This window comes from Trachypithecus francoisi, unplaced genomic scaffold, assembly GCF_009764315.1.
Source record: "Trachypithecus francoisi isolate TF-2019V2 unplaced genomic scaffold, Tfra_2.0 Lachesis_group3, whole genome shotgun sequence".
Lineage (NCBI taxonomy): Eukaryota > Metazoa > Chordata > Mammalia > Primates > Cercopithecidae > Trachypithecus > Trachypithecus francoisi.
This window is the reverse complement of record NW_022681468.1, coordinates 66,457,815-66,601,993: the sequence shown is the minus strand read 5'-3', so window position 1 is coordinate 66,601,993 and position 144,179 is coordinate 66,457,815. Positions and strand designations below refer to the sequence as shown.

At 39.8% G+C, this 144,179-nt stretch overlaps 1 protein-coding gene across 3 annotated transcripts; it reads right to left on the bottom strand.

Moving 5' to 3' along the window:
• Window positions 1–58,158: 58,158 nt before the first annotated feature.
• Window positions 58,159–134,034, bottom strand: SEC23A (Sec23 homolog A, COPII coat complex component). Of its 3 annotated transcripts, none has more exons than XM_033188217.1 (20): window positions 133,528–134,034; window positions 125,594–125,835; window positions 123,097–123,154; window positions 122,488–122,574; window positions 121,419–121,655; window positions 116,636–116,715; window positions 115,461–115,605; window positions 103,163–103,321; window positions 101,612–101,727; window positions 94,448–94,571; window positions 92,245–92,325; window positions 90,326–90,415; window positions 88,466–88,572; window positions 81,871–82,024; window positions 75,683–75,760; window positions 71,899–72,060; window positions 69,546–69,632; window positions 67,475–67,630; window positions 65,458–65,523; window positions 58,159–59,568 (listed from the first exon to the last, which is right to left on the bottom strand). In XM_033188217.1, exons 2-20 carry the CDS (start codon window positions 125,812–125,814, stop codon window positions 59,479–59,481), a joined length of 2,298 nt encoding a protein of 765 aa, XP_033044108.1. In that variant the 5' UTR covers window positions 125,815–125,835; window positions 133,528–134,034; the 3' UTR covers window positions 58,159–59,478. The 3 variants fall into 3 exon arrangements, with proteins under 3 accessions (XP_033044108.1, XP_033044107.1, XP_033044109.1); XM_033188216.1 differs by having other exon boundaries at window positions 133,566–133,914; XM_033188218.1 differs by lacking the exon at window positions 133,528–134,034 and having other exon boundaries at window positions 125,594–125,838.
• Window positions 134,035–144,179: the final 10,145 nt, after the last annotated feature.

Below are 144,179 nucleotides of genomic sequence, written 5' to 3'. Positions count from 1 at the left end.
ACCTTATACTTACTTGTGATTGTCATGTCATCCTTACAGAGTGACCTTTTCAACACTACAAAGTCTACTTTATCTCTTATAATATCATTTATCTCAAAACCTGTTTTATCTGATATTGATACAGTTTACTCAACATTCTTATTTATGCTTTACATGGTATAACTTTCCATCCATTTATTTTCAATTTTTTTTCTTTTTTTTTTTTGAGATGGAGACTTGCTCTGTCACCCAGGCTGGAGTGCAGTGGTACGATCTCAGCTCACTGCAATCTCTGCCTCCCAGGTTCAAGTGATTCTCCTGCCTCAGCCTCCCAAGTAGCTGGGATTACAAGCACCTGCCACCACACATGGCTAATTTTTGTATTTTTGATAGACTACTAGGTTTCACCATGTTGGTCAGACTTGTCTCAAACTCCTGACCTCATGATTCACCCGCCTTGGCCTCCCAAAGTGCTGGGATTACAGGCGTGAGCCACTGCACCGGGCCAATTTTCAATCTATTTTAATATTGCCCTACAGGTTGCTGAGACGCTGTTTATTTTTTCCAATCTTTGGAAATCTCCGCCCTTCAGCCTGGGTGATTTCATTTTTTAAAAATTTTGCATTAGGTAATAATAAAAATAATGTTAATAATAATAAAATAATAATAAAATAATAACAAATTATATACTTATATGTAGTAAAATATATAATAAAGTAAATAAAATAAATAATAAAATAAAATTATTAATAATAATAATGTTAGTCTAAGTAACAAATCCAAAGCAGTCACCAACTAAGAAGAGTTAAAGTTCTAATCTCTGTACCCATACACACAGCCTTTATGCAATCTATCGCACACATTTTTATCCAGAACTGTCTGCTAAAAATTCTTTTTGTTATTTTATTTTGTATATATTTTATTTAAGTCTTTTTATTTGTTACTCTTATCAAAATTACTTGGTGAGTTTTTTTGTTTTTTCATAAATAGTTTTTTCCAAAATGCTGCTAAACAAACACATCAACCTTTAAACAATGAATTAAAATTAAAATCTAATATCTGAATCATTTTTACGAAAGCAGAAATAGCTAAAAATTGAGTCTCAGGTTAAGTGAGAGGTGGAGGAGGGTTATTAATCTGTATAGAATAATTTGTAATCTGATCAGCACAGTGACTGAACTTTGAAAGATGGTTCTGCCTGATAAGAACTCATGTTTAAAAAAAATAAAAATAAAATAAATTTTTATTTTTTCATTTGAAAGTAAAAAAAAAAAAAAAGAACTCATGTTGACACAAACATTCTCTTTGTCCTAAAATCTTTTCTCAAAGGTATGTATAAGTGCACTAAAAAAGAATCACCAAGAGAAAGAAAAGTAAGAGCTGAGTTCCAGCCATGAGTTAGAGTACTGACCAGAGGCAGTCAAAGCAGCCCCCAGCCTCTATAAACTCAGCAAAGGATGCACCGTGTCCTGGCTTGGCTGTCCTCAAAAAAGCACGGGGGACAGGACCCGGAGCAGGGCTCAGGAGGAGACAGCCCCTGTGGAGCTGGCATGGGAGAGAGAGGCATGAGAGAGTGAATGAGGGGCACTCCCTGCCCCTTGAGGAGTCACCACAGGGGAGTTGGTCCTCCACACAGAGGCCACCCCTTCTTTCAGGTTGCCATCCTCAGTTTATGATCCTGTCTCTGCCCTTTCCCCCAGGCCATTTTCCTCCAGACCTTCCACCTCCTGGGACAGAAAATGGAAGGGCTGGTTTCTTCCTCTTGCTCTTCATCATCTGAATCAGACTCACCGTTATAGAATTAAATCAGGGCTTGCACTGGAAAACTGACCAGCACTTTTTCCCCAGAACACTGCAAATATTCTTGACATTTCAAAAAGGGAAAGTAAAGTCTTATAGGATGCTGAAGCCTGAAGACTCCCTTTAATCCAAAAGTATCTTGATCTCCTCCAGGTTTAAACTGGCTTCCAATTCTGGTCAGCTCAGCATCTGCAGGTGTCAGGATCATAGGTCTCCACGCTGTGAGACTCCGTGCTGGAGATGGTCCCCAGGACAGTGACAGACATGTCCCCATGCCTCCCCAGCTCTGACCTATACTCCAGGTTGCCCCTGCACCCTGATCCACTAGGCCCAGTGCGCTCACGGAGATTGGGTGATTTCCATCCATCTATCTTAAATTTCTAACTATGACTTCTATCATCTTCAATCTACTGGTTTTTTGTTGTCGTTGTTGGTTTTGTTTTTTTATATATATTTTTAAGTTTTTTGGGTACATAGTAGGTATATATATTTATGGGATACATGATATGTCTTAATACTGGTATGCAATGTGAAATAATCACCATGGAGAATGGAGTATTCATCCCCTCATTATACTCTTTAAGTTATTTTAAAATGTACAATTAAGTTATTATTGACTATTGTCACCCTGTTGTGCTATCAAATAGTAGGTCTTATTCATTCTTTCTAGCTATTTTTTGTACTTATTAACCATCCCCATCTCCCCCTCAGTCCATCGTCTATGCTCTCGATGTCCATCCTCTATTCTCTGTGTCCATGAGTTCAATTGATCTTTAGTTCCCACGAATAAGTGAGAACATGTGATGTTTGTCTTTCTGTGCCTGGCTTATTTCAGTTAACATAATAAACTCCAGTTCCATTCGTGTTGTGGCAAATGACAGAATCTCATTCTTTTTTATGACTGAATAGTACTCCATTGTATATATGTACTACATTTTCTTTATCCATTCATCTGTTGATGGACACTTAGGTTGCTTCCAAATCCTAGCTATTGTGGACAGTGCAATCTACTTTTAAACCCACTCAGTAGATTTTTATTTTAGGTATTGTATTTGTCAGTTCTAAAATTTTAATTTCACTGCATGTTCTCACTTATAAGTAGGAGCTAAACAATGTATACACATTAACATACAGACAGGAATAATAAGTATTGGAGACTCCAAAAGGCAGGACAAGAGAAGGATAAGGAATGAAAAATTACCTATTGGGTGCAATGTACAGTATTCTGGTGATAGGTACACTAAAAGCCCAGACTTCACTGCTAGACAATATGTCCGTGTAACAAAACTGCGCTTGTACTCTCTAAATCTACAAACATTAAAAATAAATAAATAAAATTTTCATTTTGTTCCTTTTTATAATTTCAGTTTATTTGCTATTATACCTTAGCTACTGGTTCATTGTAAAATATTTTTCTTTTATATCTTTGAATGTAGTTATTACTGCTACTTTGAAATTTTTTATTATTATTATACTTTAAGTTATGGGATACATGTGCCAAACGTACAGGTTTGTTACATACGTATACATGTGCCATGGTGGTTTGCTGCATCCATCAACCCTTCATCTACATTAGGTATTTCTCCTAATGCTATCCCTCCCCTTGCCCCAGCACCCCCAACAAGCCCCTGCAGGTAATGTTCCCTTCCCTGTGCCCGTATGTTCTCATTGTTCAACTCCCACTTATAAGCGAGTACATGCAGTGTTTTGTTTTCTGTTCCTGTGTTAGTTTGCTGAGAATGATGGATTCTACCTTCATCCATGTCCCTGCAAAGGACATGAACTCATTCTTTTTTATGGCTGCATAGTATTCCATGGTGTATATGTGCCACATTTTCTTTATCCAGTCTAACAATGATGGGCATTTGGGTTGGTTCCAAGTCTTTTCTATTGTGAATAATGCTGCAATAAACATACATGTGCATGTGTATTTATAGCAGAATGATTTATAATCCTTTGGGTATATACCCAGCAATGGGATTGCTGAGTCAAATGGTATTTCTAGTTCTAGATCCTTGAGGAATTGCCACACTGTCTTCCACAATGTTTGAGCTAACTTACACTCCCACCAATAGTGTAAAAGCATTCCTACTTCTCCACATCCTCTCCAGCATCTGTTGTTTCCTGACTTTGTAATGATCACCATTCTAACTGGCATGAGATGGTATCTCATTGTGGCTTTGATTTGCATTTCTCTAATGAACAGTGATGAGCTTTTCATCATATGTTTGCTAGCTACATAAATGTCTTCTTTTGAGAAGTGTCTGTTCACATCCTTCACCCACTTTTTGATGGGGTTTTTTTTTCTTGTAAATTTGTTTAAGTTCTTCGTAGATTCTGGATATTAGCCCTTTGTCAGATAGACAGGTTGCAAAAATTTTCTCCCATTCTGTAGGCTGCCTGTTCACTCTGATGATAGTTTCTTTTGCTGTGCAGAAGCTCTTTAGTTTAATTAGATCCCATTTGTCAATTATGGCTTTTGTTACCATTGCTTTTGGTGATTTAGTCATGAAGTCTTTCCTATGCCTATGCCCTGAATGGTATTGCCTAGGTTTTCTTCTAGGGTTTTTATGGTTTTAGGTCTTATCTTTAAATCTTCAATGCATCTTGAGTTGATTTTTGTGTAAGGAGTAGGGAAGGGGTCCAGTGTCAGTTTTCTGCATATGGCCAGCCAGTTTTCCCAACACTACTTATTAAATAGGGAATCCTTTCCCCATTGCTTGTTTTTGTCAGATTTGTCAAAGATCAGATGGTTGTAGGTGTATGGTGTTATTTCTGAGGTCTCTGTTCTGTTCCATTGGTCTATACATCTATTTTGGTACCAGTACCATGCTCTTTTGGTTACTGTAGCCTTGTAGTATAGTTTGAAGTCAGGTAGTGTGATACCTCCAGCTTTGTTATTTTTGCTTAGGACTCTCTTGGCTATATGGGCTCCTTTTTGGTTCCATATGAAATTTAAAGTAGTTTTTTCTAATTCTGTGAAGAAAGTCAATGGTAGTTTGATGGGAATAGCACTGAACCTATAAATTACTCTGGGCAGTATGGCCATTTTCATAATATTGACTCTTCCTATCCATGAGCATGGAATGTTTTTTCATTTGTTTGTATCCTCTCTTATTTCCTTGAGCAGTGGTTTGTAGTTCTCCTTGAAGAGGTCCTTCACATCCCTTATAAGGGGATGGTCTGAGAGACTGTTTGTTATGATTTCCATTCTTTTGCATTTGCTGAGGAGTGTTTTACTTTCAATTATGTGGTCAATTTTAGAATAAGTGCTATGATATGCTGAGAAGAATGTATATTCTGTTCATTTGGGTGGAGAGTTCTATAAATGTCTATTAGGTCCACTTGGTCCAGAGCTGACTTCAATATCCTTGTTAATTTTCTGTCTCATTGATCTGTCTAATATTGACAGTGGGGTGTTAAAGCTTCCCACTATTATTGTGTGGAAGTCTAAGTCTCTTTGTAGGTCTCTAAGAACTTGCTTTATGAATCTAGGTGCTCCTGTATTGGGTGCATATATATTTAGGATCGTTAGCTCTTCTTCTTGCATTGATCCCTTTACCATTATGTAATGCCCTTCTTTGTCTTTTTTTTATCTTTGTTGGTTTAAAGTCTGTTTTATCAGGGATTAGGATTGCAACCCCTGCTTTTTTTTTTTTTTTTTTTCTTTCCATTTGCTTGGTAAATCTTCCTCCATCCCTTTATTTTGAGCCTATGTGTGTCTTCGCATGTGAGATGGGTCTCCTGAATATAGCGCACTGATGGGTCTTGACTCTTTACCCAATTTGCCAGTTTGTGTTTTTTAATTGGGTCATTTAGCCTGTTTACATTTAAGGTTAATATTATTATGTGTGAATTTGATCTTGTCATTATGATGCCAGCTGGTTATTTTGCCCATTAGTTAATGCAGTTTCTTCATAGTGCCAATGGTCTTTACATTTTTGGTTGTTTTTGCAGTGGTTACTACCGGTTTTTCCTTTCCATATTTAGTGCTTCCTTCAGGAGCTCTTGTAAGGCAGGCCTGGTGGTGACAAAATCCATCAGCATTTGCTTGTCTATAAAAGATTTTATTTCTCCTTCACTTATGAAGCTTAGTTTGGCTAGATGTGAAATTCTGGGTTGAAAATTTTTTTCTTTAAGAATGTTGAATATTGGTCCCCACTCTCTTCTGGCTTGTAGGGTTTCTGCAGAGAGATCTGCTGTTAGTCTGATGGGCTTCCCTTTGTGGGTAACCCAACCTTTCTCTCTGGCTGCCCTTAACATTTTTTCCTTCATTTCACCTTGATGAATCTGATGATTATGTGTCTTGGGGTTGCTCTTCTCAAGGAGTATCTTTGTGGTGTTCTCTGTATTTCCTGAATTTGAATGCTGGCCTGCCTTGCTAGGTTGGGGAAGTTCTCCTGGGTAATATCTGGAAGTGTGTTTTCCAAATTGGTTCGATTCTCCCCATCATTTCAAGTACACCAATCAAACATAGGTTTGGTCTTTTCACGTAGTCCCATATTTCTTGAAGGCTTTGTTCATTCCTTCATATTCTTTTTTCTCTTATCTTATCTTCACACTATTTTATTAAGTTGATCTTCAATTTCTGATACTCTTTCTTCCACTTGATCAATTCAGCTATTGACACTTGTGTTTGCTTCATGTAGTTCTCGTGCTGTGTTTTTCAGCTCCATCAGGTCATTTATGTTCTTCTCTAAATTGGTTATTCTAGTTAGCAATTCCTCTAACCTCTTTTCAAGGTTCTTAGCTTCCTTGCATTGGGTTAGAACATGCTCCTTTAGCTCAGAGGAGTTTGTTATTACCCACCTTCTGAAGTCTACTTCTGCCAATTCATCAAACTCATTCTCTGTTCAGTTTTGTTTCCTTGCTGGTGAGGAGTTGTGATCCTTTGGAAGAGAAGAGGCATTCTGGTTTTTGGAATTTTCAGTGTTTTTGCACTGGTTTTTCCTCATCTTCGTGGATTTATCTACCTTTGGTCTTTGATGCTGGTGACTTTTGGATGGAGTTTTAGCATGGTCATCCTTTTTGTTGATGTTGATGTTATTGCTTTCTGTTTGTTAGTTTTCCTTCTAACAGTCAGGCCCCTCTGTTGCAGATCTACTGTAGTTTGCTGGGGGTCCACTCCAGACCCTGTTTGCCTGGGTATCACCAGCAGAGGCTGCAGAACAGCAAAGATTGCTGCATGCTCCTTCCTTTGGAAACTTCACCCCAGAGGGACACCAGCCTAATGCCAGCCGGAGCTTTTCTGTATGAGGTGTCTGTCAACCGCTACTGGAAGATATCTCCCCATCAGGAGACATGGGGGTCAGGGACCCACTTAAGGAGTCAGTCTGTCCCTTAGCAGAGCTCAAGCACTGTGCTGGGAGATCTGCTTCTCTCTTCAGAGCTGGCAAGCAGGAACGTTTAAGTCTGCTGAAGTTGCGTCCACAGTCACCCCCTCCCCCAGGTGATCTGTCCCAGGGAGATGGGAGTTTCATCTATAAGCCCCTGACTAGGGCTGCTGCCTTTCTTTCAGTGATGCCCTGCACAGAGAGGAGGACTCTAGAGAGGCAATCTGGCTACAGCAACTTTGCAATGCTGTGGTGGGCTCTGCCCAGTGCAAACTTCCTGGTGACTTTGTTTACACTGTGAGGGGAAAACCACCTACTCAAGCCTTAGTAATGGCGATCTCCCCTCCCCCACCAAGTTCAAGCATCCCAGGCCAACTTCAGACTGCTGTGCTGGCGAGAATTTCAAGCCAGTGGATCTTAGCTTGCTGGGCTCTGTGGGGGTGGGGTCCACTGAGCAAGATCATTTGGCTCCCTGGCCTCATCCCCCTTTTCAGGGGAGTGAATGGTTCTGTCTCATGGTGTTCCAGGTGCCACTGGGGTACAGAAAAAAGCCCCTGCAGCTAGTTCAGTGTCTGCCCAAATGGCCGCCTAGTTTTGTGCTTGAAACCCAGGGCCCTTGTGGTGTAGGCACCCAAGAGAATCTCCTGTCTGTGGGTTGCAAAGGCCGTGGGAAAAGCGTAGTATCTGGGCCAGATAGCACCGTCCCTCACAGCAGGTCTCACAGCTTCCCTTGGCTAGGGGAGGGAGTTCCCTGACCCCTTGCGATTCCCGGGTAAGGCAACATCCCACCCTGCTTCTGCTCGCCCTCTGTGGGCTACACCCACTGTCTAATCAGTCCCAATGAGATGAACTGGGTACCTCATCTGCCTTCTGAGTTGGTCTCTCTGGGAACTACAGACCAGAGCTATTCCTATTCAACCATCTTGCCCAGGAATCTGAAATTCTTTTTTGTTAAATCCAACATCTGGTTATCTTTGGGTCAGTCTTTTCAGCATGGGTCACATTTTCTTCTATCTTCATGTGCAGTAATTTTGGATTATACCTGGATATTGTGAATGATACATTGTGGAAAATCTGGATTCTGTTCTGTTTCTCCAAAGAGGTTCACTATTGTTTGTTTATATTGGCAAAAAGTTAATGAGGCTGTACTCAAACTCCAAACTCTGAAATCTCAGTTCCGTTCTTTTGGCCTTGGCTGGGTAGCTTGGAGTCTTCCTGGACATGTGTAGTTCAGGGGTCAGTCAGATAGTTGAGCAGTTGATATACAGGACTTGGGGCTCCTTCTTTGTGGCTCTCTTTTCCAGGATTCCTTCCTTACCTTCAGCTGCTGGCTGCCTCAAACCCTGTCCTCAGTAAGGATGTGGGTTTTCTATCCATGTTTTGGTTTCTTAGTATACCATCTGAGACTTCTCTTCAGGCTAAAATCTATAAGAAATTGGAAACCCACCTAGTGCCACTCCCTTTCTCCAAATGTCCATCCATAATTCACATGCATGTGTCTGCTTTGGCTTGCTTTCTAATGCCTTCTGATGGTTGTGTTTTTATTTTATGCAGAGTTTGTAGTTATTTGAAAGAAGGTTATTCTGACAGAAGCTACAGTACCATTACCAGAAGCAGAAACCAACACTTTCCATTAAAATCCAGAAATTTTCTGTCTATTGCCTCTGGTGTTTGTCTGATTTTTAATCCAGTTAGAAGCTCAATGAAATCTATCCTTCTCTCTGTGCTTCCTTGTATCCTTCCTTCCCTGGGGCTATAAGATTCAACCTCACTGTCTAATGTTAATGCTGAAAGTGCTAAAGAAAATAAGAAAAAGCATAGATAAATATTTCCAAATATCCTCCTGTAAATGTATGTATATTGTAGAGAAGGTACGACATTAAAACAATAATTTGAACAAATTAGGTGGCCAAAGACGCCCTGAAGAAGGACCCATGAGAAGAGGGAGTGCATAGGCAATAAAAACCCCTAGAGCTAACAACAAAGCAAAACAAAACACACACAAACGCCCACACCCCTAGGGCTGAGTGATAGGCAGATGCAGGTGAAATCCTTTAGTGAGGTTGGAGCAGGGGAGAAGAGGGAGACATCTGGCAGGTGAAGGAGATGTTCCAAAGACAGCATAGAACCCCTCAAAATGAGAAATCCCCAAATTTTAGAATAATCGTGTGATGGTACTTTAAGACTGATACTTAACAAATGACCTAAATCTAAAAGCTTTGTTTTAGAGACAAGGAAACTGAGTCCCACACTTTGCCTGACTCATAATTTAGTCAAGATGTCTACTCCTCCCAACACAGTGTTGGTTCTGTCATATTATTTTAAGCAACAGCCTGGTGCCTGTTCACACCTTTTTTGCTTATCCACCATGATCAAGTGGGCTTCATCCCTGGGATGCAAGGCTGGTTCAACATACGCAAATCAATAAATGTAATCCAGCATATAAACAGAGCCAAAGACAAAAACCACATGATTATCTCAATAGATGCAGAAAAGGCTTTTGACAACATTCAATAGCCTTTCATGCTAAAAAAATCTCTCAATAAATTCGGTATTGATGGAACGTATCTCAAAATAATAAGAGCTATTTATGACAAACCCACAGCCAATATCATACTGAATGGGGAAAAACTGGAAGCATTCCCTTTGAAAACGGGCACAAGACAGGGATGCCCTCTCTCACCACTCCTATTCAACATAGTGTTGGAAGTTCTGGCCAGGGCAATCAGGCATGAGGAAGAAATAAAGGGTATTCAATTAGGAAATGAGGAAATCAAATTGTCCCTGTTTGCAGATGACATGACTATATATTTAGAAAACCTCATCGTCTCAGCCCAAAATCTCCTTAAGCTGATAAGCAACTTCAGCAAAGCCTCAGGATACAAAATCAATGTGCAAAAATCACAAGCATTCCTACACACCAAGAACAGACAAACAGAGAGCCAAATCATGAGTAAACTTCCATTCACAATTGCTTCAAATAGAATAAAATACCTAGGAATCCAACTTACAAGGGATGTGAAGGACCTCTTCAAGGAGAACTACAAACCACTGCTCAACGAAATAAAAGAGGACACAAACAAATGGAAGAACATTCCATGCTCATGGATAGGAAGAATCAATATTTTTTTTTGACTAATCAATGTTGTGTGTGATAGCTTTAGGTCTCAGTCATTCAGGTGATGCTTAAACATGATTGAGAATTCTAATATAGAATTTTTTGTTTTCTTCTAAGTATATCTCAGAGTTTAAATCACAGAAGAGTGAATTACAGCTTGTTTACGATTGTGTAGAATACCTAGGCTGGGAATCTCTTTTCTAATTATGATAAAGCCATGTGGCCTCTCCCGGATTGCTTGGCCTAGTGTCCAGGTATCAGTGGCTCACAGGATTTTACCAAGATTAATTTGGATTAGCTCATATATTTGCTGAAGGAGATATCTATTAGGTGTTCCTGTCTGTCTGTGTGGCTGCTATTGACAATAATAAAATGATATGAATTTCAGACTCCCCTGTCCCATATTGCCTTCAGAATTTGTCAGTCAGAAACTGCATTCTTTTCTAAGGTATTTTTTATCATCTCAAATAAGAATGACAAGTTGAGATCATCGAATTTAAAAATATTTATTTTAAATTCTGCTTCTATTTCCACAGGTTTATCCTCTCCTCTCAATTTTGGTGTTGTAATAAAAGTTAACATCTTCTGGACAAATCAATATACATCAAGATGAATAGAACAGTCCTTTTACTCAAAAGACAGAATGTGCATCTAATGACAGCAGTGGCCAAGTGAAGAGAGTAAACCATTGTTCACAACCCAAGGTCAAGAGTTGCTATAGTTTCTTTTGAAATGATGCAGCATATCCTTCCACCTCCTGCCAAACAATAAGAGCCCGCTCATTCAAACGGTAAGGTAACAAATAACTCCAAAGTGACCAGTGTAATCAAAGAGCAACCTACCTTTAAAGGAAAATAAATACAAGCATTAGGGCTTGTTTTTACTTTTTTTCTTAAACAAAAAATATAAATGTCAATATTCTTTTAGAATCTATAATATTTACCATGTTATTTTTGGATGCATAGCTCAAAGATAATTTAAAAGTTAGCACTTGGAAATAACAAAAATAGCAGACCTCTTTTAGCACAGCAGACATCTTTTAAGCAACCACTATGTGTGCAGTCAAAGAGCAGAAACCACATTGTGTCTAACTCACTGGGGAATTTAGGGCCTCTTCTAATATTTTAAGAATAATTTATCTTTTTTATTTTTATTTTTTTGAGTTTTTCAGTTTTAGTATTAGAATCCTCACTAAGAATATCTTCTCCAGTCCCCAGACTACTGTTAGTTGCAGTGACAAGCCTGGTGACCTCTATACTATATAATCTAAATTCATGTATACTATTAATAAATATTTTCTAAATGCTGATTTCTAATCATTTTTAAACAAAACATAAAATGATTTATTATTTCTAAAACACTACCTATGCAAATATACTACAGAATAAATGATATCTGATTAAACAAATTTACAAAATCACTAACAAACTCCACTAGGCTACGAGATAATATTTGGACACTGCCATCAAAATTCCATGCAAGGACCCTTAACCAATACCAGCAGTCAGCGCCCATGAGCCAGAGCAGGAGGAGAGGTAAGAGACATCTTTTTGACACTTTCACATCCCTTTGACTCTTGGTTAGATTTTTTTTTGCCCTGCCATGTCCCTAGCAGGTATTGGACACTATCCTCCTTAGCCTGGACAAAGTAAATAATCAATACCGGCCCCCTTTAACCTCCAGACAACTTTATCTTATCTGAATATAGTTGGTGTATAATATTAATTGGACACACACCAACTTATTTTTTGTGAGTGTCCTATGGCTAATTTCAAAACCTCTTCTCTAAGTATTGAATGTATTCATTCAATGAACAAATATTTGAGTGCCTGCTAGATGTCAGGCAACACAACAAGACAGACCTAGACAAAGAAGGGGATGGGTGTTCCAGACAAAGGAAGGCCTGTGCATAGTTTTCCTAGTGCCAACCAAGAGCATCTTTGGCTGCTGAGTTGCCCGTCACCACTCAGCACAGTAATCCATCTGGGATCTTGGGTGGTCTTACCTCTGTTAATCTCAATCTATCAGAGACTTTATATCAAGAAAAATAAGATTGTATTGTATAAGTACTTATTTTAGTGGTAGCTTGTGATTCAACCCATCATTGTTAATCTTTGAAAATTAACCCATCAAGCTAATTTTCAAGAAAACATGTGACAACCACATATTATGATAAGTGTCAATCTGATACTATCTGATTTTTACATGATAGTATCAGATTTTTATATGTAAAAAATGCATTTTTGTATATATGCATCAGTGGGGTTAATAGTATAAACAATAAGTCAATAAAGTACAACTGACAGGTAAGAACAGTGGTACCAATATGGTCTATAAGATAAATTATACTTCCTTTCATTTGAAATTTTTCTTTAGATACTCATACCCTCTGACTAAATTGCTTGAACAGATAAATTGTCATCACTAAGATACATGTAATTTGGGCCTTTTGATGCTTCAGTAACAAAACAAAAATCAGTTTTTCATCTATCATAATTCCTTTTAGTCTTTGTTGAACTAATTCATCTTAAAGCAAAATGAAAAACATAACTGAGAACTATAGTTGGTTAGATTGGAAAAGAACACATTTGCTTGTAGTTTGGCACTGTAATTATACGTGTCTGAGGGTTTTACATTAGAAATAATCCCCAGGAATCTACTTTAAGACATGAATGCATACAAGTATATAGAATGTATTATTAACACATAAATGTAATGTTTTAGGTTTTAAACAAATTAATTTTGTCCCTGCTTTAAAAATATCTTTTCTTATGTATGATGTCACAAAATGACATTAGAAGTACAATATTTAATATTAAAGCTGAAAAATAAAAATCAGGCTGTCGGAAGTTAGTGAGTTACCACAATTGATTGTTCATAGTTACAGATTTAACTCTTTGTTCTACTCTTTCCCCCTTCTCACTACTGCACTTGACTAGTCTTTAAATAAATAAATAAGTGCAGAAACTACCTCAAACTCATTCCTTTAAGGGGAAATAAAAAAGAAAAATATATAATATAATTATATAGTATATGTAAAAAAAACTAAGGCCAGCCTGGCCAACGTGGAGAAACCACATCTCTACTAAATATACAAAAATTAGCCTGGCATGATGGTGCATGCCTGTAATCCTAGCTACTCCGGAGGCTGATGAATCCAGAAGGCAGAGGTTGCATGAGACGAGATAGAGCCACTGCACTTCAGCCTGGGCAAAAGAACAAGACTCCATCTCAAAAAAACAAAAACTAGACGAGAGTGGTATCAAGTAAGAATACCAGCATGCTGGTGGAAAAATAAAGAATGTGACCTTATTTCAGATTGAAACAAAAACATATTTCCAGAGTTCAGCTCTTCCTACTACAGTTTTCTAGAAACGATTGAGAAGGACAGGGGAAGAAGGGAACTTTCTGACATCCTGTGCTCTGTGGTAGGCTCAGGGGACTTATTAGGGAACAAAGCAGACATGTTCCCTGCCCTTATAGACTTTACATGAGAGAGACTGACAAGAACTGAGAAAATACAGTCTTACAAACAATGATGAAGCCACCAAGTGCCATGAGAGACAACAATGAAAAACTCTGCTTCAGATGAAGACCTACTCACCACCAGTTCCCAAAGATAAGTACACGAAGCCTTTTTGTTGCTAGTTTTAATGTTTTTGTTGTTAATTACTATGAAGCGTGATAAAAATAAATGAGATTATGAAAGTTTAAGAAACCTTACATAGATCTTATAAACATTGTCCCTGGGCTGTATTAGTTCCTGACTCGTTTTTTCTCAAATCATAATGAAGCCCTAGTGTTTACTTCATATTAAAAAAAAAATTGTGAAGAATAATAATCCATTTCAAGGATGGCTTGTGCATATATTTAACCCCAGCGATGGTACCACACAGAATGTATGGCCCTTGGCCTGGCCAGCATGGAAAATATAAATGAGCATATGTAACACAGTTGCAGTACTCAATCTGGTCTCCTAACCACTAGTTTCAGGCTCCATAAAATCAATTCAACAGAGACAGATATTGATCATGAAGACAGCTAAAGCAAAGAGATCAACTCTGTCCATTTCTTCTCATTTTTCCAGCAGTTCCTCAAGGTCAGGGAACATGTCTACTTCATTCTGTAAATCTTCATTAGGCCTAAGACAGGGCCATTCACAAAAGGAGCCCCTCCACGTACCCTTGAGGGAAGAGAAGGTATTAAAGGATTCAGTGAGTTATGTTCCCTGAAAGTAAACGCAGCCTCTTGAAACAGTGAATACATAAATCTGACTGAGAAAAGATGCATGTGGCTGGGCACAGTGGCTTACACCTGTAATCCCAGCACTTTGGGAAACCCAGGCAGGAAGATAGCTTGAGCTCAGGAGTTTGAGACAGCCTGGGCAGCACAGTGAGGCCCCTGTCTCTACAAAAAATAAACAAAATTAACCAGGCATGGTGGTACACGCCTGTAGTCCCAGCTACTCAGGAGAATGAGGTGAGATGATCGCTTAAGTCTGGGAGAGTGAGGCTGCAGTGAGCCATGATCATGCCACTGCACTCCAGCCTAGGCAATAGAGTGAGACATAGAAAGAAGAGAAAAGAGAAGAGGAAAGGAGAGGACAGGAGAGGAGAGGAGAAAGAAGAGAAGAGAGGAGAAGAGAAGAGAAGAGAAGAAGAGAAGAGAAGAGAAGAGAAGAGAAGAGAAGAGAAGAGAAGAAGAGAAGAGAAGAGAAGAAAAAAAGAAGGGAGAAAGAAAGGAGGGAGGAAGAGAGGGAAGGAGGGAGGGAAAAGAGAGAGGGAGGAAGGAAGGAAAGAAGGAAGGAAGGAAGGAAGGAAGGAAGGAAGGAAGGAAGGAAATGTGAGAACGTGGTGGAGACGAGATAGGATGGTGGGTTGGGGGATGGCCTGAGAAAGGCCTGGACAACCAGGTCAGGGAGCTGGAACTCTGTAGAAAATGAAGTCATTAAAGGGAATTCCAGATGCACTACTTAATGCTGGAAGGAGGCTACAGGGAGCTTGGAAGGAAAGAGAGACAGAATCTACAGAAACTGTCAGGATGTCATTAAGAAAGAAAGTGGAAAGGGATGATGATGGCAGAAGGTATGATGATAACTGAGTCATAGTGACTAATGATAAAGAATATAGAAGAGTAGAGGAAAGTAAAGATGACTGCAAGGCTCCCACTCACTTGTCTGAAAGAAGAGTAAAGCCACTGACAAATGGGATCTCATGGAAATCAGGAGGGGAGTTGGTTTGGAGGGACGATGATAAATTTGGTTTTAACCATGTTGAGTTTCAGGTGACACTGAAGATCTTAAATGGAAATATTCAATTGGCAATTGGTTATTTACTTGGAATTATAATCTGCCTCCTTTTTAAAAAGATTGAATTAGTTTGATTAAATTCAAAACAATACAAGGTACAATTTTTTTTAATGACAGCAATGCAAAAGTCCACTGAAATAATTAGAGGAATAGCCATTACCACATATCAATGACTTAATTAGGAAACAACTGGAAGCTCAGAGCTGGAGCTCAGGAGAAAGGTAGCTTTAGAACTATAAATGCAGGTGTCATCTGCATACAAATATTTTTAAGAATTCTAGGTCAGTCCCTGTGCTCTTTGAGGGATATCCAAGGGAGAGAATACAGTCATGGCTTCTTAGCTTCAGTTTCTGTTTCTGTTTGGGCCAGTAAAGCCCTTTCCTCTTCCCTCTTTTCTGCTTATCACTAGAGATAGAAACTAAAAACCATGGCTTCAACGCTGCTAAAAGCCTAAAACAAAGCAAAACAGAACAACAACAACAACAAAATATGGTGGGTTGGACAAGCTTGATAGGATGTGTAGGAGGAAAAACAGAGGCTCCAGAATGCGATTAAGATGGTTGGGTGCAACGACTCACACCCATAATCCCAGCACTTTGGGAGGCCGAGGTGGGAGGATCTCGTGAAGCCAGTAAGTAGTTTGAGACAAGCCTGGTTAACTAAAGGAAACTTTGTCTCTACAAAAAAAAAGAAAAAAGAAAGCAAAAGAGAAATAACTGGAGCCCAGAGGATTTTTCTTGAGGCCACATTTGCACAAAAAGAGCACTGGGTTTTTTTGTTTGCTTGTTTGTTTTTCAGACTGAAAATTTTTTGGTAACAGGAAGTATAAAGCTTCCTCCCCAAATCACCCCTTGGCTCTAACAATGGTGCTGAACAAAGGAAGCCCTCTGCCCTCAGGGAGCTAACAGACCAGTCTAGAAAATAAATCATTTTGTAATAGAAGGTAAAAGGTAAGTCAAAGAAGAAAAATAAATTATGTAAGAGAATACTTCAGATGAGATGGGGGACATAATTCAGATTATAAAAATCAAGAAAGGCCATCTAAGTGATGGCTGATCTAAAGCCTGAGGAATGAGTTAGAGGGAAGCCAGAGGAGAGAGATGTGCAGACAGAATGGCATGTGCAAAGGCTCTGGGAAAGAAAAGGTCTTGCCATTCTTGAGGAGCAGGGATAAAAGGGCAGGTGACCGGTTCAGAAAGCAAAGAGGACAGGGCACAATATTGGGTTAAATAGGTAGTAGACATTTTACAGATGAGTCCTTTCTGAGGACTCTTAACCTCAGGAAAGTTAAGTAACACACCCAAGCTTACCCAGCTGGAAACTGGAAGCCAGTCCCAGAATCCAGGTCCGTTTGACTCAAAGTCTATACTCCTATCCCCTCCAGCAGACTTCCCAAACCTTCCAGATTTTAAGACTTACTTGAGGTGCTTGTTAATATACAGTTTCCAGGCCCTATCCTAAAACTCTAGAATCAAAATTCCATGAAGAGCAGCATCAGGTAGAGTCCCTCAGGAAAGAGTACATTCAAAGTGGATAATTTGAGAAGAGTTTAATAAAGGGCCTGGGTTAGTCCCTAATACAGGAGGGAAGCCCAATCTCCGAAGTCTTCTGTTTCCCCCACTTAAGAATGTACAAAACATGAACTCACTGAACCAAAGATGATGCCTGTGAGTTCAGTGCCATCATTCTGTCAATTAATTTGGCTTTCACATAAGGGGCTGTTTTGCTAGAATACAGAATTACTACATTATGAAATGCTAATTGTTTTTGTTATCCTGCAAGACTTGTCTGGAATATGAGATGTGAATTAAGATATAATACAATTGTGGCTGCTCTTACCCTATTCAAATGTATTTTTCATCTCCAACAGGCTCAGGTAAATGGCCCTTATTTTTTTAATTTCTAGCATCCTACTCTATCTCCCACCTCTTACAGCCTAGGGACTCTACCCTAATATTAAAATAATAGTGAGACTTCTTGTTTTAAACAAACATATTAGAACTTCTGCATGCAAATAAGTCTTATCTTTCTAAATAATCACCTTGGGAGGCTCACATGGCTGCATTTTTATACCAGTGGGCTCTCATTAAAATACCGTATTAAGATAAACCCTGAAAGAGAAAAGAAGACTCATCAGAAAAGGATGACATATATCAGCTTGGGAGCTATGTGTAAAGGCAGGGCTATGTTCTGCATTAACGGCCATGGAGAGTTTACAGGTAAGCAGAAACCTTGGTTCTTCTTTACCACCAGCTGGTAAACCCTCCTCTTAGCCTCCTTGCCAGCTGCCCACTCTGATTCAGTCCCATTACCTGATCATGACAGAATGAAATACATTACTGATGGAAGCGTTGCTTAAAAAATGAGGTGAAGAGGAAGGAGGGAAGGGGGGAAGGAGGGAGGGAGGGGGGAAGGAAGGAAGGAAGGAAGGAAAGAAGGGAGGGAGGGAGGGAGGGAGGGAATCAAGGGGAAATAAATGCGTTTTGGAGAAGTACCTGAAATTCTGGTGTCAATAAGACATTGTTAAGCACTCATGTTGCAGAGTGTGAGTTGTTTATACTTGTAAATACTTGAAGCTGCTGAAGTGTTCAAGCACAGTGGGTTGGTTCAATAAATAAATTATGGACTATCCATATGAGATGCAGCAGAGGCCCCTCTTAGGGGCCTGAAGGACCCCCAAGCATAGAAATAAAGGGAAGTCTTGAGTTCCTTCAAAGGAAATTCCAAGCGCCAAGGAAGTCCTAAGAAGTAAATAAGTAACTTGATCAGCAAGAAGATAACAGTAGCTTAAAACAATATGCAAGGAAGTTTGAATCACAGGTTGTTTGGTTCCTCTAAAGGAACTGAAGATAACATCTAACATATGTCCCTCAGTTGTTTTTCAGAAACCTGGACCACCACCAAACAGATGCACTGGCACACAGACCTCAGATAAAGTGGAACTGAGAACTGAAGGCTGACCATCATTCTTTGTTCTAAATTTCTTTGTAAGTGGCCTGGAGGAAGTCACACCCACAAGCCAGATCTAATATTCTTTTCTGCTGACCCCAAATTTTTAAAGAAAGCTTCTCTTCCTTAACCAATTGCAAATCAGAAAACCTTTGAATCTACCTATTACCTGTAAGCCCCCACATCAAGATATCCTGCCCTTTTAGGCCAAAACCAATGTGTAATAACCATGTATTGATTTATGATTTTGCCTGTAATTTCTGCTTTCCTGAAATTTATCCCTGCCTTTAAAAATCCTCTCTTGTAAGCCATCAGGGAAGTCAGGACTTAAATGTGAGCTTCCGGATTCTCTTTCCTTGGTGTCCTGCAAATAAATGCCCTCCTTTCTCAAAGAACTAAAAACAGAACTACCATTTGACCCAGCAATCCCATTACTGGATATATACTGAAAGGAAAATAAGTTGTTCTACCAAAAAGACACATGCAGCTGTATGTTCATCACAGCACTATTCACAATAGTAAAAATATGGAATGAGCCTAGATGCCCATCAAGAGTGGACTGGATAAAGAAAATGTGGCGTATATACACCATGGAATACTACACAGCCATAAAAAGGAATAAAATCGTGTCCTTTGCAGCGACATGGATGCAGCTAGAGATCATTATCCTAAGTGAATTAACATAGGAACTGAAAATCAAATACATGTTCTCGCTTATAAGTGGGTAGACACTGAGTACACATGGACATAAAGATAGCAACAATAGACACTGGAGACTACTAGAGAGAGGAGGCAGTGAGGGGGTAACACTTGAAAAACTACCTTTTGGATACTATGCTCACTACCTGGGTAACAGGATCATTCACACACCCCTCAGCGACACGCAGTTTACCCATGTAACAAACTTGCACATATACTCCTTGAATCTAAAGTAAAAGCTGAAAAATAAAAATAATCACACTCCTTTCTCCCACAGCAAATCTCAATGTGGATGTTTGGTCTCACTGTGCTGGGTGAGCGGACCCCAGTTTGGTTTGATAACACATACAATGGAACAGTTTGCCATGATTTAAAGTTATGATTTGGACCTATCTTCATTGGTGTAAAAAATTAAGTGATAAAAGCAAGTTACAGAACTATATATATGTGATCTCATTTTTAAAAGATATATGTGTGTGTGTGTATATATGTGTGTGTGTGTGTGACTGTGTGTGTGTACACAGAGAAAAGGAGAGAGGAGAAAGGGAAAATTCTCGTTAAACATCAAGATGTAAATATATATTTTTGAGAGGGAAAAAATATGGATGATTTCTTTCCTTTTGCTTATTTCTATTTTCTAATTGTTTAACAAGGAATATGACTTACTTGTACAAAAAGTGAAAAAGGCTGCCAAAAAGAATTCAGCTGTGTCTGAAGATTATCATCCAAGTTAGTACTCAACATTTACTGTTCTGTGTCATCTTTTAAAAGCAGGCAATATTATGCCATAGATACAGTGATAAGGTTCATACACAAATCTCTGAAGTCCACATCTAACACTCTTAAAATCATCTGACTTTGCATCTCCAAAATATATTATTTATTAACTGAAAAAAATATATTATTAACTGAAAAATAAATAAATAAATAAAAATGCAGGGAACGTACGGAGTATGAAACCAGTTTTTTGCAACAAATGTTTACTTTTTAATGCAGCATAATTTTTAATTCATCTTTTGTACTTCTCACTAACTTATGTGTTCTATCACGTTTTCCCAGGATTGCACCTCTGTAACTGGCTTAGTGATTTAGTCTTGATTTAACATTAATTATATTCAAATATCCATATGCATTTTTTTTAACATTTCTACTGACCTCTTTTCAAATATTAAAGAAAGATGACCAGGGTAAAAGTGAACAGTATCAGCACCTAACAGCCAAACTGGTGAATATTTTTTCTCCATTCTTGTTAACAGGAGGTTAACCAAGTAAGTCATAAAGAAAATAAGCCACAATTGAGAGTTTGTTGCTAACAGGCATGTAGGAGGCACATATTCTTATTCATTATTCTATTTTGGATTCAATATTAACTTCTCTTGGATCACAATGCTGCCTCTTTTGTTTCTCCATTAACACGGTGCACCCAATGGGAACATCTGCCCAACACTAATGAGCTATTCACAGGAGAAACAAGAACAGGGTACCAGGAGCCAGAGTAAAACAATTAGAAGGGAAGGGAGACAGTTGGCTCCTGACCTACATTGAATTGCTTTTAAGAGTCAGAAACAGATTTTTAATTATGTAATCCCTTTGTTCCTCATTTCCTTTAAAATGGAAAGGTCAAATACTCCTTGCAAATGCTGAGGGCCAGAGCTGATATTTTTGTGTCTGTAATGACTGGCTGGACTGAAACCAAGAGGCACCCTGTTCAACTGGATGGATGCAAAGCATTTTTTCTTCTTTGTTATTACCCAAGGTCCTGTTTGAAATAATTAGTTAATAACTACTGTCTTTCTCCCTTTTTTAGCTCATTTTTCTTTCCAAACACTATTCTAAGAGAAATTTAGTCTGCCTTTGCTAAGAAAGAGAACTGTTCAAAGGCATACAAATTTGGGATAAACAGAAGCCTAGTTAAGTTTTGTTTTGTTTTGTTTTTGGCAAGACTTCACTTTGCTTCGAGGTTGCTTTAACCTACTTTTTCTCATATTTTATTAAGTTTGCACTAAATAATGGAAGAGATTTTTCTTCTCACACATTTTCCCTCTTCCCTTTGTTCCTCAGTGCCCACCCCCATAGGAGCCTATCCTTAAATCCCTCAGAGCCCAGCTAAGTCCACCTCTTCAAAAGCGACTTCCTCCGTTGTATCAGTTCCCTCTAACTTGCTCTTCTCTGATTTCCCGCATATTTCTCTTTATGTTATTCACCCTAGCACTTGAGCCCACATTATCTCATCTTTCATTGGCAAGAAATCTAATAAATGAACTGATTCAGCTCACATGACAGGAAATAAAAGGAATTAAAGCACCTGTGCCCAGATGTTAAGTCAGTGTCATTGAACTCTCTCCTTCCTTCTCCATATCTTGGCTCTGCTTTCCTTCTGTGCAGTCTCTTTCTCAGACAAGCTCTCCCCAAAAGGAACTTACACAATCCTAGCAGCTGGAGACCCCAGGAAAAGAAGTCCTCTTTCTCAAAGTTCTAGGAGAAATCCCAGGAATGATGGTAGAGACCCAGCCCTGAGTTACATGCTCACCTCTGAAACAGGGGTGGAGATCAGCTCCACCCAGAATTCACATTTTGTGAAGAAAAAGAGTGGATCCCAGAAAGAATGGCGGGATTCTGGCACCAGATAGAACAACGCTGGATGGACATACACACACCAAAAAAAAAAACAATTTTTTTTAAGTCCCCTATGACGTAGCACCATTACTGCCCCAGGTTTCTGTGTGTACATCTTTCTTTACCTGCCTAGAGAGTAAGTTCCTGAAGATCAGAAACTTTCACTGCTCTCCAGCATCTGGCCCAATGTGAAGTACATCATTAGTGAATGATGTGTTTCAATATCATTCACTTATGATTATGTATATATAACATTCACTAATGATGGGTATATTATTAAGAGTTCTCTAGAAGGACAGAACTAATAGTATATATGTATATATGAGAGAGAGTTTACTAAGAAGAATTGACTCACACAATCATAAGGTAAAATCCCAAGATAGGCCATCTGCAAATTCAGGAACAAGGAAGCCAGTGGTGGATCAGTCCAAGTCCCAAAACCTCAAAAGTAGGGAGGCCAACAGTGCAGCCTTCAGTCTGTGGTCAAAGGCCCAAGAGCACCTGGAAAACCACTAGTATAAGTCCAAGAGTCCAAAAGCTGAAGAACTTGGAGTCTGATGTTTGATGGCAGGAAGCATCCAGCACAGGAGAAAGATGAAGGTCAGAAGACTCAGCAAGTCAAGTCCTTCCATCTTCTCCTGCTTTATTCTAGCCGTGTTGGCAGCTGATTAGGATGGTGCCTAGCCGGATTGAGTGTGGATCTGTCTCTGCCAGTCCATTGACTCAAATGTTAATCTCCTTGGGCAACACTATCACAGACACACCCAGGAACAATATTTTGTATCCTTTAATCCAATCAAGTTGACATGAAATATTAAGCATCACAATGTGTTTTATACTGGGCCATATATATATATATATATATATATATATATATACACACACACACACACATACATACACACACACACAGCATTCACTAATCGGTGTGTGTGTATATGCATACCTATATATACAATTTTTTTCACTGAATAAGAAAATTCCTCTTGCCAAAAAAAAAAAAAGAAGAGAAGCTCAGTGTGAACCTTAGTCTCTGTAGGGCTAAGAACACTTTTACAAGCACAGCAGAGGAAATTCCCATCTTTGAGGCCAATAGACAGTGTTTTCAAAGGTGAGAAAGGTGACAGGCCCCAGCTGCTCCTGATTCCCTGAAATCTCATATTGTTGGTCACTTCTTGTGCTGTGGGGAAAATTCCAAATGTTCTGCTTCCGTTTTGAAGAGCCTAGAGCAGGAATCCGTGACCCTTTTTCTGTCACGGAGCAGATATGTGAGCCATGTGGTCTGTTGCAGCTATTCTACTCTGCTGTTGTAGTTCAGAAAGAGCAGTAGACAATTCTTAAATAAATGAGCATGGCTGAGTGAGTTCCAATAAAATTTTATTTATGGACACTGAAATTTGAATTTCACATCATTTTCATGTGTCATAAAATATTGCCTTTTTTTATTTTCTTTCAATCATTTCAAACCGAGAAACACATTCTTAGCTTGTAGGCGATACAAAAACAAACAGGGATCCAGAATTGGTTCATAGACCATAGTTTGCCTAGAGTATTTCACTTTTTTCTAGAAGTACCTTCTTATGAGTTTACTGGCATAAGATGGAAACAAAAACCAAATTTGGCAAGTTTACATTTTTCATTTTAGGTTAATGTTTTGATAGCTGATAACCAGTTGAAACCTCAGTGTGTATGGTACTTCAGTGTACTGAAGTCTTTCGAATCAGTTCTTAATCTGAGGGCCTGCAAAAACAAACAAACAAACTTTTTATGTATGTATGTATTTATTTATTTATTTTGGTTTGTTTGTTTTTTGTTTTTTGTTTTTTTGAGGTGGAGTCTAGCTCTGTCGCTCAGGCTGGAGTGCAGTGGTGTGATCTTGGCTCACTGCAAGCTCCGCCTCTTGGGTTCACGCCATTCTCCTGCCTCAGCCTCCCGAGTACCTGGGACTACAGGTGCCCGCCACCTTGCCCGGCTAATTTTTTGTATTTTTAGTAGAGACAGGTTTCACCATGTTAGCCAGGATGGTCTCGATCTCCTGACCTCGTGATCTGCCTGTTTCAGTCTCCCAAAGTGCTGGGATTACAGGTATGAGCCACCGCGCCCGGCCTAAAAACAAACATTTAACCGTGTTCACAGGAGTTTTCTAGAATTGATGCCGTACAAGCTTAATAGCAGGAAAAAAACCTGCAGATTTAAAAGTCTTGTCTCTAACATACTGGTTATTGGATTACCAAGGGATATATGGACAATTTAGCTAACATTTACATTTCCATTTATTCAGCCCCAAATTGATCAAGACACCTAATTCATGGGGAGGAGGGGTTCTAAATTCATATATAAATTCAATCAACATATATTGAATACTTACTATGCTCCAGACATTGGATAGCAGCCACCATGAATATTTTATTTTATTTCACAAAGGAACTGAAGTATCTAAATAACATTTACGTAATGTTTTAAAATTATCAAATTGTTTTGAGAATTATTGTGTCATTTATTTGTCATTATGTCATTTAATTATCTTCCTAACTTGGTGAATCAGCCAGAAACATTTACATTTTCATGTAAACCTATTTTACTACAAAGAAACAGAGACCCAGAGAACTTAAGCAACTTGAAGAATCAGAACTTGAACCTGGGTTCTTTGGCACTAAATGCTTTTTCTTTCAATGTTATCTGCTCACAGAGAGAAACTGTTTCAGGCCCTTTGTGAACATGAAATATCTATAGCATACCTGAAATTTTAAAAACTACACATGAAGACAGATAAAGAGCAGTGAGGCTATCAGTCTCTTTGCAAGAACAGAAGTTTAAATTGAAAATCCTATCTCATGAGGCAAATAGAATTTCCAGAACAGAAAATGGTCCTAATTACTATGACTCTGGAAAACCCCAACGATGGAAATGCAGGCAGCGTTCCTACAGAAGATACAAATACATTTCCCCATAAAGGTAGATCAGAAATGTTAAAAGAAAAATCGTAGACAAATTCAATTGAGGCCTGGTGTGGTGGCTCATGCCTGTAATCTTAGCACTTTGGGAGGCCCAGATGGGCAGATCACTTGAAGTCAGGGGTTTGAGACTGGCCTGGCCAACAAGGCGAAACACTGTACCTACTAAAAATAAAAATAAAAATAAATAGCTGGGCTCGTGGTGCACACCTGTAATCCCAGCTACTTGGGAGGCTGAAGCAGGAGAATCTCTTGAACCCAGGAGGTAGAGATTGCAGGGAGCCGAGATCGTGCCAGTGCACTCTAGCCTGGGTGACAGAGCAAGATTCTGTCTCAAAAAACAAAAAAATGAATCAATTGAAGAAAGTTTAAAATTGAACAAAGTTTAACTGAGCAAAGAGCAATTTGAGAATCTGGCAGCCCCCAAACCAGAGCAGGTTCAGAGGGGCTCCACTGCAGCCACATGGTGAAAGATTTATGGACAAGAAAAGCAAAGTGACAGAGAAAACGGAAGTGAGGTACAGAAACAGCTGGATTGATTACAGTTCTACATTTGCCTTATTTGAACATGGTTTGAACAGTTAATCACCCTTGATTGGCTGAAATTCAGTGATTGGCACAAGAGCAGGTTACAGTCTGTTTATACATCCAGTTAGGTTGCATTTTACTGTGTATGGAGAAATCTTTAGGCTGAACTTAAAGTATGTAAGGAGGCAGCTTTAGTCCAAATGTAATTTAATAGAAATAACAGATGGTCTCATTCTTGCTTCCACTTTGCCAAGCCTTATCCTCTTTGCTCTTGCCACACGCATGCCCACATATCTTTCCCTCCTGAGCTAATGTCTGCCCGATAAATGAGAAGTTATTTAAGCAATGGTGGTGGCCTAAGACTCTAAAACAAAGAAGCTGTTCACAAGGCACATCAATCATCCCAGGTGTGGAACATGAACTATTACAGAGCCCAGTGACCCAGAAGGCACGCAGCAAATCAGCATCCTCCCCAGGAAACTCCTACTCTCAAAAATCACCCTCATTCACCAAGCATCCATGGCCTTGCTGGAGCATTCTATCCCCACACAGAACCCTTCTCTTAGCACAAATTTGGCACTTGAGTAAGGCCTGATGCCTTAATTCAGTGCTATTTAACAGTACCCATATATTCACCACATCACTAACTAGAACATAATCTTCTGACCATCACTTTCACTTTCTTATATCCCCGCCCCTTTGTTAATATCTACCACAGCAGTAGGCATTGTGAGAGTCTATTGTATCAGTGGCTCAATTCATACAAGTATTCACAAACTGTGTGCTTCCCCCGCATTTAGTTGGGGTTCTCTGTGTGACTAGCTTTAATCATAGAATGACAGTGAAAGTGACACTGTGCCAGTTCCCAGCCTAAGACTTGAGATAACCTACAACTTCTGCTTTGAGATCATGGGAATTCTGAGGTACTATGGAACTTGAACTACTCTGCTGGACAGAGAGAGAGGCCCTGCCCTCCCAATGTCCCAATTTAGTCAGTCCCAACTTACCCACAAGAAGTGACCATCAGTAAGATCAGCAGAAGAACTATTCGGCTGAGCCCATATTGCAGAACCGTAAGAAAATTAAGTGGCCGGGCACAGTGGCTCACGCCTGTAATCCCAGCACTTTGGGAGGCTGAGGCGGGTGGATCACAAGGTCAGGAGATTGAGACCATCCTGGCTAATACAGTGAAACTCCATCTCTACTAAAAATACAAAAAATTAGCCGGGTGTGGTGGCGGGCACCTGTAGTCCCAGCTACTCCGGAGGCTAAGGCAGGAGAATGGCGTGAACCCGGGAGGCGGAGCTTGCAGTGAGCCGAGATCGCGCCACTGCAGTCCAGCCTGGGCGACAGAGCGAGATTCTATCTCAAAAAAAAAGAAAGAAAGAAAAAATTAAGTTATATATTTTTAAGACACTAAATTTTGGGTTTGTTATGCAACAATGAATAACTGAAACAGGTAGTTGGAAAATGTTTTTTGACTCAATAAATGAATGAATAAAGTTCGTGATTTATTCATTGCTTTTGCTATGAAACTACCATAGCAAAAAATGTGACATTAAAAACTCATAAAGAGGCTGGGGCAGTCACTCACACCTGTAATCCTAACACTTTGAGGGGCCGAGGCAGGTGGATTACCTGAGGTCAGGAGTTCGAGACCAGCCTGGCCAATATGGCGAAACCCCATCTCTATTAAAACTAAAAAAATTAGCTAGGCGTAGTAGTGGGCGCCTGTAGTCCCAGCTACTTGGGAGGCTGAGACCAGAGAATCACTTGAACCCAGGAGGCAGAGGTTGCAGTGAGCCAAGATCATGCCATTGCACTCCAGCCTGGGTGACAAGAGCGAAACTCCGTCTCAAATAACAAAAAACAAACAAACAAACAAAAAACTCATAGAGTGATTGCAAAAAGGAGAGTGCATGAAAAAAAGAAAAAATAACATTTATTTAGAACTTTCTACGTCCTAGTCACTATACCAAGACATTTTCACATTCACGTTTCATTTTCTCAACAACAACCCAAAGGGGTAGATATTATTTTCCTGTGTTTTCTATTGATGAGAAAACTGAAGTTCTGATCAAATTAATTTGATCAAGGTCAAACAGCTAAAAAGTTTAAGAACTGGATTCAAATACACATATTTGTGTTTACAATAGCCATACTTTTTCTACTCCACTGTACTGCTCACATAGACATTTGGGGTATAACTATCAGCCCAAGGTTCATCATTGGTTTTCTTTTTTTTTTTTTTTTTTTTTTTTAAGACAGAGTTCCACTGTTGCCCAGGCTGGAATGCAATAGCACTATCTAGGCTCACTGCAACCTCTGCCTACCAGGTTCAAGCAGTTCTTCTGCCTCCCGAGTGGCTGAGGCTACAGGCGTGAGCCACCATGCCTGGCTAATTTTTATATTTTTAGTAGATACGGGGTTTCACCATGTTGGCCAGGCTGGTCTCAAACTCCTGCCCTCGGATGATCCACCCACCTTGGCCTCCAAAAGTGCTGGGATTACAGGCATGAGCCACCACCCCCAGTCTCACCATTGGTTTTTCAATGGAATTTTGAGCTTCTTCTCTGACCCCATACACTCAGGTTTTAGCTCCCTATGCATGACATTACGAAGCTGATCCTGCTGCCCCTTTCCTAAAATCCATCCTAACTCCCAGAATGGTTACAAAATTCCAGCAACTTTTCTTGAATGATAGTTGCTTATCTCTTCAGAACAGTCTGGGTGCAAGAAGCCCTTGGAACAAGATCAGACCTGAGACCAGACTCAGTGATCCTTCTGGAAGAGATATACCTGTACCAGTAGTGTCCCAGAAGCTTAGAAAAACAAGAGAAAAAGGGCTGTGCCCCAGTCCAATTGCACCTCTTTAAATGCACTCCCATACTGTGGTATACCCATGATACGCCAGCTCAGTAAGTCTGAGTGTGACAGCAAATAAGTATGCATCTGGAAATGCTCTCCAGTGGATTCTGATGCACAGCCAGGTTTGAAAACCACTATTCTAGTCCATTTAAGAATATAACTAATTAAAGAAAAACTATTAGTCTTTACTCCTCAGACTACATATCACACTGATGGTGTGTGAAAGGTCATGCATTTTTAAATATGTGGATCATCTATCTTGGCATTTTCAATTCACTAGATGTCATCACCTTCTTCTTTAATGTTGACTTGTATAAAAACAGTTTAATATCACAAAAAATGAGTTTTTAAAATCTCAGCAGTAATCCTAATATTGACGTCATTACCCCATATATGACAAGGTAGATTTAGGTTTGGTTCTTTGAACAGATACTATTACACCTTTACTATAACATTTCCAGCTAATATAGTTCAATAGATTTAAGAATATATACCCTGCCTTCATGTTTCTTTACTTTGCTTATTAAATGAAATACATTATGACTTCCAAATCAAAGTGTAATCTGGCTAACATCCTCCCATAAAGTTGCTCCTATGTTTGTACTGGAAGTATCCTTGAGAAATATAAGACAAAACCCACCACTCATGTAGCTACATGATCAATAATCTCCATTCCAGAATCCTAGTAGAATCAACACAAAGCCCAAGGCATTGGGAATTGCACTGAGAAAAAAATTACCGATTGTTTGGCAGATCACATACTCTGGTTTGCTTCATGAAAAAGAAGCCATTTGGAAAAGAAATGCACAAACAAAAAATATATTTCTATTCCCCCACCTCCAATCCCCTGAGTCCAAAAGAAACACAGCAACCAGAGAATAAGGCAGCTGTCCTCTGTTCTCCCTTGGGTTCTCCTTCTCTATGTTGCAAACACAATACTCTCCTTCCCAACCCACTCCTCCAAATCTCTGCATCCAGGCAGAGATTACAAATTCGAGAACACAGTGAAGTGATTACTGTGTGTACAGAGGTAGGAGACACTAGAAGGGACTAGTGGCAGCTGGTGGCTTCTGGCTTCTGCCATGGGAACAATGATTGCTGGGGATTGTGGTTTTTTGTTCATTATGACGGTTCACATATCATAGAATCAAGCATTTGAGATAGGTGTCACATTAAACAAATGCCCACTAAGAACTAGGAAATTTGATTGAAAGCTCAGTGCATTAACCTCCCTTCACATCTCTTAAAAAAAGATACTGCATCAACATATGTTTGTGAAAAACATGGGTAAGGAGGGAATAAGAAAATGTCTATATACATTGTCTGATGACAAACATGGAGTCTGGCTTCGTCTCACCTTATTCAGGAAAAAAAATATCAACACAAGTCTATGGGGAAAAATTACAAGTTAAGGAAAGAGAACAATATTTAAGAGAGCAAGAAAAAGAGCTAACCTTTGAAAATAAACGCTTTTTATAATGCAGAAGAAAATTTCCAAACTCTGATTAATTTCTTAGGCATGGTACAAAAAGGCAGAGTTTTTAATAAAGAGAAGCAGAACAAGGAAATGAGATGGTAAAATGATGAAAGATTTTAAGGAAATTAAAAATATTATAGCATGCAGCACAGTTTTGGTAAATGGTTGGGCAGTATCTAGTAAAGCTGATTATATATATGCTCTATTATCCAGCCAACCCTCTAGCAGGTATATTTACCCTAAGAAACTTTTCAGAGGCATCGAGACATAAATTTCAACAATGCTTATAGCAGCATTGTTTGTAGTAGCCAAAAACCATGGAAAACCCAATTGCTCAACTGTTGAGAGGGTAATATGGTAGTATACACAAATAAAGACATGCTGTACAAAAAATGAGCAATGTATAGCTAGTCTCAACACATACAAGTGTCACAAACATAATGACTTGTGAAAGAAGTCAGACCAAAAATTCAAACTCGTTGATTTTATGTATCTAACGTTTAAAAACTAAGCAACAGTATTTAGGGATGCACCCTTGGGTTGTCAAGCTGCTAAAAACGAAAAGGTCAGGGGGAGGGAGGAGAACACAGAGGTTGGTTGATCACGGGGAGCTCACCTGAGCGCTCCTGGAGCTTGGGCTCTGGTCCCTGCTAATCCTCAGAGCCGGTGAAAACTGGTCATAGGATAAAGAAGCAGCCAAGTCTGCAGCGGGCAGAGAGGGAGACAGGAACTGGAGAGGACGCCAGTGGCGGGCAGCGGGGGCGGTGTGCCGGGTGATGTCCACTCGGCAGAGAAGTTTCCTTGTACCCCGGAGCCGAACACAGAAAAATCAGCTGGAAGCCATTGAAATGAATAAGGAGCTGTTGAAGTTGCCAGCTCCCTTGAGTAACTGTGTAAACCTCAGGTCTTCTATTCTCATGGCCAATAGTGCTTTCAGTGGTCAAAACTCAGGCCTCAAGGTAAAGCATGTACATAGCCTAAGAAAAGCAGTGTTGGTGCCCAGAGGAAAGGAGCCAGTCAGGGCCTTCAGCTACCCAAGGGGACTTGGATTGCATAGAATTTAGCGATCTCACTTTGTAGCGTGTCCTTCAGCAAGTCACTTACTCTCTCTGTGCTCCAACTTTCTCCTCTGAAAAACTAGAGAATCTTAACCGGATCATCTCCAAGATCCTTTCCAATTGAGAAATTCCATCACCTGTGATGCTTTGTCTGCACAATGCAATTTGAGAAGGAAACTAGCATTATGATATGTGCCAGATCTTTCACATGTATTGCTATTTCTATTTTAAGTGTAAGAATAATATCAAGTTCAGAGATGTGAAAGAAGTAGTCCAAGATCAATCATCCAGAACCTGGAGGACTCTAGATTCAAACCCACATTTATCAGACTGTAAAACCATTGCTCTTTTTTTTTTTTTCATACTTTAAGTTCTAGGGTACATGTGCATAACGTGCAGGTTTGTTACATATGTATACTTGTGCCATGTTGGTGTGCTGCACCCATCAACTCGTCAGCACCCATCAATTCATCATTTATATCAGGTATAACTCCCAATGCAATCCCTCCCCCCTCCCCCCTCCCCATGATAGGCCCCGATGTGTGATGTTCCCCTTCCCGAGTCCAAGTGATCTCATTGTTCAGTTCCCACCTATGAGTGAGAACATGCGGTGTTTGGTTTTCTCTTCTTGTGATAGTTTGCTAAGAATGATGGTTTCCAGCTGCATCCATGTCCCTACAAAGGATGCAAACTCATCCTTTTTTATGGCTGCATAATATTCCATGGTGTATATGTGCCACATTTTCTTAATCCAGTCTGTCACTGATGGACATTTGGGTTGATTCCAAGTCTTTGCTATTGTGAATAGTGCCGCAATAAACATATGTGTGCATGTGTCTTTATAGCAGCATGATTTATAATCCTTTGGGTATATACCCAGTAGTGGGATGGCTGGGTCATATGGTACATCTAGTTCTAGATCCTTGAGGAATCGCCATACTGTTTTCCATAATGGTTGAACTAGTTTACAATCCCACCAACAGTGTAAAAGTGTTCCTATTTCTCCACATCCTCTTCAACACCTGTTGTTTCCTGATTTTTAATGATTGCCATTCTAACTGGTGTGAGATGGTATCTCATTGTGGTTTTGATTTGCATCTCTCTGATGGCCAGTGATGATGAGCATTTTTTCATGTGTCTGTTGGCTGTATGAATGTCTTCTTTTGAGAAATGTCTGTTCATATCCTTTGCCCACTTTTTGATGGGGTTGTTTTTTTCTTGTAAATTAGTTTGAGTTCTTTGTAGATTCTGGATATTAGCCCTTTGTCAGATGAGTAGGTTGCAAAAATTTTCTCCCATTCTGTAGGTTGCCTGTTCACTCTGATGGTAGTTTCTTTTGCTGTGCAGAAGCTCTTTAGTTTAATTAGATCCCATTTGTCACTTTTGGCTTTTGCTGCCGTTGCTTTTGGTGTTTTAGACATGAAGTCCTTGCCCATGCCTATGTCCTGAATGGTACTACCTAGGTTTTCTTCTAGGGTTTTTATGGTATTAGGTCTAACATTTAAGTCTCTAATCCATCTTGAATTAATCTTCGTATAAGGAGTAAGGAAAGGATCCAGTTTCAGCTTTCTACTTATGGCTAGCCAATTTTCCCAGCACCATTTATTAAATAGGGAATCCTTTCCCCATTTCTTGTTTCTCTCAGGTTTGTCAAAGATCAGATGGCTGTAGATGTGTGGTATTATTTCTGAGGACTCTGTTCTGTTCCATTGGTCTATATCTCTGTTTTGGTACCAGTACCATGCTGTTTTGGTTACTGTAGCCTTGTAGTATAGTTTGAGGTCAGGTAGCGTGATGCCTCCAGCTTTGTTCTTATGACTTAGGATTGTCTTGGCAATGCGGGCTCTTTTTTGGTTCCATATGAACTTTAAAGCCGTTTTTTCCAATTCTGTGAAGAAACTCATTGGTAGCTTGATAGGGATGGCATTGAATCTATAAATAACCTTGGGCAGTATGGCCATTTTCATGATATTGATTCTTCCTATCCATGGGCATGGTATGTTCTTCCATTTGTTTGTGTCCTCTTTGATTTCACTGAGCAGTGGTTTGTAGTTCTCCTTGAAGAGGTCCTTTACATCCCTTGTAAGTTGGATTCCTAGGTATTTGGTTCTCTTTGAAGCAATTGTGAATGGAAGTTGATTCCTGATTTGGCTCTCTGCTTGTCTGTTACTGGTGTATAAGAATGCTTGTGATTTTTGCACATTAACTGTGTATCCTGAGACTTTGCTGAAGTTGCTTATCAGCTTCAGGAGCTTTTGGGCTGAGACGATGGGGTTTTCTAAATATACAATCATGTCATCTGCAAACGGACAATTTGACTTCTTCTTTTCCTAACTGGATACCCTTGATTTCTTTCTCTTGCCTGATTGCCCTAGCCAGAACTTCCAACACTATGTTGAAGGGGAGTGGTGAGAGAGGGCATCCCGGTCTTGTGCCAGTTTTCAAAGGGAATTTTTCCAGTTTTTGCCCATTCAGCATCATATTGGCTGTGGGTTTGTCATAAATAGCTCTTATTATTTTGAGGTACGTTCCATCAATACCGAATTTATTGAGCGTTTTTAGCATAAAGGGCTGTTGAATTTTGTCAAAAGCCCTTTCTGCATCTATTGAGATAATCATGTGGTTCTTGTCTTTGGTTCTGTTTATATGCTGGATTACGTTTATTGATTTGCGAATGTTGAACCAGCCTTGCATCCCAGGGATGAAGCCCACTTGATCATGGTGGATAAGCTTTTTGATGTGCTGCTGAATCTGGTTTGCCAGTATTTTATTGAGGATTTTTGCATCGATGTTCATCAGGGATATTGGTCTAAAATTCTCTTTTTTTGTTGTGTCTCTGCCAGGCTTTGGTATCAGGATGATGTTGGCCTCATAAAATGAGTTAGGGAGGATTCCCTCTTTTTCATTGATTGGAATAGTTTCAGAAGGAATGGTACCAGCTCCTCCTTGTACCTCTGGTAGAATTCAGCTGTGAATCCATCTGGTCCTGGACTGTTTTTGGTTGGTAGGCTATTAATTAGTGCCTCAATTTCAGAGCCTACTATTGGTCTATTCAGGGATTCAACTTCTTCCTGGTTTAGTCTTGGGAGAGTGTAAGTGTCCAGGAAATTATCCATTTCTTCTAGATTTTCTAGTTGATTTGCGTAGAGGTGTTTATAGCATTCTCTGATAGTAGTTTGTATTTCTGTGGGGTCGTGGTGATATCCCCTTTATAATTTTTTATTGCGTCTATTTGATTCTTCTCTCTTTTCTTCATTAGTCTTGCTAGTGGTCTGTCAATTTTGTTGATTTTTTCAAAAAACCAACTCCTGGATTCATTGATTTTTTGGAGGGTTTTTTGTGTCTCTATCTCCTTCAGTTCTGCTCTGATCTTAGTTATTTCTTGCCTTCTGCTAGCTTTTGAATGTGTTTGCTCTTGCTTCTCCAGTTCTTTTAATTGTGATGTTAGAGTGTCAATTTTAGATCTTTCCAGCTTTCTCTTGTGGGCATTTAGTGCTATAAATTTCCCTCTACACACTGCTTTAAATGTGTCCCAGAGATTCTGGTATGTTGTGTCTTTGTTCTCATTGGTTTCAAAGAACATCTTTATTTCTGCTTCATTTCGTTATGTACCCAGTAGTCATTCAGGAGCAGGTTGTTCAGTTTCCATGTAGTTGAGCGGTTTTGATTGAGTTTCTTAGTCCTGAGTTCTAGTTTGATTGCACTGTGGTCTGAGAGACAGTTTGTTATAATTTCTTTTCTTGTACATTTGCTGAGGAGTGCTTTACTTCCAATTATGTGGTCAATTTTGGAATAAGTGCGATGTGGTGCTGAGAAGAATGTATATTCTGTTGATTTGGGGTGGAGAGTTCTATAGATGTCTATTAGGTCCGCTTGGTGCAGAGATGAGTTCAATTCCTGGATATCCTTGTTAACTTTCTGTCTTGTTGATCTGTCTAATGTTGACAGTGGAGTGTTGAAGTCTCCCATTATTATTGTATGGGAGTCTAAGTCTCTTTGTAAGTCTCTAAGGACTTGCTTTATGAATGTGGGTGCTCCTGTATGGGGTGCATATATATTTAGGATAGTTAGCTCTTCCTGTTGAATTGATCCCTTTACCATTATGTAATGGCCTTCTTTGTCTCTTTTGATCTTTGATGGTTTAAAGTCTATTTTATCAGAGACTAGGATTGCAACCCCTGCTTTTTTTTGTTCTCCATTTGCTTGGTAGATCTTCCTCCATCCCTTTATTTTGAGCCTATGTATGTCTCTGCATGTGAGATGGGTCTCCTGCATACAGCAGACTGATGGGTCTTGACTCTTTATCCAGTTTGCCAGTCTGTGTCTTTTCATTGGAGCATTTAGTCCATTAACATTTAAGGTTAATATGGTTATGTGTGAACTTGATCCTGTCATTATGATATTAACTGGTTATTTTGCTCGTTAGTTGATGCAGTTTCTTCCTAGCCTCGATGGTCTTTACATTTTGACATGTTTTTGCAATGGCTGGTACCGGTTGTTCCTTTCCATGTTTAGGGCTTCCTTCAGGGTCTCTTGTAAGGCAGGCCTGGTGATGACAAAATCTCTAAGCATTTGCTTATCTGTAACGGATTTTATTTCTCTTTCACTTATGAAACTTAGTTTGGCTGGATATGAAATTCTGGGTTTAAAATTCTTTTCTTTAAGAACATTGAATATTGGCCCCCACTCTCTTCTGGCTTGTAGAGTTTCTGCCAAGAGGTCTGCTGTTAGTCTGATGGGCTTCCCTTTGTGGGTAACCCGACCTTTCTCTCTGGCTGCCCTTAAGATTTTTTCCTTCATTTCAACTTTGGTGAATCTGGCAATTATGTGTCTTGGAGTTGCTCTTCTCGAGGAGTATCTTTGTGGTGTTCTCTGTATTTCCTGAATTTGAATGTTGGCCTGCCCTACTAGGTTGGGGAAGTTCTCCTGGATGATATCCTGAAGAGTGTTTTCCAACTTGGTTCCATTTTCCCCCTCACTTTCAGGCACCCCAATCAGACGTAGATTTGGTCTTTTTACATAATCCCATACTTCTTGCAGGCTTTGTTCATTTCTTTTTCTTCTTTTTTCTTTTGGTTTCTCTTCTCGCTTCATTTCATTCATTTGATCCTCAATCGCTGATACTCTTTCTTCCAGTTGATCGAGTCGGTTACTGAAGCTTGTGCATTTGTCACGTATTTCTCGTGTCATGGTTTTCATCTCTGTCATTTCGTTTATGACCTTCTCTGCATTAATTAATCTAGCTATCAATTCTTCCACTCTTTTTTCAAGATTTTTAGTTTCTTTGCTCTGGGTACGTAATTCCTCCTTTAGCTCTGAGAAGTTTGATGGACTGAAGCCTTCTTCTCTCATTTCGTCAAAGTCATTCTCTGACCAGCTTTGATCCGTTGCTGGCGATGAGCTGCGCTCCTTTGCAGGGGGAGATGCGCTCTTATTTTTGAATTTCCAGCTTTTCTGCCCTGCTTCTTCCCCATCTTTGTGGTTTTATCTGTCTCTGGTCTTTGATGATGGTGACGTACTGATGGGGTTTTGGTATAGGTGTTCTTCCTGTTTGATAGTTTTCCTTCTAATAGTCAGGACCCTCTGCTGTAGGTCTGTTGGAGATTGCTTGAGGTCCACTCCAGACCCTGTTTGCCTGGGTATCAGCAGCAGAGGTCGCAGAAGATAGAATATTGCTGAACAGCAAGTGTACCTGTCTGATTCTTACTTTGGAAGCTTCCTCTCAGGGGTGTACTCCACCCTGTGAGGTGTGGGGTGTCAGATTGCCCCTAGTGGGGGATGTCTCCCAGTTAGGCTACTCAAGGGTCAGGGACCCACTTGAGCTGACAGTCTGTCCATTCTCAGATCTCAACCTCCGTGTTGGGAGATCCACTGCTCTCTTCAAAGCTGTCAAACAGAGTCGTTCGCGTCTGCACAGGCCTCTGCTGCTTCCCCTTTTGTTGTTTAGCTGTGCCCTGTCCCCAGAGGTGGAGTCTACAGAGACAGGCAGGTTTCCTTGAGCTGCTGTGAGCTCCACCCAGTTCGAGCTTCCCAGCGGCTTTGTTTACCTACTTAAGCCTCAGCAATGGCGGGCGCCCCTCCCCCAGCCTCGCTGCTGCCGTTTCGGTTAGATCGCAGACTGCTGTGCTAGCAATGAGGGAGGCTCCGTGGCCATGGGACCCTCCCGGCCAGGTGTGGGTATAATCTCCTGGTTGTGCCCGTTTGCTTAAAGCACAGTATTGGGGTAGGAATTATCCGATTTTCCAGGTGTTGTGTGTCTCAGTTCCCCTGGCTAGGAAAAGGGATTCCCTTCCCCCTTGCGCTTCCCAGGTGAGGCAATGCCTCGCCCTGCTTCAGCTCTCACTGGTCGGGCTGCGGCAGCTGACCAGCACCAATTGTCCAGCACTCCCCAGTGAGATGACCCCAGTACCTCAGTTGAAAATGCAGAAATCACCAGTCTTCTGTGTCGCTCGCGCTGGGAGTTGGAGACTGGAGCTGTTCCTATTCGGCCATCTTGCTCCGCCCCCAACCATTGCTCTTTTCATAACGCCATGTTTTTAGGGACTGTCCATCTAATGGTTCCTTACAAGATAGAGCTGCATATAGAGGGGGAAATGTAACCTACTCTATATGCAGCTATAAAAACAAATAATCTGGATTCTAACCACTTAGCTTCTCCAGGGTCATAATGTGTTAGGAAGGAGTGAATGAGAAAGAATTGTATTGCCTCTCTGGTCTCCCATGTGACTAAGAGATTGCCTGAGATGTGTGTGCAGACTCTCAAGGAAAAAGTTGTATAATCGTCAGGCACTGGACTTTGTTGTCATCTGGGTAAACCAAATCCTGGATATGCAATACAGCTGCTATCTCAGCAACTGGTTCTGGCTTGGGATGTGCTTGTGTCCAGCGGAGCCCACAGCAGCCTTATGAAAGCCCTCCTGAGCCTGTTTCTAGAATATCCTCCGAGTCCATAAGAAACCGCCCAGAGCTTAGCCCTTCAGCCCCGCTGACAGGCTGGGCCAGTCTCCACCAAGTCCAGGCTCCACCAAGGCCTGGATTCTGGCTCTTTCACTCAGTTCACTCATCTGCCCCTGAGTCTTCCAGAGAAAGAAGTCTGGGGAGAGTCTGGAGCAGACAGCAAAGCAGGGAATCAATGAAGCTCTTGGCCAGCTTGCCGGCAGCCCAAGTCCTGGCATCCCATGGGAGAGGAGAAGGGCCCCTGCCTTTCCAAGCCAAATGCTCACAAGAGTGAAGGATGGCCTAAAATCCTCAATCTGGAAGCAACTGACCAAGGTCCTCCCACCCAGCCCCAGCCCCATGCACAACTGATAAGACAAATGCTTCCTGTCTTGAGTTCCCCATTTGGGTAGTTGTCCCAGGGGTCTGATCTTCTCCTCAATCTCCCAAGCTTTGAGCAGGTCATTGGGCCCTCATCCCTGAAGTCAGGCACTGGGCTGGATCTATTCTGGCTTTAGGGTTCTGAATGTGTGATGCCTGATCTTCTGCTGAAGAGTTTTTCATGGAGTACTAAAAACTCTTAAAGCAGAACATTTCAGAGCGTGTTCTGTGACTTGCAAATTATTCTGTGAGGAGAATACGATGATGGGGGAGGCATAGAACTAGGTTTCTGTGGTCAGTTAAGTTGTGGAAATACAGTAAGATCCATCTGTCTTTTGGAATTTTGATCTACATGAACATAGGAAAGGTTCTGAGAAGCTCTTCATTCACAGACACACACACACAAATGGACAAATTGAACTTCAACACAATTAAAAACATTTGTGCTTCAAAGGACAATATCAAGAAAGTAAAAAGACAACCCACAGATTAGGAAAAAAAAAATTGCAAATCATATATCTGATAAGGGTCTAGTATCTGGAAAATATAAAGAACTTCTACAATTTAACAATGACAAAAAAATTGATTTTTAAAATAAGCAAATGACTTGAATAGACGTTTCTTCAAAGAATATATATAAATGGACAACAAGCATATGAAAAGATGCTCAACATCACTAATTATTAAGCAATGCAAATCAAAACAAAAGGAGATACTACCTCACACCCAATAGGATGGCTGCTATCAAAAGCACAGAAAGTAACAAGCATTGGCAATGACACGGAGAAACTGGAACAGAATCTGTGTGCAATACTGATAGGAATGTAAATCAGTGCAATAGCTATAGAAAGCAGTATGACAGTCCTTCAAAATATTAAAAATAGAATTGCCATATGATTCAGCAATTCCACTTCTCAGTATACGCCCAAAAGAATTGCAAGCAGAATCTCAAAGAGATATTTGTACACTCATGTTCATGGCAACATTATTCACCATAGCCAAAGGTAGAAGCAACCCATCTATCTGTCGACAGATGAATAGATAAACAAAATGTGATATGCAATGAAATATTATTCAGCCTTACAGAGGAAGGAAATTCTTATACATGTTACAGCATGGATGAACCTTGATGAAATGCTAAATGAAATAAACAAGCCACAGGAAAAAAAAAAGGAAAAGATCACACAGTGATTATCATCAAAGTCAGAAGAGTGTTGCTCTTAAGAAGAGCAAAATATTGCAGTTGAGAAGAGCAAAGTATTGCAGTTAAGAAGAGCATCCTTGGTGTGAGGCATGTGGGGAGCCTATGGGATGCTGTAATGTTCTGGTTTCTTTTTTTGGAGTCTTGTCCTACTATCCAAGCTGGAGTGCAGTGACACAATCATAGCTCACTGCAGCCTTGCACTCCTGGGTTCAAGAAATCCTCCTGCCTCTGCCTCCCAAGTAGCTGGGACTACCATGCCCGGTTAATTTTTTTTATCTTTTGTAGAGATGGAGTTCTCGCTATATTTCCCAAGCTGTCTTGAACGAAGTCCTGAGCAATCCTCCTGACTCAGCTTCCCAAAGCACTGGGATCATGTGTGTGAGCCACCACTCCCAGCCTGCAGTGTTCTGTTTGTTAACCTGAGGTGATAAACACTTTATTCTCATGATTTCTCAAGGTGTATATTTAGGATTTATACCCTTTTCTTCATGGGCATGTGTTTTTATTATTTTTAAAGTTTTATAAACATATTAGCAGAATTAAAATCTAGGTTGAGGAAAAAAACAGGTTTAATAAAGGAAAAAATGAGGATAAACTTGTATACTCATATAAAATATAAAGGAAAAAACTAAAGAGAAAAACAATGAGAAATAAGATGATGGCCACGAAGGAAGGAGAATTAAGAGATAGAAATTTAGGCAACTGATGTTCCCAGAAGAAAAAAGTCCAAAATGAAACAGAAAGGTATAATAGGTACTAAGCTTTATAACTTTATAGAATTAATTCACTTAACCCTTACAATAACCCCATGAGGAATACCATTTTTAGGTTCTTTATACTAGTGGGAAAACTAAGGTCAAAATTTCCCAAGGCCTTATGACTGGTAAGTGAGAAGTAGGTCAGTGGTAGACAGAGGCCTTGAACCCCTCCCTGTCTGTGAGATCCTAAAGTCAGCTCTCTGAGACACTGTATCACACTGTCTTACTATTTCCTGTTCCAGATTAAAATATAGTGTGCTGCAACATTCCATGCCAAAGAATGGCAGTAAAATCTTTTAAAAGACTTTAGGGGAAACTCACATTTTGATCCAAGAATTGTATATGCAGTTGTCTTAGTCCATTCCGGTTGCTATTATACAATACCATAGACTGGATAGATTATAAACAGCATTTATTGCTCACAGTTCTGGAGAATGGAAAGTCTAAGATCAAAGCACCAGAAGATTCGGTGTCTGGTGGGCCCCTGCTTCGTCATAGGCAACCTTCTTCTCACTCTAATCACACATAGCAAAAGGGGCAAAGGGGTCTGTCTTGGGCCACTAATCTCATTCACGAGGGCTCCACCCCCATGACCTATTTACCACCCAAAGGCCCCACCTCCTAATACAATCACTTTGTGGGTGACGATTTCAATATATGAAGTTTAGGGGGACATAAACATTCAGACCATAGTAGCAGCCAAGTTGTCTCACCCTTGTGAAAGCAATAAGACAAACTGAGATATCTTAAAAAATATACCCACTCATGTGTAAATCTTTTTTAAGAAGATGTGTGAAGACAAATTTCAATTGACTGAAAAAAGCCCTAAAAGGAGGTGAAAATGAAGAAGGAATGACATTACTCCCAGACCTCCAAAATGACTGAAACAAAGATACATTACATTGTAGGAACAGGTCTTTTTAAAGAAGAAAACTAGGATGGGCCTGGTGGCTCACGCTTGTAATCCCAGCACTTTGGGAAGCTGAAGCAAGTGGATCACTTGAGGCCAGGAGTTCATGACCAGCCTGGACAACATGGTGAAACCCCATCTCCACCAAAAAAAATAATACAAAAATTACTTGGGAGTGGTTGTGTGCACCTGTAGTCTCAGCTACTCGTGAGGCTGAGGCAGGAGAATCACTTGAACCGGGGAGGCGGAGGTTGCAGTGAGCTGAGATTGCACCACTGTACTCCAGCCTGGGTGACAAGAGGAAAACTCAGTTTCAAAGAAAAAAAAGAAAAACTAAACTAAAGCAATGTCAAAGCATTCTTAATAGATACAATTTTTTATATTTTTATAATAATCTGGATTTTTTTAAATCTAGGTTTTTACAATTAAAAAAAGTTTACAATAATCTAGACTACATTAAGAAAAATGGGTAAATGAGGAACAATGAGCAGCGAGAAGGTGGAAGATAGTGCAAAACATGACTTTACTCTTTAACAATTGGAGAAATGTAAGTTAAAAAGTGCTTTTCGAAACTAAGTACTATAGCAAAATTTAAATGTGTGTTTATCTCCAAAGAAGGACAAATGAGATCCATACTTCAAAACAATAGAAATGCAAAGAACTATCAAAACAAAACTTGAAACAAGATGACAAGTAAGACCAAATGCATTAAAGTCAAAAGGCTGCAGATTGAGTTCAAACTGCTGTTTTTAAGAGACTGATATAACACAAAATGCCATAAATGGGATAAAAGTAAAAGAAAAGGAAAATATATGAAGGATGAAGGCAAACAAAAGAGAAACAGAAAAGAAAACACTAATTTCAAATTAAAATGAATTTAAGGCCAAAAGCTTTACATAGGGCAAATACTATCATTTTATATTAAGCTTCCTTAATATCACAGTAACAGTCCAGTCCTTATATGCTGACTATAATTGTATTGAAACACATACATATTTCTTAAAAATTCAAGGATACATTTTCAGTAACTCAGTCATAATAGGAGATTTTGACACAGTCTCCGCCTTGACAAATCCAGTAAGAAAAAACTAAACATGAGAAAATGTTTTTAAAAATACATAATAAAATTTAATGAATATATATCAAATTATGTATCCCACAAAGCACCACCTTCTAAAAACCTTCTAAGTAAAAGAAAAAAGTCAAAACTACCATTACAATCAATTTGGAAATAATCAAAATGAAAACACTGCAGTACATATAAAATGACGTGATATTACCAATGAGGCACTCAGGGAAAAAAATTATAAGCACTTTAAATATTAAGCAATTTTAAGTGTCAAAATAATGAACTGAGAACTTACAAGAAAATAATGAGGCCACGTACAGTGGTGCATGCCTATAGTCCTAGCTACTCAGGAAGATGACGTGAGCCCAGGAGTTTGAAGCTATAAGACTCCATGACTGTGCCTGTGAATAACCATGGCACTCCAGCCTGGGAAACACTGCAAGATTCTGTTTCTAAAAACAAATAAAAGCAATAAAACCAGTCAAGGGTAAGCACAAGAAAGGAATTAATGAATAGTAAAAGAAGAAAGTAATGAATAAGAAAATAGAAAAATATTAAAACTGATGTATAACCCCCAAAGATGGTTCTTTGAAAGAACTGATAAAAGAGGCAAACTTCTGTTCAATCTAATTAGGAAGCAGACAGAAAGTACTCATAGAAGAGTACTGGATTCACATCAGAAATCCAGATACGAAAACTTTTTTAAATGAAAGATTAAAACTTTTAAAACTCTGGATCAAACAATGAAGTACTGTTTCACATCAGTTAGCCTAGCAAAAATTATAAAACTCTAACAATAACAAAGGCTGTGCATATGTAGTTGAATAGCTAGGCTAGACCACAGCAAACTGCTTTGGTTCTGAGGATAAGCAAGCTTAGAGACGTCAAGTAGTCCAAAGTTGCTTTTATTTTAGTCTACTATGCAAACAGCAAATACACAGTGTGGAGGATGTCTATCTGAGATGCAGGTGGGTGGATGTGGCTCCCTGTTACTTCCCTTGCATTTCATGGTGGCACACTGGAACTTCAGTCCATCAGGTCAGAGGACCATAGAATAGAGGGGTCCCTGATTCTTTATATCCCCAAACACATTAATACCCAGAAATAACTTTTTTTCACTCAAAAAGCCAAAGTGCCCATGCCTAGTGTTCAAACTCCATGACTTGACATCCTTGATGTGGCAGCTCTGGGGTAATGCCCATTGTCTGCACTGCAGGATCCAAGAGTCTTCCATTTGTGTCCTCTCGGAATTTTTAATGCAATGGCTTGGCCATAATATTTCACAAGGTAACCCACTACCCCATCCACTTTTTATTTTTTTAATTCATTTATTCAACAAATATTTGGCAGCCTTTTATGTGCCAAGAAATGTAATAAGTTCTGGGAATACAAAAACTTTGAACAAAAATAACTGCCCTCAGTATGGACAGCACATTCTAGTAGGAAAGACCAATATTGTGAAAAAAAAATGTGTAATATTGACTGTGTACAGATAGCCATGATAGTAAGCCATGGGAATTCAGAGAAGCCTTCACTGGGAAGGTACCTTTAAGATTGAGCTTTCTAGCCAAAGAGAGGTGACTCCAAGTGGAGCAGCCTTCTTCTCTCCAGATCCTATCACTTCCACAGGCCTCCTCGGAACATCATCTCTCTTGTCTAAATGACAGGTATTTCCCAGATACCTCCTTGTTGCTTGCATTCAGCCTGACACTCTTCAGGCTTCTCCATTCTGTACATTTCCCTGCTTTATTCTGCCATGTGATCCTCATTGCCTTCAGGAGAAAATCTAAACTTCTTCACCTTATTGATATGGTTTGGATGTTGTCCCGTCTAAATCCCATGTTGAATTGTAATCCTCAATGTTGGAGGTGGGGACTAGAGGGAGGTGATTCGGTCACAAGAGTGGATCCCTCATGGCTTGGTGCTATCTTCGTGACAGTGAGTGAGTTCTCACGAGATCTGGTTATTTAAAAGTGTTTGGCACTTCCTCCTCCCCGCTTGCTCTGGTTTTCACCATGTGAGGCACTCGCTGCCTCTTTGCCTTCCACCATGAGTACAAGCTCTCTGAGGCCCTCACCAGAAGCCAAACAGATGTCAGTGCCATATTTCCTGCGCAGCCGAAGAACTGCAAGCCAATCAAACCTCTTTTCTTTATAAATTACCCAGCCCCAGGTATTTCCTTAGAGCAACACAAGAATAGCCTAACACATCTGACTTACATGGGTCTTCAAGATCTGGCCTGTGTTTACCTCACCAGTATCATTTACTGAATTTTCCCAGTGTATTTAATTGGGAGATACAGAAATTACTCAACTAAGATCACTTCCTAGACTCTTGCAAGTGAATTGCTTGCTAGATTTTCTTGAAGCTACCAACATTCTCTTTGCAACCCATGCCTGATATAGGACCAGAGCCTGGGAAAGTGCTATACACTTTCAGTGATGGTGATGATGCAGTTGGGAATGAGGTGCTGGAAGTAGACTATAGGTCCATTAAAAATAAATGAATCAGGGGCGAGCGCGGTGGCTCATGCCTATAATCCCAGCACTTTGGGAGGCCGAGATGGGTGGATCACTTGAGGCCAGGAGTCCGAGACCAGCCTGGCCAGCATGACAAAACCCCATCTCTACCAAAAATACAAAAAAAAAAAAAAAATTAGCCTGGCATGGTGGTGCATGCCTGTAATCCCAACTGAGGTACGAGAGGCCGAGGCACGAAAATCACTTGAACACGGGAGACAGAGTTTGCAGTGAGCCAAGATAGCACCACTGCACTCCAGCCTGGGTGACAGAGTAAGACTCTGTCTCAAAAAAAAAAAAGAAAAAAAGAAAAAAAAAAGAAATCAGGAGCTTCAAAAGAGAGAGAGAGGAAAGTAGGAAATAGTTAATAGAAAAAGAGGGAGATTTGGAACATGTCTGAGGCCTTGTGCCTCAACCTAATATCAAAATGCCTGGTGGAGGAAATAAATAGTAGAGATTCCAGTTAAATGAAAATCTCCAACCAAAAGGAGCTTGTATTTTTCTTCCTGCCTGGAGTTCTATTACACCAACAGACAGCTACACAAGTAGATAGTAGCAGGGAGAAGGCCTAAGAGAACACCTGCTCACCCTCACTCACATGTACCAGAGTATGGCTGGGGAAGTGGGAAGAACTTCAAGAGGTTTCAAAACCCTTAGCAAAGGGTCCAGAAGGTGTCTGAAAAGTACAAGACAAAACATTGAGCTTAACCCAATTGAGCAGTGGTGTACAGCACACAGCTAGTGGCCCAAGGGCAGACCAGATGAGTTTTGGAAGACCAGCAGGGTCACTGTGAGCAGATGTGGAACCTAGCCAGCAGGAGGCCATAGCTGGCCTCTCCTGGAGCACCCCAAGAGAAACAGCCCACAAGATACAGGAGTAATAGATAGTGAGGAAAAGGCTGATGGCCAAAGGCCAAATGCAATTGCCTTCCGGCCAAAAGCCAGTGATGACCAAATGCCTCTTCCTTAATCTTAGACCACATGAAAGCTCCACAAGCATTTGATCACTCTCAGGGAAAGGGGCAGAAAAGGGGCACAGATATTAGAGCAAACCACTTGGGTTTACATCTCATGTCTGCCAGTAAGTGCTATGTGACCTTGAGCAAGTTTTTTAAACAATCTGTGCCTTAGTTTCCTCATTGACAAAATGGTAATAACAACGGCACCTATCTCATGGGTTATCCTTTGCACGCAGAACCATGCCTTGTACAGGATAAGCACTCAATTCATGTTGCCAGGTAGTAATAAAAACGTTATTAGACATTATTAGTAAAGACATATTAGTAATAAAGACATTATTAATGCACGTGGTGATGTATTTGTATACAATCTATACAGTGCAATCTGTGGGTGTTACTACTTACCAGTTGTGCAACCTGTCATAAGGTCTTTGAGCCTTAGTTTCCTGGTATGTAAAATGTAGATAATAATGTGGATGTAGGGGTATCAGGGTCAGGCATGGTGGCTCACACCTGTAGTCCCAGTGCTTTGGGAGGCCAAAGCGGGGGGATCACTTGAGCCCAGGAGTTCAAGACCAGCCTGGGCAACAAAGTGAGACCTTGTCTCTGCAAAAATAATAATTATAATGTGGAGTACCTGATAGAAAATGAAGGGTTGGAAAATAATGCCTCTCATTGGAATGATGACAACCAGCACTTACAGGGCATATATTAAGTGCCAAGCAGTGTTCTAAATATACTATAGGTAGTCAATTGTTTAATCTTCATACAACGCTATGAAGTAGGTGCTATGATTTTCCCCATCTTGCAGCTAAAGAAGCAGTCTCAGAGAAGTTAAGAAATGTGCCCAGTGTGACTCGTCTGGGAAATGGTAAAGCTGCGCTTTGAATCTGTGCAGTGTTCCAGAATCTGTGCTCCTATACATTTCACCCTGCCATTCCTCTGTTGTTTGCATTTGTACTTAAAGTCAACATCAGTGGAGTCTTTTCCCCTAAAAGATATGGACTCTATCTGTTTTTCCTTCTTCGCTAGATGAAAATATATTTGATTATACTAAAAAAAGAAAATGTCTGAATCTAAACTCTGCTGGATTACCTCTACTGGAAATAGCAAATACTCAGACATAGATACTTAGAAATAGCTGAGACACCACTATTTCTAACGTTTACCAAGCTGTTTATCCCCACGGAATAAGCTCTCCACTCAGATAAGTAATTCATTCAAGCATGGAAACTGAGTAAAAGAGAATTTTTAACATTTTAGAATCTTCCACTAGATATCACTTTCTGACATAAATTCCTCTGAGTATGGGTCTAGTACTTTTGCTGGATCAAAAGTATTACCATACTTTAAATCTATACTTAGGTTGTGACCAAAATGAAAATGTGGCCAAAATATTAAATATTCTGCAAGAAATAGGTTAAAAATGTGGTCACAGGTGAAGATGCTAGGATGAGGTGACCTCAAAATCCCACCCAACCTTTCTTGTTATGCTATAGAATCCATAATTGCTGCCTTTAAAAAAGTTGATTTACTGACCATATAAAGAATTTCATTTATTTATAATTTTTTATGGAAACTCAGACTTTAGAAGTCTTTCATGCATGGTGTGCAGCTACAGTCATTTTTCAATTTTATATCCTTTCGGCAAACTATGTTTTACTTTTGGGGTCCAATTATTTCAGACATGAGCAAGGATTACCTTTTAAAATCAAGGACTAAAGCATGGGTGTTGATAGAAAAAAAACCACATAAAGAATTATTAATAGAAAAGTTCAGAATTTAAGGTGGAGAAAAATACTAAAAGCCTTGAGTTTCCTATTACTGAAGGAGCTACTGCCTCCCTGCGGTGATGAAGTGTCAGTGCTGTCAAACTACATTTGTCTCTTGATTGAAGTTTAGTTTATCCTTAGCATTTTCTGACATGAAAAGCTTTCCTCTATCTGCTTAGTTTATCCTTCTCGAATTTCTTTCTTTGGTCATTCTCTTATTTCTTCAAAGAAGCTTTAATAATATTTTAAAAAACAGAGTAAATTAAAATGTTCACTCAGTTCAAAAGCTATTTCAGCAATCCTACAAATAAGTAGAAAGTGAAAATAATAGGGAGAAATGTAATATCTCCCAATAGAACAGAAGAGCGCAGAATGATTTGTGCCTCCCAACACAAATTTTCACAACCCTTCTAAAATTTAATAGTAAAGAACACTTGGCTATTGTAATTGTAATATTACAATTGTAATTTTAATTGTAATTGTAATTGTAATTGTAAAATTGTAATATTAATTTTTTTAGATCACAAGATTCAAAAATGAGGGACAATATATGCAATGTATAAGTCATCTAACACATGGAAAAATCTTTCATTGATTATTTGAAATGAAATTACAATTTTCTTTCCAGGGAGTGTTTTGGGAAGATAATTGATTAAATCCCATATGCTTCTCTCCCTGCAGATATCTGAGTGGTAGGTTAGTTCTAACTTTCTAGAATCATGAGCAAGTGCTATTTTTAGTACAAGGTACTACTCCATAAGTCATATTTATCCCTAGTCTATCAGCAGGTATGTAACCTACATACTATTGCATACAACATTATTGAATGATAATATCCCTGAGCTATTTTTTTAGCCGCAACTGCCAAAGAATACTTACTGATGTTATGCAAGATGTTATAAAGTTGTGCAAAGGAGTGTCCATGTTTGACTCAGACTCCAGGCAAGTAGGGAATTTCTTCACTAGAACACCCTTCCTGTGGCTACAGCCCACAAAAAAATCCCCACACTGCAGAGTGGACCCAGCAGGTAGAAAGAACATAAACACACAACACTGCAGAAAGCTGTAGTAGCATCTCATTATTTTTATTGACAAAAATAGTAGACAGATGGCCTCATTCAGCATTTTGGAGACAAGCATAGCCTTTCATCAGAATCCATTGATAAGGATTCAGCTCTTAAGGTCTCTCTCTCTCTCTCTTTCTTCACAGGTTCTCACTCTGCTGCCCAGGCTGGAGTGCAGTGGCATGATCATAGCTCTCTTCAGCTTTAAACACGTGGGCTAAATCGATCTCCCGCCTCAGCCTTCCAAGTAGCTGAGACAACAGGCATGCACCACCATTCCTGGCTCAGCTGCTAAGGTTTATTTGGGGGCGGATTTTAAATAAATCCCGTGAATAAGACTAAAGGTCTGGGTAAGAACTGTATATCCCAGAGCCAACACTGTGGGGCAAGCATTGAGTGGGTGGGGCCTAGGAGAAACTCTCCATGTGCTGGGGAAAGAATACCTCAGAGGACAGAACCATTCCCAAGACATACTGATTAGCAAGTATCCATGAGAGAAGAACCAGAGAATGACAGTGGAATTCTCCATGTGTGTATCATTTATACTTCTCTTGTGGATAAATGTATAACAAGTGGCTTGGCTAAGATGCCAAGATAACAGATAGCAAATTCCAAGTGAGCTATAAGATGACCGTGGAGAAAAGTAGATGAGGTGGTGCACGTTTCCACCTAGCACAGGACCTGGCCATTGTTAAACGGGGTTATGTCTATGGCTTAGAGTGACCTTTAAGTCTATTAGATAAAAGTGACCCAAAATCAGTCTGCTAGAGTCTTTACCAAGTAGTTGGGGAGACTGGAAACTATACACATTGAGCAAGTTTAAAGGGACAGTTGGAGACAAAAATACAATAGTTTTCAGAATTTTAGCCCATGATCCCTGCTCCTTCAATGCATTATTTAAAAGAGTATGGAGTGAGTTACAGGTAACTCCATTACTTATTGATATTAAGGTCTTCTGGCCTCAGAAACCTATACATTAGTAATCTGACTGGATATTATTAGAAAGACACCTAAATCGGGTGAACTTTATCCATCCTGAGTGGACAGATAAGGTAACATAGTGCATCTTCTGGAATCTGTCCCAGTGTGGCACCCATCTCACTTATTATTTGTTTTCTCAATATTTAATCCCTATTCTTTGCAACACAGATCAAAAAGTAAATCCTCATGGTCACTGCGATCTTTCTTTCATAAGTAAGTTTCAGTCATCTCAAATAATGGAAACTTATTATACCAAATGAACACATTTGGAAGTAAGGGTGAAAGGATTCCAAAAATGGCCATGTTTCAAGATGCAGGGCAGTCTAGAAACTACCACCCAGCAGAGTTAATGAACCTTCATCCTAATGTTCCACCATCAGGACACCTCTTCCACCCCTTGTCTGTTCTTAGTCATTTTTTCTCTCATTACAGAATGGCTGCTGCTATCTGAGTCTTTCAACTTTTCAAGGAGGAGAGTATAATTAGTCTAGGTAATTATCATTATTCTTACTAAGGAAACTTTTTCCTATCAAGTCATTTCATAGGTTCAGCAACCAGTCTATGGATTAGGTGCCCTTAGGAAACTTGATCCCACCCCTTTGCTTAAGGAAGAGACGGAGGCTGGCTCCTTAGTCCAGCAGAGAGATGCAAGCAGGAGGATGTGGACATGCTGATTGACATGACTAGTATACTAATGTTAAGGATTAGGGTTTTCTATTCCGTACAGACAACTTTAGACTTTATTGATCAACAGATCTTATCTGCTATGGGAACAGATCCAAATTTAACATATAGCGTAGCTACATTATTATTAAGCACATTTTGTGATCATGTCCTTCTTAATAAATAAAAGTAAGCTCTGAAACATGTTTAGACATGTTTCTATTTGACAATCACAGCTTCAATTATCTATTTAATCATAAGAAATCCCCAAATCACTCCATAGAGCTATTATTTTGTGGAAAGTCTTGCAGAAAGGTGAGGATTTTCAACCCAGTTATCTATCCTTCAACAGATACAGGCAGATTCTTAAGTGTTACAGATAGCTAATGATATCGACTTAAAACGAAAAGGTGCAGATGGGGAAGCAGATGTAGCTGTCACCGTATATATAGGCTGAGTACGCACAGCAGGTGCACTGAATGTTCTTGCCAAAGAACCTGCAATAATAAAACATTAGCTCCCTGAAACCGTGCTGGACTTTAGACTCCAAATGGAAAATAATCATTAGAGTCATTTACAACAAGCCATGTCAGAAGTGTGTATGGTACTCAATAAGTAAATATAATTCAAAAGGCCCAATGTAAATATACAATAAGATAAGAAGAGTCACCACACAACAAACACAAAAATAGAAGTCTGTTGGTCCAAAGTCTGCTCAGAGGCTGTAGCATTTACTTCTCTAACTCCAGGCACAGCGATGTCTACCTACACCATAATAGTTATCTAATCAATTAACAAACATACCTAATTAAGAACATTGCATAACATGCCTTGGCAATGTATTTTATGGTCCTAAAAAGTGGGAGACATCATCCTTAAAATAATTAAAGACTTTTCTTTTTTTTTTGAGATGGAGTCTCACTCTGTCGCCCAGGCTAGAGTGCAGTGGTGTGATCTTGGCTCACTGCAACCTCCACCTCCTGGGTTCAAGCAATTCTTCTGCCTCAGCCTCCTGAGGGGCTAGGACTACAGGCATGTACCACCACACCCAGCCAATTTTTGTATTTTTAGTAGAGACAGGGTTTCACCACGTTGGCCAGACTGGTCTCAAACTCCTGACCTCAAACGATCCAACTGCCTCGGCCTCCCAAAGTGCTAGGATTACACTTTGGGAGTAAACTGAGCCACCACGCCTGGCCGAAAGACAATTATTAATCAAGCCATTTCACAATTTATTACTCAGAATCTTGTTTTCTCAACATTCCTATTAAAATAAAGAACCTAACTCTGGGTTTTCATCAAAATCCTGAATTCAATGACAACATTCTCTTCAGTTACATGATATTGTACTACCATTAATATTTCAGCAACCTGATGGCCTTTTTAATAGAAATACTTCCTTGCTGAAAAAGATATACTTGATAAATCAGTAGGCTTAATGTTCTCATTAAAAATAGAATTTTAGAATTAAAACATTGCAGGAGGCCATACAGGATGGCATAATCTGTGCTCGACAGAGAAGGATTGTGTCTGACTCTGTGCTCCCTAACTACCTTATTAGTATTTAGTAAATAATTAAAGAAGAGCAATTTCATCTATTCTCATAACTTCAACTATTATTCTATGCTTATGGCTCCCAAAACTGAGTCTCCTGAGTCCAAAATGCACATTTCCAACTGACTGCTGGACTTCTTCCTATGGGAGTCACAAAACATAATGCTGCTCTTGGCTGACATTGCCATTTAAACTGTGGCCTGCCACAGCAGCAGCACTGGTATCACCTGAGAGCTTGTTAGAATGCAAAACCTCAGACCTACTGGATGGAAATCTGCATTTTATCATTATTCCATGAGGATTCACGTTCAAGTTTGAGAAGCACTGCTCTATGATTCTTTCATCTCTTCTTTACTAATGTTTTCAAACATGCAGAATACTTAACCTATTAGCATCTCACAAGGATTTGATAAAGATTAATTTTAAAACCTCTGCAGATTAAGTTACTTTTAAATTGGCTTGAAGAAAAGGCTCTAAGCCACTAAATAAAGTGAAATGTGATTCTTCCTTATTGGAGGTTCTTTATTCAGTATACTTATCACTTCAAAGGGACATCTTTGCTACTACTCATAAGTAATCTCCAGATTTGCTATTCTTAGAAAAAGTTCTAATTTCTACAAAAATTGTTGATTTTGTCGATTTTCCTAATTTGCGAAAACAAACAGTGCAGTCCCCAGAACAGGTTAAATGTATACACAGGATCATTCTGTAGATGCTTCACCCTGTACCCTATGAAGGCAGTTGAACAAGATCTCGACCAGAAAAGAAAACAGCAGCTTCCCCAGCACAGCAGGCCACACTTTCCACAGGAAACAGACTCATAACACCAAGCTCTACAATGTACTTTTATCCACTTAAATACATGGTTATTGCAGTTGGAAAATACACAGTTCTGTGGTGAGTGTGTCCACGATGTCCTGCTTGAGAGCATTCTTCTAATCGGCAAACATCTGCTACGTAACTGTCTGCCCACTTTCTTTTAATGACAGTATCAAAGACTGCCAGATGGCCTTTTAGGTGAAAGTTCATAGCCCCTCAGATTGTGTTATCGTGTAAAATGGAGTTAAGTATTTCCTCATAAAATTCTGGTCAAAGTTTACTTTGGTATGTCATATACAAACCCTTCCTAACTCAGCAACATTCTTTTCTCTAAAGGTGTAAGTCACTCATAGCATTCAGCATTTTACAGCTGTTGTTTGACTTGTCACTGAAAGTATTTTACAGAGATCAGGTGACCAACAGTGATATTGTGGAGGGATTCTTGAATGAAATGGGTAAAGAAATAGGACCTAATGATTTCAATTGACCCTTTTAACTCCAAAAGTCCAGTTTCCCAAACTGCATTCACGAGTGGTGAATGTATGACTGTTACATCAAGTCTCAGTTGAAATTCATTAGAGGAAAAGTAGATGAATCTTGATCATTAAATAACTAAGCCATTATGCTTCTTAATTGGCCTGGGCAAAAAACTTTGAATAATTTTTAAGACTTTCATTAAAAAAAAAAAAAACATGTATTTTACACTTATCAGAAGAATTGATATTCAATTTTCTCCTTAGCTTTAGAAATGGATTAATACTTTCAAACTATCACTTTTTTGCTTTTATGAAAGTCTCCATTGATTCGCTTTGTTCATCTCATTAAACATTGTGTTCTACATGGAACTTAATTCAGAGAACCCCCAGTTATACAATGTGGCCTGAACATACATGGATACCCTTACATTTAGAAGGTAAATTAGTAACAATTTTTGAATAATTTCCCCTCTCTTAGAGTTGCAGTTTGTGTCTTGAATACCTATGGCACTACATTTTTTGTAGTGTTTTGAACATTTTGAACTGTTGTTTAAAACTAAAGGATTAACCAAAAAAACCCACAAATCATTCCATCAGTGGTGCAATTTAAGTTTTTCCTGCTGTGAAGTTTTAGATAAGATTAATCGAAGACCAAAATATTTGCAAACAGTACAAATCAGGCTTGAACAATGTAGAGTAAAAACTGAGCTTTAAAATTGCTCCTTGAAAATTAGTACGCAGAAAATGTAGAAAAAGGTAGGCAATAACAAAATGTAAGAAAATAGACACACAGAAAAAAAAAAAAACCAAGTCTCAAAGAAAAGCAGCTGAAGATGCTGGTCAGTATAATCCATAGGTAGGGAAGAAAAAAAAAAATCAAATATATTTAGTAATGTAACTTCACTGTTCCATACCTTAATATTATTCTGTTCACTGGAAAATAATACATTAAGCCTAGAACAGCAGTTGTTTCAATAGATAAACAAAGAGGAAGAATGAACAGAAGAAAGGAGACTTAATTTCATAAACTATTAAAAAGCAAACAAGAAAAATAGAAACATCTGTAGAACAACTTGATAAAATCCTCAAGATGAACGCAAGTCAAGCATATATACAAAAAGTATATATGCATGTATAGTGGATACATGGGAAATGAAAATAAAAATGTAAAGACGGATGTTAGAAAGGAAATAATCCGGCTGGGCAAGGTATCTCATGCCTGTAATCCTAGCACTTTGGAAGGCTAAGGCAGAAGGATTGCTTGAGGCCAAGAGGTCAAAACCAACCTGGCCAACATAGTGAAACCTCATCTCTATTTTTTTTAATTTTATAAAAGATAAAGGAAATAATCCTAATTTGTCTGCAGTTTGAAAATAACTGAAAAAAAATCATGTTCATTTAAAATAAAAGCAAGTGCAATAAGCCTTGGAATTTAATTTGTAACAGCCAGTAGAGAATGCATTTGCTGGGCCAGGCGCGGTGGCTCAAGCCTGTAATCCCAGCACTTTGGGAGGCCGAGAAGGGCGGATCACGAGGTCAGGAGATCGAAACCATCCTGGCGAACACGGTGAAACTCCGTCTCTACTAAAAAAATACAAAAAACTAGCCAGGCGAGGTGGCCGGCGCCTGTAGTCCCAGCTACTCCGGAGGCTGAGGCAGGAGAATGGCGTAAACCCGGGAGGCGGAGCTTGCAGTGAGCTGAGATCCGGCCACTGCACTCCAGCCCGGGCGACAGAGCAAGACTCCGTCTCCCCCCCAAAAAAAAAAGAAAAAAAATGCATTTGCTTTTGACACTAAATAGATACCAAATACAACACCTAAATTTCATGCTTGGGTACAACTAGAATCCCTCTCCAATACACCTTTACACCTTTTCAGTTGTGTCTTTTATACCGTTTTTCTAGCAGAGAACTGGGGTATAATCTGATATATAGTATACAATGTTACAAGGCCAAACTGTTTGGATTTTATTGGGAGGGCAAAAGGAAATGACTGAATCGGACTTATATTCAGAAATAGCACTATTGTTGCAGTGTGGAAAGTGAATTGAAAAGAGGAATAGAGACAAGGAGATTGGAGAAAGTAGGCTAGTTAGGAGGCTATTTCACCAAGCCAGGTGAGATATAATGAAGGCAGAATAACAGTAGGATAGAGAACTGGAAATAGATTACGGAAATACTAGAGAGGTTGAATTTTTACAATGTGGTTACCAAAGATGTTGAGAAGAGTAAGAGTTGAAAATGATTCTTTGGTTTCTGGCCTGAGCTGGACAACTAAGTACACTCATTAGATGCAGTCTCTGAGTCTGGGGATATGAGAGGGAAGTCTATCAAGTGGGGAACTAAACAGAGAAATGTCAGCTCAGTTTCGGAATCTGCCAATAAAAGAATAAATTTATCCTGTTACATCTGTGTACATAGATGATGTCTAAGATCATTTTTAGAGATTATGCCAATAGAAGTAGTAGATTCAAAAATAAATTCCAAAATAGTTCTGGGTAATATACCAAAGCTACTCAGTGCTGCTATTTAGCAAATATTCTTTATCCATCCTACTGTATTAGTCTGTTTTCACACTGCTATAAAGAACTACCTGAGACTGTATAATTTACGGAGAAAAAAGGTTTAATTGACTCACAGTTCCACAGGTTTAACAGGAAGCATGACTGGGAAGCCTCAGGAAACTTAGTCATGGCAGAAGGCAAAGGGGAAGCAAGCACGTCTTACCACGACAGAGCAGGAGAGCGAGCGAGCAAAGGGGGAAGTGCCACACACTTTTAAACGATCAGATCTCACGAGAACCAACTATTATGAAAACAGCAAGGGGAAAATCTGCCCCCGTGATCCAGTCACCTCCCACCAGGCCCCTCCTCCAATTTGACATGAGATTTGGGCAGGGACACAAACCCAAACCATATCATCCACGTTTTTTTTTTTTTTTTTTTTTTTTTTTTTTTTTGAGAGGGAGTCTCGCTCTGTCGCCCAGGCTGGAGTGCAGTGGCCGGATCTCAGCTCACTGCAAGCTCCGCCTCCCGGGTTCCCGCCATTCTCCTGCCTCAGCCTCCGGAGTAACTGGGACTACAGGCGCCCGCCACCGCACCCGGCTAGTTTTTTGTATTTTTTTAGTAGAGACGGGGTTTCACCGTATTAGCCAGGATGGTCTCAATCTCCTGACCTCGTGATCCGCCCGTCTCGGCCTCCCAAAGTGCTGGGATTACAGGCTTGAGCCACCGCGCCCCGCCCATCCACGTTCTTTAAAAGAGTGCTGTGGTCTAAGCGTTTGGGTTCCCTCAAAGTTCCTATGTTGAAACCTAATCTCCAATATGACATTTAAGAGGTGGTGAAACGGGAAAATTTCCCTTAACCCCCTGGCAGGGTGTACGATGAGGGTGTGGCTCGCTTCTTCAGTTCCCCAATGCTCAAACCTCTAGGGGGAGCATGCAGAAAGGCAGGTGTGGGGCTCCCACCCCACAGCAGTGTTTAGGGTTGAATGTTCACAGCTGAAGCCCCACTGGGCATGTGTTACAGTATGCTCTTTCAGTTTAGGCGTCTGTAGGCGGCTTGTGTCAGGTCAATTAGACCACCTGCCTTATCGCAAGGACAGAGGGCTTTCTGTATCCCAGGGTTTCTTGCCTTGGTATACCGGGAGAATCAGATCCCACGTGGGCTTGAAGAATGAGTGCAAGGTTTTATTGAGTGAAAGTTCTCAGCAGATGGATGGGGAGCCAGAAGGGAGATGGAGTGGGAAGGTGGTTTTCCCCTGGAGTCAGGCAGCTCAGCAGCCCGGGGCACTCCTTCGGAGCCCCAGCCCAACTCCGTGTCCTTCCACTGGTTGGCCTGCCGGTGTCCACTGGAGTCTCCAGTTGTGCTCTTCTGCCGACTTGTGCCTCTTGCCGACCTGCGCCTCTTGCCGACCTGCGCCTCTCGACGTCCTGCGCCTCTCGACGTCCTGCGCCTCTCGACGTCCTGCTGTTTTTGTGTTCTTCCGCCAATGTGTTCCTCCTGATGTCCGGCCGCTTGTGTGTGCCCGCTAGGGTCTCCAGGTTGTTAAAAGCACAGGATGGGGGCATGGTGGGCCAGGGTGATCTTGGGAAGTGCAACATTTGGGCAGGAAAACAGAAATGCCTGTCTTCACCCAGGTCTGTGGGCACAGGCCTAGAGGTGAAGCCCTAACCAAGGAACATGTCCTTCCCTTCCTAGCACTTCTCTGCCTCCCTCCCAGATCAGTGGGGCCTTTAGGAAGTGATTAGAGAATGAGGGGTACACCCTCATGAATGGGATTAGTGCTTTTACAAAAGGTGCCTGTGGAAGCTTGTTCATCTCCCTTCCTTCCACCATGTGAGGACACATAGAAGGTGCCATCTAGAAAGCAGAGAGCCATCACCAGACACCAACTCTACTTGATTGTGGACTTCCCAGCCTCCAGAACTGTGAGAAATAAACTTCCATTGATTGTAAAATACCCAGTCTAAGGTATTTTGTTCTAGCAGCCCAAATGAACTAAGACAGGGCTAAACATTCAACAGTCTATGTAAGTAGATAATTTAGAAACAGATAAATTATACACAAAAATGATCCCAGGTGATTGCTTTTAAATGGTAAGCTAAAAGGGTATGATGATATATTTGTTCATCCTTATCCCTAAATTCAGCTGTAATTGATTTAGAAGTAGAGGACAGTTTAGGGCTAAGTACCAAGACAAGAAACAATGGCACAACACCATTCTTAAAGGATATAACTTAAGAGAACAGGCAAATTAAACAGGTGTCATCATTATAATGTCTTTCCTCAATTCAAAATATGTGAACTTGGCTGGGTGCAGTGGCTCACACCTGTAATCCTAGCACTTTGGGAGGCCAAGGCAGGTGGATCGCCTGAGGTCAGGAGTTCAAGACCAGCCTGGCCAATATGGTGAAACCCCATCTCTACTGAAAATACAAAACTTAGCCGGGCGTGGTGGCAGGCGCCTATAATCCCAGTTACTCAGGAAGCTGAGGCAGGAGAATAGCTTGAACCCAGAAGGTGGAGGTTGCAGTAAGCCGAGACTGTGCCACTGCACTCCAGCCTGGGCAACAGAGCAAGACTCTGTCTCGAACAACAACAACAAAAAACTACATGAACTTCTATCTCCCTTTTTAAAAACACACTAGCCTTATGACAAAAATGAGTAACTATTGGGAGTGATAAAAAATACTCTAAGATTGATTGTGGTGATGTGATTACATAACTTCATGAAAATATTCAAAATTATTGAATTGTGTACTTTAAGTAGGTGAAGTGTATGATGTATGAATTATATCTTAAAGTTGTTTTTTTTAAAGGAGTAGCTTTTAAATCTAATGATTTTAAATACTCTAATTTCACATTAGGCTTCTCAGGTTTTACTAGATTTCAAAATAGCCAGAAAAACAGTGAAAAGTATATTTTATTGGCATTTAGGCCTAGCACAGTTCAATTCAAATAAAATATAACAATGCAATTTATTTAAGCTAATTGAATACAACATATAAACAATTTTTTCTTAAGTTTCTGTTTTACCATCCTATGATTGTGTTCATGCAAGTACAATCATTAAAACTGTCCTCCTAAGCATATATCATAGCACCACCTTTTATTTGCAGTACTTGATATGTAAATTTCATTGTCAAAACATATCTGGCTTTATCAATGTAAACATATTTGCTACAAGTAAACTTCAAAGGTAAAAGTGAATACCAATGAATAAATCAAAATAGAACTGAGCATCACATGACATAATTAAGCAAACATTATATAATACTGTTATCAATAAGAACCACAACTTAATAAATTTCACAAAAAGGAAGCAAAAACAAAAAGTAATGTGTAAACTGCCAAAGTAGTGTTAAAATACTGAAGGATATAATATAAAATTTACCTCAGAAAAACAAGGGAAAAACAACAAAACTATGCTGTGAAAACTAAATTTGGTTTAGTAGTTACAAGTCATTTTACTGCAAAGGCTTACTAAAATGCACTCCAACAAAACCATTTATTTTCTATCTCCCTTTTTAAAAAAAACTGTTGTGTTTAGTCACATAGGTTGGATATTTTGTGGAAATTTCACATTTATTGTCAGCTGCGGGATTGTTACCCAAAAAAAACTTTTATCTCTAAACTATCTTTCCAAATAACCAAAAACATTATCATCATGAAAATTACCATTATAAAATCTAATAATTCCTAAACAAATCATAAAAATAAATCTGCCTTACCCTAGTAAGTACAGAAAAAGTGTATAGATAAGTGCTGAAAATTACAGAAAAATATTAAATGAATAAGCAAAAATGTTCACATTTATCATTACTAATGTTTTTTAGTTTTCTGGCTAAAATTAACGAACAAGTTTTTTAAAGGTGAGCAAGGAAATTCAGTGCCACTTTGGGTCTGTCTGCATTATACAAATAAATTACATCTGTAGTACAAGGCAGACTCTATTTTTATTAAACATAATTAAGTTATAAAGACCTCAAATTTCTAGAACCAGTTATAACACTGTGGTAAGCAAAATAAATTTGTTCTTATTGCTCTCATTATATTTCCAGCTTAATCTACAAATGTGAATATTTTCCCTATGTTGTCTCAAACCATACTAATACAAAAAAAAATACAGCAATATCTGTTGGTTTCCACAGATAAATGGAAAAAGGAAAAAATGAAATTTGAATATTATTTCATCTTCTTAAGTGTCTTTAACATGTTTAGCACTTCAAGCAGCACTGGACACAGCAAGTTTCTTCAAGTGATCCATAAACACTTGTAAACTAACATCATCTGTAAGAATAGGTGCTCCAGACTCCTAGAGGAAAAAAAGTATTTGTTATGATTAAAACATAGGGTGATACCATGGAATTTATACACAAATGTTTAAAATAGACAAGGAAATCCTTTGAAATAGAACAATGCCTATGCTCCTATTAAATAGACTAACAATGTAATTAGAGGCTTGGGGCTTTAAAAGAAGCCTGACCTCCAGACCCTTTCTCCCTGGTATTTTAACAGAAATCCCAGCTGGAAGGAAGCAAACTCATAATATCATTTTAAAAATAAACTATGCTTCTCAACTTTTCAGGTCATTTTAATTGATTTCTGTAGGTTCCAAGTAATTAACAAGAGTTAGGGAAAATCCTATTATCCATTTTAATAAAAACTGTGTTGACAGAATGATCCTGGTAACAATCCATTAACAATGAAATTTTACTTCAGCAAGAGAAGGTATTTCTAGAAGATTTTTTATCTGAATTTTATATTTTTCTTCTTATACTCAAGTTCTTATTAATTATAAATATTCAGAGTCTAAAACAGGGAAATTAAGTAATTTCAGCAAATTAATGGCAAATGTGAGACGAGAACTTACAGCTCCTGTGATTCTAGTCTGGCATAGCCACAAACATGCCATAACCTCTCCTGAATAAAGGGAAATCAATTTTATCATGTTTATTCAAAAGAACTTGAAAGATCTGATAATGAAGGGAGGCAATCCCTTACTGGGATTAAGGGCATAGAGTCTGGAGCCGGAATGCCTAGGCTCAAATTCTGGCTCTGCCACTTCCTACCCATATGACTGAAGAAGTTACTTAAACTATGTCTTAGTTTCCCCACGTGTAAGACAAGGATAATAACAGGACCTGTCTTACACAGGTTGTTGTAATGATTAAATGAGTTAAACTCTAGAAAGCAAACAGAACAATACCTATAATATACACAGTAGACATACGTTTTAGCTATTTTTATTGGTCCTTCTGTTGAAAAATCTGCAACAATGAAATACTTTATTCTATATGCATAGCTAACACAGAGAATTACAAGTCTCAAAACTGTAACCTAAACCAATAACAACCTCATGGCTCTTACTTTTTCTTTCTGTTACTATGCCTGATTTTTTCATTTTACAATGTTTTCCATCTCAAGTCACGCAATCTCAGAGCCATTTCTCCAAGTCAAGACAAAATATGTGGATTTCCTAATTTACATACCACAGAGCTCCTACTTGAAATTATAAATACCAATGCTCAATTCAATTTTATAAAAATTAGCAGTTAGCTGATCTCAAATTTTCAAATGGACCCTTTTTCTATTCAAAATATATCCAAGATTAAGCAGAAAGGTACAAGCTTTATATTATTCAGTATACGAAGTACTACAGCAACAGAGGCCTCCAGCACCGTCACAGAAGTGTTGCAGTGGCGCCCTCTTACGGCCGTTCATGGATAATACGTATCATAGGGTCCTTGATTTCTGACCCCCTAAAAATCCTGTGAGCTATTAGAGTCCATTAATTTTTAGTAAAATGCTTGTTTACTAAGTTATTTCCCTTAAATGCAATCAGCAAATTAACTTAATGATTAAAAATTCAGAATCTGGAGTCAGACAGACCTTGGCTAAAATCTAGACCCTTCCACAGTTTAGCTACATGATCTTGCATAAAATACTTAATCTATATGAGTCTCAATTTCCCCTCATGAAATATAGGATTACTAGTATCCACCTTATAAAAGTTAAATGAGTACACTAAAAGCATAGTGACTAAAACGTAGTAGATTCAGTTGATTAGATATCATGATTATTAAAATGTTAACATCATTACTCATAAAAATCTTAAGAAAGACCTGAGCACTCTTATTTATGCCTGTAATGCCCCTACTTCCAGGCAGTAACAATTACACTTCATAGTTTAAAACAGGTTTCCTTTCCCATGTTAAATATAAGAAGTGACTTTTTTTCCATTGATAACAGTGAAAACTAATAGCTAATATTTACTGAGTATTACTGTCCATTTCAAGCACCTTTTATTAAACTCTATAGACAAGGAAGTGAAAACAAAGAGAAGTCAAGTAACTTGCAGAGTCTGCATTTTCCATTACCAGCCTTCCACCCTTCCAAGATTAGTCTCCTTTACTTGTTATAACCTCCCCACCTTTTAGAACTTTTGGACCTTGGATTCCATTTATTTATCTATATTACAAAAACTCCTTAACTCCTAACCACCTCCATAGATTTCCAATATTCTAATCTCTGCTCTCTCCTGTCCAGATCTATTGTATTCAATATATGCTATGTTTAAGGTGCTATGGAAAATCAAAAATGAAAATGACAGTTATTGCCTCAAGTAATGAATAATCTAACAGGAGCAATGCCATAAGAAATGGAGGGGGGAAAAGGGATGACAGGACAGGGATATTACACAAATTCAATCATGCAATTGTAGGATGGTGCTATGGCTTGAATATCCGTCCCTTCCAAAACTCATTTTGAAAATCCCCAATGTGGCAGTATAAAGGCGGGGCCTTTAAGAGGTGACTGGGTCATAAGGCCCTCATGAAACAATTAAAATCTATTCATGGATTTTCCCAGGCACGGTGGCTCAGACCCGTAATCCCAGCACTCTGGGAGGCCAAAGTGGGCAGATCACGAGTTCGGGAGATCGAGACCATCCTGGCCAACACGGTGAAACCCCGTCTCTACTAAAAATACACAAAAAAATTAGCTGGTATTGTGGTGTGCACCTGTTGTCCCAGCTACTCAGGAGGCTGAGGCAGAAGAATCACTTGAACCCAGAAGGGGGAGGTTGCAGTGAGCCAAGATCACGTCACTGCACCCCAGCCTGGCAACAGAGCAAGACTCCGTCTCAGAAAACAAAACAAATCAAAACAAACAAACGAAAAACGTTATGGAAGCATGCTCTAGAAATTTTTAGTAAATAAAATGGGCCCTCACCACTGCTGCAAAAGTCTTTTATTAATCTTCAGTTGATTTTTGTATTCTTTACAACTGTTTTTAATCTTTTCTAGTTTTTTTGGTCCTTAACTCCAGCCTTTTTCACTCCTAAATAATCTCATATTATTGAAAGAAACAGGCAATTATCCAATGTGAGTTTTCACTCCAGCTAATAAACCTTTCTGTCTTCACTCTTCTTACCTGTTGCTTTTGCAGAAATAAGTGTCCTGCCTCCTTACCAATGCTTAACCTCCATATAGTGCTTATGATCATATTCTCTCCTGAAGATCTTAAATATCTGTTCTTTTGTGTCTTTCCTATACTGGCTCTTTATGCTTGGTCTCCAAATAAGTTCTATACCCTTACTGTAATAACAATCATCTGCCTATCCTACTGCTTATCCTCAGGTTAAATCTGCAAAAGAATCATTCATACTTTCAACCTCCGCTTCTTTGCCACCCACTAATTCCTTATAAATTTGTCTTCTTACTCAACCACCATACTAAAGCCGCTTACAGAAGGCCACAAATAACCTATCCATCAAATCCAAGCACGCTTTCTCACTCTGTATCCCCCTTCAACTGTCTGCAGCATGTCTCTTTGTTACCTCCTTCTTCTTCCTTCTATAGAGTCACCTTTTATGACACACTATTCTTTTCATTCTGCCTCTCTGATAATTCACTAAACACTCCCACCACTTGTACTCCCCTGAAGTTTTTTGTCTCATCTCTCCTTTACCTCTTTACTCTCTCTTTAGACAAGCATTTACTGTGATGACTTCAAGTATCACCTTTCTCATCCTTGCCCTGACCATCAAACCCAAATTGCCAACAGCCTACTCAACATGGCCATAATCAGTATGGTCATCTTATTGTGGCTCAATAAGGCCTTCTAGATAGTACCTCAAACTCAGTGTCTAAACCAAACAATTTCTCTCCACTATCTCATTTATTGACACATGTTCTCCTGGTCACTCAGGCTCAAAACCCCAAAATACCCTGTTTCCCCTCACCTATTTTTTAAAAATTCAAGACTACTACATTAAAGTTGAGAGAGAAGTACAATAAACACCCACATAGCATACCTAAATCCTAAATTAACTGTTAACATTTTGCCACATATGCTTTATGTTTCTACACTATTTTTCCTTTTTTCTTCTTTTTGTTGAATAACTTCTGGAAATTGAAGCCATCATGACATTTTATCCCTAAATACTTCAATATGTATCTCCTAAGATCAAGAAGAATCTCCCACATAACCACACCATTATCACTCTCAAGAAATTTAATAATTCTGTACTAGTTATCTGATATATGATCTATATTCAAATCTCACAAATCATCCCAATTATATTCTTTATAGCTATTCTCTCCCTCTAATCCAGGATCCAATCAGAATTCAGATTTTGTGCATAGTTGCCATGCCCTGGAATAATTACTTTCCTGCAACTTCTAATCAAGTCCTATTGAGTCTACTTTTGAAATATCTCCCAAATCTATTCCTTTCACCATCTTGTCTTTATTCCCTCTCACTTGGATTATTTTCATAAATATACTTTCAATCTACAGATTGCTTCCATTTAATCTTAAGATTCAACTATACTATCTAAGACTCAAATCTGCCCCTCTGTCCACCTTCAATGACTCTCCATTACTTACCAAATAAATACTCAGCTTCTCACTCCTCAACCTGACATTCAAGATCCTCCACAATTTAGTTGTACAACACATTTCCGTTTTATGTTCTTCTAGTCAGCTCTACATGTAGTCTTTTATCTTAGCCCATACTATTCTCTACCTAGATTTCCCTTCCTCATGCAATTTCCAATTACCGAAATAACCATTCTTTAAATGAAATGTTTCTTTTTTCTGAGCTCTTTTCTGATTACATACCCTCTTCCTGCTACCACCATGTGACCTCCTTCCATCTTCCTCTTCTAACCTTTTAATACTTGATAGCTTTTTTTTTTTTTTTTTTTTGAGGTGGAGTCTCGCTCTGTCGCCCAGGCTGGAGTGCAGTGGTGCAATCTCAGCTCACTGCAAGCTCCTCCCGGGTTCCCGCCATTCTCCCCCCTCAGCCTCCCGAGTAGCTGGGACTACAGGCGTCTGCCACCACGCCCGGCTAATTTTTTGTATTTTTAGTAGAGACGGGTTTTCACCGTGTTAGCCAGGATGGTCTCGATCTCCTGACCTCGTGATCCGCCCGTCTCGGCCTCCCAAAGTGCTGGGATTACAGGCTTGAGCCACCGCACCCGGCCAATACTTGATAGCTTTCTAAGGACAAATATCCCATTCTGCCTTGTCATTTACATAGCTATGTATCTTATCTCTAATATTAGACTACAAGCTCTTCAAAGGCATGGTTAATAACTGCACCCTAAAGAGCCAATACAAAGTCCTAAACATACTGGACATTCAATAAATGTTGATATATTATACCAAGAGGTTAATACTTTTTTTTTTTTTTAAGAGATGGAGTCTTGCTATGTTGCCCAGGTTGGTCTCAAACTCCTGGCCTCAAGTGATCCTCCTGCCTCAGCTTCTCGAGCAGCTGGGATTACAGGCATAAGCCACCACACCCAGCAGGACTTTTACCAAATTAAACTATACCAATAATGATTTGCAGGGTTCCTGCCCCTCCTGCTCAACTATGATTCCTGGCCTCTCTTGGCTTATTGTGGCCTTTTGTGGTTCACAACCTAGCATTAAACTTGAGTCACCACTTCCTGTCTTATACACTTTATTGCTTTTTGTCTCAAGGGTATAGTGCTAAACTTGGAGTCTATTTGATAGGATCACTTTTTTTCTATGGTGTCACCAAATATTAATTCTGTTTCCTACTCTCATTTTTACATTACTTTTCCAACAGAAATCATTACTAAATACACAGGGAAAAAAATGTAGCTTTCACTAAAATAGCAAACAATAAATACACAAAGAAATAATTTCCAAGACCTGCTATTTAAACTTACCTGCCCCCAGGCATACATATTATTATGAGTCTGTGAAGGGTTGACTTTTGAAAGGAGGAAACGGGCCTTAAAAGCAAAGAAGAAATAACATTATCCACAGAAAATTTCAGTCAATATCAGCTGAATAATTATATCATGCAAAATCAATTTTATTTAGTACGTGTTGGTAAAATTAATTTTATTAAATTAATTTTCAAAAGATTAAACTTTGAAATGTATAGGTCACTGTGTTACAAATAAATAATAAATGCACCTCTTCTCTCCAAATCATACATCCAAAATAACAAATACATTGTTGAATCCAAAACTCAGCATATAAAAATTATGTGTGCAACAATTATGACAAGGTTAGTGTGAAATTACAAAATATTCGGTCAGAAGTTCAAAATCCCAAATAATGATAAAAATAAAAGCCACAAAAATCTGTGTGTTCTTTTGCTTAAAATAATGACCCTTACGCTTTCTTAAACCACAGGTGATTCTATGAGACAAGTGATCCAACATTTCATCCTTCTACCCACTATGGCTTATCATCAAGAAAATAATAACCAGAGTAAAAAAGGAAACATAAGTGAGATGTCAATGAAAGAACCAGTAAGATTTTTAATTCATAATGGAAGCACATAGACAGAAACATCTTTTGAAGTTTAGTATCATACAAAATCTTTTTCTACTCTCTAAGGAATCAGTTTAACCTAACAGTGAAGAGCACTGGCCCTGGAGTACCGGACTCAAATCCCACTCCTTCATTTACTGTGTTTCCTTGGCCATAAGTAAACTAGATCTCAGCTTTATTATCTGTTAAATGAAAATAACACTAGAATTCTTATGAGGATCAAATGAGGTAACGCATGCAGAAGTACTTTGCAAATTCTCAATACAAAATAACTCATGTAAATACAGTAAAACTAATAATTATCATTTCTGAGTAACAGTTATTGATATTTGCTACCTATTTTATAATACCATACTAGGTATTAGGGAATACAAAGCATAGTCCCTGCCTTCAAAGAGCAAGTAAAACAAATGAATAACAACTTACAATTAATTTATTATAACTCTTTTAAGAATTACAAAAGAGAAGTAAGAAGTATTTTATGAGAGTATGTTAAGAAACCTAACTTAGCCTTCTGAAGGTCTCAAAGCAACTGTGTAGGTATGTACATGTATCTAATGTATATGTATCCTCATAATCCTAAAAACCACAAAACCTTTTCATAATACCACAGTGTTTTCCTATTACATAAAATTTTCTTTTCTAGAAAACTGGCATGATAGAATGAAGACAATGGAAAAATGTAAGTTACCACAAATGTCATATCCATAGACTTTAAGAGTAAATAAAGAGCTTTAAGAAAAGTATATTATTTTCCAAGCTGCTCACATCTTCTTGTTCAACCAAAGCTAGTGTATCACCATAATGCCATCCTGGCCCTGTTCAGGAAGTTAGGCTAGAGACAGGAGATGATGGAAATTGCCAAGTTTAGGCAACTAGTCAACAATCTTACTGCTTTGCTCTCAAAAGCTAATGCAAAAAGTAAGCACTAATACCTTCCCCTCCTATCTCCTTACCTTTCTGTCCGCTTTATGAAGCAATCTATTAAAATCAGAAGGAGTCGGCCGGGCGCGGTGGCTCAAGCCTGTAATCCCAGCACTTTGGGAGGCCGAGACGGGCGGATCACGAGGTCAGGAGATCGAGACCATCCTGGCTAATACGGTGAAACCCCGTCTCTACTAAAAAAATACAAAAAACTAGCTGGGCGCGGTGGCGGGCGCCTGTAGTCCCAGCTACTCCGGAGGCTGAGGCAGGAGAATGGCGGGAACCCGGAAGGCGGAGCTTGCAGTGAGCTGAGATCCGGCCACTGCACTCCAGCCTGGGCGACAGGGCGAGACTCCGTCTCAAAAAAAAAAATAAAAATAAAATAAAATAAAATAAAATAAAATCAGAAGGCAAGGAGGTACACCTCACTGCAAATCTAACAACAAACAAACACACAAACAAATTAATACTACTTACCTGGCTGCCTCCATGTTCAGTGTCAATGTATCTTGGCATTGGAAATCTGGAGTGAAGAATTTCCTGTGCGTCATCCACTGGGGCTTGCAGAAGGTGGCGGAAATTTTCATATTCAGGCATGTCCTGGTATCCTGACTTCCGCCACTGTGCTATGGTCTAATTTTAAAATAATTAAAGAAGTTACTTTAAATTTCTTGCCCATCCAAAAATCTTGAGATTTTTCCAAAGACAGTAATCTTTAGAAACTAAGAAAATTATAGACCATTATTCCATTTACCTCAATTTTTTTAAAGTTAAAAACATTAATTTCAGTAGAGAAAATATTCTTAATAAATATAAAATTAGAATACTTCTTCTCCTTTAAAAGTAAAATGAAAGAATACATAGGTAAGTCAGAAATTTTTTAAAACACTATGCTTATCAAATGAATGTTAGTTAAAAGCTATCTACCTAAGCTTATGATGCGTGACAGCAATTGAATCAATCCATTTATTAAGGTAAGTAGCTCTAAAAACCATGTAACTAAATCATCTAAAATCTTATGCCTGGTTTATTTTCTAAGTTAGCTGAATCAGTCAACACATTCTTCTATAGCTTTATACCTCTGTATAAAACAATCATGTGCATTTCTGATTTCTCCTTTAACAAGCTACTTGAAAAAGTAAAAATCACCATAAAACAAACAAAAAGCAAAAAAAAAAAAAGCTCTGTCAGTATTACAGGTTTTTTTATTTTTTAACAGAGGCAACGAAGTTAAAACAGGTATTATTCTTAACAAGTAAAGGGCATTAGAAACTGGTATCAACTAAAAATAATTTACAATAATAAAAATAATTAAATCTTTTAAAAGTCCTGGGTAGGTCAGGCGTGATGGCTCATACCTATAATCCCAGTACTTCGGGAGGCTGAGGCGGGCAGAACACCTGAGGTCAGGAGTTCGAGACCAGCCTGGCCAACATGGTGAAAACTTGTCTCTACTAAAAGTGCAAAAATTATCTGCGCATGGTGGCGTGCGCCTATAATCCCAGCTACCCAGGAAGCTGAGGCAGGAGAATCGCTGGAACCCAGGAGGCAGAGGCTGCAGTGAGCCAAGATAGCGCCACTGCACTCCAGCCTGGGTGAAAGAGCAAGACTCAGTCTCAAAAAAAAAAAAAAAAAAAAAAGTCCTGGGTAGTACTACTTAAAAGAATATTTTGAGCAATGTCTTTATTATTACAGTACAAATCTTTTTTAAAATTTTTTTTGTAGAGAGGGGGTCTCACTATGATGCCCAGGTTAGTCCTAAACTCCTGGGCTCAAGTAATCCTCCTGCCTTGGCCTCCCAAAGGGCTGGAATTAGAGGCATGAGCCACCACACCCAGCCACAGGGCAAATCTAAATTCATTTACAATTAAAGCAACTGAAAAAATTAATCTACAGAAGTTACTAAAATACTAGACTAGAAGTTTGAGAGCAGATCTGTGAAAAAAGAACATCTATATCTTCCAAAGCGTCCAAAGGAAGCACTTAACAATTGGCTGAATGAAAAACTGAAGGAATGAATCAAGGTCTGCTAAATATCTGGATTAAAGCTTAATAGCTACTAAAATCTTCTGCTCTCTGTAATCATTTACCATTCCAATTAAGTGAAGTTACAAATTTTAATTCACATATGCTTTAAGTGAGTTTTCAAGATCATGCAGAACACTTAATAATAACTTATAATGATTGCATAATATAAAAGGAAAGCCTGCCCACTGACGAAGACTGACTTTTCCCCTCTTAATGTGTTCAGGTAAAAGCCAAAAGTGCCCTTTGTCTATGTACAATCAGTGTTCTTACTTTCACAACACTATGCTTTGTGCAAAATCCAATCATGTGTGGATGAATGAATAAAATAATCACATGTGGGTAAATTGCAATTGAAGCCTAAAACCTTATAGTAGGCAGAATAATATTTTATATATACTTCATAAAAATGAAAATCAAAGTTTATCATAGATGAAACACTAGCCATACAATAAGAGTGAAGAAAACTTTTCTAAGTAAAAAGACTTTACATGCATAGCTTTAAATGCTATTGAAATCTTACCTCACCATGATAAATCAAAATCTGGAAGAATGTGTCCATGAGAAGAATACGATCTGCAAGAATGCTACTGCTATCAAGAAGAACCGGCTAACATAAAGAAAACAATGAGAAATGAGGAAAAAGGAAAAATAAACTACTTAACAGTATAAAATAGATGTTTCCAGGTTATTTTCCAAGTTTCCTTTTTCTTTTTTTTTTTTTTTTTGTAGACAGGGTCTTGCTCTGTCACCTAGGCTGGTGTGCAATGGCATGATCTCAGCTCACTGCAGCCTCAAACGCCCAGGCTCCAGCAATCCTCCCACCTCAGACCCCCGAGTAGCTGGGACTACAGGTGTGTAACACCACGTCCAGCTAACTTTTTCATTTTTTTTTGTAGAGACAGGGTCTCACTGTGCTTCCTAGGCTGGTCTCAAATTCCTGGACTCAAGTGATCCTCCTGCCTCAGCCTCCCAAAGGCTGAGATTATAGGCTCAGCACTAAATTTGAAATTTAGGCCACTACACATGGCCTAAATTTCAAATTTATATTTTATTACTTAACATCTCTTGCTATTATGAATTCTTATAGTGTACTTTAATTTTTTAAGGAATCTCTTTAATCTGAGGTAAAAAAGTCAAGAAGAATTCAAGGATAACTCCTAAGCCTAATGGGGAAAGGCCTGGGATAGAGTAAATTTGAAGCACATGGGAAAATAATTCTGCATATGAAATGAAAGGGAGTAGTCTGAACTGATGACATGAATTTAGGTCTCACATGATGTTAATTAAAGCAATGGGATTAGACTACATCACTGAGAGAGAAGGAAGACAGGGAAAGCCAGAAGATTGATCCCTTAAGCATGTCAACACTTAGAAGTCTGAAAGGGAAAAGCTAGGAAAAGACTGAGAAGGAACGGTGAGCGAGTTAAGAGGAAAACCAGGAAGGTATAGTAGGTGTCACAGAAGCCTAGGGCAAAAGGTTTTCAAGGACTGAGTACTAGTGAGGACTAGGTAAATACTGTTGAGAGCTCTGGTGAGATGTAGGGACATTGCTGGTCTTTAAAAGAGCCATTTCAATATAATGTTAGGGACAAAAGTCTTACTTACATAGGTTGAGAAGACAATGTGAGATGAGAAAGTATAAACAACAAATAACTTTTTTGAGTTCAGCTCTCACCAGGAGCAGAGAAATGGGGTGGTAGTTATAGAAAGCATGGGTCATGGTGGGCGGGTTTTGTCCGTTTTTTGTAAACATGAGTGTTGTTATGGTTTCTATGTTATTTAATAAGAATGATCCAGATGGACAGAAAGTAATGATATAGGACAGAAAGAAGATAACTCCAAAAGCAAACCCCTAAGAAAATGAAGCTGATAGGATTCATGGATTAAATGAAAAGGTTGAAATTTAATGGGAGCAGGCACTAGGGATAGTGGGATTCCAATTTTCTTCTAAACACTATTCTGCATTTTTCAGATGTCTACAATGTATGTGTATTGCTCAGAAGAAAATAAAAAAGTTATTTCTAAAACATTCCTGATTCAAAGAATATGAGGCCAAAATACATACAGCCAAACCAACATATTAAAAGTATATATTTTCCTAGAAAAATAGAAACTATTTGACAAATTACAAAAAAAAATTGTAACGAAATAAAACATTTTGCCCATTATTTTACAAAACCGTGAATAATAGTATCATGAGGGATCATTAATCAATAGGTATTTTAAATATTCTCTTTATATTGACCTTACTATTTTCAAATACAGTAACTACATACTTTCAAGTAGTAAAACAGACCATTTTAACTATAGAACGGAAAAATGGCTCATTTGCTAACAGTTTAAAATAAGTGGAACAGTCTGCTAAGAAGGTTAAATGGATAACTTTATCAATCTTCTAAGCATATGTCTTTACAGTCAACTATTTTTTATGTTCTCAAAAAAACAAAGGAAAATGAGATTAAAACAAGAGACTTTGTTTAGACAGAATGTCATAACTGTCATAGACATTAAATTCTGGAATAAGCTACAGTCTACAGAATCATAATCACTTCTGGACATTGTTAAAGATGCAAAGAATAATCATATGCTTTGGAGAATCTGATCAACCAAATGGCTGGACAAAATGATCTAAAAGTCTCTTCCATCTCATTAAAAAAAAAAAAAATTTAAGAATCTTCTAATACAGCCTACGTGGTATCTAGCATATAGTAAATATTCATAAATATTTTAAGTGAATATATAAATAGGTTGAGATGTCCATTCATTTAAATTCTCATATTTAGTAACTATATCTATTTTTTTAGTTGTTTTCACTTTTTTAATGCCACACATTGCAATAACAAGACCAATTTATTTTTTTCTGTCCCTCTTACCTCTGGTGGTCCACTAAAAGAATATGCATACAGGATAGGCTGAATCATAATTAGAGACTGGGTCAGATCCTGACGCATAAAATGGTGACGATAATATGAACTCTCATCAGGACTATTGTTAAAAACTTGCAGGAAAGAAGATCTTCTTAAATGAAACATAAACTGTAAGATAAACATGTGAGATAGTTGTTACTAATTTTAATATTACAACAGGTGTTTACTATTAGCAAAAACATTTGATTACAAACTATTAACAACATAACAAAACATGTTATTACAAGAATTTATATCCCTCAGAAAGGAATCCTATTCACGAAATTTATCAGCAGCCTAAAAATAAAATTCTGGCCGGGAGCAGTGGCTCATGCCTGTAATCCCAGCACTTTGGGAGGCCAAGGCGGGTGGATCACCTGAGATCGGGAGTTCGAGACCAGCCTGACTAACATGGAGAAACCCCATCTCTCCTAAAAATACAAAAAATTAGCCAGGTGTGGTGACGCATGCCTGTAATCCCAGGTACTCAGGAGGCTGAGGCAGGAGAACTGCTTGAACCCAGGAGGTGGAGGCTGCAGTGAGCTGAGATTGCACCATTGCACTCCAGCCTAGGCAACAAGAGCAAAACATCTCAAAAATAAATAAATAAATAAATAAAATTGTACAAGAAAAAAATTAAAGTAAGAAAGAAAAAAAAAATTTTAAGTTAAAGTAAGAAAAGGATGGCTGGGCATGGTGGCTCACACCTGTAATCCCAACACTCTGGGATGGCTTGAGGCCCAGGAGTTGGAGACCAGTTTAGGCAGCATAACAAGACCTTGTCTGTATTTAAAAGAAAAAAAAAAAGACAAAAATGCCTTGCTCAAATCTAAGTTATTCAGAGGCTGGTGCCAGGTTCTTTGTTTTTAATCCTCCCCATTCTGACGATATCTTTGGGCTTTTTTATTACTACTCATTACCAACACCAAAAGATTCTAAGAAGATATAAAAATAAATTACAGCTTTTCTACTTTTTATATGACTGATACGATTTGACTGTGTCACCACCCAAATCTCACCTTGAATTGTCAATTCAAGTTTACTTGTCAAGACAGGGCCAGGTGGAGAGAAGTGAATTATGTCGGGGGGCAGTTTCCCCCATACTGTTCTTGTGGTAATAAGTCTCAGGAGATCTGATGGTTTTATAAATGGGAGTTCCCCTGCACATGCTCTCTTGCCTGCTGCATTGTTAAGATGTGTCTTGCTTCCCCTTAGCTTTCCGCCGTGACTGTGAGTCCTCCCCAGCCATGTGGAACTGTGAGTCAATTAAACCTCTTGGCCAGGCATGGTGGCTCACGCTTGTAATCCTAGCACTCTGGGAGACTGAGGCAGGTGGATCACCTGAGGTTGGGAGTTCAAGACCAGCCTGGCCAACATGGTGAAACCCCATCTCTACTAAAATTACAAAAAAAGATTAGCCAGATGTGGTGGCACGCGCCTGTAACCCAGCTACTCGGGAGGCTGAGGCACAAGAATTCCTTGAACCAGGGAGGCAGAGGCTGCAGTGAGCTGAGATGGCATCACTGCACTCCAGCCTAGGTGACAGAGTGAGACTCTGTCTCAAAAATAAATAAATAAATAAATAAACAAACCTCTTTCCTTTATAAATTACCCAGTCCCAGGTATGTCTATTAGCAGCATGAAAACTAATACAATGACTTAAAAATTGTACTGGGAAGGGTCTACACTGATATAAAACACACACACACACACACACACCCATATAATTTCTTAATATTTAACGTTTTCCCTATACCTAAGAAACATTCTCCAGATTTTGTTTCACTGCTTCTTTCTCCTTTCACTTTCTTCCCCTCCACCTACTCCTTACATGAAAGAAATCAAAAAGAGTCTGAGTTAGACCTGAATAATGGATAGCTACATTGGGTCTTTGATAAAACTGATTAAGATCAGCCAGAAAGTATTCCCATTTGTCTTTAGACACTTCTCTTAAATTCCTCCAACCCTCAGGTCCCAAGTGCCTATATGTTGCTCCTGTCTGGGACTCACTCAACAGTTTTCTCCCAACATGTCACTCACTGAAATTCTCATTCCTATTTTGTTTTCAGGATCCATAATTCATTGAGGCTCTTGCATCCCTTACTACTTCAGTCATTCCTGTTTACTCACAGAAATGACTAATTGGTAAATGTTAGGTAATATTTTGGGGATGAAGACTTCCCTTAAATTTGGTCTATGCCATCTTTTAGAAGACTATCAGACTTTGAAAACCCAAGACAAAAGGTATTCCAGGGTCCTCTGCTTCCTATTTCCAGGAAAGGGAGAAAGATGTAAATGTCCAGATCTCTCTGAAGATCTAAAAGCCCAACAAGAAGGCTTGAGGCAGGGAGAGAAGAGAAAGAAAGGAAAGTGTGGAGATACTTAGTCAAATACTTAGGCTAATGTCCTCAATCATTTTCCTATTAGTTTCTGCTACAAAAATGACAAAACAAAGAATTTTACATGCCTTAAGATAAGCAGACCTTGCCTTTTCCTGGTTCTCCAAAATCTCACCAGAGGTTTTAGGGAAGTCTCCCCTCTATAAGCATGGAGTTTCTGGGTTATAGATTAATCAACAATAAAGGATCCTCAAAACAAAAAAACAAAAAACCAAAAACCAGAGCAGCTCTGAAAAAGAAAGCTGATGCTTTAAACAAAGTTCTCATGGGCAAAAATACGAATTTCCACATCTCAATATTAATCATCCTTCCAAGTTAAGCTAAAAGGCGACCTCCTCCTTCAAAAGATATATAAAATCATCCATTTAGAAGGATTCCTTTAAGTTTCCTTTAAATTCTGTATATCTCTCATAGCATTTCTCAGTTTCTGTTCTGTGCTGTTTATGTGTATTTCACATCTCGCCCTTTAGACTAAAAGCTCCTTGTAAGAGGGATCCATCTCAGTCACCTGTATCCTCCTAAAGTTCCTTGCACATAGTACTGTGAACACAGAGACTTAAAAATATCTATCAAATCAACAGGAAGATGGAGGGAGAGATTCCACTGCTCCAGGCGGAAAATATTCTGTAAGGTAAATCAAATTAGTTTCTTTTCTATTTATCTAGTCTGGCCCCATAAAATTGTTCTCAGGTGATGGTACTATACTGTAAGACTAGCTAACTGGTAAAATAACCTCAGATGAAGTCCTTCTGGTACCACTATAATTAGGTCCCCTTATGTCAAATGGAAAACTAACGAGCCTGACACCTAATTCTGTCCACTGCAGGGTTCCAGTGTAAGTCTCTATTCACCAGAAATAAATGACTATGTGCAAGGCCAATATAAAAATACTATATACTTTTCACCAACTACTCACAGCACAATATTAATTTCTTAGCTATCTCAAACTTACCTAACAAAAAGAATAACCCAATAAAATAGGTACTATGAAAAGAGCAATAAAAAAGGAAAAATGAGGCTCAATGCTACTGGCCACACAAGAAAAGAATATGGGTCTGGCTGGGTGTGGCAATCTTAGCACTCTGGGAAGCCAAAACAGAAGGACTCCTTGAGGCTAAGAGTTCAAGACCAGGCTGAGCAACATAGCAGGAAACCATCCCTACCAAAAAAAATTAGCTGGGCATGGTGGTACACAACTGTAGTCCTGACTACTCAGGTAAGCCCCAGAGTTCCAGGTTACAGTGAGCTATGATGGAGCCACTACACTTCAGCTTGGGTGACACAGTGACAGCCTGTCTCTAAAAAAGAAAAAAAAAAGCAAAGAAAATAACACGAATCTTTTACCTACTTACCTGTGGATAAAGGGAGAAAGTTTCTGAAAATCTGAAGGAACGTGGGTCATCTTTATGATATTCTCCAAATTTCTGACACTAAATAAAATAAAATGTGTTAGTAATTTATTTCCTGGAATAAGAGCTAACACTGTTGCCTATAAATATTCTATTTACAAGAAGTTACCAATCATCAGGAAGCAGATACTTGATAAAGGATAAAATTATAGTATTACTTATAGACTTACCAAGAGACAAAACCAAAGAAAAAACATTAAATTTCAGAAACAAACACCACATTGCCCCAATGTAATTAATAACTCACCTTAAAATATTTGGATATTTTTTAACTAAGTGTCTCTCACAACAAATAAAGAGATAACAACAAAAAAGCTCAACATGTGCCCTGAAACACCAAAAAGGCTGGCACAGTGACTGACGCCTGTAATTCCAGCACTTTGGGAAGCCAAGGCAGGAGGACTGTTTGTGCCTAGGAATCAGCCTGAACAAAATAGCAAGACTTCCATCTCTATTGAAAAAAAAAAAAAAAATTTGGCGAGGCGCAGTGGCTCACACCTGTAATCCCAGCACTTCGGGTGGCCGAGGCAGGCGGATCACAAGGTCAGGAGTCCAAGACCAGCCTGGCCAACATGGTGAAACCCTGTCTCTACTAAAAATACAATAATAAGCCAGGCATGGTGGTGCACGCCTGCAATCCCAGCTACTTGGGAGGCTGAGGCAAGAGAATTGCTTGAATCCGGGAGGCAGAGGTTGTAGTGAGCCAAGATCACGCCACTGGACTCCAGCCTGGGTGGCAGAGCAAGATTCTATCTCAAAAAAAAAAAAAGTTTTGAGCCAGGTGTAGTGACTCATGCCTATAATCTGAGCACTTTGGGAGGCCAACGCAGGAGGATCACTTGAGCCCAGGAGTTTGAGACCATCTTGGGCAACACAATGAGATCCTGTCTCTACAAAAAATTTTAAAAATTAGCCAGGCATGGTTGCATATGACTATAGTCCCAGGTACTCAAGAGGCTGTGGTAGAAGGATTGCTTGAGCCTAGGCGGTTGAGGCTACTCTGTAAGCCATGATCGTGCCAACGCAAGCCAGCCTGGGAGACAGAGCAAGATCCTATCTCGAAAAAGAAAAAAACAGTTTTTTTGAACATCTGTAAAATGCTCTAGTATCAACTACTTGAGTAGTTGTCCTTATTTACAACCCAACCAAAACACTAATACCAATAGGAAATAGACTGAAGCATAAAGAAGGTATATCCAAGACCCACTATTTGAGTTATTCAGAAGTAATAAAACTGGGCAGATAAAACAACAGTAATATGATTTTCTTGAGGAAAATAACATCCCTTACAAAAAGGCTAATTCCTTCTCTAATTCAGTAATTATTTATGCATAAAGGCAGCCACATAAAAGGACCCTAGAGGTCAATGCCTAACCTCTATAAGAAAATGGTCATGACAAAAGTGGCATCTGTAAAAACAGCAAAACTAAAGTGCTTCATCCCATTGGTGCAGCAAGAGAAAACCTGGCTTGCAGGGAAAGTCTCAGTAGTCTTAAGACAGAAGATTTCCTGAGCCAAGTCTGAATAGATGAAATGTTTACCCATGATGGCTAGCAATGCAGCTAAAGGGAGAATACAATTAGTGGTTGAGGGGTAAACCCAAGGTTTCAAAGATGAATCAGCCATTAATTTTAAGTCGTGAAACAGAAAAGGCCAGGAGTCAAAAAGGAAGCCAGGAGCAGTGGCACAGGCCTGTAGTTCCTGCTCCTCGGGAGGCTGAGGTGGGAGGATCACTTGAGCCCAGGAGTTCAAGTCCAGCCTGGGTAAGCAATATGGCAAGACCCTATCTGAAAGGAAGGAAAGGAAGGAAAGGAAGGAAAGGAAGGAAGGAAGGAAGAAAGGAAGGTGAACAGATCCCTGAAGCTGGATGCACAATGGATCTGAACAAGAGACTGAGAATAGAGGCAGTAAATCATGTGTGGATACCAATATGTTATGTGATAAATGACTTAGGTGATAACGCACTTTAGTTTCAGTAGCTATTCTAGGAGACTCATTTTCTTGTACTGATAACTTCACTGCTGAATTTTTAGCTACTACAACAACAGCAACACAAATAGAGAAAAAGTAAATACTGTTTAGGTATTAAAACTTTTATAAGTTTTTTCCTAATAAAAAATCTAGGAAATCATACTAACAAATTTCTTTGCCTCAATTTAGCATAGTAATATAAGTGTTTTCTTTTCCTTGATGACTTACTAGAGTAACTTCAATTAAAAAGAAACATCATTTTTTGTGTACTGTTTTGGAGACAGTGTGCATTAGAGAGCCAAATTGGTGCTGGCACCAGATCTGTTTTGGACATCTTTAACATGACAGAGAAACCCTTGCTTCCTTCAGTCATTATCATAAAATGGGGTCACAAGACTCATCTGGTCTCTAGCCCCAACTGCCCTGCTGCTGTTGTAAATGCTGCAAAATGTAGAATGTGTAAATTAGAAGCAAAGTACGTTGTGAGGTTTATGTAATTTTGTACTTTTTGCAGTCGTCTCGTTTAATTAATTACTAGGCCCCTCTGTTTTACATTAGTGTTTATGTTTTACAAACATGTCAAATAGTGTGGCAATTTTTGAAACTGAGGTGTGAGACAAAGTCATGGAATCAACTTAAATGCCCACCAATAGATTGGATAAAGAAAATGTGGTACATATACACTACGAAATACTCTGCAGACATAATAAGGAACAAGATTAGCTGGGTGTGGTGGTTCATACCTGTAATCCCAGCACTTGGGAGGCCAAGACAGGCAGATCACTCAAGGCCAGGAGTTCAACACCAGCCTGGCCAACATGGTGAAACGCTGTCTCTACTAAAAGTACAAAAAAAAATCACCTGGGTGTGGTGGCGCACACCTGTTATCCCAGCTACTTGGGAGGCTGAGGCAGGAAGATTGCTTGAACCTGGAGGAGGAGGTTGCAGTGAGCCGAGATTGTCCCACTGCACTCCAACCTGGGTGACAGGGCGAGACTACGTCTCAAAAAAAAAAAAAAATGGAACCAGATCATGTCCTTTGCAGGGACACAGATGTTGGAAACCATTATCCTCAGCAAACTAACACAGGAATAGAAAAGCAAACACCACATGCTCTCACTTACAAGTGGGAGCTGACTGATGAGAACACATGGACACATGAGGGGCAACAACACACACTGGGCACCTGTGGGGAGTGAGGGGAGGGAGAGCATTGGGAAGAATAGCTAATAGATGCTGGCCTATAATACCTGGGTGATGGGATATCTATGCAGTAAACCACCATGGCACAGGTTTACCTATATAAAAAACCTGCACATCCTGCACGTGTATGCCTGAACTTAAAAGTTGGAGAAAAAAAAAAAAAAAATCTTGAAGTTGAGGTGTGAGATAAAAGATATAAAAGAAAACAATTCTAGACATAAATCTCCAGAGCATCCTGATACAGAATTACAATCATCTGAGTCATTTCAGTGTACTCATGCAACAAGGGAAACACACAAAAAATCCACCTTAACAAGAAAGTCAGTGGGTTTTACAGGGGACAGTAATCCAAGTTGTACTATTCAATTTTGTGTCATATGTGACAACCTACAAATTCAGCAATGCCTCTGGCAAAATGGAAAAAGCCCTTTACTACAAATCACAGCCATTTGACTAGCAAAAGGTGATAACTACACCAAGCAGCTTTTAGAATCTCTAAACAATAAAGCATTTGTTGAGACAAAGTCACAATTAGTGAAAAAAACTAAGGAAGCAAGCTATTTCAGAGCACAACTTATTATCTAGAAAAGGAAAAGTCACACAGTTGTTGAGAAAAGAATATTGCCAATATGTAAAATCATAGTAAGTGAAAATGCTCGGACAAGATGCTGTCTGAGGCCAGATGCAGTGCCTCATGCCTGTAATCCCAGCACTTTGGGAGGCCAAGGCAGGTGGACCACCTGAGGTCAGGAGTTCAAGACCAGCCTAGCCAACATGGTGAAATCCATCTCTACTAAAAATACAAAAAATTAGCCAGCATGGTGGTGTGCGCCTGTAATCCCAGCAGCTCCAGAGGCTGAGGCAGGAGAATTGCATGAACCTGGGAGGCAGAGGTGGCAGTGAGCCAAGGTTGCACCATTGCACTCCAGCCTACACAACAAGAGCCAAACTCCGTCTCAAAAAAAAAAAAAAAGATGTAGTCTGAGAAATTGAAAAGGTCCCATTTAAACCAGTACAATAAGTCAAAGCACTGATGACATGTCACATGATGCTGGAGACATCTGTGTATAATAAGCTGAAAAAAACAGATTCTCTACAGATTGACAAATTAACAGGTTTCACTGATATCATGTCAGATTTCTAAATAACAGTATAATTCAAGGAAAATTTCTGCTACAAAGAGAAACTTTTCTGCCGTCCTAAATAAGCAAGGGTCAAAATACATTTAGTGTTATATCTATCTGGAAACAAAAGATTCACCTTGAAGGAACTGTGTTGGCATTTGTGCTAATAGTGTCCCATCAATAGTGGACCCTGTGAGAGATTTAATCTCTCTTGTTCTTAAGGTAATATTGTCATAAATCTGCTTTTCTCAAAGAGGTACCAGTATAAAAAAACTCTTGGAGGTGAAATGAAAAAAGTTATGAATGATGCCACAAAAACAGCTAGCTTTTTAAAACAAATCTAGTTCACTCAAGAATTTTTAAAATTACATGAAAACCTACACCAACAACACAAAAAACACCAGACACAGAAATTCGATAGCTTAGCAAATAGAGTTCTCAACAGGGTATTTAAGCTAAAGAGTGCATAAAGAAGTACCTTCAAACAATTAATAAGCCAGAGGTTGCTGACTAAAAATGGAGCATTAAGAACTGGGCTTAGCTGGGTGTGGTGGCTCATGCTCGTAAAATTCCAATACTCTGGGAGACCAAGGTGGTAGGGGTACTTGAGCATAGCAGTTTGAGACTACCTTGAGCAAAATAGTGAGACCCAGTCTCTACAAAATTTTTTTTAAATTAGCCAGGTATGGTGATGGTGGCTCACGCCTGTAATCCCAACACTTTGGGAGAATGAGGTGGGAGAGTCACTTAAACCCAGGAGTTCGAGACCTCTCTTAGGCAACATAAGGAGACTCCATCTCTACAAAAAATTTCTAAATTTGCCACGTGTGGTGGTGTGTGTCTACAGTCCCAGCTACTCAGGAGGCTGAGGTGGGAGGACCACTTGAGCAGGAGAGGTCAAGGCTATGGTGAGCCATGATCATCTCAATGAACTCCAGCCTGGGTGACAAAGTGAGACCCTATCTTGGGGAAAAAAAAAAAAAAAGGAACTAAGCTTAATAAAGTGCTCTATGTTATAATGCAAGTACAGTAATGGTGTTCCGGCATGTTAAAAACCCAAGTAAATCAACGCTACTAATAACTTTATTAGTCTGCGTGTTGGTAATCTAGAACCAGATAATACAGACTTGTCTATATTTTGCATGTTAATAAGTATAATTTTTCTACCCTGGTTCATTTCTTTTTTGACACAAGGTCTCACTCTGTTGCCCAGGTTGGAATGATCACAGCTCACTGCATCCTCAAACCTCCTGGGCTCAAGTGATCCTCCCACCTCAGTCTCTGGAGTAGGTGGGACTATAGGCACACAGCACCACGCCTGGCTGATTTTTTTGTATTTTTTGTAGAGATGGGGGTTTCGCCATGTTGCCCAGGCTGATCTTGAACTCCTGGTCCAAAGTGCTGGGATTACTGCCATTAGCCACCATTTCTGACCTAATTTCTTTTAAAAGATGCATACATAACAGTTCCATTAAAATGAAAGTAAAAAACTAAAGCCACAGCAATGAAGAAATATGTTAAAAAGCAATAAAAATTGTTACAATAATATAGAATTAAATTTGGAACTAACCTCATTCCAGCCAATAAGAATAGAAAAATAATAGGTTACTAAATTGTCACTCTTAGATTTTAAGGAAAAAAGGCAATCTAGTTTACTGGAAGAGATTACTGAATTCTACTATTCATTACTGTGCTACTGTCTCAGTAATTTGAATAGGAGTTTCTCATACAGTATTTCAGATACACTGTTAAGTACTTTGAAAGAGATTATGCAACAAACATTTACTATAAATGAAAGCATACAATTAGAAAAGTACAGTGTTTACTTCTTACCAGTCGAATGAGCTGTCTGTCCAGCCACCTAAGCACATCTGGACCTTCTTCTGTTTCTGCTCTATATATTGCTAGTCGGGCCATAAGAATGGCAGCTGCCTCCTGGTCAAAAGATGCAGCAATGTTTTGGATTTGAGTTTGAGCATCTGCCCAGCTAAAGACAGTAAGAAAGCATAGAAATGCTGCTGAATTATTATATCCACAATGTCATAGTTGGCTACCATACAAATTTAAATTTAAAAGATAAAAGATACAGAAACTAATATTTCTTTTTTTTTTTTTTTTTTTTGAGACAGAATCTTGCTCTGTCGCCCAGGCTGTAGTGCAATGGTGCGATCTTTGCTCACTGCAACATCTGCCTATTGGGTTCAAGCAATTCTCCTCCTTCAACTTCCCAAGTAGCTGGGATTACAGCACCTGCCACCCATTCCGGTTAATTTTTTTGTATTTTTAGTGAGGCAGGAAATTAAACAAATAAAGAAAAATAAAATTAAAAAGAGAAGGAAACAAGCTTTAGGTTTTAGGCTAACTCATCCCAAAAGCAGTAACGGGCAAAGCCCAGATCCAGGCAAAGTATCGATAACATTATCCAAGAAGCCAGGGCTCAAAGGAATGTGCTCTGGAGACTCTCCCAGCACTCCCTCAAATATAGGAAGAAGAGAAACAAATTTTCCTCTCTCTTATGATATGAGTAAACCTATGAGTTTACAGATTCCTGTTTTCTATAACTAGCAACTTCAAGTAGTCTGTTTTATCTGAGCAACACAGCAAAGGTCACGAGACATGCCTGAGTGGGCCTGGATTGCAACCATCTAGGCGCCATAGCAAAGGTTATGAGATAAGCCTGTGCAAGGCTCTCAAGCAAAGCTAGATAACAGCCATCCAGGCTACATAGCAAGAGTCACTCATAAGCCTGCATTATGAACCTGTCACAGTTTAATTAACTGTCTTTGTTCTGCCTCTGTACATGAGCTTTCACACCACTACGCTTCACGCCACTATAAGCTTGTTTCAAACTAGTCAACCCCCTTTCAAAAGTGTGTATATAAGCCAAGCCCTGCCTTTGCTTGGGGCCCAGTCTTCGGATGTTAATCCACTGGGTCTAAGTGTACTCAATAAAATCCTCCTGTTCCACCTACTGGTCTCTCCAGTCTCCTGATTCCCGTGATATTAGTAGAGAGGGGGTTTTGCCATGTTCATCAGTTTAGTCTTGAGCTCCTGACCTCAAGTGATCCGCCTACCTAGGCCTCCCAAAGTGCTGGAATAACAGGCATGAGCCACCACGCCCAGCCTACTTTGATATTTCAAAATTCCAATATTACTTAAACAAATTAGCTTTTTTTTTTTGGAGACAGAGTCTTGCTCTATCACCCAGGCTGGAGTGCAGTGGAGGGATCTCAGCTCACTGCAACCTCTGCCTCCTGGGTTCAAGCAATTCTCTTGCCTCAGCCTACCGAGTAGATGGACTACAAGCTCTGGCTAACTTTTTTGTATTTTAGTAGAGACAGGGTGTCACCATGTTGCCTATGCTGGTCTTCAACTCCTGAGCTCAGGTAATCTACCCACCTGAACGTCCCAAAGTGCTGGGATTACAGGCGTGAGCCACTGCATCAGGCTCAAACTAGCATTTTTTTAAATCACTAATAGCAGTTTTAGTATAGCATTTATTTTCAGAAAAATATAACCAAACCTAAAGAAATCTTCCAAAGTAAGTGTAAAGGCAGCTCTCCAACCACATTCCTTAAAACATTAAGATTTTTTACTAGTCCAGTCGGCATGGTGGCACATATCTATAGTCCCAGTTATTCAGGAAGCTAAGGTGGGAGAATCACTTAAGCCCAGAAGTTTGAGTTCAGCCTGAGAAACAGCAAGACCCTATCTCTAGGCTGGTTGCAGTGGTTCACGCCTGTAATCACAACACTTTGGGAGGCTGAGGCAGGCAGACTGCTTGAGCTCAGGAGTTCAAGATCAGCCTCGGCAACATGGTGAAATTCTGTCTCTACTAAAAATACAAAAATTAGCGAGGCATGGTGGCACATGCCTGTAATCCCAGCTACTCTGGAGACGAGAATTGCCTTACCCTGGGAAGCAGAGGCTGCAGTAAGCCAAGATGGCCCCACTGCACTCCAGCTTGGGTGACAGTGCGAAACTGTCTCAAAAAAAAAAAAAAAAAAACTTTAAAGACATAAAATAAGGAAGTTTAAAAAAAAAAAGAGATTTTTTTAAGAGACAAGGTCTCACTCTATCACCCAAGTTGGAATGCAGTAGCATGATCATGGTTCCAGTGGCACAATCATGATTCACCTCAAACTCCCGGGCTCCAGCAATCCTCGCACCTCCACCTTCTGAGTATCAGGACTACAGGCGCAGACCACCATACCCAGCTAATTTAAAACCATTTTTTTAGAGATGAAGGTCTCACTATGTTGCCCAGGTTAGTCACCAACTCCTGGACTCAAGTGATCTTCCTGCCTCAGCTGTCCCAAAGCACTGAGATTATAGGCATGAGTCACCACACTTGGCCAATAAAGGACTTTTACGAGTAAAAATAATTGCATATATGTGTGTCCCCACACATAGATATGCAAGTCCCTATATCCAACTTTAAAATTTCATTTAATTTTTTAAATGAAATTTTAAAAAATAATTTTGTATTTAAATATAGAAATACAAACTATACAAAAATAAAGGTTTTCTCTCAACCTAAGTAATTCTTGTTTATTCCACTGGAAAATGAATTAAGTGTCAGAAGTTTCTCATTGGTCTTTCAATCATTAGTGATAAAAATCAAGTAATTAAAATTACTTTGTATTCTTTTATTTCCATGTTAATACACTGCCTAAAACCAATGAAAAGTTAACAAGTAAAAATTTCAGTCTAAGGGAATAATTTGATATTACACATAAAATAGCAGCAATTTATTAAATCCAAATGCTGTATAAATCCAATCTAGTCAAACTGATCCTGGGTAGACTCAGCAATACATTTTATGTTTGTTTGTTTAATATTTCAGATATAGTGACTGGCCAGACATACTTATAGACTTCTTGAAAATAAATGCTGAACCACTTTTACATGTAAGAGTGATCCTAAGGGAATTCAGGCAGTAGCACGTTTAAAACTCTTCTCCCTTCTTTCTGTATTTTTAATTTTCTTTCAATAAGCAAATAATTATTAAATGTTTCCCAGATGGTTGAAACGTGTGAATTATCTCAGTGTGGTAAACAGTAAGAAGCAAAAAAGAATGAGAATGTGTAAAAGAAGACATTAGTAATTTTGAAAGTTATGTTTTAATGCAATTTAAAGACTTCATGATTATACTAATAGTTTGGTTTAGTGTTTTATTAATTATTTTAATTTAGTTTTAAAAATCAAAGAATTAAAAACAACACTGTTTGAATCAGTACTTTCCAAACTTGAATGACCATATTTATTTGCTTTAAACTGAACTATGAAGGTGATTTTTTTATTCTGAAAATATAATGGTGCAACAGAGGAAATACATTCCAAGTGAACACATGCAAATTTACTACTTATTATTTGTTTAGACATAAATTAAAAGGTATGTTCTTAAAGTCAAGTTTAAAGGGCTTCTTGACATTGTAAAAATCGGTATTCTACATTTCCCATACCCCTTCACCATGATTCTTACAACTAGTTTAAACCAAAATTCCTGGATCAAAGTTATTTTCTATATGAAAAATAGAGTAACTTTGTCTTCTCAGGAGCCTTTATTTTCATATGGCTTATTCACTTAACAAAAACACTTGTCTAGGCCCCTATAGTCATAGTCCTAGTTTAAAAAAAAAAAAAAAAAAACACACAACTACAACAAAAAAAACAAGATGCTCTGATCATTAGAAATGGTTGGGATAAGTTAACTTGAAAAGATGGATGCTTTTGGTAAGACACAATGCTATAAATGGCACCATAACACACATATCTCTCTACAAACACCCTCATAAATTCTGTGCAAACTGAAAATATATAAGCCCATGATATTCTCACAAGACAGCAACCTGTCTCTTGAAAGAGTAATCTAACCTTTTAAAACTTTTCATTTTAAAAATATTTCAAACATAAAGACAGTAAGAAGAGTGGAATAAACTCCTATATATCCATCACCTAGATTGATCAATTGTTAGCATTTTAACACATCTGCATTATCATTCTCTCTCTCCCTTTATATACACATTTTTTGCTGAACTTTCCTAGATTAAGTTGGAGATATTATGACCTTCTGCCCGAAATACTTCAGTGTCTATCTCCTAAGAACAAAAAATTATCTTATATAGCTCCAATTATTAAATTGGTGAAATCTAACACTGATATAATGTTATTATCATATAGAAAGAGACCATATTCATATTTACCCAATTGTCTAATAATAGCTTCTAAAGCGAAATTTTTCCCTGACATTGCATTTTGTCCAGGATCACACATTGGCATTAGTGGTAATGTTTCTTTAGTATCCTTTAATCTGGATCAGTTGCTCAGACTTTGTCTTCCAAGACATTTTTAAGTAGTATAAACCAGTGACTTTGTAAAATGTAAAAACTCCCTTATTTGGTATGTCGTTGTTTCCTTAAACAAATGTTCTGAATGTCAAATTTAAGGCCGGGCGCGGTGGCTCAAGCCTGTAATCCCAGCACTTTGGGAGGCCGAGACGGGCGGATCACGAGGTCAGGAGATCGAGACCATCCTGGCTGACACGGTGAAACCCCGTCTCTACTAAAAAATACAAAAACTAGCCGGGCGAGGTGGCGGGCACCTGTAGTCCCAGCTACTCCGGAGGCTGAGGCAGGAGAATGGCGTAAATCCGGGAGGCGGAGCTTGCAGTGAGCTGAGATCCAGCCACTGCACTCCAGCCCGGGCGACAGAGCAAGACTCCGCCTCAAAAAAAATAAAAATAAAAATAAAAACAAATTTAATGTGTGCGCACACGTGTCTGTGTGCGCGCACACATGTTGAGAGGCATAAATAAACTGAGAAGTTTGCCAAGAATCAGTACTTCCAAGTTCCTTATCTGAAATCTGAACAAATCTAAGGGAAGGTTCAGTTGACATTTTTTCTTCAAATGAATAATGTATCCCCATGACATTGTTCCAGGACATGAAGTCAAAGCAAGGTAACAGAACAGGACAGTCAATCTATGTACAACCCTGTGCTAAGTAATAGATCATCCAATACAACTAATACTCAGTTCAAATGTTGTGTTCATGTCCATCACTCACCAAAAGTCTTACGATTTTCAAGAATGAAGCTAAAGTTTAAGTACAGTTAATGAAAATAAGAGCTACAAATGCCTTCCTTGTCCATTGTCTAGACCATGACTAAACTGGGTAAGTTTACTGATCAACACTTTCCCTATCCAGACAACCAAGTTCAAGACAAATAGAAATAAAGACCAAAGCCTGTTCATTTCTAGATTCACCTCATCTAAAAATCTCTTCCTAACTAAACTCATTCCACAATTATTTTCCTTTTGTTTTATACTTCACAAATACATAGAGATACCAAAGTAGCAGCAAAATAATTTATTCCTAATTCTTAATAAAAAGAAGCATACTAAATTCAATTAAATTTGTTGTCTCTGCAAATCCTGGGCAAAGAGCACATGAACAAATACATGCCTTATTCGGAGAATCTATCACAAAGATAGGAATAAGAAAAGGTATCTGTTGGGCCTTTTATTCCCTTTTGGGGACCCTGCCTATAACAACAAATTAGAAAATGACTATGCTACACAAAATACTACCCTATAATTGAATCTGTTAGATACAGACTTTGCCTTTTGTGGTCTCAACAAGTGCTAGTCAAAGTGTGGTATGTGAACCAGTGCCATGAAGTCAATAGAGGAACTGACAATCAATATTTAGAATGTGAGCAACTTCACAGAATAATCTTGTATCTTATTAATCTAATAACATAAAACAGGGAGTTTGTTTTAAATCACTTTTTTAAATTTCATTTTTCTAGTAATTCATTTTTATTGTATTTAATAAAAGCATCTGTACCCGAAGGATTAGGGAAAAAACCACTGTCTGTGGCCCTTTACCACAGACAGTGTGAGGACTACTCTATACCACACCGTCATATAGCAGGAGGCTAAGTGTGTTCACGGCTTCTGCATTCATACTCTCCCACAACAGAACCTACTCCACAAAGCAGGAGCTGAGTAATGGCTTAACAGATGAATTAAATGACTAATAAAACTTGAAAAAAATAGCTAAGAATTTTTATCACTGGTTGAAAAGTAATGTGATTAATTAATGTGCTATCATATATATAATGGATTATATATATTATTATTGACTATTATAGGTAAATGTTTGATTTTTCTCCTCTCACAGGAATGAGGTAAATAATATTTTGAAGGGTGTGTCTTAGAAGTACTTTTTAAAATTGCTCTTACAGTTCTTAGTAATGAATATTGTAGCAAATAAGCTGGGTTAGAAAGAAATAAATAAAATACTATTAGTCACAAATATTCACTTGCTAGTCATGGATGTCACCCAAAATAGGAATCCACTTTGGAAACACAACCCAGATAGTTGTGATATGAAAATCAAATCTCTTAACAAATACAACTTACTTCCTAGCAATGGTGGTCACTCGGATGCGTCTCTGCCCACTTGAATGCTGATACTGAGTCACAAACTGGATTGCACCACGCCCTCCTTGAGGAATTGGAGCATTATGCTGTATAAATATAATGGAGTAAAACCTAAGCAAATTTTACTATGTTGTTGTCATATAATCACACGCTACATGTCCTAGCACTAAAAATAACTCATTCTAAAATTGATTAGAAGGATACTTTATTTCCAATGCATTCAAAACAGTTATAATTTGTCACACAGAAGGGAGAAATTAATTTGGGAGAGGAGGAAAATACTCAAGAATGAGAGAAGTCAGTCCCGCTAGGAAATCAATTTTCAAGTAATATATAAGCCAGAGGGACATGAAAGAACAAAGAAAAGGGAGAGCACAAAGAAATTAAAAGACAAGACCTAAGTGAGGTCATTTAAGCCAAACTGCACAGTTTGGATATCCCTTATCCAAAATGCTTGGGTCCTGAAATGTTTTGGATTTTATATTTTTTCAAACTTGGGAATATTTGCCTTATACCAATTGAACATCCCCAAATCCAAAACTCCAAAATCCAAAATGCTCTCCAATGAGCATTTTCTTTGAGTGTCATGTCAGCATTCATAAAGTTTCAGATTTTGAAACATTTCAGATTTCAGATTTGAGATGTTCAACTTTTAACTGGATAAAGAGAAATTGAGCTAAGTCCTCGTCCCCTAGGTATAGAAGATGAAAGCAGAACTTCTAGGAACATAATCATATGATGAACAACCAACCAATGAAAGATTAATAATGAGAAGAAACTAATAGCAATATATAATAATTATCATCAGAAAGAAATACAAGTAGTCAATAGGAAAACTTTATTCATGCCTTCTGACAAGACATTCTTGCTTTGTTGTTTTTTTTTTTTTTTTTTTTTTTTGAGACGGAGTCTTGCTCTTTCGCCCGGGCTGGAGTGCAGTGGCCGGATCTCAGCTCACTGCAAGCTCCGCCTCCCGGGTTTTACGCCATTCTCCTGCCTCAGCCTCCAGAGTAGCTGGGACTACAGGCACCCGCCACCTCGCCCGGCTAGTTTTTTGTATTTTTAGTAGAGACGGGGTTTCACCATGTTAGCCAGGATGGTCTCGATCTCCTGACCTCGTGATCCGCCCGTCTCGGCCTCCCAAAGTGCTGGGATTACAGGCTTGCTTTGTTTTTGTGTGTCATTTTGTTTTGCTTTTGTCAATAAGAGTCAATATATTTCTTATAAATTTTAATGTTTAAAAAAAAACTATTGCACCTGCCTTAGGAAAGCTGATTGTTAATATTTTATGGTTCATTTTATGCCTAAAAACTATTAATAAATAAGTCAGTAATTTATATTATTCTTCAATGTGATTAATTACCTCCTGTGGCAGAAAAAAAAAATTCTTCCCAAATATGATTACTTTCCAAACTTTTTCTATGGATTCTGACATATGAGACCTTCCTGTAGGAAGACTCATGTATCATATATACTTTGTGACAACCAGAAAAAGCTAGACATCTAATTGCAAAAATGTGTAAGTAGAAGGGAATTTTAAGTAACTGCATTTATCCTTCAAGTTTATATTCAAAAAGAAAGAAAGAAAGAAAACAGACTAAAAGTTGGGCTATCCAAGGTTTGGCGTTCATAGGTTTCCCTGCATTTCTATTACAATATGTCCTCTCACCAAGTAGTTTAGCCTTGAAAAATATAAAATATATATATATATAAATTCCAATACAGAAAATAAATTTTGGGTTATATCTACTATAGGAAAAAAATATATGAACTATTCATGGTCTAAAGTAAGTACTTACTCAAATGTACATTTTGATATTCAGATGTAGAAAGTCATACCTGATTGACAACCTCAAAATATATGGCTAAGGTTGTAGTGGGACTAAGTCCACATATCTTCCACTGACATGTGCCACCTGTTCCTATCTCCTGTAAAATAAAATAAAGCATGTTTGAAAGTTAGAGACACAATTTATTAATTTTATATTAAGGTGAAAAAGGAAAAAGACCATAGGAAAAAAGAAGTCATGTTTCAAACTAATTCAATGATATTAAGAGCTTAAAATATGTTAAGATTATAAGTATATTATAAAATAAAGCATTTTTTACATAATAAAAACAAAATAATTTTTACATAATAAAAGTAAAATTCAAATTCTTTTTTTTTTTTGAGATGCAGTCTCGCTGTGTCGCCCAGGCTGGATGGAGTGCAGTGGCGCGATCTCGGCTCACTGCAAGCTCCGCCTCCTGGGTTCATGCCATTCTCCCGCCTCAGCCTCCCAGTAGCTGGGACTACAGGCGCCCGCCACCACGCCCGGCTAACTTTTTGTATTTTTAGTAGAGACGGGGTTTCACCGTGTTAGCCAGGATGGTCTCGATCTCCTGCCCTCGTGATCTGCCCGCCTCGGCCTCCCAAAGTGCTGGGATTACAGGCTTGAGCCACCGCGCCCGGCCATAAAATTCAAATTCTTGCTAAGTAAATTACAAAAGCATTAATGTAAGTTCTTCATACTGTTGTCTTTAAAAACATATGCTATTTGGCCAGGCGCAGTGGCTCACACCTGTAATCCCAGCACTTTGAGAGGCTGAGGCAGGCGGATCACAAGGTCAGGAGATCGGGACCATCCTGGCTAAAACGGTGAAACCCCGTGTCTACTAAAAATACAAAAAAGTAGCTGGGCATGGTGGCAGACACCTGTAGTCCCAGCTACTCGTAAAGCTGAGGCAGGAGAATGGCATGAACTCAGGAGGCGGAGCCTGCAAGTGAGCCGAGATGGCACCACTGCATTCCAGCCTGGGCGACAGAGCGAGACTCCATCTCAAAAAATAAATAAAAAATAAAAGCATATGCTATTTAATGAAGTAGTTGCAACTAACATTATCCTTCTATCCAACTACTTGATCTATATAAAGAGGAACTGATTTAACGTATAATATATGCATTTACGAACACATGTTCTCTGGATGAGAATTGTTAAGCACTCTGATTCCCAAGAAAACGTCATAGATATAGATAGACCTTTACCACGCAAACTGCTTATATATATTAATTTTTTAGCTTTGCCATTTTTAAAGTTGATTACTCACTTTGTATTATTTGTCCCATCATCCTCTCTACAGCTACATTTTACAGTGCATTATACTTCCATTAAATTGGATAAAAATAACATAAAGAACTGAAATTCCAAATCTGGCTAATTTGGTTACTTTTTTGAAAATTCTGGTAACAAAAATCAATTTAGAGCTAATTTTGACTTTCAGAAGTCTCCAAATTTCCAAATCATTAGTTGTTTTTTTTTTTTTTTAGGTACACTGGGGCAAGACATAATTTAGGCATAAAAAATAGAAGACTGGTGACAGTACAAAAGTTTTAATTAGGGGTGGATGGGAAAAGGGTATGCAGAAAGAGCAACCACGAATGGAGGTATACCAATGGAAGCTGAACTACATAAAACAACCAATATAAGAATTCTGAAAGGAATGCTATAGGCTGCCATCCCAAGTTTTTGTTGATGCTATCCTGTGCATTCACTGTATCTTTTTTTCTTTTTTGGCGGGGATAACGGGTGGGGAACAGGGTCTCTCTGTGTTGCCTGGGTTGGTCTCTAACTCCTGGGCTTAAGCAATCCTCCTGCCTCAGCCTCCCAAGTAGCTGGGATTACAGGTGCAAGCCTGTATATATAGGCTGTATATATAGCCTGTAAATATAGGGCCTGTTTCTGGCCCTATATTTTCTTTTTAGAATAAACACAACTTACATTTTCAGACACACAGGGTCCTTTAGAATTAAGCGACACACAGGGTCCAATGGCTCCTGAAATCTTTATTTCCCTTGAGGTCTGCAAAATAAGAATATAGCATATTCGGTTTCCTCAAAGGTAAGTTCAAATGTTCAACTACAGGTGTATAAGAATATAAGATATTCATCTATATTTAAAACTCAAAGCCAATGAAAATATACTAACATGAAAAATAATCAATGAGCACTTCTATGCTCACTGCCAAATTAAAAATCTGGCACCGACCTAATTTTAATCTTCTATTTTCATTAGCACATAGGAGGTCTCCATTTGGGAACCTCATCCTGACTTCACACTCCTACCTGCTCACCCAAAATTCACAAATCCTAATCCAAAACATTAGACACCCTATTCTATTTTTCCTCCCAAAGAAAATCTGTCACCAAGATTGGTCTCTACCCAGTCTCTCCTGCCACCAAAATTTAAGCTATCACAATACCTTCTATCTAAAAAAAAAAATTAGAAAGCCTACTTTTCTTACTTGAGATTCTTTTACCTGACATACGCAGAATAGCACTGTCAGATGAATCTTACACAAAATACCTAATATGACACATATGTCTGCATACTACAACCAGCTCCCACAAATTTAAGCTATTTCCCCTCATTCCAATACAAAGCATCTACTCTCACTGGGCAGTTTTCTCAAACATACAATGCTGATTCTCACCTCTATGCCTCTCCTCACACCAGGTTCCTGAATAAAATGCATTATCCTCTAACATCTTTAAAAAAAAAAAAAAAACTGTGGCCAGGCACGATAGCTCATGCCTGTAATCCCAACACTTTGAGAGGCTGAGGCGGGTGGATCACCTGAGGGCGGGAGTTCAAGATCAGCCTGACCAACATGGAGAAACCCCGTCTCTACTAAAAATACAAAATTAGCTGGACATGGTGACACAGGCCTGTAATCCCAGCTACTCAGGAGGCTGAGGAAGGAGAATCACTTGAACCCAGGAGGCAGAGGTTGTGGTAAGACGAGATCACGACACTGCACTCCAGCTGGGCAACAAGAGCGAAACTCTGTCTCAAAAAAAAAAAAACTATAAGTCACACTCCTCTAGAATAAATTGTGTCCTATATATGTTCATTTTTCTTCTCTAAAGCTTTATAGCGTTTTTATAATTACTATGTCATTCTATCACATGCACTGTTTTCTTTTCCTGCCTCTCTATCAAGAGAATGCTAAGTGTCTCTACAGCAAGACATGTACCTTAGATATCCCTAGGCATCTCTGTAATTTCCCACACAATGTTGGGCATATAGCAAGCATTCAATAAAACAAGTTTAATAAATATTTAATGAAAATTCAAAATTAATGTGCTTAGAATTAATTTAAAAATAATCAATTAGGATTAGAAGCACTTAGCCTTTGGGTATTTTAACTCCAAATTTGAAATAAATGATAGAATTATGTAGTAACAACTAATCATAAAACAATTACTGATTATCCAAAGGTAAAAAACAGTTTCCTCTTAAGTTAGATAACAATTCCCATCATTAACCTAGCACTAACATGAATAGATTTGGCTCTACAAAAGATAAAACAGGCCGGACATGATGGCTCATGCCTGTAATCTCAGCACTTTGGAAGGCTGAGACAGGCAGATCACCTGAGGTCAGGAGTTTGAACCAGCCTGGCCAACATGATGACACCACATCTCTACTAAAAATACAAAAATTAGCCAGACACGGTGGCACACACCTGTAGTCCCAGCTACTCAGGAGGCTGAGGCTGGAGAATCACTTGAACCTAGGAGGCAGAGGCTGCAGTGAGACAAGATCACGCCACTGCACTCTAGCCTGGGCGACAGAGGAAGACTCTGTCTCAAGAAATTAAAAAAAAAAAAAAAAAAAAAAAGAAGATAAAACATACTTTAAAGAGTTAAGCCCTTTATAAAGAAAAAAATAAAAGTTAAAGAATTATTTTACAATATTATTCTACTTTTCTAACAATTGTTCAGAAATGCTCAAGTAAAGTCTCATACATTGAATGATGACACTCTTGTGGTGAAGAAAATCTCTAACTCAGGTTTCAATATAAAATAACCACAATTTTGAAAGCAAATACTAAATTTGATTAATGACATTTTAGAATTATACTCAAGCCTATAAGTTGTCTCTTGATAACATATCACACATGCCAAGTTTTGGTTCTTACCTTTATTTCTAGTGTACCACCAAAGCCCATTTTAAACTGTCCATGCATGTCTTTGGTAAAGACTCTTTGAAAAGTTTGTTTGAATAAGGAAGTATTGAAAGAATCACCCATTACCATGTATCCTCTGCATGGAAAGAATAAAAAAAAAAACATACTTGAAACAGTTACTGAGTACATGGGTTAAAATCATAGAAGAAAATTACCTCTCAAGACTACCAATAAATTTTAAAGATATTTCCCAAAATGTGCTGTATTACTCATTTTTAATATTCAAATATATATGAGAATATCCTCACCCCACAAACAACCTCAATTCCAAGGATAACAGAGTGCCCCTAACAGGTGCGTTTGTCTTTGGTAATTTTTAAAAAATTCTTCTTTAAATAGGCAATATATCCACTATATTACAAAATTCAAAAGGTACAGAAGAGTATATAGTAACAAATGTTCTCCATATTGGTAAAGGTACCTGACAGTTTCCAGCATGCATTCTCTCTTTTTTTTTTTTCAGACAGGGTCTCACTCTGTCGCCCAGGCTGGAGTGCAGTGGCACAATCATGGCTCACTGCAGCCACAACCTCCTGGGCTCAAGCCATCCTCCTACCTCAGCCTCCCAAGTAGCTGGACTACAGGTTGCACCAACATGCCCAGCTAATTTTTTTTTTTTTTTTTTTTTTTGTAGAGATAGGGTTTTGCCATGTTGCCCAGGCTGGTCTTGAACTTCTGGGCTCAAACAATATGCTCACCTCGGGCTGCCAAGGTGCTGGGATTATAGGCATGAGCCACCCATCCGGCTCATTCTCACTCTTAAAAACGAGTATGTGTGTGTATGTATATGCATGTATTGCCTGTGTCACATGAAATATACATGTTATACTGAGCAAATGAGAATGGAAGAAAATTAAGAGAGTATTTTCACTTTATACACTTACTTTAAATTTTTTTCAATAAGCATATACCTACTTTTTTAATTTAAAAATTTTTTAATATTAACTTGAAAGTTTAAAACTATTTTGATACCATTCCTTCTCTAATAGATTGGCAAAAATCAGTTTGACAGCAACATATTATGTTGGTGAAGCTATGGAAAAACGGGCACTCTCATACACTTCTGCTAGGACTGCAAAATGGTACAACCCCAGTACAGAGCAACTTGATAATATCTAACAAAATTATATATGGATTTCCTCCTTAATCCAGCCACCCCACTAATAGTAATCTATTTCAAAGATACTGTAACACAACAAAAACAGAGAAACAAAATACATTCACAAGGTTATTCACTGAAGCACTATTTGTAACAACAAATGTTTTTTGTTTCCTTTTTTCCTTGTGTTTGAAATACCGTATTTCAAACACAAACTCAGAATAACACAAAACTGAAAACAATCCAAATAATCATGTAATTAGAGACTAGCTGAAAAAATATTACATCCACACAATGGAGTAATACACTGCTACAGACTGATTTCTAGGATATAAGTGAAAAACACAAAGAGGGGAAAGATGTGTAAAATATTCTGTTTATATAAAAGGGGGGTACATATATGCATACAAATATTTAGACATACTTGTTCACATTTTTAAAATACTTTATTACTTAAACATCAATAAAAGATACAATCAAAAATTGAAATAGGCAAAAGAATAAAACTGATCAGTTGTAACTGACTATAATTTTATTTTCAATATCATTAAAAGTTTTTATGTTATCTCTGATGCTTATTAGAAATTGCATCCTTTTACGTTTTTTAATGTTACTGGTACATACATTTATAATTAAACTTTGTACACTGACCTTGATCCAGAAGTCTTACCAACTTCACATATTAATATCAATAGTTTATAGATTCTTTCAGATTTTCTACAAACATGTTATCTATGATGATCTAACTCTTCATTATACCTGATAATACATCCCATTTCTCTGCTCCCTTTTACAGTAAACCTCTATGAAGGAATTGTCCACACCCTTACATCTATCTTCCAAATAAATCCAAAATCCAACTACTTCCCACCATCTGTACTACCATCACTTGGTATTCTTACATCCCTATACTCTACTAAAGACAAATGAAGTCAGCGATCTTTTTAAACCATTAAGTCAGATCATCAAACTCCTCTGTTGAAAACTCTCCAATGCCTTCCCATCTCACTCAAGGTAAAGTCCAAAGCCCTTTAAACAGGCCTTTGTAACCTACCCTCCTCACTCACTCCATTCCAGCTACTTTGTTCTCCTTGCTATTTCTCAACATCACAGGTACATTCTCTTTTTTATTATTATTTTTTGAACCCAGGTCTCACTCTGTCACCCAGGATGGAGTGCAGTGATGCAATCACGGCTCACCATAGCCTCGACTTCCCAAGCTCCAGCAATCTTCCCACCTCAGCCTCCCAAGGAGCTGGGACTACAGGCACATACCACCATGCCCAGCTAATTTTTGTATTTTTGGTAGAGACAGGGTTTCACCATGTTGCCCAGACTGGTCTTAAACTCCTGAGCTCAAGCAATCCACCCACCTCAGCCTCCCAAACTGCTAGGATTACACAGGTGTCAGTCATAGCGCCTGGCCCCAGGTACATTCTCAACTTCGCACTTGCTATTCCTCGCTTGGAATACTCTTACTTCATATATACACATGACTCTCACTTCCTTACATCTTTGCTAAAATATCACCTTCAATAAGGCCCTGCCTATTCATGCTATTTAGAACTGCAAAGCCCAATTCTTCTTTCCTGACCTTTTTTCCTTCCCAATGCTATCACCATCTGACATCCTATCTACCATACTTATCCCATCTCCTCTCATTAGAACTGTACAGTCTAACATGTGGCTAGTTACATTTAAATGTAAAGCAATTAAAATTAAACTTTTACTTCCTCAGTCATACTTACCACATTTCAATGGGACAGCACAAAGAATATATCCACTGGGAATTACACGGAAGAGCTCTGCACTAGAAGATAAGCTCCATGAGGGCAAAGATTTTTATGTTTGGTTCACTGCTTTACTTGCAGTGCCTTGAGCAGTTTGCTACATAGCAGGTGCTCATTCATTTTTATTAGATGAATGAATTGAATAAATAAACCTGAGAAAGGCTGACATATCTAATCGATTTTTAAGCCTAATTATTTCAAAAATAATAACTGCTCATGGAAGAGGAAAGAATATCTCCCAAGTCATTCTATGAAGATAGTTATCCTGATGCCAACACCAAACAAAAGATAACTACAGGCCAGTATCTCCTATGAAGACAGATGCAAAAATCCTCAACAAAATGCTAACAAATTGAATTTAGCAACAATAAAAAGGATTATACACCATGACCAAGTGAGATTCATCCCAGAAATTCAAGGTAGGTCTAAAATCCAAAAAGCAGTGCAATATACCATATTAATAAGGACAAAAGCCACATGATCATATCAATAGCTATAGAAACAGCATTTAACAAAATCCAAAAACACATTTTCATGAGTTTTTCGAAGGGAACTTATTTAATTTGATGAAATCCACAGCTAATATCTTCTAATGGTAGAAGACTAAACAGGGCTGGGTGCAGTAGCTCATGCCTGTAATCCCAGCACTTTGGGAGGCCGCGGCAGGTGGATCACCTGAGGTCAGGAGTTCAAGACCAGCCTGACCAACATGGTGAAACCCCGTCTCTACTAAAAATACAAAAATTAGCTGGGCATGATGGTGCATGCCTGTAGTCCCAGCTATTCGGGAGGCTGAGGCAGCAGAATCGCTTGAACCCAGGAGGTGGAGGTTGCAGTGAGCAGAGATTGTGCCACTGCACTTCAGCTTGGGCAACAAGACGGAAACTCCATCTCAAAAAAAGAAAAAAAAAGACTAAACAACTTCCCCCAAAGATCAAGAACAATACAAGGATATTCACTCTCATCATTTTTAATCATTTTTAATAGACATTCCAGCCAGGGCAATTAGGCAAGGAAAAGAAAAAGCATGTAGATGGGAAGGAAGAAGTAAAACAATACCAATTTGCAGATGACATGATGTTATATAGAGAAAATCCTAAGAAGTCCACAGAAAAACTATTAAAACTAATAAACAAGTTCCACAAGTTTGCAGGGTATAAAATCAACATATAAAAATCAATTGTTGGCTGGGCACAGTGGCTCATGCCTGTAATCCCAGCTCTTTGGGAGACCAAGGCAGGCAGGTAACTTGAAATAAATATGAAAATTAGCCAGGCAAGGTGATACATGCCTGTAATCCAGATACTTGGGAGGCTGAGGCACAAGAATCACCTGAACCTGGGAGGCAGAGGTTGCAGTGAGCTAAGATTGTACCACTGCACTCCAGCCTGGGCAACACAGCGAGACTCTGTCTCAAAATTTAAAAAATTTAAAATTTTAAAACTCAAGGCACGGTGGCTCAGGGCTGTAATCCCAGCACTTTGGGAGACTGAGGTAGGCAGATCACAAGGACAGGAGTTCAAGACCAGCCTGGCCAACATGGTGAAACCCAGTATCTACTAAAAATACAAAAAAAAATTAGCCGGGTGTGGTGGCAGTCTCCTGCAGTCCCAGCTACTTGGGAGGCTGAGGCAGGAGAATCACTTGAACTCGGGAGGCAGGTCCAAGCCTGGTGACAGAGCCTGGGTGACAGCGAGACTCCATCTCAAAAAAAAAAAAAAAAAGAAAGAAAAAGCATGAACTAGGTTTCATCAAAATTTAAAACTTTTGTGCTGCAAACAATACCATCAAGAAAGTGAGGGAGGCCGGGCGCAGTGGCTCACACCTGTAATCCCAGTACTTTAGGAGGCCGAGGTGGGTGGATCTCTTGAGGTCAGGAATTCAAGACCAGGCTGGCCAACATGGTGAAACCCTGTCTTTACTAAAAATATAAAATAGCCAGGCATGGTGGTGCACACCTGTAATTCCAGCTACTGGGGAAGCTAAGATAGGAGAATCACTTGAACCCAGGAAGCAGAAGTTGCAGTGAGCCTAGATCGCACCACTGCACTCTAGCCTGGGCGACACAGTGAGACTCTGTCTCAAAAAGAAAAAAGTGAGGGAAAAAACCCGTAACAGAAAATATCTTTAAGTCATATATCTGATAAAGGAATTTATATCCACATAACAAACTATTTTAACAATAAAAAGAAAATAGCCCAAATTAAAAATGGGTAAAGAATCTGAATAGACATTTCTCCAAAGATATACACATGGCCAGCAAGCACATAAAAAGATGCTCAACATCATTAGTGTTCAGGGAAATGCAAATCAAAACCACAATGAGATATTACTTCACACCCACTTGGACAGATATCATCAAAAAGACAGACGATAGGCTGGGCCCGGTGGCTCACACCTGTAATCCCAGCATTTTGAGAAGCAGAGGCAGGAGGATTGAGCCCAGAAGTTCAAGACCAGCCTGGGCAACAAAGTGAGACCTCGTCTCCGCAAAACAAAAGTATTAACAATTAGTTAGGTGTGGTAGCATGTGCTTGTAGTCTCAGTTACTCAGGAGGCTGAGGTGCGAGGATTGTTTGAGCCCTGGAAACTGTGGCTGCAGTAAGCTATGATTGCACACTGCACTCCAGCCTGGGTAACAAAGACCTCATCTCAAAAAAATTAAAATACAGACAATAACAAGTGCTTACAAACGTGGAGAAACTGGAATCCTCATACTTTTGTAATGGGAATTTAAATTGGTACAGTCACTTGGGTAAACCGTTTGACAGTTCCTCAAAATGTTAAGGACGGATTACTACATGACACAACAATTCTGCTCCTAGATATATACGTAAGAGAAACAAAAACACAATCTCCACACCAAAACTTGAACACAATGTTCAAAGGACCATTATTCACAGTAGCCAAAAAGTGGAAATGAAACATTCATTAGCCGATGGATTCCTAAACAAAATGGGGTGTATCCATCAAATGGAATACTATTAAATGCACTTTGACCCCTTGTTCCCTTTTTACTCAGCAATAAAAATAAAATAAAATATTAGTACATTCTACAATATGGATGAACCTTGAAAACATTATGCTGAGTAAAAGAAACCAATCACAAAAGACCATATGATTCCTTTCTTTTTGAAACAGTCTCACTCTGTGGCCCAGGCTGGAGTGCAGTGGCACAATCTTCTTGGCTCACTGAAACCTCCACCTCCAGGTTCAAGTGATTCTCCTGCCTCAACCTCCTGAGTAGCTGGGATTACAGGCAAGTGCCACCACGCCTGGCTAATTTCTGTGTTTTTTAGTAGAGATGGGGTTTTGCCATGTTGGCCAGGCTGGTCTTGAACTCCTGACCTCAGATAATCCTCCCGCCTCAGCTTCTCAAAGTGCTAGGATTACAGTCGGGAGCCATGGCGCCCAGCTCTGACTCCTTTTTCTGTTTGTTTTTTGAGACGGAGTTTCACTCTATCTATCGCCCAGGCTGGAGTACAGTGGCACAATCTCGGCTCACTGCAACCTCTGCCACCCCAGTTCAAGCAATTCTCCTGCCTCAGCCTCCTGAGTAGCTGGGATTACAGGCGCCTGCCACCACGCCTGGCTAATTTTTGTATTTTTAGTAGAGACGGGGTTTCACCATCTTGGCCAGGCTGGTGGTGAACTCCTGACCTCATGATCTACTCGCCTCAGCCTCCCAAAGTGCTGGGATTACAAGCGTGAGCCACTGCATCCAGCCTATGATTCCATTTTATAAAATATCCAGAACAGGCAATTATCAGCTGTCTAAGGATGAGAGGGTGGGGAGAAGAGAAAGGAGGGAGTAATGGGAAGTAACTGCTAATGGGTACATAGTTTCTAGGGTAATGCAAATGTTCTAAACAAATTATGGTGATGGCTATGCATCCTGTAAATATACTAAAAGAATCAAATTGACATTTTAAACGGTATGTTTATGGTATGTGAATTTTATCTCAAAATGCTGTTAAAGTAATAAATCAAAATAATAACTTCAAAATATCAAAGTGAGCTTTAGAAAACAGACCTTTATAACTCCATATTTTTTAAAACATTTAAAAGTGTGCTTTACTGAAAGGAATATCAAAAACTACTAACAGATGTGTTGCCCTGAAGTACTGGGGAGATACCATTTTTCCCTAAACGGTCATTATTGCTTTATATCAGTAAATGTCATCATTTGCTTGTAATTACAAAAACTGTAAAAATTTAAATACATACCCAGTAAGGTTGGGACAGCATTTCATCTCCAGGAGACCTGTCTGATCTAATGCACATGCATAGATATCAATAACATGGCCAGTTGTAGCAGCTCGATTAGCCAATGCTTCAAAATGCTACAAAAGATTTTTTTAATTAAAATAATATACAAAATCATCCTATACATCTTTTTTCAATTAACAAATCAAAATGATCTAAGAAGGACTAAAAGAATAACTCATCATAATTTAAATTATGGTTTGCTATTTAACTTTCTGTAATGTTAATAAAATTATATAACAACTTCTGTGAGTCTGACATTTTCACAATTTTTTTCCTTAAAAGCCACTCTTTCTAGATAAACCCCTAGATGAAGCCAAATTTAAAGAAAGGCATCTTGTATATTTTGTTCTTCACACACAAATATAATAGAAAAACAACAGGCCGGGCGTGGTGGCTCACACCTGTAATCCCAGCACTTTGGGAAGCCGAGGAGGGCAGATCACGAGGTCAGGAGATCAAGACCATCCTGGCTAACACAGTGAAACCCCGTCTCTATTAAAAATACAAAAAATTACCCAGGCGTGGTGACGGGCACCTGTAGTCCCAGCTACTCAGGAGGCTGAGGCAGGAGAATGGCATGAACCCAGGAGGTGGAGCTTGCAGTGAGCGAAGACTGTGCCACTGCACTCCAGCCTGGGCGACAGAGCAAGACTTTGTCTCAATAAAAAAAAAAGAAGAAGAAAGAAAAACAATGGAGAACTCTCTTTCCTGGCTAAATCCATACCCAAGTAACAAAAACATCCAAAAATAGAGAAAATACAAAAAGTAGTAAGATAAATGAATCTAAAACCTTTATTGAAAGGTTTTAGAAGCTGTAACCAAGAAAAATTCCAAGTTCATAAAGGAAATTAGTTGGCAAGAAAGAAAAGCATCCATTAACAGTGGCAAAAATTATGTCATAAATTACTTTTAAAAATATAATACTGATGATATCAAAAAATACATGATACAGCACAAACTAAACTAAAACTGAACTCTAGAGAATTAAAAAATTAAGAGATACTAACAAATAGAACCAATATAAGAGAGTCAAAAATCAACATTAGTGAAATGTTCTTACACAAACCCAAAAAATGGGAAGTTAGATGAATATAAAACAACTCACAAGAAAATGATGGACTATTTAAACTATGAACAATATTCATATCTGAAGGAAAAATTAAGGACTGCCTCTTGGAAATGAAAAACTGAAAAATGTAAAAACAACTTTTCCTAAACAGAAAGACATTCTTTAACATGAATATTTAAGAAGGCATAGAATGTTTCTCTCAGTAATAATTTTTAAGGAGATACCTACTGACACCTACTATGAAGTGTTTAAATATTTCAAACCAGAAAAAGTATAACAAATTATCAAGAAAAAATGAGTATTTCTCCAATTCTGAATACCAGTTGTAGTATCAAACTGTATAACATCAATTTCTATCAAAAACTATTTGTATTCTTCTTCTGCCAGCAAATGAATACCTGTTTTCTAATAAGGCAAAAAGATTTAAAAGTCGAAATTACCTTAGTTCCCTTTTTAACATATTTGGCATTGTCTTTGTCAATGTCATGCCACGATCTTATAGGTATCTTCAACTCATCTCCAACCACCATTCCAGGCCCCTGAGTAGCAGGACCGCCAATGAACATCATGATGCGAGCACCAGTGTTGGGAAAAGTACACTATTGAAAAAAAAAGTCCAGAGTTTAAAACAAAACATATGGATATACATTTCTCACAATTTTTTATATATTCCTTCTAAATAAGAAAAAAGCATATATTTTCTAAGAAATAAAATAATCAAATGTTTACAATGAAATTTAAAAACAAAGGTATCTGAACAACTTTCTTTTAAAATCTTATGGTAAATAGTAGTACATTCCTAATTCTAAACTAATCTATGAGCCTAATCCCTATAAACATGGATATTTCTCCTGCTTAACTCATCTTAGACTGGGAAGAGTAGAGAGAGAAGTGGAAGAGTGAACATATTTTGTTTTGTTTTGGGTTTTTAATTTTTTTTTTTTTTAACTATGTTTTTTTTTTAGAGACGATCTCACTATGTTGCCAAGGCTGGACTTGAATTCCTGGGCTCAAGTGATCTTCCCACTTGAGCTGGAATGAGAAGTGCATGCCACTGCACCTGGCTCTTCTACTTTTTTGTTGGTGTTTTACTTTTGTTTTCGATATTTAGAACACAAGTATAATCGAAAAAAAAAAAAGGCTGGACCGGGCGCGGTGGCTCAAGCCTGTAATCCCAGCACTTTGGGAGGCCGAGACGGGCGGATCACGAGGTCAGGAGATCGAGACCATCCTGGCGAACACTGTGAAACCCCGTCTCTACTAAAAAATACAAAAAACTAGCCGGGCGAGGTGGCGGGCGTCTGTAGTCCCAGCTACTCGGGAGGCTGAGGCAGGAGAATGGCGTGAACCCGGGAGGCGGAGCTTGCAGTGAGCTGAGATCCGGCCACTGCACTCCAGCCCCGGCGACAGAGCAAGACTCCGTCTCAAAAAAAAAAAAAAAAAAAAAAAAAAAAGGCTGGGCGTGGTGGCTCACACTTGTAATCCCAGGACTTTGGGAGTCCGAGGCGGGTGGGTTACCTGAGGTCAGGAATTCAAGAACAGCCTGGTCAACATGGTGAAATCCCATCTCTACTAAAAATACAAAAAATTAGCCGGGCATGGTGGCAGACGCCTGTAGTCCCACCTACTCGAGAGGCTGAGGCAGGAGAATCACTTGAACCCAGGAGACGGAGGTCGCAGTAAGCCAAGATCATGCCGCTGCACTCCAGCCTGGGAAACAAGGTGAGACTCCGTCTCAAAAAAAAAAAAAGAGGCTGGACATACTGGCTCACGCCTGTAATCCCAGCACTTTAGGACGCTGAGGCGGGTAGATCACCTGAGGCCAAGAGTTGGAAACCAGTCTGGTCAACATGGTGAAATCCTGTCTCTACTAAAAATACAAAAATTAGCCAGGTGTGGTGGCACATGTCTGTAGTCCCGGCTACTCAGGAGGCTGAGGCAGAAGAATGGCTTGAACCCAGGAGGCGGAGGTTGCAGTGAGGCAAGATTGCACCACTCCACTCTAGCCTGGGCGATGGAGCAAGACGCCATCTCAAAAAAAAAAAAAGAAAGAGGCCCGAAGCAGTGGCTCACACCTGTAATCCCAGCACTTTGGGAGGCCAAAGCGGGTGGATCACAAGGTCAGGAGTTCAAGACCAGTCTGGCCAATATGGTGAAACCCTATCTCTATTAAAAATACAAAAAATTAGCCGGGCATCGTGGCGGGCGCCTGTAATCCCAGCTACTTGGGAGACAGAGGCAGAGAATTGCTTGAACCCGGGAGATGGAGGTTGCAGTCAGCCAAGAATGTGCCGCTGCACTCCAGCCTGGGCGACAGAGTGAGACTGTCAAAAAAAGAAAGAGAAAGAGAAAGAGAGAGAGAGAAAGTACGTATGACTTATACTTCTAATCCAAGTGAATGGATTGAATACCCCAATCTACTTCCACTTCCTCACAAGATGTCAGTGAAATAAGAGAAAAGTTGTTGTTTTAGGTGGATAACTTGAGGCCAGGAGTTCGAGACCAGCCTGGCCAACATGGCAAAACCCTATCTCTACTAAAAAAAATACAAAAATTAGCCGGGTATGGTAGCGCACACCTGCAATCCCAGCTTCTCAGGAGGCTGAGGCAAGAGAATTGCTTGAACCCAGGAGGTGGAGGTTGCAGTGAGGCAAGATCACACCACTGTACTCCAGCCAGGAAGACAGAGTGAGACTCTGTCTAAAATATAATAAAGTAAAATAAAAAATAAATAAATAGGCCAGACACCGTGGCTCATGCCTCTAATCTCAACACTTTTGGGGGCCAAGGTGGGAGAATCACTTTAGCCTAGGAGTTCAAGATCAGCCTGAGCAACAAAAGGAGACCTTGTCTCTAAAATAATAATAATAATAATAACAAAATTAGTTGGGTATGATGGGACATGCCTATAGTCCCAGCCTCTCAGGAGGCTGAGATGAGAGGATTGGTTAAGCCAAGGAGTTCGACACTGCAGTGAACCATGATCATGCCACTGCACTCCAGCCCAGGCAACAGAACTAGACTCTGTCTCAAAAAAAAAAAAAAAAAAAAAAAAAAAGTACATAAAATTTAAAGATAGGAAATAATGGAAGCAGTAGACCAGAAATTTTGAGGAATTCAAACAATAGATTGTACTGGATTATCAAAAGAATCAACAAAACATATCACAGATATCAAAAGTAAGCCAGATCTTCCCCAAGGAGGATGCCCAAAAAGCTCCATATTTGGAGTCAAAAAATACAAAAAGCAGCCATAAACCAAAGAAGAAATAGTGTTTATCTGTACCTCCAGATACAGCAGCTGATGACAGATTCTGCCATCAGCAATTCCTAAGAACCGCTCTCTGTAGAAAGTAGGCCATCTGCCTGGAGAAGGGTCTTTGCACAAAAATTAGAGGCCGAGAGATACAGAACCAAGCACATATTACAATGGATATCACAACAAACATGACAACTCTCAAAAGTTTCCGGAATTAAAAGCATTAAGAAAAATTTTAAAACCTCAATGGATGGGCCAAAAAGCATGTCTGAAGACTGAGTTAGCAATATGCAAAACCAAAGCTAAGGAAATCTCATATAAATAGAAGCAAAGAAAGATATGAGGAAAAAAATAAATATATAAAGAGACATAGAGGTCCAGCATCAATGTAATGAATATAGAACAGAAAAAGAAAAATAAATTAAGCTGAAGAATGACAACAGTCTCCAGAATGAAAGGGTCTACCAAAACCAAACATAAAGAAAGAAAAAAATCAAACCTAAATACAGCCTAACAAAATTTCGGAACTCCAAAATTAAAGAGAACATTCGGGCCGGGCGCGGTGCCTCAAGTGCTGGGTGTCATCCCAGCACTTTGGGAGGCCGAGGCGGGCGGATCACGAGGTCAGGAGATCGATACCCTCCTGGCTAACACGGTGAAACCCCGTCTCTACTAAAAATACAAAAAAAAAAACTAGCCGGGCGCGGTGGCGGGCGCCTGTAGTCCCAGCTACTCGGAGGCTGAGGCGGGAGAATGGCGGGAACCCGGGAGGCGGAGCTTGCAGTGAGCCGAGATCGCGCCACTGCACTCCAGCCTGGGCGACACAGCGAGACTCCGTCTCAAAAAAAAAAAAAAAAAGAGAATATTCTAAAAATGTCTAGTGAAAATATAAGCTTTCCTTAAAAAAGAACAAGAATGAGACTACATCCAATTATCATCAATAAACTGTATGTCTATGTCAGAACACTAGAGAGGAATGACTTAGATTTCCAAGGGAAGATTATTTTGAAAGTAGAATTCTATAGCCACCCAAAATACCAATGAAATGAGAGGGCCATTTTTTTAATGTTTGAATATGGAAGAACTCAGAATATTTATAAGAAACAAAAGAGTTTGGCCGGGCGTGGTGGCTCAAGCCTGTAATCCCAGCACTTTGGGAGGCCGAGACGGGCGGATCACGAGGTCAGGAGTTCGAGACCATCCTGGCTAACACGGTGAAACCCCGTCTCTACTAAAAAAAAAAAAAAAGCTAGCCGGGCGAGGTGGCTGGCGCCTGTAGTCCCAGCTACTCGGGAGGCTGAGGCAGGAGAATGGTGTAAACCCGGGAGGCGGAGCTTGCAGTGAGCTGAGATCCAGCCACTGCACTCCAGTCCGGGTGACAGAGCGAGACTCCGTCTCAAAAAAAAAAAAAAAAAAAAAGAAACAAAAGAGCAATTGGGTATGATCCAAAAGAAGTGACAGGATCCAGAAAAAAATGTAAAAGATATCCTGTGACTTTTATATATGAAAGTATCCTTCCCTGTGTATAATCGCTCTACTTTATTCCACAATTAATATTTGTATTGTCATATTAGAAATGCTATTTTATCTGTAATTTCTATAAGTAGTTATTGGACAAAATAGAGTACATTTTTTAACCTACACTACAGCTTCAGAAGAGAATGTAAATGATATAAACTTCATGATTTTTTTTTTTTTTTTTTTTGAGACAGAGTCTTGCTCTGTTGCCCAGGCTGGAGTGCAGTGGCGCCATCTCAGCTCACTGCAAGCTCTGCCTCCTGGGTTCACACCATTCCCCTGCCTCAGCCTTCACACCATTCCCCTGCCTCAGCCTTCCCAGTAGCTGGGACTACAGGTGCCTGCCACCACACCCGGCTAATTTTTTTGTATTTTTAGTAGAGACGGGGTTTCACCATGTTGCCCAGGATGGTCTCTATCTCCTGACCTCGTGATCCGCCCGTCTCGGCTTCCCAAAGTGCTAGGATTACAGGCGTGAGCCATCGCACCCGACCTTTCATGATAATTTTTAAAGTCACATGATTAGCCCGGCACAGTGGCTCACACCTGTAATCCCAGCACTTTGGGAGGCTGAGGTGGGCAGATCATCTGAGGTCAGGAGTTCGAGACCAGCCTGGATAACATGGTGAAACCCTGTCTCTACTAAAAATACAAAAAAATTAGCCGGGTGTGGTGGCGGGTGCCTATAATCCCAGTTACTTGGGAGGTTGAGGCAGGAGAATCGTTTAAACCCAGGAGGCAGAGGTTGCAGTGAGCTGAGATTGCACCACTACACTCCAGCCTGGGCAACGAGAGCGAAACTCCACCTAAAAAAATAAATAAATAAATAAATAAATAAAATCATATGGTTAACAAATCTGGAGAACAAGGAAAGTTGTCTTCTACTTATTTGTATATACCATTCATACTGTTTGAATGTTTTCACAAGGTATGATTATTCCTTCTATAACTTTCTTAACTAATAACAAAAATACCCTCTTCATTCTGGGTATCTAACAGCAGTCATGTAAAGCTGAAAAAGTGAAGAAAAGAGCAAATAAAACTATATACAGATACTTTCATAAAACACTGACACAAAGAACATCCAAACTTCAAATGTCCTATAGCCGGAGAGAAAAACCCACTAAATCCCTGTGAACTATATCTCTCATGCTCTCATTACAAGTCTCCAAGAAGATCAAGGGCAGTTTGGGAAGAAGTACACGGAAGAGAGAAGAGGGAAGCAAACAGCAGGCCTAGAAGAACAACTACAGATTCAAATGAAAACTTAGTAAGAGGCACTAAAGAAAAGAAAAAAAACCAAGAGAATGAAAATGAAATAAAGAAATAAAAAGATGACTGAAATAAAAAGCTAGCAAAGAAGAAGTCAATTTATATAAAATGGGAGTTTTTTTGAGACAGAGTCTTGCTGTTGGCCAGGCTAGAGTGCAGTGGCATGATCTCAGCTCACTGCAACCTCTGTCCACGGGTTCAAGCAATTCTCCTGCCTCAGCCTCCCAAGTAGCTGGGATTACAGGTGTGTGCCACCGTGCCCGGCTAATTTTTGTATTTTTAGTAGAGATGGGGTTTCACCATGTTGGCCAGGCTGGTCTCAAACTCCTGACTTCAGGTAATCCGCCTGCCTCGGCCTCCCAGAAGTGCTGGGATTACAGGCGTGAGCCACCGTGCCTAGCCGGGAGTTCTCAAATAAAATAAAACAATGGAACAGAACTACTATTTAAAGCTATAAGACAGCTTTATAGGAAAAAATACATGTAACAAGGGCCTACCACATACTAGAGAAAATTAACCTGCAACAAAAACCCTACAACATAAAGAAAAACTCTTCAAGACCTTCAAGCAAAATGATCAAATATTTACAAGGGCAAGAAAATAAGACTGGTATCAGCCTTCTCAAAAAACATCAGCCAAGGTGGGAGAATCACTTGAGATCAGGAGTTCAAGACCAGCCTGGGCAACATGGCAAATTTAAAAATTAGCTGGGCATAGTGGCATGGGCCTGTAGTCCCAGCTACTTGGGAGTAGTCTGCAGCTGGAGGATTGCTTGAGACTAGGAATTTGAGGCTGCAGTGCTGCAGTAAGCTATGATCACGAACTGCACACCAGCCTGAGCAACAGAGGCTCTGTTTAAAAAAAAAAAAAAAAAAAAAATCAAAACACATCAAGGTAAAAAAATAATGAAAAAGCATTTTCCAAAAACTCCAGGAAAAAAAAATCAGAAGCAAGGCTTTTTATATCCAACCAAGCTATTCTTCAACTATCAGCACCATAAGAAAAAAGTTTAAACATTCAACAGCCCAGGAAATTCTGTACTCTTAAGTCTTCTTAAGAAATTTACTAGGAAAGCCGGGCGCAGTGGCTCATGCCTGTAATCCCAGCACTTTGGGAGGCTGAGGTGGGTGGAACACGAGGCCAGAAGTTTGAGACCATCCTGGCTAACATGGTGAAACCCCGTCTCAAATAAAAATATAAAAAATTAGCCGGGCATGGTGGCGGGCACCAGTAGTCCCAGCTACTCAGGAGGCTAAGGCAAGAGAATGGCGTGAACCCGGGAGGCAGAGTTTGCAGAGAGCCGAGATAGAACCACTGCACTCCAGCCTGGGTGACAGAGCGAGACTCCGTCTCAAAAAAAAAAAAAAGAAAGAAAGAAATTTACTAGAAAATACAAATAAAAACTTACAGCAAAGAAAAACATAATCACACTAAGGGCAGTGGAGGGGAATAACCCATTTAACTTATGAACATTATATTTTGTACTATATATTCTCAGAACATTAAACAAATATTGAGCTCTAACTCCTATTCTTGTTTCTAATAGAGGTATGAGCCAGAAACTCTAAAACTATTCTAGATAATCTAGGACTAAGCAAATAAGTAAATATATTTGATAACGGGAGCAGGTTTCTCATAGAGAACGAGTTACAAATATGGAAAAGCGGGAAGGAGAGAATAAACCCTGTGGTATTGAATTGAACATACTTGAAAGAATTACTGGTTTTTAATATAAATGTTTTTATTTTAATAGAGATCGTACATGTATATTGGAGTATGTAGACATACATGCACACATAATTTTATGTACATACACAGATAAACATATATGCACCTACATTTTTTTCTTAGCTCCATCCACTTGGACCTAAAATTAATGACACCCAGGGTAAGGGTGCACATGAAGCATTATCTTCTACTTGGTAGAATCAAGGCTAATAGGAAACAGGGCTCCTAAATGGTTCATTTCAGGTCCAGAGCAGGAAAAGGATAAGATGAGCCCTGAACATCTTACTATACCAGAAACGAAGTATTTAAGCAAACATGCAGCATTTAATAAGGACCCAGAAGCAGCTTGAAGAGGCTCCCACTAGCCAAATCTGGGAAAACCTAAGCATCAAAGTAAATAATGACAGTAAAGGAATATATCTTGTTGTATAAAATAAGAATGTAAGAATCCACCCAGTGTGTATTCTGTATGTATTTACATATATATGTGTGTGTGTGTATAAGTTTATATATATATATAAATACGTAAATGGGAGAGGAGAAAAAGCTCTTCCTCAAGTACAAAGCCAATTAATAAACATAGAAATGATGGAATTAGAAAGCCACTATTTGGCATGCATCATAATAATAATTGATTAGAAAAGAATCATCAATGGATGCTAAACTAGTGAGTAAAACTTTGCTGAGTACACTGGTTATTCACATATCTTCAAGGTATCTCCTAATAAGATATTTATAATTACAATAGGAAAACCTGTAACTTTACAGTGGCAAAAACAACCTTAACCAAGTAAGGAAAGTTAACATCAGCAGTAATGAAACAAATCAGCATGGGGGTTTCTAATATTTTGCAATATTTATTAATTACAAAGGGGTAAAAAAAGAGCAATTTTAAAGTGGAGAGCAGCCGGGCGCGGTGGCTCAAGCATGTAATCCCAGCACTTTGGGAGGCCGAGACGGGCGGATCACGAGGTCAGGAGATCAAGACCATCCTGGCTAACACGGTGAAACCCTGTCTCTACTAAAAATACAAAAAAACTAGCCGGGCGAGGTGGCGGGCGCCTGTAGTCCCAGATACTCGGGAGGCTGAGGCAGGAGAATCGCGTGAACCCGGGAGGCGGAGCTTGCAGTGAGCTGAGATCCGGCCACTGCACTCCAGCCTGGGCGACAGAGCGAGACTCCGTCTCGAAAAAATAAAATAAAAATAAAAATAAAGTGGAGAGCCCTGGCAGATACAACCTTAATGGATGACCAAAGTGAGTATCATCAGTAATGGAACAAATGAAAATCATGTGCCACCTGTAAGATGCAACAATAAGAACACAGCATTACTTCTGTGATATTCCTCCCAAAGATGTAAGACCCAAACCAAATTACGAGGATACTTCAAGACAAACTCAAATTGAGGAATTTTTTACAAATAACTGGTCTGAATCTTCCAAAGTGTCAAGATCAGGAAAGATTAAGGAACTGTTCCAGGCTGAAGGAGAGTAAATAGATATAGCCATAAATGCAGAACTGAATTAAATCCTTTCAGTAAAGTAAATTATTGAGACAACTGGTAAAACTTGAATGGGGTCTGAGAATTAGCTGGTCATAATGCATCAGTGTTAATATTTTGATTTTAATAGTTTTATATTATGGTTATATAGAAGATTATCCTGGTTCATAGGAAATATAAAGTTTCAAGAGGTTGGGACTATCATATCAGCAACTTAATTTTGTGAAAGGAAAATAAATCTTGGGACCCCAAAATTATTAAACGAAAGGGAAAAGTCAAGCTGGAAACTGCTTAGGGCAAACCTATCTCCCATTCTATTCAAAGTCATCCCTCTGCTCACTAAGATAAATGCATATCTGATTGCCGGGGAAAGGCTAATCAGAAACTCAAAAGAATGCATCTATGTGTGTCTCTCACCTACCTGTCTCTCACCTACCTGTGACCTGGAAGCCCCTCCCTGCGTGAGGAGCTTCCAGGTCCCACCTATCTGGATGGAACCAACATATATCTTACATATATTGATTGATGTCTCATGTCTCCCTAAAATTTATAAAACCAGTTGTGCTCTGACCACCTTGGACGCATGTCATCAGGACCTCCAGAGGCACAAGTCCTCAGCCTTGGCAAAATAAACTTTCTTTTTTTTTTTTTTTTTTCTTTTGAGATGGAGTCTCACTCTGTCACCCAGATTGGAGTGCAGTGGCGTGATCCTGGCTCACTGCAACCTCTACCTCCCGGGTTCAAGTGATTCTCCTACTTCAGCCTCCCAAGTAGCTGGGAATACAGGCACCTGCCACCACACCCAGCTAATTTTTTTGTATTTTTAGTAGAGACAGGGTTTCACCATGTTGATCAGGCTGGTCTCAAACTCCTGACCTCAAGAGATCCACCCACCTCGGCCTCCCACAATGGTGAGATTACAGGCGTGAGCCAACGCACTAAGCCCAAAATTAACTTTCTAAATTAATTGAGATTGTCTCAGATATTTAGGGTTCACAATCTCAAAGTCAGGAGAAAAAAAAATTATTTATACACTTCTTGCACCTTTTCCATAAATTTGATAGCATTTCAAATTTTTTTACAAACATTTTAAAGAAACTATTTTGTTTTGTTTTGTTTTTGAGATGGAGTCTCTCTCTTTGCCCAGGCTGCAGTGCAGTGGCATGATCTCGGCTCACTACAACCTCTGCCTTTCGGGTTCAAGTGATTCGCCTGCCTCAGTCTCCCGAGTAGCTGGGATTACAGGCACGTGCCACCACGCCCGGCTAATTTTTTTTTTGTATTTTTAGTAGAGACGGAGTTTCACTGTGTTAGCTAGGATGGTCTTGATCTCCTGACCTCATGATCTGCCCTCCTCGGCCTCCCAAAGTGCTGGGATTACAGGCGTGAGCCACCGCACCTGGCCACTATTTTGTAATTCTAAAACTAAGATACGTATAGTATAAAATTTTCAAATTCTACTAAAACCCCACTTACTGCACCACTGTTAATATCTGGGTGAACTTCTTTCCAGAATCATGTCTGTACAGGATATATGCAAAACAATACATAAGACAATACGCTGTAGGAAAACACTTCACATAGATAAAATCATACACTCACTGTCCCATAACTGATTTTTTTTGACTTAATATTCTCTTGTACATACCATTTCCTATAATACTGGGAAATATATTTTTTCCTCTCCTTTCCTGACACACAGCTCCTAAAAACCTTGGAATCTGTAGAATGATAAGAGTATCTTTTATTTTTTGTTTTTGTTTTTTGAGACAGAGTCTCACTCTGTCACCCAGGTTAAAGTGCAGTGACACGATCTCAGCTCCCTGCAACCTCCACCTCCTGGGTTCAGGCAATTCTCCCTGCTTCAGCCTCCCAAGTGGCCGGGATTATAGATGCCCACCACCATGCCTGGCTAATTTTTGTATTTTTGGTAGAGATGGGGTTTTGCCATATTGGTCATGCTGGTCTCAAACTCCTGACCTCAGGTGATCTGCCCACCTCAGCCTCCCAAAGTGCTGGGATTACAGGCATGAGGTGCCCAGCCAAGAGGGCCTTCTGTATGCTAATAAAATGACTCCCACATAGCTTCAAGATGGGGGCTGGTCACGGAAAAGACTAAAGCATGATTAGAGGGTTGAGGCTTTCAGTTCCACACCCCCAACTTCCAGGAGAGAGGGGATAATGGCTAGCGATGTAATCAATCATGCCTATGTAGTGAAGCCTTCATGTAAACCCAAAAGAACACAGTTTGGAGAGCTTCCAGACAAATGAACATGTGGAGGTTCCTGGAGGGTGGTACCCCAGAGAAGGCACAGAAATTTGGAATCCCTTCTCTCACACCTCAGTCTATGCATCTAGTCCATCTGACTGTTCATCTATATTCTACGTAATATCTTTATCATAAACCAAGAAACATAAAGTGTTTCCTAGAGTTCTGTGAGCCATTCTAGCAAATGAATCAAACCCAAGGAGAGTGTCCAATTTACAGCCAGTCTGTCAGAAGTATAGGTGACAACCAGCCGGGCGCGGTGGCTCAAGCCTGTAATCCCAGCACTTTGGGAGGCCGAGACGGGCAGATCACGAGGTCAGGAGATGGAGACCATCCTGGCTAAAACGGTGAAACCCCGTCTCTACTAAAAAATACAAAAACCGGCCGGGCGCGGTGGCTCAAGCCTGTAATCCCAGCACTTTGGGAGGCCGAGACGGGCGGATCACGAGGTCAGGAGATCGAGACCATCCTGGCTAACACAGTGAAACCCCGTCTCTACTAAAAATACAAAAACTAGCTGGGCGAGGTGGCGGGCGCCTGTAGTCCCAGCTACTCGGGAGGCTGAGGCAGGAGAATGGCGTAAACCCGGGAGGCGGAGCTTGCAGTGAGCTGAGATCTGGCCACTGCACTCCAGCCGGGCAACAGAGCGAGACTCCACCTCAAAAAAAAAAAAAAAAATACAAAAATCTAGCCAGGCAAGGTGGCGGGCGCCTGTAGTCCCAGCTACTCCGGAGGCTGAGGCAGGAGAATGGCGGGAACCCGGAAGGGGGAGCTTGCAGTGAGCTGAGATCCGGCCACTGCACTCCAGCCCCGGCGATAGAGCAAGACTCCGTCTCAAAAAAAAGAAAAAAAAAGAAATATAGGTGACAACCTACTACTTGTGACTGGCACTGAAGTGGGGGGCAGTCTTGTGAGACTGAGCCCTCAATCTGTGAGATGTGATGTTATCTCCAGTTAGATAGTGTCAGAATTGAACTGAATTACAGGACACCCAGCTGGTATGGAAGGCAGAACTGCTTGGTTGGTTTGTGAGGGAAAACCACAGAAGTATTCTTTGTTGATGCTGAGTGAGAAAACAGGGAGGAAAAAAAGCACTTTGGTTCTTCCTATATCCTTACAATTACACACACGCGCACACACACACACACACACACACACACTTTACATTCCAAAACAAAACCATCTTCCCTACCTCCAGCAGTCCTACAGCTATGGAAAGTGCCACTCCGGAGGAACGCAAAGGTCTCTTTCCCTGTGGTACAGGCCAAGGGTCTCGCTGGAGTTCTCCCAGAAGATCTGTGAGATTCATGTCTATTTTCTGTACTGGTTGTAAGAATCTGAGAAACAAAATTAAATAAAAAGTCATTTATAAATGTTTATGGGTGAGAGTTCAAGAAACAAATTTCACTTTCCTAAAAATAGAAAACAATACTCTGAACACACAGCAGACCAATGGTTCTCAAACTTTCGTGTACATGAGAACCAGATGGAGGGCTTATTTTAACACATTTTGCTAGATCCCAGTTCTAGAGTTTGTTTCAGTAGGTGTGGAGTGGACCCCAAGAATTTGCATTTCAAACACATTCCTAGGTAACACTTGATGATATCAGCTCCAGAAACCACCTTTTGAGTACAACTACAATAAACGAAACACTCAAACCAAGTACTACGTCAGGATTTCATCTTTCATTTACTAGTCTAGTCAGTTTTAGGTTACTGAAATAATTATGAGAAAATACATCAACTCAATTTTAGTAATACTACCCCTGATTAAAAAGCTTAGGGGAAAAAGCTAGCAGGGCGTGGTGGCTCACGACTGTAATCCCAGCACTTTGGGAGGCCGAGGAGGGAGGATCACAAGGGCAGGAGATCAAGATGGTGAAAGTCCGTATCCACTAAAAAAACAAAAATTAGCCAGGCATGGTGGTGCATGCCTGTAATCCCAGCTACTCGAGAGGCTGAGGCAGGAGAACTGCTTGAACCTGGGAGGCGGAAGTTGCAGTGAGCCAAGATCGTGCCACTGCACTCCAGAAACCTTAGGGGAAAAAGCTACCTCTAAAGCTAAGAAGAAAAAATAAAAACCTTGGCTGCCCTAAACCCACACAAAAACAAGTTTTTTCCAAAGTTCAAAATAAAAAATAAGGAAAATAACAAAACTAAAGTAACTCTTTACATTGTTACAACAAAAAACAAACCATTTTAATGGCATGATTTTGCCTCAGTTCTTTAAAAAGTATGTTAACACAATTTACTTATATTCCTAAAAATATTTAACAATATAGTATCACTGAATGTCTATGTTCAAGGGTATGGAATGTCTAAAATACCTACAGAAATGGTCAAATTCTCTTCATCATATTTAATTACCTGTTAGAAGGAGGTGGCTGCTGTACCTGAGGACCACGTGTTGCTTGAGTAACTGGTACTTTAGAGAGCCCCAGCATTTCCTGTAAAGAGATTACTTGCACAATATTCATTTAATTACTTTTACAAAGATTAATCAACTATTTATCACACATAAAATGCAGTGCTAGACATTAGAAACACAAAAACAAAAATTACAAGGTCTCCTTCCTCAGAAAACAAAGAGTCCAGTGGGAGAGATTATCAAGAAAACAATAACACAAAATAATCATCATGAGAGAGCAAAGCACAAGGTGTTATATAACCAAAGAGGAAGCATATTAGCTCAGAAACACTGTATTTCTAATTAACAGTCAAAATAAATTGTTGTGTAACTTAAATGTCCATACTTCTTAATTTATATTCATTCATCCCTTTCAGCAAACTATATCATAAGCACTTGCTATGTGGCAAGAATATAATGGTAAAAACTAACTAGTCCCTTCCCTCATGGAAATTGAAATCCAGAAACAGAAATTAATCAAATCAACAGATAAATAAATGTAAAATTGCAACAGTAATAAGTGTTATGACATGGGGAGTTTTAAGGTTCACATACTTTGTGTATATATACATCTTCATTTTCTAACGTAATTCATAACCAAACTGCCACCTTTGTTTTGAATTTCAGATATGTGCACAATTTCTCTCCAGACAAATGAAAATGTTATACTAAATTTTTCTTGAATCTAGAAATGCTTAGTCATGAAGTACTGGAGTTATAAAACTGTGTAACAGAAAACAGAAGTCTAAAGATGTACAAAGATAAAATTAGTGAACTAATCCTGCAATATTTCCTATACTGTTAGCGGAAACAACAACTCTTTACTAAGAACTTAACATGTTCCATATTCTATGCTAAAACCTTTATATATACTATTTCCTCAAAAAACAATAATGAAATAGATTTCTTCTTAATTTCTACTTTACAAATGAAAATTGACAATCAAAAAGACTAAGTAATTTGTCTGAAGTTACACAACCAGTAAGTAACAAAGCAAGATTTTAAATCCAGGTTTTTCTACAAAGCCCTATAAGGGTTTACACCATACTGAGAATTCTCATATTTAGTACTAATAACCTGGCAAAATAGATACTGTTTATTCCTTTCTATGAAGGATGAGATAATTAGCAAAGACATAAACCCAAGATCATACAACTAGAAGAGTTTAAGATTTGAATTCAGGACTATTTGGGGAGCAAAGACCAGGCTCTTTTCAACGAGATGGATAGGGAAAGAAAAATGTTTCAGTGGAGGAAAAAAAAAATTAGTCTGCAGGCATTCACTTGCCTATTGAAAAAAGAAGATGTGGCCACGCGTGGTGGATCACGCCTGTAATCCCAGTATTTTGGGAGGGCGAGGTGAGTGGATCACCTGAGATCAGGAGTTCGAGACCAGTCTGGCCAACATGGTGAAACCCCGTCTCTACTAAAAATACAAAAATTAGGGCCAGGCGCGATGGTTCACGACTAATCCCAGCACTTTGGGAGGTCATGGTGGGCGAATCACGAGGTCAAGGAGTTCAAGACTAGCCTTGGTTAACATGGTGAAGCACCATCTCTAACAAAAATACAAAAATTAGTCAGGCATGGTGGTGTGCTCCTGTAATCCCAGCTATCTGGGAGGCTGAGGCAGGAGAATCTCTCGAACCCAGGAGGCTGAGGTTGCAGTAAGCTGAGATCGTGCCACTGCACTCCAGCCGGGGTGACAGAGCGAGACTCCATCTCAGACAAACAAACTAAAAAAAGCTAGGCTGGCCTCGGTGGCTCACGCCTGTAATCCCAGCATTTCGGGAGGCCGAGGCAGGGGGATCACCTGAGCTCAGGAATTCAAGACCAACCTGGCCAACACGGCGAAACCTTGTCTGTACTAAAAAATACAACAATTGGTCAGGCGCGGTGGCTCACGCCTGTAAACCCAGCACTTTGGGAGGCTGAGGCAGGCAGATCATGAGGTCAGGAGATCAAGACCATCCTGGCCAACACGGTAAAACCTCGTCTCTACCAAAAATACAGAAAAAAAAATTAGGCAGGTGTGGTGGCACATGCCTGTAGTCCTAGCTACTCAGGAGGCTGAGGCAGGAGAATTGCTTGAATTCAGCAGGCAGAGACTGCAAGATCATGCCACTGCACTCCAGCCTGGGTGACAGAGCAAGACTCCACATCCAAAAAAAAGAAAAAAGGAAGATGTTTTACATGCTTCATATGTATTACACAATTTAAGTAAAAGGGACTCTACAATCAGAACAGTAAACCATTCTAAATAAATTCATAATTTAATAATAACATTAATATAGCAAACACTTACATGTACAATTCACTTAATTCTCATGACTACACTATAAGGTAAATACTATTGCTATCTCTATTTTACAAATGAAAAAAACTAAAGCACAGAGATTTAAACTGGTTCACTTTCTCTCCTGTCTCACAGAAACATGATTCTCCTCTCCGCTTCCTGTGCTCCTGAAGGAATCCCTACTATGTCTTCCTAAACCTCACTTTCCTCATCTCACTCTTGCTTTCACTCACCCTCTTTAGTCTCTTTCCTTTCTCCTTCCTCCTAAAGTACATCTCTTTAACTCAGTTCTCTCTCAAATTCCCATGCTATCTCTTCCTTCATTACTTTCAACAACAAACCTCTTAAAAGAACAAACTTCAGGCTGAGCACAGTGGCTCACACCTGTAGTCCCAGCACTCTGGGAGGCCAAGGAAGGCAGATATACTGAGGTCAGGAGTTCAAGACCAGCCTGGCCAACATAGTGAAACCACGTCTCTACAAAAATACCAAAATTAGCCGGGCATGATAGTGGATGCCAGTAGTCCCAGCTACTCAAGAGGCTGAGGCAGGAGAATCGCTTGAACCCGGGAGGCAGAGAGTGCAGTAAGCCAAGATCGTGCCAATGTACCCCAGCCTGGGAGACAGAGAGAGACTCTATCTCAAAAAAAAAGAACAACCTTCAACTTTCTCTACCTTCTCAAATCTTATTCACCACTTATTGACTAACGCATTCATTACTCATTATCCTCCCCATTTAAGCCTGCAAATTCCCCTAGTATGTTCTCTAAGTTAACTGTAGCACCACTACCTCAGTCTGCCAAGTTTCAAATTAGACTCACCTTCAAAAATCTCTTCCTTCCTTCCTCATTTTGGTCTACCTGGAAGCCTCTGAAGTCTGATTTTACATCTGTCAACTTTATGCCAGGCTTATCTATCATTTTCTAGCGTAACTGTTCTCAACTAGCAGTTGCACCAGAATTACTTAGAAAGTTTTTTCAAAGTACCTACACGAACAACCTTATATTATATATATAAGGCATATATACCAACCATCTCCCAATACAAATAGACATTCACTTATTACTCTCTTACGGACTATCAAAATCTCTGGGCAGAAAAAAAGATGTTCAGCCGAGCAGATGATCCTAGTATGCTACACATAACTCCTTTGCCTCGGAAGAGAAAGCTTCAACTTGTCCCAGTGATAAAAACCACTAAAATACATATGCAACCATAGTTCATAAACTAAAAATTGTCCAGTCTCAAAATAACTCCCCTTGCCAAACATACTAAAAGTATTTAGTTCCTAAGTGAAACGTTAAGAAACAAAAGCTCTCTCCTCAGCAGCCACCAAGGTGATCGGTTCTTATGAGGAAGCCAAGACCACACTGGGGTGAGGCCCTCACTTCATCAGGTGACTAGCACCGTGTTGGGCAGCACCAGTCCTGCACTTGACCACACCATGGCCTCCATCTCAAGTTCTTCTGCATCTAATTGGACTTCATTCTGCATGACAATGAGGTGACCATCACAGTGGATTAGATCAATGCCCTTGTTAAAGCAGCTGATATAAATGTTGAACCTTTCTGGCCTGGCTTGTTTGCAAAGGACTGGCCAATGTCAACATCAGGAGCTTCATCTGCAATGTAGGGGCTGGTGGACCTGCTCCAACAGTTGGTGCTGCACCAGCAGGAGGTCCTGCCCCCACCACCACTGCTGCCCCAACTGAGGAAAAGAAAGTGGAAACAAAGAAAGAAAAACCTGAGGAGTATGATGATGACATGGACTTTGATCTTTTTTTTTTTGAGACGGAGTCTCGCTCTGTTCCCCAGGCTGGAGTGCGTGGCGTGATCTCAGCTCACTGCAAGCTCTGCCTCCCGGGTTCACGCCATTCTCCTGCCTCAGCCTCCTGAGCAGCTGGGACTACAGGTGCCTGCCACCACGCCTGGCTAATTTTTTGTATTTTTAGTGGAGATGGGGTTTCACCGTGGTCTCGATCTCCTGACCTTGTGATCCACCCACTTCAGCCTCCCAAAGTGCTGGGATTACAGGTGTGAGCCACCGCACCCAGCCGACTTTGGTCTTTTTGACTAACTCTTTTATAACATGTTCGATAAAAAAGCTGAACTATTAAGAAAAAAAAAAGAAACAAGCTAATATTCTGCAGTTGCTCTTCTTAGCCTTCAACATGACTCTTCATAAGCCCTTCAAATCTCTAGTAAAAGACCTTTGGTTTGACTTTAAATTTTAAAGATACAGTTAAAAGTGAAGGGTCTTTAATCTGTATAACAATTTAAGGCACTTGAAAAGAAAACTGAGGCCAGAACTGAATTTAAAGCCTTTGTTATAATACCATTATATTAGTTATTCATAATAAAAATTTGTCCTAGAAACATATAGAAAGCATTTATAAACATCAATAGAGTAATGTTCAGATAGGTGAAAACTACCATTCTTGTTGTTTACCTGCAGTTGTTTGGCTGACAAATCTTTTGTTCCTCTGAAGACATAGCTTTTTGAAATGCCTTCACATCCAAGTTCATGAACCTGAACCATTCTCCCAAAAGTAATAAGTCCAACCAAAGCTGTAGGTGGTAAAAGACTTAATGACATCTGCATGGATTCTTTCAGGGCTTGTAAATCTTCATCTTCCATGCAAGTATCAACCACATAGAGGAATATCAAAGGCATCTGAGGACCACGCTTTTAAAAAAGTCACCAAAAAGAAAAAATACATAGTTTAAAGCACAATATACAAGACAGTCAACAGGGAACTAATTAAATAACGGAAACAAAAGTATCCTAGTAAAGCCATTTCAGAAATGAAATAGGTTATTTCTACTGTCATGGAGAGAGATCGAAGACATATCATCAGATGAAAAAGTAAGATTATGAACATTAGGTATAGTTACACAGAGGGGACTTTCACTTTCCATTTTATTTAACTCATGCATAAGGTTTCATTTGACTCTTATAAAATAATTAGTAAACCTGACTTGAATTTTCAGAGAACTAGAAACTAGCCAGGCTGAACAAATTACTAAATGGTCCAAGTGAACCATAACTGCTTTCTCTACAACATTCATAAAAGATATTACTTCCACACTTAAACATGCAAACAACTATGTTAGGTATTCAAAAAGAAAACAAAAATGATTTCCCTAAGAAGGACCAATGCAAGATTATTTTCATTAATTAGACCTGGGGGATACATTAGCCAATTCCAGCATCATATTGACTAAGTATTTGTTAACCGAATTTCCAACTACAAAGCAAGATTGTTACTTTATTGCTTACTGATCTACTCAGTATAGTAAATCACACCACCCTACCCAGTATCTTAGCCACCCATCAAATTATTACAACATAGGAATTACCCTGCTCAAACTGACCTCAACAGTTTACCTTTGAAATGTTCTATCGAATCAATCAATTCCATCAAATTAAGCATGACTGCTTCCAAATTATCACAATTTAACAATTATTTCAGTATAAATTTTAAAACTTTCTTAAATATTTGTTCTTATGTTCTTACCAGAACTACATATTCAATGCTAGAAAACTGAGGTAAAAGTTCAGCAGGCTGATTCAGTTCAGATATACCAGCATAACTAGGTGGAAACTACAAATAGAAAAAAAAAAAAAATGTTTAACAAATTATAGGCTAGAAAGATTAATAAAATTTTAAACTGAAAGCATTTCCTGATCATTTAATTATTTTTAAAAAGGCATTTTCATTAAATGAGAAATAATTATTTGTATCTTTTTTTAAATATGCATTTTTCTACATGACTAGTATTTTGGCATTAACATCTGCAATGGATGTTTTACGTTTTTTTTGAGACAGAGTCTTGCTCTGTCACCCACGCTGGAGTGCAGTGGCGCGATCTCGGCTCACTGCAAGCTCCGCCTCCCAGGTTCACGCCATTCTCCTGCCTCAGTCTCCCTAGTAGCTGGGACTACAGGCGCCTGCCATCAAGCCTGGCAAACTTTTTTTTGTATTTTTAGTAGAGACAGGGTTTCACTGTGTTAGCCAGGAGGGTCTCGATCTCCTGACCTCATGATCCACCTGCCTCGGCCTCCCAAAGTGCTGGGATTACAGGCGTGAGCCAACGCACCTGGCATGCAATGGATGTTTTCTTACCTGATTCCTTTGGTAACAAAAGTTGCAAGCCCAAAGTTTTGCTCGATAATCCACTTGACTGTTTTAAAAAAAGAAAAGATATATCAGTTCATATTTCAGTTCAATTTTACAAAACTTCAAATTTCAATAAAATTAATTTCTTCCTAAAACATGAACATATTCAAATTGAAAGTAAAAGTAACTTTTAAAAGCCATGTAGTTTTAGACACTACCAATATCTAATTCATACTTTTAACATATACAAGTTTACCTAAATGGTGAATATATTGTAACTTTTAACATACAGTAAATATTCACTGGGTGCAGTAGCTCACACCTGTAATCTCAGCACTTTGGGAGGCTGAGGCGGCAGATGGCTTGAGTCCAGGAGTTCAAGACCAGCTTAGGCAATATGGTGAAACCCAGTCTTTACAAAAAATACAATCATCCAGGCATGGTGGCGCATGACTGTAGTCCTAGCTACTTCGGGGCCTTAGGTGGGAGGATCATCTGAGCCCAGGTGGTCAAAGATACAGTGAACCAGAATCACAACACTGCACTCCAGTCTAAGTAACAGAGTGAAACCATCTCAAAAATATATATACACACACATATACAGCAATATCAATAAAATTAAAATAATCCTATTTTTTTCTTCAAGTGACTTCAGTAACATCTACACTCAGACCTAGAAAACATTTATTCAGGTCAAAAATATATTTACTGAATGCCTAATAAGTACCAACCATTATTTTAGGTGCTGGTGATACAAGAAAAAGAGAACTGCTCTCATGGAGTTTACATTCTAGAAAAGACAGACAAAAGACAAGCAGATGCACAAACAAGAAAATACGTTTGGTTTTTTTTTGAGACAGGGTCTCGTTCTATTGCCCAGGCTGCGGTGCAATGGTAGAATCATAGCTCCCTGCAGCATTGAACTCCTGGCTCAAGTGTTTCTCCCATCTTCAGCCTGCCAAGTAGCTAGGACTACAGGCACATACCACCACACTCAGCATATATACATAAAATATATATATACACACACACACACACACACATACATATATATATTTTCTTTTTTTTTCCCCTGTAGAAATGGGGTCTTGCTTTGCTGCCCAGGCAATTCTCCTACCTTGGCCTCCCAAAGCACTGGGATTACAGGCATGAGCTACTCCGCCCAGCCAAAAATACTTTCACATGGTAACAACAGATTAAAGAAAACAAAGCAGAATGTAAGAATGTGTTTAAGAGGGCTGCTTTAAAAAACAGTCTTCTTAATTAGACAACTAAAGTATGACCAGAATGAAAAGGAACCAATCACAAGAAAATCTGGAGACGGAAGAATCCGGGCAGAATGCACAGCTACTATACCAGTGTCAAGGCAGGAATAAGTTTGGTATGTTCAAGAATCAGAAAGAGGGTAACAGGGTTAAGGTATTATGTAGATGATAATAAGGAAAATGGATAATACCAGATAAAGGCAGAAATATATACAGAGGCTAGATCATACAAGGCTTTACAGATCTTGATAAGTGGTTTAGATTTCTCATTCCAAAAATAAGAAGCTACTACTGGAAGATTTTAATAATCTGATTTTCATTCATAAAACTCTAGCTTCTGGATGGAGAACAGACTGCTGAAAGACAAGAATAGAAACAGGGGAGCAGGTAGGAGGCTATTGAAATTGCCCAGGAAAAAAGATAGTGGTATCTTGAAGCAGGGTATACTACCAGAGACGGAATAAGAGGCTGTAAGAGACAGAATCTGTAATGTTCTAAGGTAGATCACCTAGATTTGCTAGTGGATTGGCTGAGGGAGAGGGAATGAAAAGAGAAGTAAGAGATGATTCCTGAGACTTTGGCTTAAGCAACAGAAATCACAACATTTTTGTAACATCATGTCACTCAATCATGACTTTCTTTTTTTTTTTTTTTGAGGCGGAGTCTCACTCTGTCGCCCATGCTGGAGTGCAGAGGCATGATCTCAGCTCACTGCAACCTCCGCCTCTCAGGTTCAAGCAATTCTCTGTCTCAGCCTCCTGAATAGCTGGGACTACAGGCACATGCCACCACACCCAGCTAAGTTTTGTATTTAGTAGAGACGGGGTTCCACCATATTGGTCAGGTTGGTCTCAAACTCCTGACTTCAGGTGATCCACCACCTCGGCCTCCCAAAGTGCTGGGATTACAGGCATGAGTTACCGTGCCCAGCCAATTATGACTTATCTAATGACACAAGATGGGTTGATACATATCCAGCACCACTATTCAGAAGACACTGATGGGATCTAACAGTTTTTATAGTGACACTCTTACATTTGGTCTCTTTATATTATCAACTCACTACAACTAGAATGATCCTAAAATTTTACAGCTCTCTGGATTTTTCTGACTGTCCTAATTTGAAAAAATTACTATGAACAAAAACAAAGGGATTTTTATAAAAATATGCAAAAAAAAAAAAACCCTGCATTTTTAAATCTCATTGCCACATTAGTTTCTCTATATATTTTACTTACCATAAAGGATTCAAAACTGCACGGCAAGTGGTCCTACTACACAGAACAGGTTCATATTGAATAGGTGGTAAGTCAGGTCTCTCTTTCAGCGGTGTAAACAGGGCTGCCACAGGAACAACCATTCTTGTAGCTTCCAGTCGACTTGATGGCCAAACATTCCAACTAAATCGGACTCCATCTCGTTCTTCATTTTGTTGAATGAATTCCAAATAGGTTGTCATTGTGGAGTTTGATTCTTATTTCTGTATCAAAATTTTAAAATATTTTAAAATCCAGGATCCTCTTAAGAAGTTTCAAAATAAGTATGTTTTCCCCATATTCAGCAATATTAACACATTAGAAATCAGAACTGGCTGGGCACGGTGGCTCACACTTGTAATCCCAGCACTTTGGGAGGCCGAGACGGGTGGATCACCTGAGGTCGGGATTTGGAGACCAGCATGACCAACAAGAAGAAACTCCATCTCTACTAAAAATACAAAATTAGCCAGGCATGGTGGCATATGCCTGTAATCCTAGCTACTCGGGAGGCTAAGGCAGGAGAATCTCTTGAATCCTGGAGGCAGAGTTTGTGGTGAGCCAAGATCATGCCATTGCACTCCTGCCTGGGCAACAAGAGCAAAACTCCATCTCAAAAAAAAAAAAAAAAAAATCAGGACAAAATGAAAATATTTATCTCGGAAAAAAATTAGCAAGCAACTCATAACAAAATAATTAATGGCTCTACCCAATGTCCAATGTCCATGAGGCCCAATAACAGGTATTTAACACTTTCCTATTCACTCTGAAAGGTGATGGTTAAAAAATAGTGTCTTATTTCTTTAAGGGTACATAGGAAAGAAATGCAAAAATAGGGGGAAAACCTAGATCCTATGTTTTCCATATCAATTTTGAAAGTTACATGAATTCATATAAACAGATTTCAAAATTATACAGTTCTAAAACTCACACGGTTTCTATCTAAAAAACAACAAGTTTCCACTAAACTTTATAGAAGAGAATGTTTAATACTATATAACAAAGGCCGGGTGTGGTGGCTCACACCTGTAATCCCCGCACTTTGGGAGGCCGAGGCGGGTGGATCACGAGGTCAGGAGACCGAGACCATCCTGGCTAACACGGTGAAACCCCATCTCTACTAAAAATACAAAAATATTAGCTAGGCGTGGTGACGGGCGCCTGTAGTCCCAGCTACTCAGGAGGCTGAGGGAGGAGAATGGCGTGAACCCGGAAGGCAGAGCTTGAGCCGAGATCACACCACTGCACTCCAGCCTGGGCGACAGAGCGAGACTCTGTCTCAAAAAAAAAAAAAAAAAAACAGGAGATACCTCTACAGAATGGATAAAATAAAAAAAAAAAAAAAAGTATATAACAAAAAGATTTTCCTAAAACTGGGCACTTCTGCTTTGGACAGGTAATTTTCTTATTGTGCAAGTACAGGCTATTTGTGACACAATAAATAAAATGCTTGATAAGTGCTGTTCCCCCAATTCCCCCAATTTATATATCATTTAGACTCTTCTGCAGAAACTTACTTCAGAATATTTTGAACATTCCAAATTATGAGGGCATTTTAAACTCCAATTTAAGATACAAAATTTCAGTATAATAATTTAAGTTTACTAACCAAGGGAAGAGGATGCACTCTGGGAAGGGTCCAGTATCAAAAGACAGCTCCATTTTTACTGTCTAAATGCATAGATAGGATGCCAGCTTTCCTACATAGGCAACAGCTCTATATCATGCTCTCAAACTGCAACAGTGGTTAGTCATGGAAGGAAGCTGAAGAATTTAAAGGTGTGGGATGACAAAGACATTCAAGTGTTATGTAGCAGACATGAAGGAGGTAAAGTTGAAAGAAGTATACTGTGAACCTAGGGTGCCTGGAAAACCCAACATGGATGTTTAAAGTAGCTAAGAACAATAGTGGGACAAGAAACTGATTCTAAAATTTAAGTGAAGAAAGAAGAGATATTATTTCAGGAGAAAAAGTTAGATACAACAATTTTAATTTTAGAAAAATCTTTCAAATAAGTTTTGATAAAACAAATGACAGAAATTGAAGCTTAACAAATCTAAGCATTCCAAGCAGTTAAGAACTTTCTCTTCTTTAAACAAGAAAGCAAAAATTAAAGAAAACATTGTATTTCCTCCATCGTGCCAGAATCTTGGAGACAGCTAGAAAATCTTATGCTAATCAAAAAAGATTGTGGATTTTTCAAAGGCGCATAAAGGGTAAAGAGAAATCCCAAGACTAAACTTGTTTAGAAAAGACTATTTTGGGCCGGGCGTGGTGGCTCAAGCCTGTAATCCCAGCACTTTGGGAGGCTGAGGTGGTTGGATCACATGAGATCAAGAGTTCAAGACTAGCCTGGTCAACATGGCAAAACCCCGTCTCTACTAAAAATACAAAAAAAAAAATTAGCTGGGCACAGTGGCATGTACCTGTAATCCCAGCTACACAGGAGGCTAAGGAGGAGAATCACTTGAACTGGGGAGGCAGAGGTTGCGGTGAGCCAAGATCACACCACTGCACTCCAGCTTAGGCGACAGAGCAAGACTCCATCTCAAAAAAAAAAAAAAACTATTTTGAAGGTAAATATAGAAGACAGCTTTGAGAAGGGTGGTATGAGCCTTCAAGGAAAAGTGTTGAAAGATAATGATAAAACAAAGGTGTGGGGTATTCTGCGGAGAGTTAGAAGATGTCAAACCCCACTGTAACATAGGTGGCAATAAAGAAAAAACAACCAGGATGTGGGGGTGAGGGGGGAATTACAGATCCAGTTTTTAGCAACAACTTCCATGGTACTGATGTGAATATAAGTTCTAAGACTATGCAAACCTCTTCCACATGTATTATACACAACATAAGGCAAATAAAATTGTGTTTACTACTTAATTGCTCCTATAATTTAAGATGCATGTATACACCTACTATGTACCCACAAAATTAAAAATAAAAAAAAAAAAATTTAAGGCCAGGCACAGTGGCTCACGCCTGTAATCCTAGCACTTTGGGAGGCTGAGGCCGGTGGATCTCTTGAGGTAGGAGTTCAAGACCAGCCTGGCCAACATGGTGAAATCCCATCTCTACTAAAAATACAAAAATTAGCTGAGCTGGCGGTGGGTACCTATAATACCAGCCACTCAGGAGGCTAAGGCAGGAGAATCACTTGAACCCGGGAGGTGGAAGTTGCAATGAGCAGAGATCGTGCTCTAGCCTGGGCGACAAAGTGAGACTCCTTCTCAAATAAAGAAAAATTTTTTTAATAAAATAAAATGAAATCAGAATAGGGATGACTACATTTGACAAAAAATAAGTCATAAGAAATCTAGTGTAGTTAAGAAAAAATAAAAATTCTAATGTGTCATAACAAAAAAATAAAATAAAATGCATCTAAAACACATCTGCAAAAGGCATTAAAATAGCTGAAACACAAAACAAAAAATGTTTTGAATGACTATTTTCTCAATTCTCCCAAGGATAGTACATAACTAGTACTCACGTATTATAGATATTTTCTCAAAAATGTATGAAGTAAATCTATCACTTTATATAAAACTGGTAGTATTTTTTGCCAGTGATAAAAATTGGAGTTTTCAAGCAAATATTAAATTGTTTTTTGGTTATTTTTTTTTTTTTGAAACGGAGTCTCACTCTGTTGCCAGGCTGGAGTGCAGTGGGGCAATCTCAGCTCCCTGCAACCTCTGCCTCCCAAGTTGAAGCGATTCCCCTGCCTCAGCCTCCCGAGTAGCTGGGACTACAGGCGCGTGCCACCACAACCAGTTAATTTTTTGTATTTTCAGTAGAGACGGGGTTTCACCATGTTGGCTGGAATGGTCTCTATCATCTGACCTCGTGATCTGCCCGCCTCGGCCTCCCAAAGTGCTGGGATTACACGCATGAGCCCTACCGCTCCCCGCCATTAAACTGTTTTAAAACTTGGGCCTGCTACCATAAGCTTGACAAGTTTCTAATATGTAAAGATTTTTCTGATGAGATCAGTGTTGGTATTATTCTAATTTGTTTGATAGTATATAACGAAATGTATTAACATTTAGAAGATATACATTACTCAGTGAAGCATTATCTTCCAAACGGTCAGTTTGTGATGTTAAAATATCATGCAAGGGTAGATGATCCATTCACAGTGCAGAGTAGGCCAATGAGTTTGAAGGCAACAAAGTTCAAAAAGTCCACTCCTAAACTTTCAGATTCCACACTGCAATTAACTTTTTCTTTTTTTTTTTTTTTTTTTTTTTTTGAGACGGAGTCTCGCTCTGTCGCCCAGACTGGAGTGCAGTGGCGCAATCTCGGCTCACTGCAAGCTCCGCCTCCTGGGTTCACGCCATTCTCCTGCCTCAGCCTCCCGAGTAGCTGGGACTACAGGCACCTGCCATCACGCCTAGCTAATTGTTTTTATTTTTGTTTATTTGCTTGTTTGTTTTGTTTTTGAGACAGTGTCTCGCCCTGTCGCCCAGGCTGGAGTGCAGTGGCCAGATCTCAGCTCACTGCAAGCTCCGCCTCCCGGGTTCACGCCATTCTCCTGCCTCAGCCTCCCGAGTAGCTGGGACTACAGGCGCCCGTCACCTCGCCCGGCTAGTTTTTTGTATTTTTTAGTAGAGACGGGGTTTCACCATGTTAGCCAGGATGGTCTCCATCTCCTGACCTCATGATCCACCCGTCTCGGCCTCCCAAAGTGCTGGGATTACAGGTGTGAGCCACCGCGCCCAGCCTTAACCTTTCAATTTCTTAATTAATCCTTCATACAATTCAACCAAAACAATGTATCACAATAAACTGCAGAAACAGATGTGAAAACCCACCTGTCCTCTGTTTAGCCATTTTTTTTCTCTCTCTCTCTTTGGATACTCAATGTTTAAGTTAGGGGTTCTGAAAACAATTGCCTTAGGACCATTAGGAAACCGCAATACCAAAGGTTCCAGGATTCTTAGCAGGAAGACATTCACACACAGACAATAGCCAGGTTTAACTTTCAACTGGTTAACAGGCTCGATTGTATTTCTACACCCTTACTTCTTAGGACATACTAAGTATCACCTGAGTGATATTTGGGCACAACTCCCCTTCTCTTCTTCACATTTTTTCCTCTCAATCTCCCTGCTCTAAGATCAATTTGCTTGCTAAATCACATCTATTATACTTCTTACATTCCCACTTTCCAGCAGTAGTTTGAAAAAAGTCCTACCTGTTTCTTAATTCGTCCAATTACTTGGTTATGCACAACACTTTCCTGACTTCCCTCACCTTTCCATAGTAGTAGTCATGCAATCTTAAAATCACGAATTCAAGGACGAAGTTTGCTAGGCTTAGTCCCATGTCCAACAATGGCATATCTGAAATAAAGTCCTTTTACAAGCCAACTTTTCTTTCTTTTTTTTTTTTTTTGAGACAGTTTTGCTCTTGTTGCCCAGGCTGGAGTGCAATGGCACGATCTCGGCTCATCGCAAACTCCACCTCCTGGTTTCAAGCAATTCTCCTGCCTCAGTCTCCTAAGTAGCTGGGATTACAGGCATGCGCCACCACACACGGCTAATTTTTGTATTTTTAGTAGAGATGGGGGTTTCTCCATGTTGGTCATGCTGGTCTCGAACTCCCGACCTCAGGTGATCCACCCGCCTCAGCCTCCCAAAGTACTGCGATTACAGGCATGAGCCACCGGGCCCAGCCACAAGCTAGCTTTTCATAAAATGATATTATTTGATAAGTACTCTCTCCCCTAATACTAACAGGTTTGCACAAAAGTATTAAACCAAAGAAATATTATTCCACACACTATATTAGAATGCAGACTTAGCATACTAGTCTCTTTTATTTTTGAGATGGGAGTCTCACTCTACCACCCAGGTTGGAGTGCGGTGGCGCCATCTCGGCTCACTGCAACCTCCACTTCCCAGGTTCAGGCGATTCTCCCGCCTCATCCTCCCGAGTAGCTGGGATTACAGGCGCGAGCTACTATGCCCCGCTAATTTTTCTATTTTTAATAGGGATGGGGCTTCACCTTGTTGGTCAGGCTGGTGTTGAACTCCTGACCTCAGGTGATCCGCCCACCTCGGCCTCCCAAAGTGCTGGGATTACAGGCGTTAAGCCGCTGTGCCCAGCCACTAGTCTTTTTTTTTTTTTAAGTGATACAAAACACAAAAGACTATTCTAAAGAAATGTCCGATTTCAGTACAATATACTTTAGTTAAATAATTTTATCATAATAGAGCTAAAAGCTAAGAAGCAAACCATTATGTCACTTTAACCTAGTATATCAAATATGTGCCCAAGTAGTATTTCAAAAGACTTCCCTGGCCAGGCGCAGTGGCTCACGCCTGTAATCCCAGCACTTTCGGAGGCCAAGGCGGGTGGATCAGGAGGTCATGAGATCAAGACCAGCCTGGCCAACATGGTTAAATTCCGTCTCTACTAAAAACACAAAAATTAGCCAGGCATGGTGGCGGGTGCCTGCTAGTCCCAGCTACTAGGGAGGCTGAGGCAGGAGAACAGCTTGAACCTGGGAGGCGGAGCTTGCAGTGAGCCGAGATCCCTTCAACTGCACTCCAGTCTGGGTGACAGGGAGAGACTTCATCCCAAACAAACCAAAATGACTTTCCCTATGATAGTTTCTCATATTTAAGCCCTTTTATTCATACCTAATTGAAAATTTACTTGCCAAGTAAATTTGAGTTCCTTCCAATTAGATGTATTTTTTAGTAGCCAATTAAATTTGTCTCCTACTTTTCACTTGTAAAATCCTCAATGAACTGTCTTCTTATGATTTTGGACAATTTAACCTCTCTGAATCCTCTGTTTTTCTCATCAGCAAGATAAGAGACTTGGACTAGAAAACCACAAGGTCCCATCTAACTCTAAAATTCTGTAAATTAGGCCGGGCGTGGTGGCTCACGCTTGTAATCTCAGCACTTTGGGAGGCCGAGATGGACGGATCACGAGGTCAGGAGATCGAGACCATCCTGGCTAACACAGTGAAACCCCGTCTCTACTAAAAATACAAAAAAATCAGCCAGGCGTGGTGGCGGGCACCTGTAGTCCCAGCTACTCGGGAGGCTGAGGCAGGAAAATGGCATGAACCCGGGAAGGTGGAGGTTGCAGTGAGCCAAGATCGCGCCACTTCTGAAATGATGTTCATTCACTACCAGAGGAGGAAAAGAAGGAAAACTTAACAAGCACTTATACTTTAATCTAAAACCTTTTTAAACCAAGTTAATTTGGCTAGTTATCCATGGCTTTGGAGGGTAGAGGTTGAGGGAGTTCACGTGAAAACGAGAATTCCACATTCCTCCAGTGATTGATGTAGATTTACTATTACTTTCCTCAGGTAGTACCTTAACCACCAAATCGGGAAACACTACCTGCCTTAGAAAGAAAGGCCAATGGGATAGGATTGGTCCTGCTGGAAAACAACTCTTTGTAATCAAAACCTAAGGCATTATCTTTACCTAGCTCTTTTCTCCTTTAACCCCTTTAACTTCCAAGGCTGAATTACGGGTGACGTAGTCAATAGGGTTCAAAGTCTAGGACACTCCAGATCTGGCAAGGAATGAAACAGAAAGTCCAAGGGCCCAGAAGCGATGATGGGCTTGGCCCAGGAGGTGGAGATGGGTGGCCCAGGAGGTGGGGGTGGGTGCTGGGCGAGATGCTCCAACCACCGTTTTCCACACGACTCCCATCTTTCCACCGAATCCAGGGGAGCTGGAGGATGAGGCTTGGCCCCCGGCCAAGTGGGTGAGAGAGTGGCAAGCTCAGCGCTCAACGCTCCCCGCGCCGGACCCGGCCTCAGCCTCCGGCACACCTCGCGGGCCCCAGGGCACCGAGAGGGCAGAGCCGGGACCCCACCCCCACCCAGGACCCCAGCCGCCAGCCCGCCGCCGCCGCCGCCAGCCCGCACCCGCTTCCCGCTGCGCACCTGAGGTCCCCCAGGAGCGGAGACGAGGCGGCCCTTACCTCACTGTCCCCCTGCCGGACCCGTCGCAGCCTCCGCTTTGCAAAATCAGTCCTCTCCGCCCAGCAGGAGCAGTCCGTGGCACCGCAATCAGGGCTGGCGCCACCCCGCCCCGGGCCTCACCGAAGACCTCCGCCCGGCCAACATGGCTGGCGCCGCCTCTGCCACGTCAAGAGGAGGGGACGGGGCGTGAGGGCAGGAAGGGGGCAGGAAGGGGCGGGCGCAGAGTTACCCGGGCGGGCCACCGTCCCCTGAGCTTAATAACCGGAGGATTTGAGAAAGGCGCGCGGCGGGCGAAGGTACCGAGAGGGGAGAAGGGAGGAGAGGTAACGTGGACCGAGCCAGAGGGGCGGAAGAACCCGGACAACCGAGGCAGCCGGGCGGCTGAGGGGCGTGGGACCGGGCACAGCGGGACCGGGAGAGGGAGCGGCGCCGTGGGAGCTCCTTTACCCCACTCCGCAGAGCCACAGCATATCCCACTACCTGCAGGTCGCAGGAGGAGTGGAGCACTGGTGCCATTCAGACACCTTAACTTACCGAGAGAAATGGAGACGGCCTCCAGGACATCTTAAGGACCCTGGTTGATTCGGAGAATCACCAAAAACATCTCTGAAAAAAGAGAGAAGTTCATTCTTTCACTTAGTGCAACTAATGTTTACTGAACACTTACTATGTGCCAGACACAACTGAGATGCTGGTGATATGATGCAGGCAAGGTAGGCCCAGATCCCTGGCCCGAAAGACTTCACGTACTATTTATGTATTCTAGTCAGCCTGTCTTTTCCTCCTACATTGCCTCTGCCACCTCTACTCTGTTTCCCCCCACCCCCAACACATACACACAGTACAATATTTGACTGATTCATCTTGATTTAGTCAATGTTTTTCTTTCCAAGAAAAAAGTTTAACAAAATGAGAAAGCAACAGATTGGTGAGACATAAGAGCTTGGTGGTCTCAGACAACCCCATCCTTCAGTGAGAGGAATGGAATTAAGTGCCCATGGAATTAATTGCATATATGACAACACCTAAAATCCTGCAAAGCTTAGCCATATCCGCATTTTATGGAATGGAAAAAAAGATCAAGTCCCTGTCCTTCAAAGCTTGTATTCATGATAAATAAGACAGCAGCACCAGGCTAGGCGCAGTGGCTCAGGCCTATAATCCCAACACTTTGGGAGGCAGAGGCAGGCGGATCACAAGGTCAGGAGTTCGAGACCATCCTGGCCAACATAGTGAAACCCCATCTCTACTAAAAATACAAAAATGAGACGGGTGTGGTGGCACGCTCCTGTAGTCCCAGCTACAGGCAGTGGCAGGAGAAATGCTTGAACCTGGGAGGCAGAGCTTGCAGTGAGCCAAGACCACGCCATTGCACTCCAGCCTGGGTGACAGAGTGAGACTCCGTCTCAAAAAAAAAAGAGAAAAGATAGCAGCACCAAACATGTTTCCCTTTCTATAATGTGTATACTAAAGTTGTTTTGGAAGGTGGAAGAGGATGAGTTTACTTGTCAAATTGTAATACAATCCTAAAGAGGGCAATGGGAATCGAAAGCTAAAAATTAATGTAGGCTTCCAAATAAAGTAGGTTCAGGGTGCTACCTTAATGAAGATTCTTGATAGCACACCATGTGAACAGCAAGGGTAATGTTATAAAGGTGGAATAAGTACACCCACAAAAAGCGACAAGATATAAGAATGAGTAGGGTAAAAAGACATAGATCTTAGTCCATTTAGGCTGCTAAAACAACATGCCCTCAACTGGGTAGCTCATAAACAACAGAAATTTATTTCTCACTGTTCTGGAGGCTGAAAAGTCCAGGATCAAGATGCCAACTGATGTGGTGTCCAGTGAGGACCTGCTTTCTGATTCATAGATGGTGCCTTCTAACTGTGTTCTCACATGGCGAAAGGGGCTGGCCAACTCTCTGGGGTCTCTTTTACAAGGGTACTAATCCCATTCATGGGAGGCCAGCCCTCATGACCTATTCACCTCCCAAAGGCCCTACCTCCTCATACCTTAGCAGTTAGAATTTCAACCTATGAGTTTGGGGGGAGACAAATATTCAGACCATAGCAACATTGATGAGAAGATCCACAGAAATCCTGGAATTCAGTGAGGAATAAATCAAAGTATAGTACCTTTGGTAGTTTCATTCATTTCATGGTTTCCAGAAAGGCATCTTTAACATCCAGCTCAATTAAGTCCTTTTAAAAACTCATCATTCCGAGCCAGGCGCAGTGGCTCACACCAGTAATCCCAGCACTTTGGGAAGCCAAGGTGGGCAGATCACGAGGTCAGGAGATCAAGACCATCCTGGCTAACACGGTGAAATCCTGTCTCTACTAAAAATACAGAAAATTAGCCGGGCATGGTGGCGGGCGCCTGTAGTCCCAGCTACTCGTCCCAGCTACTTGGGAGGCTGAGGCAGGAGAATGGTGTGAACCCAGGAGACGGAGCTTGCAGTGAGCCAAGATCGCCTCACTGCACTCCAGCCTGGAGGACAGAGCGAGATTCCATTTCAAAGCAAAAACAAAACAAAACAAAACAAACAAACAAAAACTCATCATTCCTTTGTTTTCAGTTGATCAAAGGTTTTGGTTCCCTATTACAATGAAATAGATGTTAGGATGCATAACAAACTCAGTTGCATCTGTCTTTATGTGCTTTAAGATGAATGACTTTAAGTCCAGGCACAGTGGTTCACGCCTGTAATCCCAGCACTTTGGGAGGCTGAGGCAGGTGAATCACAAGGTCAGGAGTTCAAGACCAGCCTGGCCAAGATGGTGACACCCCGTCTCTACTAAAACTAAAAATACAAAAATTAGCCGGTCGCAGTGGCAGGTGCCTGTAATCCCAGCTACTCAGGAGGCTGAGGCAGGAGAATCCCTTGAACCTGGGAGGCAAAGGTTGCAGTGAGCCAAGATCATGCCACTGCACTCCAGCCTGGGTGACAGAGTGAGACGCCATCTCAAAAAAAAAAAAAAAAAAAAAAAAAGATGAATGACTGTAATTCTTGGATATACTATCAGGATCAGGATCTACTGGACCCAGCTTTAGCCTTTCAGGGTTGTTTTTTTGTTTTTGAGCTCTATTCTTTTTTTTTTTTTTTTTTTTTTTTTTTTTTTTGAGACGGAGTCTCGCTCCGTCGCCCAGGCTGGAGTGCAGTGGCCAGATCTCAGCTCACTGCAAGCTCCACCTCCCGGGTTTATGCCATTCTCCTGCCTCAGCCTCCCAAGTAGCTGGGACTACAGGCACCCGCCACCTCGCCCGGCTAGTTTTTTTGTATTTGTTAGTAGAGACGGAGTTTCACTGTGTTAGCCAGGATGGTCTCGATCTCCTGACCTCGTGATCCGCCCGTCTCGGCCTCCCAAAGTGCTGGGATTACAGGCTTGAGCCACCGCGCCCGGCCTTGAGCTCTATTCTTAAGGATTGATATTTCATGATTTATATTCCTTCATAGAAGTCTTCCAAACAACAAAGAGAAAATTTATTTTCTGAAAAAAATAGATATGGTGACTCACACCTGTAATCCTAGCAGTTTGGGAAGCTGAAGGGGGAGGATCAGTTGAGCCCAGGAGTTCAAGACCAGCCAGGGAAATGTGGAGAAACCCAATCTCTACCAAAAGAAAAAAAAAAAAAATAGAAAAATTAGCAGAGCATGGTAGTGTACACCTTTAATCCCAGCTACTCAGGAGGCTGAGGTGGGAGAGTCACCTCAACCCGGGGAGGTCAAGGCTACAGTGACCCGTGATGGCGCCGTTGCACGACTGTGGCACTGCCTGGGCAACAGAGTGAGATTCAGTCTCAAAAATAAAATACATAAAATTAAAAAATAGAATAAAACTCATTCTATTTGCAATTCCCATATAGGTCTATTGGACTTTTATAAATCTAGGACACATCATGGGATTTACTAATTTTTTTTTTTTTGTATGTTGAAACATTCTGCTACTTCATCATCCATAGAATTATTTCATCCTTACTGATCAATTATTCCAAGCTATGCTTTAAAAAAGATGAAAGTCATCGGGCGCAATGGCTCACACCTGTAATCCCAATACTTTGGGAGGCCAAGGCGGGTGGATCACGAGGTCAAGAGATCGAGACCATCCTGGCCAACATGGTGAAACACCGTCTCTATTAAAAATATAAAAATTAGCTGGGCATGGTGGTGGGCACCTGTAGTCCCAGCTACTCGGGAGGCTGAGGCAGGAGAATTGCTTGAACCCGGGAGGTGGAGGTTGCAGTGAGCCGAGATCACGCCATTGCACTCCAGCCTGGGCGACACAGCAAGATGCTGTCTCAAAAAAAAAAAAAAAAAGATGAAAGTCAGGCCAGCGCAGTGGCTCACGCCTGTTATTCCAGGGATTTCACCATGTTGGCCAGGCTGGTCTTGAACTCCTGGCCTCAAGTGATCCGCCCACCTCAGCCTCCCAAAGTGCTGGGATTACAAGCGCGAGCCACCGCACCTGGCCTCTTCTTTTCTTTTTTAATAGGGATGGGGTCTTGGTATGTTGCCCAGGTTGGAATTGAACTCCGGACTCAAGGGATCCTCCCACCTCGGCCTTTCAAAGTGTTGGGATTATAGGTATGAACCACCACACCTATAATTTTTTCTAGTATGCTGGTTACAAGGCTTCAACCTGAGGAAGAGTAGAAAGGGAATGGAATTTTTTTTTAAGTCCTGTGAAAGGAAGGTCAGAACATCTAAGACATTGTAAAAAATATAAAATCTCATATAAGCTCCCTTCAAAAGAAAGTCTTTTAAAAGCATATACTCCAAAGTTCACTACTTCCTCAAACTGGCATTTCTTAAAATGCCAGAGACTAAAAAGAGAGGGAAAGATCCTGTGGTCAAATAAAGATGTGTAGCCAAGAACATTTCTTAAAGATATTTGAGCTTGCAACTTTTTTCCCAGGGACTATCTTGAGTCAAGTACTCTAAGCACCCTATGAAAGACTTTGCCTTCTACCATTAAATATTAGTTAATACATAACAGCCAGTAATCTTCCCACTTCAGAACCCACAGATATTTCTAAACTGTGGTTCCAGCACTACAGTCAGTGAAGTATAATGTCAGTTTCTTGGAATTGTAGATGTTAACCACCAGATGGAGCTTTCACCTCTACTTTTCCCTTTTAGGTTTGCTCTGTTTTCCAGTATTGATGAAGCACTTGTAGTTTTTTTCTAACATGGATTCTCTTCCATTTGTTCAGATACTGACAGGTTAAGGCACTGGCCAACTATTTTTGGAGTAGTCACTTGAAAAAGCAATATTCAGATTCTTCTAATTTTTAATTTTCAGCATCAATAGTGTGTTAAAGTTATATTCATGGAATAACATCTGTCTGATCCTCTATTCTGCACTCATAATGACTACAATTGTATTAAATATAATAAGGCTAATTAATAAGTCACATGGAAATTACACAATTGTAAACTCAAATAAGCCTTTGTGATCATTTAGTCTAATCCCCATACATGACAAATGAATGTGAGGACAAGAGAAGTGGCACACTTAACAACACCCTAGGCCAGGGTGCTGATGCTCATTTAAAACCTACAACACTGGCTTTGCAGACACCGCCACCAGGAGCCCTGTACTATCAACCATGGTGAACCCCACCGTGTTCTTTGACATCGTTGGGGTTCACCATGACAGCAAGCCCTTGGGCCGCATCTCCTTCAAGCAGTTTGCAGAAAAGCTTCCAAAGACAGCAGAAAACTCATGATCTGAGCACTGGAGAGAAAGGATTGGATTATAAGTGTTCCTTCTTTCACAGAATTATTCCAGGGTTTATGTGTCAGGATGGTGACTTCACACACCATAATGGCACTGGTGGTAAGTCCGTCTACAGGAAGAAATTTAATAATGAGAACTTCACCCTAAAACATACAGGTCCTGGCATCTTGTCCATGGCAAATGCTGGACCCATCACAAACAGTTCCCAGTTTTTCATCTGCACTGCCAAGACTGGGTAGCTGGATGGCAAGCATGTGGTCTCTGGCAATGTGAAAGAAGGCACGAATATTGTGGAGGCCATGGAGTGCTTTGGGTCCAGTGGCAAGACCAGCAAGATCACCACTGCTGACTGTGGATAACTCTAATAAGTTTGACGTGTTTTATCTTAACCACCAGACCATTCTGTCTGTAGCTCAGCAGAGCACCCCTCCACCCCATTTGCTCACAGTATCCTATAATCTTTGTGCTCTCACTGCAGTTTCCTTTGGGCTGCATGTTTTCCTTGTTTCCATCCGTGCCTAGCTGGATTGCAGAGTTAAGTTTATGATTATGAAATAAAAACTAAATAACAAAAAACCTACAACACTGAGTTTTCATTTCATGCCTGTCTTTTCCTCTTTAAATGCTGACAGGACTAGATTTTCTAACTCTTGTTCAAATAGCAATTGTTTATCTTATTTTATATATTTTTTTGAGACAGAGTCTCACTGTGTCACCTAGCCTGGAGTACAGTGGCAGGATCACAGCTTATTGCAGCCTCAACCTCCTGGGCTCAGGTGATCTTTCCACCTAAGCCTCCTGGACAGCTGGGACTTACAGATTCGTGCCAGGATGCCCAGCTAATTTTTGTATTTTTTGTATATTTTTAGATTCACCCATGTTGCACAGGCTGGTCTCAAACTCCTGGGCTCAAGTGATCCTCCGACCTCAGTCTCCCAAAGTGCTGGGATTACAGGCGTGACCCACCATGCTTGGCCCAAATAGCAGTCTTCTCTATTCCACAGAGTGCCCCAACAGTGGTATACTCCAATATCTCTTCATTCTGCCACTCTGACCAATCCCAGAATTTAAGAGTTAAGTTAATAAAACTAAACAAATGAGGGGCCGGGCGTGGTGGCTCACACCTGTAATCCCAGCACTTTGGGAGGCCAAGGCGGGCTGATCATGAGGTCAGGAGATCAAGACCATCCTGGCTAACACGATGAAACCCCGTCTCTACTGAAAATAGAAAAATTAGCCAGGCATGATGGCAGGTGCCTGTAATCCCAGCTACTCGGGAGGCTGAGGCAGGAGAATGGCATGAACCCGAAGGTGGAGCTTGCAGTGAGCCAAGATCATGCCACTGCACTCCAGCCTGGGTGACAGAGCGAGACTCGTCTCAAAAAAAAAAAAACTAAACAAATGAAATTTGTTGATTTGCCCTTAAACCGTTTACAGTGGCCCAAAGAAAACATAAGTATCTACTGACAGGTTTATTTTTCTTTTTATCTTTTATTTATTTGATTTGTAAAGAACATAAGAGTGATTAAAAAGCCATATCACAAAGGAGGGAAATCCCACTCTAAAAGGGAACAGATTTGCTTTTTACTTTAAAAGAGGAGTAAAGTTTTTTTTTCATGTTCCATAATTAAACTAGACCTTGTCTTGTTTTTTTTTTTTTTTTTTGAGACAGAGTCTTGCTCTGTCACCCGGGCTGGAGTGCAGTGGCCGGATCTCAGCTCACTGCAAGCTCCGCCTCCCGGGTTCACGCCATTCTCCTGCCTCAGCCTCCCGAGTAGCTGGGACTACAGGCGCCCGCCACCTCGCCCGGCTAGTTTTTTGTATTTTTAGTAGAGACGGGGTTTCACCGGGTTAGCCAGGATGGTCTTGATCTCCTGACCTCGTGATCCGCCCGTCTCGGCCTCCCAAAGTGCTGGGATTACAGGCTTGAGCCACTGCGCCCGGCCAAGTCAGCATTCTTTCTTAGTGGATCTGGACCTCAGAGCCAGAGGATAGCATTCTCAGACAATGGAGATAAGGAGACTACTCATGCCTATATGGCAATGTACTAAGACTAGGAAGCAAAATGGATCTCTCTGCATTTAATCTTCATTGCCTCTCTCTAATTTATGGCCAGTGGGTCATAAAGACTCACAGGAACCTTCCCTGGGACTTTTTTTGTTGTGTTTTTTGTTTTTGCTAATCTTTACTCAGCTGTATCTTGTACAGCATAGAGATTTAGAGCAATGGCTTGGTGCCGAGGATAGAATCTCAATTCCATTACTTCCTTGTTGTATGATCTGGGCATGTTGCAGTTTCTTCACCTGCAAATGAAGATAACAATAGTAACTACCACTTAAATTGCATGTATTGTGAAGATTAAACGAGATAATCCATGTGAAAGATTTAGCCCTGAGAAAGAGAAAAACAGCGCCAGAGAGCTGGAATGTGGCAAAACCCTGTGTCTCCTAAAAATACAAAAATTAGCCAGGCGTGGTGGCCTCAGAAGGCTGAGGCACAAGACTCGCTCAAACACAGGAGAGGCGGAGGTTGCAGTGAGCAGAGATCACAACTGCACTGCAGCCTGGGCAACAGGCGACAGAACAAGATTGTGTCTCAAAAAAAAAAAAAAATCCCACGTGGAACGCTTCTTAAAATTTCAGTTTCTTAGCCCCACACCCCGTCAGCAGAAACAGAAACTCTGGAAGAAAGAGCTATAAAATACAGGACTCTATATTTTAAATAATTTCTTCCAGATTTTTTTTTTCTTTTTCTTTTTCTTTTTTTTTTTTTGGAGACAGTCTCGCTCTGTCACCCAGGCTGGAGTACAGTGGCGCTATCTCGGCTCACTGCAACCTCTACCTTCTGGGATCAAGCAATTCTCCCATCTCAGCCTCCGAAGTAGCTGGGATTACAGGCGCATGCCACCATGCCCGGCTAATTTTTTGTATTTTTAGTAGAGACGTGGGGCGGGGGGCTCTCACCATGTTGGCCACGCTGATCTCGAACTCTTGACTTCAAGTGATCCGCCTGCCTTGGCCTCCCAAAGTGCTGGGATTGCAGGCGTGAGCCACCACGCCCAGCCAGATGATTCTTATACACACTAACATTTGAGAATAACTGAGCTCCTTAAAGGGACAGAAAACCCAGAGACATGGGAGACTGAAGCAGGTAGATCATCTGAGGTCAGGAGTTGAAGACCAGCCTGACCAACATGGCAAAACCCATCTCTACTAAAAATACAAAAATTAGCCGGGCATGGTGGCGGGTGCCTGTAATCCCAGCTCCTCAGGAGGCTGAGGCAGGAGAATCACTTGAACCTGGGAGGCAGAGGTTGCAGTGAGCAGTACCACTGCACTCCTGGGTGACAGAGCGAGACTCCATCTCAAAAAAAAAAAGAAAAGAAAAGAAAATACAGAGAGAGATAAACTGCAGTCGGCTGTGTAAGGTTGACTTAACAGATGCCTCCATATCATCAATAAACAGCCACGTCATCAATAAACACACAACAGAATGTTCTGTTCTCACAATCCTCATGTAACTTCTACAGCTAACCAATTGTGTGAGAAATACTGAAACAAGAATTTTTCCATCATAAACTAAAAACAGGCGATAAATCTCTAAAAACAGGGCACCAGAAGTAGTTCAGTACCTTAGGAATATTTCTTCCTGAGAATAGATGAAATGTTATTGTAGTTTCAGAAGTTCACCTTTCCAAATAGTAAGCATTTTTTCAGAATATCTTCATCAGCCAAATATAGCTTATCTCATGTGTTCCATATTTCACTGAAGCATTAACAAATACTTCGTGCAATTTCTGAAAACTCCGCTCAAAATCTCATTACTAATTCTTTTAAATCAAATTAGATTTGAAGTAGCATGAAGCTATATTATTACCTCTTCTTTTGGAAAATAATTTATTTTATTTCCCAGGACAACCTTTGTTCCATTCTCGTATTGTCTCCTTTCTTCCTTAATCCTTGCGTAGTTCTGACACATACTTATGCACAAACTCCAATGTTAACCATGGTTCCACTGCTAGTTAATTCGCAAGGTAACCTTTTCTCCAGAAAAAATTGAGAGAAAATGCTAATAATTTACGGTAAAAAATAAAAATATATGTATTTGTGGCCTGGCCCAGTGGGTCACACCTGTAATCCCAGCACTTTGGTAGGCCAAGGTGAGTAGATCACTTGAGTCCAGGAGATCAAGGCTGGGTAATATTTTATTTTTTATTTATTTATTTATTTATTTATTTATTTATTTATTTATTTATTTATTTATTTTGAGATGGAATTTCACTCTTGTTGCCCAGGCTGGAGTGCAATGGCACAATGTCGGCTCACTGCCACCTCCGCCTCCTGGATTCAAGCAATTCTTCTGCCTCAGCCTCCCAAGTAGATGGGATTACAGGCGCCCGCCACCATGCCCGACTAATATTTTGTATTTTTACTAAAGATGGGGTTTCACCATGTTGGCCAGGCTGGTCTCGAACTCCTGACCTCAGGTGATCTGCCCAGCTCAGCCTCCCAAAGTGATGGGATTACAGCGTGAGCCACTGCGCCTGGCCAAGATTCTTTACAGATGCAAATTTTCCCCCACAAAGAACAGCTTTGCAGGGCCTTTTCAAAATAGGGCAAAGAAACATGTTTTGGGGTAAAATATTTTTTTCTTCTTGTCTCATAATGTTATGCTGAAGTGAGGTTGAAAAGTAAATCATGATATATAGGGTTAAATAAAACCCATCTGATGAGAATTTATGCTTTGTAGGGCATGACTCCCCAGACCCCTTAGATAGGAATTTGGGCAAAATTAAAAAATCAATTTAGTCCTCAAGTCACTACTTTTTCATATTTGTCCTTGATTATCACCAAAATGTTGGAGGACAG

What these genes read in the sequence shown, in the direction of transcription:
- SEC23A (XM_033188217.1), bottom strand. Translation starts at nt 125,814, where the DNA reads ATGACAACCTATTTGGAATTCATTCAACAAAATGAAGAACGAGATGGA. An exon ending in GCAGTTTTGAATCCTTTATG is followed by an intron (nt 123,155 to 125,593) that starts GTAAGTAAAATA and finishes TTTTTAAAACAG; the next exon opens with TCAAGTGGATTATCGAGCAA. An exon ending in CAGCCACCTCCTTCTAACAG is followed by an intron (nt 115,606 to 116,635) that starts GTAATTAAATAT and finishes TTTGTTTCTCAG; the next exon opens with ATTCTTACAACCAGTACAGA.